The sequence below is a fragment of the Calonectris borealis genome, chromosome 7 (genome assembly GCF_964195595.1).
Source record: "Calonectris borealis chromosome 7, bCalBor7.hap1.2, whole genome shotgun sequence".
In the NCBI taxonomy this organism is placed as follows: domain Eukaryota; kingdom Metazoa; phylum Chordata; class Aves; order Procellariiformes; family Procellariidae; genus Calonectris; species Calonectris borealis.
The window spans coordinates 9,553,965-9,675,860 of record NC_134318.1 but is presented as its reverse complement, the minus strand read 5'-3'; the positions used below and the strand labels follow the sequence as shown (position 1 = coordinate 9,675,860).

The window sequence follows — 121,896 nt, the reverse complement described above, 5'->3', positions numbered from 1 at the left end:
AGAGATGGATTGCAATGGATTAGCTAAGGTATTAGGGAGTATTCAGCTTCTCCTGCATGTCTCGACCTGCCAGACCATGAGCTTGTCAAGAATATCTGGACTGGGTCATGCTGTGGACCAACTTGCCCAGTGTCCTGCCTTGGGCAGCAGCTGATAACAAGGTGTCTAGGGACAGAACAAAGGTAACAGGGCACACAGGCACTAATCCTTCCCACACGTATCCTCCCGCCCTCCCGGTCGCTGAAGTTTCGGATCAACTGCACGTAGCAGTCTGTGCGGCCCACGTAAGGACGTGTCCTTAGACAGCCTTTGGGACTGAGCGCTTGTAAACAAGCACTGAGGAGAAAGCTGTAGGAGCTGGCACCTTCCCGCGGCGGTTCAGACGGGTGCTGGAGCCCTGTGGAGCCAGCTGGCTTCACGGCTCTGCTCTGAAGGGAGGGCTTCAGCCCGTGTGAGCCGGGTGAAGTACTGCGCCCGCATCTAACCCCTCCAGCGTGCACAAGTGGCTTGGCACACTCTGTCCCACAGCAAGCGAGCAACCTCCGGGTCAGCAAGGCCAACGTTAGGTGACTTGAATGTGTGAAACAGATGTTTTGATGGGTCCTACAGCAAATAGGATGTAAGCAAACGGGGAACACAAGGCAAAATCGCGGGCAAGGGGCAAGCATCCCAACCCGCCTTTCTCGCCAGTCAGTCACCGCGCTTCGAGGGGAAGAGATGAGGAGGGGAGAAAGGGTGCCCGACTGCGTTCTTCATTAATTGCACCCGCTCCTCTCTCCTTCGTGCACCGGCCCGACGGGTGCTGTGCAAAGGCTGCCTTCACGCGTCAGTCTGAAAACGGCAGACCGCTGCGGGACGGCGGAGGAGGAACCCCGCCGCGCAGGCAGGGGCAGCCGGCTGCCGCGCTGGGCTGAGGGAAGAGAAGGCGCGGCCCCCACCTTACGGCGGGGCGCTGCCTGCAGCGCGCCCCCGGGAGAGCCCCGCCGGCACTGGCAGCCTGTGGAGGGAGGGAGGGAGCGGCGGGGCCCGCCTGGCTCCTGAGGGAGCGCGGCAAACCAACCGCCCCTGCTTTCCTCTCTGGCCGCCGGGCGGGGACCGGACCCGCCCCGCGCCACGCCCCGCCCGGGCCCGCGGGGCCGCCAGGGCGCATGCGCGCAGCTGCCGAGCCAATGGGGCGGGTGGGGGCGTGGCCGCGGCCATTCGGGCCCGGCTGGCTGAGGGGACGGGGCGCCGCTGCGGCCGCCGCGATGGTGTCCTGGATGATTTCGCGGGCCGTTGTGTAAGTGTCGGGCTGGGGGCGGCGGGCGGCACGTCGCCAGTGGCGCGGGCGGTCCCGGGGCTTCCCCCGGCGGGGCTGGGCCGGGGGCGGTGGGAGGGAGGCGGCACTCCTTTCCTCCTTCCCCCCGTCCCCCCGTTCCCCTCAGCTGGGTGCCCGTGCGCCCGTTGGGCCGCGGGCGGCTAGGCGGCCGACCTCGCCGCCCCGGCGCGGCACGGCACGGCCTCGCAGTTCCTGTCGCAGGTGGGGTGGAGGGCGGCTTCCTCCGGTGCGGCGGGGGCCGCGTCGTGCGGGGCCGGCTGGGCTGCCGGGGCGGTGAGGGGGGCGGGTGCCTGGGCCGAGGTGCCGCGGTGCTGCATCAACCGACGGGTTAGAAGTGCTGTGTTAAAACAAACCATTCCACTTTTAGGAATTTAATCACTTGAGAGCTCTTTCCCCCCCTTGAAAGGAGCGAGGTAGCGGGAGCTGCGGTCCTGCCCAAGAGTGACGCTTGCCTGGCAGCGGTTGAGCTGTCTGGCACCTCAGAGGGTCGTTGTGCTCCCAGAACCAACCGCAAAACCAGCACCAGGCTCCTGGTGAGCGCAGGTTGTCTCTCCTGCTCCCGCCGTGCGTCTCCCACTGTAAGCGTGTGTTTCCTAGGGCTGTAGAGCCAAGAAGCTCAGGCCACTGATGCCTGTCACACATAAATTGTGAGCGTTGCTTGTAAATTGATCCAAATTAACCTATTAAATCTGTTTGGTAACTGTTTTCCTTTTTAACTTGTGGCAGAGCTGAAAGGGCTAGGAGAACGCTTGGGAGTGTGAAATGGGGGTCTGTGGTGAGTATAGGTTATCAGCTGATGAAGAGATAGACTGGCAATGTTATTGTGTACTGGTCTTTGTAAAATTTAGTTTTTGTTAACCAAACGGGCAAGCTTTCTTAGGTGAAAAGTATCATCTCACATGTTGTCCAAGTTCTGTTTGAGAAAGAGTAAACTCCAGTGCAACCTCTGGTCGTCTTCTTAGGTATTGTACTGTTCCTTCATGAAACTAATGGGTTATTTTGCTCATTTGAGTAATATTCCCTAATAAATGTTGAGTAATATTTCAGCAACTGAGTCTTCCTTATGCTCCTTGCTGAGTAGCTCTGTGACTGTGGGGGCCCCAGTGCTTGTTGAGTCGCTTGAGCTGAGATTTGCTGTGTGTGAATTTTGCCAGGCAAATGAAGTGAATCTGCTCACAAAGCAGTCCAACAAACATCTGAATTAGTGCAAAGTTTGTGGCAGGAGTGTATGACCCAAAGCAGGGCGTAATAGGATTTCCCTGTTTTGTGGGTGACAAACATCTTCCTTAAGCTGTCTGGTGGAATTTCATCTGAAAACTTTATTTGTTGTCAGGAAGCCATTTCATACGGCCACATACATTTTCTGCTGCAATCTAGTCACCTAGATAAGTAGCAGTCCTTCTCCCTCTCCCTGCCCTCCCTGGGACTTGTCAGATAATTGAAACTTGCAAAGTAGAGCATCGTGTTCCAGGATTGGCAAAGGATGACATTGGTTTGGAAGAGAGAGGCTGTTGTGGCAAGAATTGCTGTTCGTGCACTTTGTCAATGTGGTCTTCCCATGGGCAATACGCACTAGAGGCAAGAGGCATACGTATTTTCTGTACATCAAATGTAGCTGCTGAACCTGTTTCTACTTTGTTACCTAAAAGCACCAACCATAAAATTTTTATTTTAACAACTTAGACTGCGTTGGTTGTAAGGGTAATACCAGCGATGTTGAGCACCTCAGTTTCTAATGACCAGATTCTTGTGAAGTTAGTTGTTTTTTCCCTGAAATGAATTGCTAAGGGTTGTATTTGCATTTTGAGGATTAAGTCCTTTATGGGCCTAACCAATAGCACAGGGAATGAAGAGAATAGCTACTGCTATCCACAGATTTATTGCAAGAGGCAATAAAGGACAATGTATTGTGCAGTTCTGTGTAGTTTGGTTTTCTGGTTGCCATCGGTCACTCATTTGTATGCCCTAATTATTTTTGCTAAAAAGGGAGTCCTTAGTATTATTTATAAATCCTCTCTACCTTCTTGTGTCCTTGTTTCCTAGCTGTGGGACTTAACTAGTTTGCCAGTGTTCAGCTTCCCAGGAAGGGGAAAGTGTTCAATGAGAACTTGGACAGCTTTGAGACTATTGTTTAACTTTAATAGAGCAAAATTCATGTGGAAAAGGAAGGTGGGAAGTAGCACAGAAGTAGATGTGGTGTGACCTAAGAGGCCTTAATTTCAATGGTCTTGAGACTGTCTCCTTGTTCTCCTTTCTCGGTGTCCATTATGCTATCTTCCTCTATTTGATCTGTTTTCCTTCCTGGTCTCTTTCCAGACATACCTGTTCCAGCGGCTTTGTTTCTCTGACTTGTGTGTCAGGAGTTCAGAAGGCATGTACTACCTTTTCCTTAAGCACCATAAGAGAGGTGGAAATATTTTTAACCACTACGTAGCTGCTAAGACCTGAGGTGCTCTCTTACTTATGTAGTGTTTTAATTTTGGTGTGGTGACTTTCTGTTGTATGTGAGAGCTATGGATATCCTACGCTGTCCATAGCAAGTCCAAGAAGCCCTGTTGTTGTGTGTGGGCAGCCATCAGGAATACTGGTTGTCTTGACTGGTGATGGGAAGGAGCAGCAGTTGTTTTGGCTGCAGCAGAGCTCTCCTCTCCTGACTGACCTACTATTTTTCAGGGCCAAAAGAGCAGCAAAATATGAATTTGTAGGTGTGTCACAGTGCCCTCTGCTGACTTTTGACGTGGAGGACTTGTTCTGACATGCACGTCCCAGGCAAATTGACTTCTAATTCAGTTTGAGAGTTTGCAATTTGGGGTTAATCAACTCCACTAAAATAGTTTGGTTAAAGCTTTAAGGAACTAGGGAATGGAGTTAGTAGAGAATTAAAATTTTTAACTGCATGTGAATTGTGTTGAAGAGTCACGCACAGGAAACAGGGAGTGGTTCAAATTCACTGCTCCACATAATAATCTTTGGCAAAACTACATTTTAATGAAATCTTTTCCCTTTGCTCTGTAAATGCCATTATACTTAGGCATCTAAACATGTGAAATATCTTGTACTAATTGCATGTCTTCTCCTTTCTGTCAAGTAGCAGAAGACTTGAAGCACATAATTAAAATGTCTTTTCATTTTAAAGTTTTGTGTCTATGGGGTGCTGCTGTAGTAAGTATAGGTCATTATTAATTCTAAAACACACTGGCTATTGCAACAGTTTTCAGAATGATTACTGCAGGGTTTTTCCTTTTTTCACTTCCAAAACCAACAAGAAGATAGTAATTTCTTTCAGAGTCTCAGAAAACTTCTCAAAGTGGTACACCTTGTCAAGTTCTTAGTCTTTAATGGTGGGAATAGCTTTTTAAATTTGTGGCTGCCCATCTTGTTAACCTCTAATAGAGCCTGTGCTTGACTTCTAGTCTGCTTTAATTGCTCATTCTTCTCATTTGTAAGGTCTGAGCAATTGTGTACACATCAGTTGCTGAGACAGTATTTAATAGTAAACATGCTGAGTACTTGTCAGTCACAGCCTGGTATGGATGAGATCAGACTATCCTCTTGTGCCAAGCAAAGATGTGAAGCATCCTAAATACAAAGTAGATGGCCATTTTTTTCTTGCAATCTGTTAAAGCAGGCTGTCTGCTGTAATCTGTTAACTTTTTTCCCCTCCTCACTTAAAAATGAAAGTTCCCCCATCTGTGTTGCTTTGCAACACTCTCTCTACCCTCATGTTTAAGTACATGTTTTGTTTTCAGTAAAGTTGGTCAGCAGTCATGACTGTTGGAAGGGAGAGTTGTAGTGGTCGACAAGGGGATGTATTTGTCCTGGGTACTAGTAGTTACTTTTCTGTCTGCTTGTACTTATAATGCCCACCCTCCCCAGCCCCATTTTAGAGCCTTGCAAGGAGCAAAAGATGTACAAGTAAAAGATTCAGCAAGTGTTTGTTGGTTCTAATATTAGATTATAACTGTAACTACATTAAGCTGGACACTCTGTTTGGGGCACACAAGGAGGTGACCTGAAGGTAGGTAGTAGTATTAGTCTCTTTTAGCTTCTGCTACTTTAAAGATTGGAGCTGTTTCTTTCATGGTAGCTTCCAAGGCATTATCTTACTTTACTTTTAGTACTTTTGTTGTTCGACATTTTCAGACATCCAGCTGCCCCTAGAATTGCTAGACATCTGAGAATGGGTGGCCGAAGCCAAAGCTTCTGTATTGATTGGACTGTTGTCAGGAATACTTGGTTTAGCGTGGTGGTGATGTTTTATGTAACTGCGTATGCTTTGTTTGTAAACCTGGATGGTGTCTTGCTCTTGGAATACAGATTTTTTTAATTAGAAGCAATAAGTACAAAAATATTTACCCTCTTGTTTGCTAATCAACATGCTGTCAAACATGTTGTCTTGAAACAACCATAATTCATCAGGTGGAATTAAGTAACGATACCACCACATGCTGTGTGGAAGGAATAGCTGTATACAGTCTAATCTTCAAGTCAGAAGGGCCATTTGTGGGACAGTTTCTTTGAATGTTTGTAGCTTGCTTTTCTCCTGGCAGGATGGTTCCAGCTGAAGTATAAAGGATGTTGAGTGCTGTTGGATGCTGAATGTCTTCCAGTATCCTTCCAGTTTAAAGGCCTATAAATTGCTGCTGCACCTGTGTGGAAAAAGGAGTTGCTCTCATAGTGTGAGTGACTGAGATGCAGAGATGTGCTGAAATGTCTGTCTCGCCACAGAACTGCAAAGGTTCAGTCACCATGTATCAGTTGTCTTTGGCACAGCATGCTATGCTTAAACAGATAGCGCTGGCCTGTTGCTGAGAGGGGCTATCCTGCCCTTCAGCCTCTCCTCATTCTCCACTTTCCATAGGGTCCAAATGTTGGGCGGCCACAGGGTAAGTCTGGTTGTTCTGTCAACCCAAATGAAAATTAGCATGCTTGAAAGAGGTTAATCTTTCGTTAGTTGCTACAAACTGCACCAGCTCATGCTGCAGTCGTGTAGTTGCTAGGTAAGTGCCGCGTTGAGAATGAAAAGTTGCAGGACAAAAACAGCACTGTTTTTGGCATCAGCATATTACCAGACTGGTTAAAGCGTGCTCTGAAACTACATTCTTCACTTGCACATTGCTGCTTATCCTTTCTTGTGGTGAAACTAGTTCCAGTAATAACGGTGCAGCTGTTCTAATCAAGCAAGGTGTCAGATTTTTTTAAAGGGTCTTAAATTTTATAGGTTGAAATCTGTAAGCATATGTAAGTCTCAGGGATTAAGTGTATTGTCTTGTCTGTGTGAAAGTTTAGAATAACTTACATAATTGAGCAGTGAAATCATCAGAGCACTTCTCTCCAATAGTTCAGCTTCTCAGTTAATCCTAATATGTACAGCAAAAAGTGTCTGCTCACTAAACTTGACTTGTAATAGCTATTCTGTAAGTTAGTGCAATGTAAAATGACTAGCTCTGACAATTTGTTATAAATAAGTGTCCCCACTGCCTGCCTGGCACACCTTTCCTTAAATCAATGTTTGCTACGCAGTCTAGCTGCTCTTTTCTCTCCCATGTTTATGGGATTGTGTAGATGCAGAGCATGTGTGGTCAGTGTTCACAGCCTATGGCAGGCGGGTGGAATAAAGCTTGCTCAAAACAGATGGAGCACAACTAGAGGCGTACTGTGGAGTCTGGCGTTCTTACTTAAAGATCTTGGCATGTACTCTCTTACAAAACGTGCTGAAATCCACGTCTGTGTCCTGTGCATTGTAGATAAAGAAATACCAAGAACTGCATGGTTTGGCACAAAAGGACCTTTCTAATTAAAACAAACCACCTCTACTCTTGCATGTTCCACAAACGAATGTCTGCTTCGACCGAGCATATTTCAGGCTCTTGAGCATTTCTGCAACCTAGATGGAACGGCTTGTCTTTTCTGGTTATTTTGCATGTAAAGCCAGCTCCTGACATGCTCATATAAGGCTGAAGAAGTTCCCAAGCCAAATTCTGGTATTAAAAAAAAAAAAAAAGTTGCTTTGGCTCAATACTTTTAATCCTTGATAAGAAATTATTAAAAAGTGTATGTAAAAACATGTGTGGCAAAACCCCCTGTTCTGGTGCTTCATGTGTAAAAAAGCTTTCTCTAAGCTTTTTTGATCCTTTTTATTCTGGTTTTGAAATTTTGGAATTTCAAAACCTGTACTACTATGTGACAGTGTTAGGTTTTTAGAGAAGAAAATATTACAGCTGAAAACAATACGATCTCTCTGTTGTGAATCTTTCAAATTTTAAAGATCTGCCAAACTAGATTGTTACAATTTACTACTGGACAAATGAGGTGTATAGAGTCCAGGTAGGAAAGATTATTGCAGGTTTTTTGCTGACCAGTCTGACTTGAAACATGACTGGCCTCAGTGGCACTGAATAACCAATCTGATCAGACGCTTTTGGACATGGGAAATAAAGCACCCCATAGTGGCTAACTCTGTATTGAGCCTTTTGTCAGCTATCGCTGTTACTTTCCAGTTCAGTTTATCACTGACAAAATAATAGGGCATTACTTCTGTTTCTGTTGTGTTTTATAGCTAGTCTGCAAGCATCGACATGGAAGTGGGCTTAACCCTGTGTTTATCGTCTTTGAAATATTGCTCACATATACTGAAGACAGTTGGAACTTGCATTTGTTATTGAAAACTAAGTGCGATTTCTTTCAAAAGCCTTTAACCCAGCGTTTAAAAGCAAGGATTCACAAAGCAGAATTTTTCCTGAAGTAAGAAGTCTGACGTAATGCTTTACTTTCTTCTGCTAATAAAGCTGTTGGAACTTGCAGTGCTCGAAGGGGAAAGTCAGAAAACAGTTTGTGCTTGTGCCTTCCTACCACTGTCTGGTTTTGTTATTTCCTCCCCCCACCCCGTTTTGTAACTCATTGATCAAAACCATGGAAAGGAGAGTGAGGAAAATGATCACCAGCTTAGAGATATGTTTATTAGTTTTGATATGTTACCTTAACTGTAACAGTAATGTTACCTTAAACTGTAATGTAAAAAAAAAAAGTTAATTCTTTGGCTTTGTTTATTATTCACTTTTGTCTGCTCATCTTTTTTCCCAGACTAGGACTTTGTCCTAGTTAAAAAAGCATGCCTAGTGTTACTCAGTTGAAGTGTATTTGCTATTGCGCTGTTGTAGAAGCCAGAGAAGAAACTGACCTACTCACATTTTTCAGCAGCGAACAGCTTAAAATTTACTTGAAAGACAATATACCCACAGAAACATAAAATACATGTTTTAAATGACTGCTTTAGCAGTCATTAGTTTGCCATAGATGCAATATAAGCAGTGTTGGTTTTACTATTCTACATATAGAACTTTGAGTGGTAGCTTTTCTTGAATAAAAGTTAACCTTGAATGCTTGAGACAAAATGGAAGTTACATTTCTATGAAGACGATAATGTGAATCAGGCAAATTACCTTTCATTTGCATTTGGCAAATGATGTTTCTGAAAAGGCACACTTACATTCCCTCTGTATCTTCTGGTTTCTTAGCTTGTTTGCGTATTACCAGTCAAGCATATTTGTGTTAACAGAATTCTTCTCTCAAAAATGAACCTTTGGTTAATTAGCATACTGTGCATTATCTGTTTTTAAGAACAAAACCTACCTCTCAAACTACTTTATTAATGCATGAGTCTCTAAAGAAAAAACAATAAATGATTGGGGTTCAGAAGGGAGGAAATGAAGGTATCTTTTAGCATGGTATTTTTGACATTAAGGTTAGGTTACTAATACAACTGCATGAATAAGTTTGGTAGAGATTCTGCATGTTGTCAGTTCTTGACTTGGTGTCTAACAGCGTATTCAGAGAGTTCTCGAAGTACCAGTTATAATTGAGGAAACACGTATAGTTTGGAACGACAAGTCCAGATGTTATTTCATCAGCATCTGCCAAATAGAAATTTCATAGAAGAAGCCTTTTCCTGTGTACAATGGGGAAGTTTATTTTTTTAATGCTCTAAGAGGCTTCAGAAATACTTTTCTGTGTCATAAGATTAACAGAATTGGTTGGAAATCGGGGACCTTAAGGCAAAAATTGAGATGTAAATAACTTCTGATGATCAAAAGCAAAAGACGCAGCTGTCTGGGGAAGAGATAAGACAGGCTAATTTTTACTTCAAGAGTTGATATTGTATGGTTGCACTTTTTTCTTTACTCAAATTCTTGTCTTTTTGTAGCATTTTCTTGGGAGAGGCAGGACCTTGAGGCTGGTCTGCAACAACACGCTTAGGTTGTAGGATGTGTAAGGATTAAGTAGAAGCTTTCTGGGCCTTTGGGTTATGAACTTCACTTTTCTCTCTAAAACCAGCCAGCCAGATTAATATTCCACATAGTGTGGCCTGTAGCAGTATTGGACACTTTTTTTTTCATAAAAAAAAATGCAACCCATGTGATGAATGTATGGTTACAGTGTGGTTTGTCTTTCACTTACAAATGGCTCAAAAATAAAATAACGTTTTTCTTGGAACAAGCAGAAGCAATTCTTGGTTGGGACCACTCCTATTTTAAATCTTAGTTTCCTATAGCCGGTTATTTTGATGTTGATGGTGCTCCAAAATGTTGAGAGAAGATACTCAGAGCAGCAAGCAATGGCATGATTGTGGATTTTGTCTTGTGAGATTTTCCAAAGTCTCTAGCAGACCAATGTGAAGTGAAAAAGCAAAGTTGACAAGGTAAAAATCCAGCTGGAAATCTGTTTTTTTGTTAACTGTATGGCATTCTGAGGTATTAGAGGGTGTCCAGACTGTAAGTGATGGCCGAGGCCAGGAAGGGGAAACTCCAGTGCAGTGGCTAGCTTTAAAGCCGCTTTGCAAAGCTGAAGAAAGCTTTAGATTCCAAAAATGGTTGAGAATGAGCATGACTTTATAGTCTTAACTTGAGAGAATATAAACTGTTTTTCCTCTAATATTGAAAATAATATTAGAAGTACTAGATTACTGAACTTCCATAGTTCGAGTGTTGGGTATGTCAGGTCACTTTTTGCTTATGCAGCTGCTGAGACAATAGAGAAAATATGCTTGAACACTTTATTAAAAAGAATTTCTCCCCATCTCATGCAGTTGAGACTTGGATGTCTGTATTGTGCAATTATGCACGGGCTTCCCATCATGACTTCCATAGCTTTTGGTTGAAGATAGTATAACTTAGGGTAAATATGCCCAATTTAGCACTAACAAAGAAAAAGCTGGCCTTGGATCCTTTCAGACAACCACAATTTTTTTTCCCATCACTGAAAGAGATTACTGCCACTTAAAATACTGAGTTACCTTGCTTTGGGACTTAAATACATTAATGAGTGAGGCTACTTTAAACATTAAGTACAGTTGCTGTAACGAGAATGTATTTTGTTGGGGTTTTCTGGGTTTTATTCTGGAGATGTGGTGTTCATGTATTTTTGACAGCATTTGTTTTAGTTTGTTTCTATCAACTGCAGAATGAGTGAGGCTACTTTAAACATTAAGTACAGTTGCTGTAACGAGAATGTATTTTGTTGGGGTTTTCTGGGTTTTATTCTGGAGATGTGGTGTTCATGTATTTTTGACAGCATTTGTTTTAGTTTGTTTCTATCAACTGCAGAACTTCTGTCACTTAATTAGTATTGCTGTTCTTCAGCTATGCTATCTTACTGCTTCTGTTCCAATTTTGTACTGGATAAAAGATCATCTTCATCTGCAAATCTGATTCTTACCTGGTCATTTCACCAAGATTGGGATCTTTGAGATCTCAAGAGCTGAAGCTTTAAGACTGTTAAACGTGTTTAAAAATGTGCAGGAGTTGGCAGTACTGAGATGATAGTATTTGCATTCTTTTATGCTAGCTTTGGCTTATCCATCTGTCTTTGCTTGCTTCAGAATTTACTGTGGCACGGAGCAGAGAAACCTTTGAAAAGAAGTGGCCACTGCCTTTACATGAATTAGCTGAAGTTATTATAATGAACAATTTTTCAGTGTGCCAGTTAGATTAAAATGGAAGGTGTTTACAAGGTCTCTCCTGGATTCTTCTAGAGTATCCTTGATATGAAGGACTTCATATTCTTATACAGAAATTAAGACCTAATTAAAAAATTGTAGGAGCTTCCAAAATTATTTTGAATACACTAGACACAAAGCTAAGAGTAGTAAGTAGGTGAATAAGAGAGCTGGTAATTTTTTACTTCAATCTCTCAAAGCCAAGAAACTAAGTATCAAATGCGTATGTTTGATATGCGTTTAATAAACCTCATGACAAAATTAAACACCTCATTCTTGAATTTGTAATGTTCATGATAATCTTGTTCAGCACTTCATCTGCATTAAATTAGTAATGTCTTTTAGGAGCTCATCAGAAGTATCCTAAATTGAGAGGATCACATTGCTCATGAAAAATGTATGTGTAGGTTGTAGTACCTCCGAAAGTAGGAAGTGTAAAGAACTTTTTCAAAAACAAGGAAGCTCATAAATGTGTTTCTCTGTGAATCGCCTTTATTATGTAAACTCTTGTAAAGCATAATCACCTAAAATAGAGTTTATGCTGTGTGACAGTTTCTTTGAACATCCATGTAGGTATCAGCTTTCATCTTTAAACTTAAAAAATATTGTGGTATTAATTGTGTTCTTGCTCACCTGCTCCATAGAGTAAGCTTATTCATGCATGTACTAAATAAAAATAGAAAATACCTGCTGAAAACTGGAGTTGGTTTGACCTTTTTTAAAAAAAAAAGAAAAATAACAAATTAGTCAATTGGTCTCTTCTGACATCTTTAATCCGCTGTCCGTCCTTGCTGATCATTAAAAGAAAAGCACAGTTCAGTTCTTTTTCTTTGAACAAAGTCATGCCAGGTTCTCTTAAGAGCTGTGTGAGAAGTAGATGCAGTCATTCCTAATTGTTGGCTAGTTCTCAGTGTTCAGTTGTGCTCCTGCCTGAAGCCACAGGTGGCTGCTGTGAGGCCACAAATACTGTGCTTCCAGTGGTAAACAGTCATAGCAACGGTGAAATCAGGGACTAGTTAAGGTAGATTTGAACGAAGATAACTTATTTGAGGTTTAAGTAAATGTGAGCAGCTTTGGAAATTAATAATTCTCCAGCAGGGGTGAAATTCTGCTATTGAGCTTGAGGCAAGAGCTTGGTGAAAGATTTAAGTTCTCAAATAAGGGTTACTCTGTATTGAAGACCTTCAGTATTTGCTCTTTATCACGTGGAAGCATTATAGATGCATCTTGTTTCAGTTCCTTGGTGTGGGTGCTTGGAAGTTATGAGCTCAGCTGCTGACTGTTCAGCACACGTGGTTGAGCTTCGTAAGACTGTAAACAGGAAATAGTACAGGGGTAGGCAGGACGCTGTTACAGTAGTGGCCAAACATGTATGTTAAAATAAAGCGATGAATAGGTAGGCATGCAGAGAAGTGACTAAGTTTTATAACAATTTCTATTCCTCCTACGTTTTCTATTTTGCTTTCCAGTACTAGCTTTTTGGAATTTTCTGTACTACTGGGTTTGTTGGGCCTTTTGACTGTATGTTTTGAATAGGATTTGAGAGCTGGTTGGTTTTGTTTGTTTGTTTTTTTTTTAATGACATGGTGATGGTATCTCCAGCCTTATACCCTTCTGTTAAAATATGCCTCAGCTATCCAGCAGCACAAGAAAAGTTGGTCAGTCTTGGACATACTGTCTCCAGACATAGGCATAGATTCTTCTAGCGAGATTGGTATGCAATAGCTTCTCCCCAAGTACTTCCTCACTGTATGCGATCTATACGTGAACAAGAGGTGAGTTGTTTCACAGGGTTCGTGTACCAGTAATGCCGTTCTCAACTCTGAGAAGAGAGTGATTGGGAGAGCTGTGTTGTCAGAGCACTCATGCAGCTTGTCCATGTCAAAGACAGTTTCCAGGCTGAACTGTGAGAGAGGATAGCCTGGATTTTGCTTCGGGAGTTGTTTTTAGCAGTACCTTGTTCCAGACTGCCACAGGCCCCTGAGAGAGGGCTGTTAAGACACATGCAGTAGGTTTGTTGCTGGGAGAGTGGGACTCAAGGGACTTGTGTTTGGAGTATGTTGCTGGCTGACTGAACTAGCCTAATAGGCTGCAAGCCGTAGGTAGGCTGAGAGTTGGAAATCCAAGGTTAATTCTCACTGAAGGAGGCAGCACATCTAATGTGTGTTCAGGTATCAAGTTAATTGTTAATTAAGACTGCTCTCTGATCTTTATTGTGTTATGTAGGGTTTTGTAGTAGCAAGCAGAATGAGTAACAGGCAACCTAGAAAATGCTATGAAAGTTTCCAGTGCTTTCAACTCTTTTTAAGCATATGGAGAAGACAAATGGGAATTCTTAGGAGGATGCATTTATAGGTAAATTTTGCTTAAGGTAATGACAGGAAAGGAAAATCCTCATTTTGGACTTAAATTTCTCTGCAGAGAAAATGGGTTCAAGGTTTGAATGTTCTCTTGGCATCTAAATCTTGTTTTCTCTGGGAGAAACCTGGTGAGCCTATGCAAATAAGCAATCAATCTTATTGATGTATCTTGCCCCTAAGTATGTCAGTACTTCACAGATTCCAGTACAGAACATCCCGTACAGAAGGTATTCTTTACAATTTTTTTGGTGTGCTCTTTTTAGACTTCTTTCAAGGTTCAGGCAGGGCTGTTTCCTGTGTTGAGAGAACTTGAAGAGTATCTGGCAACAGGTTCCCTATTTTGGGGTAAGTCAATAAAGTAGTATTCCAAAAACACAAGCGGATAGGATACACGTAATGGAGCCTGGAGCTCTGCATTGGAAGAAAGGCTTAATTGTCTCTTATCAGACTGCTTGCAATTATTCTTAGGACTTATTTAATAAATGTTCCTGACATAGGAAAGTCCCACTTTCTAGTGGGATTGGTAGGGAGGCCACTTTTCCTCTTAAAATGTTAAGATGATTTTCAACTGCTTGAGTAATTGTATTACTTCTGGTTATGTTGTGCTTTGGAGAATTCTGGCTTCCTAAGCTGGAAGGTTAATAGCCTTCTTGCACTGCTCAAGAATGTGCTTTATTCAGATCTGTTAGTGCTTCTGGGTATGTTCTTTAACTGTTAAGACTTTTTTTTCTATAGCTTTGGGGGACAGTCTCTATATAAAGAATGCTGTGCAGATTTTAACAGATCTGTTTCTGATAGCATTCCTGCCTTTTGGTAACTGTAATCTGCTAAAGGAGTTGCTGAGTTTAAGGTTTGCTACTGTTAGTAGACATGTTCTTTTAATAGGATTTATGTGATTTCCCCTGCTCCTTGCCCAAGGTGGGGAATGGAAGAAAAAGTAGAGTAAATTTGGTGTGAGGTTCGGGAGCTTACCCTCATGCTCCCCTGTCCCTGTAACAGACTAGCATTTTGGTCCAAGTGTATTCTTTGTAATTACTTGAATACTTAGTCTTTTAATGTAGATTGTTATGGTTAGTGTTTTATATCTGAATGTTGTCCAGTAGTAAAATGTAACTAAATTCTGTCAGAGAGAAAGACTTTGTTTAGTGTAGTGCCTTTCAAAAACATTCAGGACAAAAATGCCTGGGTGAGCTTTTCTTTGTCCGGACATGTAAAAACCTAGGAGATAGCTGGCTTAGTCTAGAACTTGCTACCCAGTTGTAACCCTCAGGGGGTGTTGGCAGGCATGACTGAGGGTCTTGCTTTTTCTGTTTAATTGCAGCGTTGTTTTTTTTGCCCTGAATAGGATTCTTACAGATACTCCTTATGCCTTATTTTGAGCATGAGGGTATACCACACAGAGATGTGTAGCAGTTACAACTTAGTGCATAATTGATTAGCCTTGCCACTTTATAGCCAAAAAAAGGGAAAAATCCAAGCTGCTTGTCTTTTATGGAGTGGCTTACAAGTAGCATATATGAGTAGCATACAGTCTAAGCAAAAATGTTTATGCTTTTCCAGTGTGTGCTGATTGAAACCTCAGTGGACACATTGTAAAGGAGTATGGCCATATCTGCCTTTTTAAAGCCAAGAGCAGCCATCCAAAGGCTAGAGCATTGTTCTTCAGACTAGATTTCATTCTGCTATTTAGTTTCCATTAGCAAACTTCCCTTTCAAAAGAAATCTTGCTTAAGCTAAACTCGCTAACCGTAACACGGAATAGTAATTATAGTTCATATAGAAGCAAAGTAAAGCTAACAACATCGGACCTAGTTTCTGCATAGATATTGCAGTACAGATAAGGCTTTGATACCACACAGAGCTGGGAGTCCTCTATGTTACTTCTAGTATTTCCGTGATCTCTGACCGGCTCTTAGAAAAGCCTGTGTGTGTATATGACAGGAATGGAAGGTGCTCCTATCGTAAGCTGCAGGTAAAGACTATTATTGGGAAGGGGAACTGGGCATGGTCAGCAAAGTAAGGAAGTGTATCAGGTATTGATATTCGCTTTCATGGTTTTGTGGAGATGGGGAGGATTCTTTTATTCTCCCACCTGCCAAATACTGTCAAGTGATCCTTCGGGACGTAGGTGCATATTTCCACTGTACATGCACACATTATAAATGTCTGACTCTGTATCAGTCTGTGCCAAAATTGTCAATCTGTCAGTAGGTGGACAAATCGGTGTCACCTCTGTTATCAAACTTCTTAAGGAAAGGGAGCTTAGCAAATGGCATTGTCTCCAAAGTATCTCATACTGAACGAGTTTCCTGAATGGCTTTTACTATTAGGGAACACTCGTGGCCCTTGTCTTTCTGCATTTCAGAGGAACAAAAGAATAAAGTGCCTAACGCTATTCCTTGCTTCGGGCGATTCTCTGGCAGTGTGAACCGACTGAAGTCTTAAATGCACTGTTGGTTTAATGGCTTAGTGTTTTGGGAGTCTGGATGCAAGCAGTATTTTTCAGCGACTTAGTGGCTTTCATTTGTATTTTTAAAATTTTTTTTTTAAACCGTACTTTTAGAGTTGTTTACTATCCAGGTTAAATATGCTCAGTGCCACAGCAATGTGTGTACAGGTGACTGATTTTTTAGTTATCAGTCAGATGCAAACTCAGTTGCTTTGCTTCAGAAATGAGTTTTTCAAATAGTTGTGCACTTCAAAGCTATTTAAACCGTAAGACTGTAGATTATGTGATAATACAGGCAGCAGGTTATGTTTGTTTTAATACAGCTATATGGATACACAAATATATTGTTTTATTCAGGTTTCAAGGCTTTTTGATGCTTTTTTTTCTTTTCTTTTGATTTTAATCTCCTAGTATATTTGAGAAACGTTTGTCTTTAAATGAGCAAAATGTCCGTAGAGGAAGTGGCTGTACCAAAAAAGGAATGCTACATTAGTTGCTGAGTACAGCTGAAAAACTTAAATAGCTAGGCATACAACTGGCAGTAAAATCACATTCTAAGCAGGATTATCCATATATCTACTAGTAAAATAAAGTAAATGACATCACACTCGGCTGAAATCTGTTTCCATCTGTGGAAACTGGCTTTGTTTTCGTCTGCTACGTTAGTACAGTGTGCTGATACCCAGTGTGAAATACAAATCGCACTTTTAAAAATAACACTTAAGCTTTTAAATTTGAAAAGCCTTGGAATAATTGGGCACATCCTTGAGGTTTGTTGTATATTTACTGTAGAAATACCAGAGGAGGGGTGCACTTGTAATGCATAGCAATAGGTGTTGCTAACAGCTTTGAGATTTTTGGGGGTATTGATGCAAACAAGAAAACTACTAGAAAATGCTTGGCTGTTGTAGTTCTCTGTGTCAATGATACTGATTGTGGCCAGGCTCCCTGCTGCTGCTGTTCCATGTGTTTCTGCTTCAGTCAGCTGCAGTGATCTCTCTTTTCTCAGTATACTAATCTATGACGTATAGATGGAGGGTAAAAGTGAATTTTGCTGACCTTCAACTGCACTCACTGACGAAAAGTTGGCTTTTCTACTGTTGAATTGCCTGGTAGATTTCACTAAGATTAGACGACTTTGCCTGTGTGAAGGAGGTAGCGATGCCAGAGTTGGCAGCAGCATCATGCCACACTTAAAATGTCAGCGCTGGTTGTACGGAGATAAAAACTTCACAGTGCTGGTTCCTATTATTACTGGCTAAATGTGCTGAATTTTTTCATTCTCAGTCCTACCTATCCACTTTTTGCAGACAAGTGGCAGTTTTTCTAACACTTCCATGTTACAGCAGTATTGAACACTAATAAGTAATGATCTATTGTGGTGTTAAGTTTCTTGTTCTTTGATTTTAAAAATAATTTCTTGAAGAATTCTGTAAAAGAAAAAAGTGAGTACTAAATAGAGATTTTTCTGACTCGATTTGACGAGTATTGAGTAACAAAGATTCGCTAGATGGGGAAAACTAGCTATCTTTATTGTGTTTGTCTCATGCTAGTGTTCTTGTTTAACTTGAGGAGGTCTTTAGCTTAGCTTTATGATCTTCTTACTGTTACTGTAATAAGCTTTCTGCTTGAAGATCAATTGTTTCCGAAGCAGTGCTCTCAAAAATTCCATTCTGTCCCAATTCTTGTTTCTACCAGATTTTAGAGGATGACACATTCAGAGGATAAATTGCTGTTTAAATTTAAAAATACGAGGTTTTTTTTTTAAATAGAAGTGGTGCTACTGGACACTAAAGTGAGTGGAAAAGTATGGCCCAAAAATCTGTTAAGTGAAAGATTCAAACTGTTTCTCTTTCGTATGCTTCATAGCAAGAAACTTCCATGTGCAGGCTACTAGTAGCTATTTAAATAACTCTGGACTATTTTTTGATAATTTGGGAGAGGTGCATAAATGACCAGTAAATGCTGGCATGTAATTATGCAGCCGTCTGACAGTTGGTAGTGGTTATGATGTTCAGGAACCTCTTTTGTGTCTTTTCTTTGAACAAAGACATTTCTGCCCTTATAAAGTCTGAGTTGTTATTAGGATTAACGAGGCTTTCCTTATCTCTGACACTTCATGATTATAATTTCAGCCAGAAAACAAGGAAATGTGAGAGCCATTAGAGCTGATGTGTTACTGAACAGGGTATTCCACAGGGACAGAAATGAGAGGAAGAGCTGTTGTCTGCAGAATTTCATCAAAATGAAGGGTATTTGGTCTCATATTCCTTCTGTTTCCAGATCTCCTGTTATTTGGGTGAAGTGAGGTTTTTAAGTTGTGTTGTCAGGCTTTTCTCCTAGTTGGGAATAAAACCATTCAGGGTTTTTTGACTGTTGCTTTTCTTGGCCTTAGGATGAAAGGTCTTTGTATAGTAGTAGAGCTGTGTTTGGATAGGCTTCTACAGATTAGTATGCTGAACTGGAATTCAAGTAGTCTGGACTCTTTCAAAAGGCATTTCAACATCTGAAACATCATGTAGGTAAGCTCTGCTGCAGTGGAGTAGCAGCTTGCCTGTTATATTAAAGAGCTTCAGCATCCATCTTCTGTTAACTCCAGTTTAGCATGAATTGTGAAATTCTGAGCATCCAGATTCAGGTTTAAACTGCTGCTATGATACACCAGTTATGCTTTTTCATATCAATATTGTTTTAAGTAATCTGCAGTGCACCATCCCTTCCCACTACAGAGAAATCTGATCTTATGGAGGCCTGCTTGAAGTGCCCTTTAGCTCCTCTGCTGCTATCGGCCATTAACAACTCTGTTGTATGGGTAAAGGCCCAATGTATGCAAAGATCGCAAACGTGCCCCAGAAGATTTGTTCAGATCTAGTCATGTGTTGTGGAAGTGAATGCATCCTAGAAAAGAGCTATACATGATTAACTATCTTTGACTCTTACTTATAATCAGGTAGTAATTCTTTTTATTGTCCTAAATTCAATTAAAGCCAATTATTTTTCATAGAGCCTTCCTTGTTCTTTAAAGGTAAGAAAATATATGGTTCAGTGTTTGAGAATTTTTCTTAAGTTGAGTTTTATAATTTTTAAATTCAGTGATGAGGAAAATATGAGGAAAATATATACATATTACACATTCAGGAGAGGATAGGGGTGTAGATGTGAGATACATTTGACTGTGCCTGGCTTTGGGCTGCTTAGTGCAAGAAAGATGTTAATTTATTCGAGAAAGTTCAGTGGAGGCCACCAAGATGGTCACAGCACATGACTTGTGAGGAGAGTCTGAATGAACTGGGCTTGTTCAGCCAGAAAAGAGAAGGTTTTGGGGGGACTTATTAGCAATCTTATGTAACTTTTTGGAGGTTACGAGAGCTGGGCCCATTCTCTTGCTGTGCTACTCAGTCAAGAGAGACAGTGGTCATAAACTTCTGGTTCTGTCTGGATATAACTAAAACTTTGCACTAGGAGGCTCATTAAGCATTGGAACAGGTTGCCCAGAGAGGATGTGAAATCTCTCTTTGGAAGCCTCCGAGACCTGACTGGCTGAAGCCTTAAGTAGCCTGGTCCAAATCTGATGTCGACCTTGGTTTGAGCAGGAAATTGGACTAGATGACTTCGCAAGGCCCTTTCAAACATGAAGGATTCTGCAATTATGCTTCCATAATTTTATCCTTACCTCTCACTTGTGGCATTTATAGCTTAACCTTAGTACCTCTGCTAGTACTCCCCCTGCCCCTGCAACAGGGTTCCTTCAATGGGTAACCATGTGTTTGTCTTGCATTAAAGATGGAGAAACCCTCTCTCTATGATATCTGTGATGTTGAAGAAAGTATCTCACCTTTGCTGTTAACAATTCTGTATTTTTATTCGCTTATGTACTATATATTAACTGCTGGAGATTACTTTAGTACTCTAAATTGGCTTCCTACCAATTTTTGCGTACATATCAGAGTGGTGCTTGGAAGATGTATGTGTCAAACTGATTGAATTCAAACTTACATTGATGTCTTGTATACTAGGAAAGTTCTGTGGTAGTCTTTGCAAATAACATCTTGTAGAAGATGAAGGCTCTTGGAGTAGTTGCTTAAAAAAAGAAAAGTAAATTGGGCTACAAGTTCTTAGAATTCTTTCCTGGGTCTAACAGTAAAGTAAAGCTTGGTAGTGTCATGCAGTCTTCTGCAGCGGCTCTGTAGGTAGAACCACTTATTTAAAGCTACCTGACACAACTATAAAACCTTAAATTTTAGTTGATTATTTACTTTAGTAAACTTCAGCCATTTGAGTTGAAATCTTATATGCCAGATCTGCCCCAGGTGGACTCTTCTTAAAAAAAACAAAAAAAAGTGATGCATCTTCCTTCACCTAACTGTGAGAAGTTAAATCAATTAAGAGTTCTGAACTTTCTTAGAAGTTCTCTGGATATCCCTACAAGTGTAAATTTCTCCCCCATAACCATCCTAAGCAAGTTGTAAGAGATGCTGCAGAAATGTGGCCAGACTATTCTGTAATTGCTGCTTTAGGCTATCTGGAACTAAGGGCAGGCAGTTGCTTGACTTCACAAAGTGTAACAAGCTGGTGAAATAGAAGTATGGAGCTCTTGTGTTTCTCAAGGAGATGGCAACTACTGCTGTTCAATTTCTCATAAAGAACTGTTCCACCAGTCTGTGGCCAAGACTCTTACTAAAAAATGCTGTATTGTAACAGCCTTGTGTTAGAGCAGATCTTTTTTCTGGTCCTGCTCTCAGCATGGATTGCCTGGCTCTTGCCCTGCTCTGCACCTTACTTTTGATGAATTTTAGCAGAAATTGGCTGTCTGAGCAAAACTGGATTAATTCCCACTTGCCTCCATTTCCATGTGTTGCTGTTGCAGAGTTCTAGCAAAAGGAGATGAAATTATGTAACTCATCTTGTCTTAAAATTACTTTTGAAGAATCTTCTGGTAATCTGGTAAAAGTAGGTGATTTTGATTACCTACTGATAGTTGGTAGAGGCTCTTTAAGCGTGATAGCACTGGCAGTGCGGAAGCAGTCTTTTGTTGGTATGGACAGACTGCAGGACTGGTTTTACTTACAGCTGAACCAGAAGAGTTGCTAGTTTTACGTTATCTATTAGAGGCAGTCTTACGAAACTGTTTGTTGTCTTCGGGGCGTACAGCCTTTTCTGTTCATGTTGCTCTATTTTTGTGTATTGCTAAGCTTCCTCCAAGCAACCCATAACATTGTGGGTTGTTTTTTTTTTTTTTCCAAGCTAGAGAATGGGATTTTTTTAAGTTGGCTGCATTGCTCTAATGATGTATTGTCACTGTTTCGTCACATACAGTATAACAGATTCTGAAAGCTCTTTTTATTTTCCAATAGGCTGGTATTTGGAATGCTGTATCCTGCATATTACTCATACAAAGCTGTGAAGACAAAAAATGTGAAGGAATATGTAAGTCACATTCCTTTTAATTACTTAATTAAATGCCTTTGCTGACATACAACTGTGAAATTTTCATTATGCAGTGCAATAAATCATATGAAAGCTTGATTCGACTATCTTAGTGTTGGATCCAACACCTGTGTGAATGTAGTGGTAATCTTGTGATTTTGTTTGGAGAGCTAAAGTTAAGATTTCTCAGACTTTTTATAGACTTTAATGAAATGTGTCCACATGCTATGCTGTATATGGATATTTTTAGGAGGATTTTCAAACATTAAAGTGTTTTAAACCTTAAAGTGTTGGCTGCATTTCGGTGAAGTGCCCAAAATAATGCACTTTTGGGCAGGGGGTAGAAAAAAGGTTTCCTAATTCTACCAGCACCTGTAGTATAAGCAATGACAAATTGATTTTCAGTGACCACTTGAACAGTAGCAGCACTTTAATTGTCGTTGTATGGACCTCAACAGGGGATTCAAAATCTACCTGAGAAAAGGGTGGCTCTGGTTAATCTATCATTCCTCAAAGAGGAGGAAAAATGTAACCAGGGAAGGAAAAGATTTGGTTAAGGTGATGTGGAAGAAAGAAGCAGAACAGACAGAAGAGTAAGATGGAGAAAAACATAATTACTGTAGTTACTGCAGTTCAGAATTAATCTGTTAAGTTATTTACTTTTCAGTGTGAGCAATGATGATTACCACAAGAATGTTACCCAGCTGCAGTCACAAGGAGCTTTGATCACTGAGTTACTTCCCTGTTTTAAAAGGCAGCCTGACTTGATTTCGGCAACTAACTTATATTGGATGGAGTCAGTGCCATCAGTTACTTCAACTCAGCAGCCGTAGCTGCGACCTAATGCTGCTGTCTGGATGTGTGACGTCTCCGCTTCGTACTTGGTTGTAGTAGTAGAATGCAGTAGCTGTTGTTCCTCCCCTTGTATGTCTTATATTTAGTCTGATCACTCCATCACGACGCCAAAGTGGACATCATACTCGTACTACTTCTGGTTTCTGCGTACAAGCTGATTAGAGCTTATTTGTGCACATAGAGCCTGCTGGAGTTAAGCTTGTGGGAGGAAAAATCATCAAAAAAAGAGAAGAATTTCCTCTGTCTCATGCTTACTTTACCCTGTCAGGAAAGTATATAATGCAAAGAATTTATAATCCGCTTTTCTCCCCTGCTCCCTCAAAAGGGATCTACAGGCTAAGTAGAGGATAGCAGTTTTGAACTCAAGAAATCACTTTAAGAGGTTACCACTGCCTCTTGCAATGTGTTTTCTAGAAAAAGAAAAGTAATGTTTGTAGAACGCTGAGATTTTGACTTACCGCAATTGTCCAGTTAGCTATGACTTACCTGTCTTTCTTGGGCAACCTTTTTTAGAGATGCCTATCACTTACACAAGACCTTTAGTAGGGCCTCGAACCATATTTTTCCAACTGTGTTTTTTCATTTAGTTTGAAAGCAACTGCTTTTCAGTCACGTGTGGTCTTTGACCAGTCCCTGGATTTGCAGTTGCACACAATGTTCATGGGGCTGAGACGAATGAGACCCATCACAGTGACTTATACATGGGCAGGGAATGACATTGATTCATCAGTGAATTACCACTCCATTGCTGGTTGGGTTGAGTGTCCAGATAGACAAACCATGGCTTTCATCTTCCCAGCTGGGCCATTTTCTTTCATGGAGAGGGTGTAGGTTTAACTGCAGCCTTCCAAATGGCACAGCTCTGCTGCCAGTTATGTTATGGCCCAAGCATAACTTCCTTTCCAGGGTTATCTGTGGCTCAGGAGCCATCTGTTTTTGTTTGCTGGATTGCAGGAGCTTTATAACAGTGAAATTTTTGACTTAGCCACTGCTTCCACCACTAAAAACCAAAGCAACAAAAAGTACAGACATCTTGACTTGCTGTGTAGGTCATGATGCAGCAAATTGTTCAAAGATTATTCCTGGAGGTGAAAAAAAAAAGTGTTGCTGCTGGTTTTGGTGATTTAAAAGACTTATGGATTTCAGTTCTAGAAATTAGGGTCTGTGCCTTTGAGGAGATTTATTTGTTCTTGTAATTACCCTAGTTTAATGGAGTTGACTAAGATCTTTGAGGAGTTTTTTCACTGTGTTACACCAAAGTGCTTGTAATAAGCATCTGAAACGTAGTTTAGAAGTCTGAAAGACCAGTCTTCTCAAATCTTGGCTTCAAAATCCTGACTTGAAAGGATGTGCTTCAGCCAAAGCCAACAAAGATGAGCTTAACACTTGGATGGTAGAAAAAAAGCTCAACAAAAGAAATCTGTAATCACCCTTTTAACATAAAAAGCAAAACTCAATCGAAGCTTCTGTAACTTCATCTTTAAGAGTTAAGTAGGTGATGGCAGTGTTTAGGCAGCGTTAAATATGACCTTCTGTGTTTTTTTTTCTGATATGAAAACCACTGTAAGTCACTCAGTTTCATTTGTCAAGAATACTTTTGGTACCTAACGCATTTGTTGTACTAGAATATAATTTGACTTGTGTTTTTTGAGAATCTTTGCCCAGACCTCAGCAGGACTCCTGGCAGATCTCATGTGCCCTTCTGCAGAGCATTTCTTAGTGTTCCTAGCAGCTCAAGAGAAACTCCACTTCTACTGTTGTTCCTAATTGGATAAATAGATGTTGATTAACAAATGAATAGCCTGGGTAAAATATATTGGAAAAAAATTCAGTCTTGCATGGCATTTTAAAAATTGGATAGTATCATGCTTAGGTTGATGGGGCAAGGGTGGATGTTAATTTTATTTTTATTCAGGTGTTGAGACTGGTTCATGGAAGGGTCACCAGTCTAAATGTCACATGGCCTGTCAGAGATGACTTCAGCTGTTGTGTAGGTTTGTCTTGGCTTATTCAAGCTTGAAATATCTAAATCCTCTGAGAGATTGAAGTGAAGAATGTCATCACATGACTGAGTTTCTTTTCAAATTGAAATGCAGAGAAGCATTTAAGATAAATGGGTCTCGAGTTGTGACAAAGGAAGTGGTTTTAAAGCATAATGTACAGCTATGAAACAGGCAGCAGTGAAGCATTAGGTTTTGAGTACTTATTTATGTACACTTCAAAAAAAGATTGCTCTAAAAGTGAAGATTAAATCTAAGCCATGTCCTCTGTAGGAAGGTATATATATTTCTCCTTTTGAAAGAGGGTCCCATGAATTCACGACTTGAACTAGTGTATAGCAAATGTGGTGTTTAATGCTTTGTGGCTATACCAGAGAGTTAGTAGTCTGTATATCGCAAATGAAATGCGGTTACTGCATCTGGTTGCAGGTGATGCTTTTCTTCTCTTTTCTTTCTTTTTTTTTAAACTGTTTTGTTTTTTTCTAGCATACATAGTGTTGGAATTTAAGGAACACGTGGGCGTTCAGTTAGTATGAATAACAAGTGGTGGTTTGCACTGACCTTTTTTGGAAATATCAGTGGCCAAATGCAATGTATTTTAGAGAAGAGAAGTGCATGGAACTAATTCTATAATATTTATTCTGAAAGATGTAATCAGTTTAGACAAGCAAATCTGAACAAATGCTCAAGATAAATGAGAGATGTAGTTAACTATTAGAAAACAGAACTAAAACTTGTATTTTAAGACCATTGTCTGATTTCAAAACAATTATGTATAATGTAAACGTTAAAAGTATATAGATATAAACGCCTGAAGCATTAAGATGCCTACATGTGAGCTCTTTTATTAACAAGAATTTTGTAGTTCTTGGCATATGAATAGAATTAAATTTCCATGAAAATCCTTTTTTCCCCTCCCCTTCCCCAGTATTAATACCATAATGCTAGGCACACATGTAGAACTTAACGGCAAAGTGTAGCTGAATAACGTATATTGTGAAATGAAAGCAAGGGCTACCTGACTTACTAATGCTGACTTTTGTGTTTGTGGTATAAACGTGTGGATGAGTGTGGAAGAGTGTGAAATATCCTTTAGTGCTATAGTGGGAATTGCATTTCATACTTAGGATAATCTACTGACTCTTTGCAGTATTTTTTCTTATCACTAAAGCTTTCTAGAGGCAGAATCAAATCTGTGAAGCCAGCCTAGGTGAGGTTGTGACCTTGGTGACCCAGCCATTTCACTTAGCTTGTTGCAGCTGCCACCAGTTCTACTTACAAGAGAAAACCCTTAGGACCTTCATATAATTTCACTTGAAACCCAATTAATGCAGACTGAGATACTGTTGAACATCTTGCTTTGACAGCTCTGAACTAACTGTACAGTGTATAGTGTATTCTGTGAAAGGTGAAATCAAAATTCTTACTGAATATGGTGTTTTAATTTTCAGGTTCGCTGGATGATGTATTGGATTGTGTTTGCTCTTTATACAGTTACTGAAACAATAACTGACCTAACAGTCTCTTGGTAAGAGCCTGCTTTTTATGAAATCTGTATGAAACTGTATTTGTTCCTGATATTCTTTGATCTGTAATGATTTAATTTTTATAAAGAAGTGGTTCTTGTTGATAGCCCTTTTTTTTCAGGAAAAGATCTCAGAGTGAATGTGAAGAGTAACATTTGTTTTCAAGCTTGCTGTACACTGTCACTCAAAGTAGGGACTATAAACTTCCACCTTTGCTGTAGAAAGTGAATAGGGGAATGGAACTCTTAAAAGGATGGACTATAATTCCTCTGTGCGGGAATGTATAATGCAAAGCAAGTATACTAACTGTTTCCATTTCTTAAATGATAGTATGGTTAATTAAAAAATTAAATCCATAGATCTATAACTCATTTAGTTTTTGTCTAATGTAACTTCATGTATGTGAAGAATCCTATATGCTAATATGTAATTCTGTTTTTTGAAGAGATCTCTTAATTGCTGTGTATTTTCTTACTGCAATTGTTGATTTCATGCAACCTTTAACTTGTCTGTAGGTTTCCACTGTACTATGAACTGAAGATAGCTTTTGTTATTTGGCTCCTTTCCCCATATACTAGAGGAGCAAGTTTAATCTACAGAAAATTTCTTCACCCACTTCTTTCTTCTAAAGAAAGGGTAAGAAGTAACTTCTCGTATTTTTAATGCCCGATATGGAAATACCATGTGCTGAAATACTAACTATTGCTAAATACGTGATAAAAGCAGATCAGTGCATTACTGGTTTGCCAGGCAGCATGAACTTGGACTAGAAGAGGCAAGTGCCTATGACTGTCCATATATATGCTTCTGTTTAACTTGGATGAGCAGACAATGTGCTACTTTCTATTGACATGAGATAGCCTGGTGTTCTCTGGTCTACTTGGTGCACTTTGGGGAGCCCAGTTGAGTTGAAGTGATGCAGTTTAACTTTCGACTGGACAAACGTGCAGTACTCTCTGTGCAGAAGCATGAATGCAGTTCTAGCAACAGCTCTTCATGTTACCATTTTTTCTAGCATAACCTAGTAATAAAACTTCTCAGGACAAATGATATTGAGTTTTCTAGTGTGCAAACTGAAAGGATAAGAGGAGAGACTTTCTACTGAGGTTTAAGGGAAGACCAGTCTGCAACAGAAAATATCCAAACAGAACATAGCTACAGGATAGTTAGCTTTAGCCAAAGTATGACACAGCCACAGGTCTGCTTAGCTCTTTTTCAGTATTCTGTTTGGATGTGTGGAAAGAGCGATTAGCAAAGGTGTGAAGACTACCACTGAAAAAATCTCACAGTACAGAAAATAGCATTCATAAAGGTCAGTGCTGGGCTTGGCCTTTATTAAGCAAAACAGGTAGCTGGCATGATTGCAACTGGTATGAACAGTAAGGTCATTTTGAACTTCTGAAGGTTGAACTAGAAACATTTTTCAACTTCATAAGCTACAGGGATTTTTCCTGGTAGTCTGCTAGCTGTTGTGAACTACCTTGAAGCCTTTATCTCCAACTCCAGGCATTTACCATAGCTGGGGATAAATGTCATCATTGTATGGTCCTTGATACTTAACTATGTCAAAGCTCTGGCTTCAGAAGTTCTTTGTGAGCCAACTCTACCTTTCTAAGGAGCTCTCTGATTTCATCTTAAGCATGTTATTTCTTGAACAGCTTTTGTCTGACAAGCTAAGCCTACTCTCTGTAAGGAACTTGCTATGTAGCTGCAATGTTTCTGAGCTGGACAAAAGTGATCTATTTTATCTTCTTGTTTGACCAGACATCCTTTTTTACATGAGAGTGTGTAGGTGAATGAAATATCAGTATATAAAGGCAAGAGTAATTGTCCCATTAAATATTTTCTTTAAGATTTCTTCTGTCTTCCTTTATTGATGGAAAAAATAACACTGTGGGGTAATGTGACTCTCTTATGCCCAACCCTCTAAAATTTAAGTATGTTTTGCTTTTAGGAGATTGACGAGTACATCGTACAGGCCAAAGAAAGAGGCTACGAGACCATGGTGAATTTTGGAAGGCAAGGGTTGAATTTGGCAGCAACTGCTGCAGTGACAGCAGCTGTAAAGGTAACTTTCTGCTTGCATTAATTGCTTTTGTCCTTGATATACTTACAGAACAGTGTAAGTGTACTGAGGATTTGCCATTCCTAAATAAAAAGATTAATTCTGCAAATGTATTGAAAACCTGGAACACAATTTAAGGGTTGCAGCACTCTAGTCCTCCTCATACTATGTTTGTTTGTTTAAGATGGCTTGTAGTTATTTCTTGGATGATGGGAATCAGTTTAATGTAATTCAAAAGATACCATGCAATTTTCTATGCAGGCTTTTGGTAAAGGTGACCATTGTTTCTTTTCTGTCTCTGTTGTGCTTTCTTTTTGGTAAACAAACTATTTAAAGGATTTCTGGCTTTTCTGCTGTTTTTCTCCAATCAACTTGAGGTAACTCCACATATGAAGTAAGGCATGAAAGATTACTACACAGATAAAAGTTATCTTGACACAATTAACTTGTTTGCAACTTGTTGATTTGAAGTATTAAATTAATACACTAAGCATAAGCTTGCATATCGCTGTTTAGCATACTCTTGCTTTGGCATGTAACTACCATTAAATCATGAAGTAACCTGTGGTTGTTCCCAATTTATCTTCCTACAAAACTCATGACCTTCAGTTGAATTTCAGAGGGTTCTAGGTCTGGGAAAACAAAATACAAGCTTATAAGTAAGATTCTAAGCAACTTGTGGCCCACCAAAACGAGTATAACTTTAGGCAATGTGTATCCTACCTAATTGTCATTTAAACCAAAACACAAAAAAAAGTATGAAAAGATGCGTGTCTCCTAGTTCAATGATAGTTTCAAGGCAATCAGGATTAATTTCTTCCTGGGAATAAATGAAACTGCTGTGTTCATAGTAACAGGACTCAAAACCTGAATGCTATTAGTAGATAACAGAAAACAATGTAGAGATCCCTGGCTGTCAAAGTTAAGTAGGTACAGCTAGCATTTAACTTAAATTTCTGTGCTTGTAGGTCAACTTAGCATTGCCTTGAGGCATGAAGGAGAGTACACCTCTGAAGAAATGAAAGTATCCACAGTGAAAGTAGGTTATTTAAAAAAAAAACAAACCCACAAAACAACAAACAAACCCAACAAACAAAACCTCACAGTACTCTACTAGAAAAAAGGTTCAGAACTATGCTAAATGCTAAAATGCAAATTCTTTGTCAAACAACAAATCATAATTTATTACAATGTGCACCTGTAATGATACTTACACCCTGTGTGTTTTTTCCTTAAGTCTGGCTGTCTGGCTAAGGTTGGATCTTTTCTTGGTAATCCTTATGGTGTTACAGAAATATTGTAAAATAAATAACACAAATATCTCCTCCCACTTTCTTCTGAAATAATGAATAACTTTTTCCTAAATGTCTGTGTTTAGATTTCATTGCTATTCAGCTGTGACTGGCAAGATGCCTGCTCTATTTGTTAAAACTTGTTAAACATGCTCATGAATATTTGTACAGAATTAGTTCAGCGCAGATGAGATGCTTGGGCATAACAACCACCACAATACCAAAGACCTAAAATAGGCATGATTTTTAAACAGCATGAAAGAAGAGACTCTGAAAATCTTTATTTTGGCATGTTAAACCTCTCTTCAGTTTGTCATTCCAAAAAGCTGAGCGTGACTGCTCCATGCAAGCAAATGGAGACAATGCGTGCGTTCTTGATTTTGTTCCCTGTTTTTCAAGAGTTGACTGCTGCCTCCAGCAGGTGAAAAGATTATCCCTTCAGCATGAGCTGGTGGAGCATGCTATAGGATTTCAGGAATGGAATCCTATTAGTGGGATCAGTTTTGATGGGAAGGAGACACATTTTCATCACTTTTTTTTTTATTTTTTTTTTTATTTTTGAAGGAGCAGGCATGTTTACTCTGACATATTGGATCTCAAATTAGGAGTAGAGAATGTGGGAGGTTAAATACAAGAGGAGGCCCAAAGAAAGCTTCTGTTCATTAAAGTGTCCAAGCAAAAGACGCTGCGATGTCTGCTTATGTTGACTTTAGGAGGGTGGTAAAATTTCTTGGAAACTCTCTGGAATATTTTCATGATCAAGTGTGGAAAAGAGCGGTTTTCTCCAAGGGCTATCAAAGGAATATGGGATTAATATTAAAGGCCTAGTTGGCTGTGTAGGGGAGGCTGCAGCAGCCAGCCAGCCAGGTCAGTCTACTGAAATTTGACATGGATTTAAACCTGCTCCACTGTAGTTAAGTTAAAATGTAATTGGCAGGAGTCATGGCTAATAGCTTACATTCCTGTATTGATATCTTTAGCTGGTACTAGTTAGCCCCTTTCATATAAAATTTAGTGTTTCAGAACTTGCTAAATAGCTATACATTACAAAAAAAATTGTGTTACTGTCATGTTAATTTAAGGAAACAAATCTTTGTAAAATCCTGATTTCAGGAGACTTAGAGATGAAATATGGTCTAGACTGACTTTTACAGATGACTAGTAAAATTTTCTTCAGGGTGTAAAAGAATCAGCAACAAAATGCCTTTAATAATAGGAAAGTTGTTGGAGCTCTTTCGGCACAATGGTATACGGATTTGTGGAAATTATGTCCACAACACTAAGTTCCACCAATTATATCTTGTATTTTGATGCATCTGCTTTCCAGATCTTCTGAGACACCAGTCACCTGTACGTTCCAATTTTTGCCAACATAGATTTTGACTTCTCAAGGTACTAGCAAAAACTGGTTTCTTTATCACCACGTGTGGGACGGCTGCTAATTAAGCTGTGAAATGCACTGTCCTTCTTTATGATGTCACACAAGTATTGTTAATTTGTAAAGTATTATTTGGTAAAAAAAACACCACCAACAACAAAAACAAACAAAAAAAACCCCCAAAATAAACCCAAACGTGTTGAGTGCTCTGTTTCTGCATGTCTTCGAGTCATCCTGAATCTGCTGCCTCTTTGCTGATTGAATATTATTCGAATGGCCTTGCTCAGACTTCCCCTTCTTCCCACTCAGGGCATGGCAGAGGAAGGAGGTATCTTGCAGCCAGCTGTGGCGTACAGCCAATATCACTATGAGCAGCTCAGCTCACCAGCAATATTGCTTTCATCGCTCCTCCCTGGGACTGCTGGGACTGCCTGGCATGCTGCAGAGGTCGTTCACGGGACAGCAGTCCCTCTCCAGGTTGAGAGGGAACAGAAGTCGTTCCCTGTCAGCCCAGATCGGATCAGGGAGAGAACAGCTGGGAATGCGGGTGCTGCACACTGCAGCTCTGCGGCCACAAAGCTCCACGCAGCTCTGTGGACACACAGTCCATTGAGAACTTGTCCAATGAAGGAAAGCAGCTTTGTTCAGTGACCACTGAGGGGGGTGCAAGTCCAATTTAACCAACAACAACAAAAAAAGTCCCTGAGGCAGACATACTGTGTGGTATCTGTTTACAGCAACTTCCCTGGGTTAAGTATATAAACTATAAAAATACATGCTCAGTAACAAAATAGAGAAGGGCATTTCATACATGAGGGTCAGCTGATGAGACTGCATACTAATAGCTTATTAGAGTCTGAGTAGTCTCAAAAGGAGTCCCGTAAGTAGGCTATATTTATCAAAAACTAGATTTAGAAACCCATTACAACTTAAATTACTGCTTCACATTGGTCACTGGTAATGAATGTGGTCTCTGAAAAGTGTTTAATAAGTTTTAGGAAATGCTGTTGAATAAATAAGCAGACTCATTCTTCAAGACTTGCATTTTGTTTAAGACAACACAAACTTTACAGTTCATCTCTCTTCAACGTTCATTTACATAGAAATTTGAGCACTGAAGTTATCTGCTTTTTTGCCTGCATTGTAATTGTAAATGTGTGTGTCTCAGTTTTTTGTGGTGTAGTTTAGTTGGCAGCCTCTGGGCTGGATGAAGCCCACTGTATTTCTCCTTTACTGATAGGAACTGTTGAAATAATGGCACACCAGCGCAGGCGTGGCAACTGCTCTGCCATCTTCTCCTGAGCAGCATCTTGGGGCTGTGTGTGTGGCTGGGGAGAGGTGATGGCTGCTGCCGTACCCATGACATGAGCCTGAAAACAGGAGATCCCCCTTCAGCTCCATCTGCAATTGGATTGCTCAGCCTTTTGTTTTGTGGGCAAACATCTTGCTTTCAAGCTGTGGCTAGTAACTCTCTGAACTTTCAAACAAGCTATCGAAGCTCTTAATGCATTAATATTCTAAATGTGAATGTTACTCTTGCATTTCCTGCAGTAGAGGGTATTTAATCTCACATTTCCTGCAGTAGAGGTTATTTAATATTTTTCAGCCAGACTTTCATTCTGAGCTGATAGTAATCCAGATCTTCATGGAATGCTTTGTTTCAGCAGAAAGCAATTATCAACTTCTTTTAGGTATGGGGGGGTGGAAGAATCTTCCTAAATAAGTGCTGTATGAGCACAGTGATGTGGTGGTTTTGTTTTTTGTTTGTTGTTTTTTTTTTTTTAATAATCAAAAAAACCCCATACCCACACAAAACACCTTGAAATTTGTCCTCCAATTAGTCTATGTAGTGCTGTGAAGTAGAAATCAATCTTGATTTGGCTAGACTGGATCTTCCTAGGGGTGGGATGGAGACTGCATTCAGGCAGGAGGAGGCTGGGAGGACTGTGGGGAGTACCTGCGTAGGATTAGTATGATGTGTGACCATGACTGTGCAGTACAACAGTGGTTGTGCAGCCCCCATTCCTGCTGTGACTCTCAGGCAAGTGTGCTGCATCTCTTATTTGTATATGTATCCTTTCAAACTTGTTAATATTTGGTGTGTGTAACTTGAGTGAAACTTGCTATCTTGGCAAGTACTTTGGAATGAAGGGCCCATTGTATGAATCCATTATGTCCTCGCTGAGTGAGGCAGTACTCCATAGGAGCTCTAGCTGCATCGAGCGTGCAGTTTGGTTAAGGGCACAATGTTATTTTATGGCGCATAGTTTGACTTTTTTCTTCTTTGAAAAACAAAATTCTGTATCCAAAAGCTGCACTGAAAAATAAGGCTGAACGTTTCCAGCTTGGATCTAGTCCTCTATATCTACAGTGGAATAGGAAATACAATCTTGTAACGTGAATTCTTCTTAGCATGTTAATTATTATAATCTTAATTATGTTATCTTGTACAGTTTCCAAATGTCTTTCTGTAGTACATCATATGATGAATGAACTTGCTGTGCAACTGTTATGCAAGTGTGTCTTTCTATACTTTTGTTTCTGGCCAAATCCAGCTTCTGTCACTATTTCATAGTAGATTCTGTCCCCATTTAGTGAGTGGAGTTGTGCTGAGTTTACATGGATTCTGCTGAGGACCAACTGGGTCCACTTTATGCATTCATTAGTGTTTAGTGATTGAGACCTGAGTCCAGTTGCATCTCTTCGAGCAGTGGATGCAGACTTACCAACAGTCTTATGTGTTATAGCAGATACTGTAAGCTGTTACTTGTTGTCAAAAGCAGCAGTCCTGTTTCTCCATTTCTTTTCTCTAGCGTCCTAGCAGCTGACTGTTAGTTCTCAGGCATGGCTGGTTCCTGATTTGGTTTACTATGCAAATGCTTTTCAAAGCAAGAACTGGAGTAGCGAAAGGGCAGGATTCCTGCCTTAAGGCAGGACAGACCTGCCTTAAATAAGCCATTTTAGGGAATAAAATTAACTTCAGAATTTCTACAGTAGTTTATACACAGACTGTTCAGTGTCAGTAGTGCATTTTAACTCAAAGGCACAACTGTAGTTGGGTTCTTGAGAACTGTCAGTCATCCTACACGTATGTAGGAAGAACTAGAAAAGTAAAGGCTTCTACTTCTCTGATAGGAAACCCTTTCTTCGTTATTGTTTAGTGGCAATGTGTTAATGGTGGTGTAAGAATTAAAATAGGTTGTTCTTACCTGTGTGGCACACTGCCTTAGCTTTATATGCTGTAGTAGTGACAATGACTAGTCATTAGAAAATGAATATTAGGTTTCAGCCACTTCCCCCCCTTTGCTGGCCATGCAAGCTTAAGGAGTATCACTCTACTGTCTCTTCACTTTACATGACTATTTTTAACATGAAATAATTTAGTGTGCTGGTCTACCATCTGCAAACAGTTGTTGCCATGAGAGTGGGAACAAATGGCTGTGGCCAGTGGTGCCAGAACTGCCTTATGCTGGTGCTGTTGCAGAGAAAGGTGTGTGGAATTGTACCCAGATTTCTGCTACTGCTAGCTAACATAAAGCTCAATGAGGACACGTTACAAATGCTTCATTTGTAAGAATGAAACAAAATCTTGTACCCTTGCTTGAAGTGGGATTCATGCACAGGCTTGTCAACCTTCCTCTGAAATGGTTATTTTTTGCCTCGTATGCCAGAGAGGGAAGAATTAAATGTTATTTTAACATGACATTGAGTGATGTGCTTGTCCTTTTAGTTGCTTATACAATAAATTAAGCTTCAGTGCTTTAATAATATCATCTGGTGTAAGATGAAAGAGCTGCTTGACGACCCTTCTTTCCAAAGGGGAACTTTATATGTCCTATGTAGAAAAAATGTAAAGACAATCGGAGAAGGATTACTAATGTTCAAATGTGATCAACTATCCTTAGATGTAGCATTAGATTTTGGGTTGATATTATGTCAGTAAAGCTACATTAGTAAGAGAACCTGCTAGCCTGTAGTCCAGGCAGGACCTCTTTGGTTTGTGGTTTCAGGTTTCTGTCAACTAGAGCTTTTGTAGTGCTGCCAGTTTCTCAGTTCATGTGTTTCTGAGTTCATGTTACAGAGTGTATTTTTAACACTTTCTTCCTATGCATATTCAAATTTGTAGAGGGTAAAATACAAAATAGCGGAAATCTTTACTTATTTTCAACCACACTTTTTAAAACGGAAGTGTTAAACCCACTGTCATGCTACCTAGCACTGCTAGAGAAATATCATATTTGAAGTGAATTAAGCATTTCTTGTGTTTTGTTTTGTTTTTAAACTCTTCTCCTGACCCAAAAAGCCTTTATTTGCTCAGATTAAGGGAGTGAATGAGACATTTGTAATGAAACTGCTAGCTTATCTGTAACTTTTTTGTCTAGGAGCAATATACAGTTAAGCTTGGGTAAAAGCAGTACTTAAATCTACCGCATGCTTATGTTCAATGAATTTGGTAGTGCAACGAGGAAGCATGGGCTTAAATGTCTTAACCCAACTTGAACAGCAAAGGTAAATCTCTGCTTTGTTTTCAAAGATACTGTTGTTGTTTTTCAGAGTCAAGGTGCGATAACTGAGAAACTGAGAAGTTTCAGTATGCATGACTTGACTACTATACAAGGAGATGAGCCAGTTGGACAGAGACCCTATCAGACATTACCAGAAGCAAAAAAAAAACCCAGAGCCTCTGCAAGTGAATCTTCAGGTAAGTATCTATTTCTTCTAGCTAAAAGAACAATTCACCGAAGACAAAAGCGGGAAAGCAGAAATACTTTTACCCCATTTAGAAATGGAAAAGGCCTCAAAGAATTCCGGTGCAGTTGAACAGTTGACTTGAGCAAGATATATTATGACAATTGAGAAATGCTCCCTGAATTATTTTCTTCTCGCAGCCACTAACAGTGTAGTCATACTGTACTCATTACTCCTATCTTTGCCAATTAGCAATGAGAATTCCTTGCCAAAGTAAAGCTTAATTGGAAGTAAAAAAATACGTGATTAAGTGGTGTTTCTGTGACAAATGTACAAAAAGTTAAACATGAAAATTTATGGAAGCTCAATAAATAGGAAGAAAAAATGAATGAAATGAATTCAGTAGATCTGTAATGATAGTTCAAAATGTAAAATTGCTTGTGGTGATAGGAGTAATGAAGGCATTAAGTTGTCATAACGGACTGATGCACATCAACACTCAAAAGATGCTGTGCAGTGACCAACATATGTTTTTACAGAGCTATTTTATTATTAGCCTTACTATTTTATTATTATATATAGTATTATTAATTTTATTGTCACTTTGGTCTGGAGCCTGTGATGCTTGAAGGAAGGTTTCAGTGGAAGGCTGTCAATTGCACCTTTTTAAATGGTTAAGCTACAAGTAAAGTGGTTGATATTTCACACAAAAGCAATAGCTCTGGTCTCTTTCTTTTCACTAAAGCCTGTCATTTCTTCTCATCCCTCCATTTCGGGGAGGGGTGGTGCTTGTGGAGCACAAGGAATTCCAGGAATTGCATGGTAGCCCATGGTGTTTCTGAGGAATAAATGGCCACCTGAATGGCCCTAAGCTGAATTGCTAATTGAGCCCAGAAGGTATCCTGTGCAGGTCAGCATAAAGACAGGGGGTACTGGCCAGGGAGAAAGCCCATGAATTCATCAAGGGTTGCATTAGGAATGAAGTCACTGCAGCTGTTGTGCAGGGGCTAGTCCTCAGTAAGAGAGTGTTAGTTACCTCTCTGAAATAGCTTGAAAATGCTCAAAATTCCATTTAAAAAAAAATTACTCAGATACAGTTTATATTGTGTAAGTAACCACTCATAGTGAGATTTAATCTCGCATGTCAGAATGCTTTCTTAGAGCTACTTTAACTTAATTGTTTCTACTCCAGGACCCAAATCTAGTGCACACCTGTTTTCTTCGAAGTTTCTTCAGCATTAGAGATTTAAAAAAAGAACAAACCACGGATGGAGTTAGGAACACTATGTAGCAAAATTTCATTGCATTTAGCAGAACGTTATTTTTTGTGATCTGAGCTGGGAACTTCTGTGCAAATCAGTTGAAAAGACCTAGTTGTAAAAGGACATTGATCATAGGATGACTGAGCTGCCAGTATGCTTGCTGTGAAAAAGGCAAATGTGATCTTGATGCATCAGAAGAGGTGTTACAAATAGAGATAAGGAAGTATTGGTGTCACTGTAAACATCCCTAGTCAGAAACCATATGAGTAACAGATGCGATTCAAATCTTCCATATGAAAAAGATGAATTGAAATTTTATTGGAGGCAGAGACGTGTTACCTCTAGAATGGCAGAAGAGGCAAGTCTGCCTTAGGTAGCTGTGGAGTAGGTAAGCGTGATTCTAATTTCAGGAAAAAAATGAAATGACTGAAGGAAAAGAGTCTAATTGAGCCTAAATAAAATATTGGCTTCAGATGAAATGTACATTGATCGTGAATAAAGTTGGGTTTGGAGTCTAAAAGGTGTCTGAGTGTTACAGCTTGTGGGTTCTGGAGTGGCCTTATAAAAGGAGGGCTTGGCGAGGGGGAAGAACCAAGACTATGTTCGGGGGCTTTATGTAAGTCTGTGATGGGGATTCAGAGCTTTTGGACCCCGAGGATCGCTCCGGCACGTCTTTTAAAGCAGTTTGCGCCCTCTAGTGAGAATCTTTGGTAATAATTTTGGTCCTGTTTTTGTAGGATTTAAACAACCCTTAATAGTACTTTGACATTGTATCGATCTGAAAGGAACTTTGGTATTAAATATGAAGAGAGGTATGCAAGAATGAAGAAGGATCCTATGAACACATAGAATGGTTTGGGTTGGAAGGGACATTTAAAGATCATGTAGTCTAACCCCCCTCCCATGGGGATTGTGGCCAAAAACCTCAAGTACTTCTCAAGATGACCACGGAGGCTTTTGCTGTTCAGTGTAAAGCAGAAATTGGTAGCAGACTGATGGTTTAATTTTTGATAATTGAGGAACCACTGCATTATATACCTATGGAATGAAGTGGCTTGTTATTTACAAATGGCAGAATTATAAGTAACAAGCTCCTGGCAGACTAGATGTTTTGCTGTTTTGAAACAGCTGGCAGACTGACCATATTGTTTAAAAGAGTAAAGGATGTATGTTAAAGATGAAACTCATGGCTTTCTTAGAAATCTAAAAGTTAGAGCTACTTCTTAATAAGCATTTTTATAAAACTGTTTTTTAAAGGTTACAAAACTCCACTGGAAAAAAATCCTGGAGATGATAAAACAGATGAAGAGATGGAGGGGACACATTCAGAGGATGAAATGTTTGCTCAGAGAGGCCTTCGACGAACTCAGAGCATGAAATCTGTGAAAACTATTAAAGGCCGTAAAGAGGCAAGTATAATCTTAGTTAAGTATTGAGTTTGTTTTTAACAATGTACCTTGGCATTTATAATAATGCAGAAATTAATTTTTTCGTGATCTTAGAGGGGTTATCAGTGATAACTGGGTTGTAGAATGCTGAATGGAGAAGGAAGTATGTGATAACAATATCTAAGGTTGGAGCTTTTGTACTTTGGGGTGTTTAAGGGAAATAGATGAATGAAATGAACTAAGCGAGGAAAAAGGGAGGAGGAGGTGAAATAGACTCTGTGCTTGTAAGGCTAATTCTGGTACCACCAAGCCCAAATTCCAGGAACTGCTCACCTTGAAAGGGGTGTAGATAGCTGTGTTGTCATCTGCATTTGCATGTCTCGGTTGTGCGCATTTAAACATCTGCTGTTTAATAGATTAAAGAAGATTCAGAATTTTTTAGTTCCCATAGATATATGGCCTACTTTGACTTGTAACCCACAAAGAGAAGATTCTATGTAGGATTCAAAGTGCTTTATATTTGCATGTGTCACAAAAATTAAAGACATTTCAGAATAAATGTTGATCGAATCTCATAGAAGTTTTGGGGCAATTCTGTTGAGACTTAACCTTCTTACCCAATTCTGTTGAAATTGTATCTCATTCAGTCATAGGCAGATTTTCTTACTGAATCTGTGGAGTGTCCAAAGCACATTTAAAGATGCTTACTAGATCGGATTAGTGGAAAGGTAAATAATATTTCTGCCTGAAGTGATCTCAACTCTTGGTTAAGTTATGTATTTTTTTTTCCCCCCCTCAGATACGGTATGGATCACTAAAATACAGAGTAAAGAAGAGACCCGCTGTATACTTCTAACTGTATTGCACAATGCCTGCAAGACAAACTGCTGTATTATAATAACTTGAATTCAGTGTGTCAAGTGTTAAAGATCTGTGTATGATTCATATAATGAGTATGTATGAATGAATAGCTATGGTAGGACTTGGTTTTATGAACCTAAATGGTTGGATAAAGTATTGCTCTGCTTTTCTGTAATTGCTTATTGTTTAGACATAAATCTGGACAAGTTATAGGATGAATTTCAGCACTCCTTAAATAGGAGTTAAATGAGGAACAGGAAACAGCCTTTTTCCAGAGGTACTGAACAGACTGAAATAATTGCAACTCCAATTGAATTAGCAAAAGTTGTAAGTATTTGGAACTTGTGAAAATGGAACCCAGTGTCCCCAAGTTTACATGAAAAGATAGGTATACTTGAAATATTTTTCTGAACTACAGTTCCTGAAAAGGCCTTTGTGTAATTTAAAAATGTACAGTTTAAAGGACAGTGGATGATGGTGGGGAGGGAAAAGGAAAGACGAGACAGATATGGTACATCCTTAAGATCATAATCTTGCATCATATTGCCAAGCTTAACAAACTTACATAATACTAATAGGTGCGAACTGGGGGTACATTTAGCACTTTATGCAAAACTGTGTAGTTTTGCACACTTACTGATTTACAGCTGCACATGTCATTTTAGTGATTTCTTACATAGGTTAGACGTATCTTTTGAATGCCAGCAATTCTTGTATTTCATGATCTTTTTTTAATTTATCTTGATTGCTTAAGTACACTTAGGATGCTGTAGATAATTGCTACTAACCCTGAATAATATTATTAGGTGCCTTTCTATGTATTATAAGGCTGTGTGGTTTTTTTGTTTGTGTGGGTTTTTTTCGGTATTTTTTGTTGTTGTTGTTTTGTTTATGTCTGTCTTCCTCCTTCACCTAGAGAGATATGTAACATGATTTAAGTCAGTTTTTGGTTAAAGTTGTGGTAAGTAAAAGTTGTAGTGATTCCGGTGATAGACCTCAGGGATCTGATCAGCCCATCAGCTGTGTTTTAGAAGTCATGCTGACATGAAGGCATGTATGATAGATTATTCAGACCCTGGTTTGGTTTTGCTCTGCATTGCTTTAAGAATGAAAAAATATATATATTAGAACATGTATGTGTGTATATTTCATATCATATGTGGATTCTAAAATTGGCTGTGTAGTACTTTCTTTTATTGCTAAAGTTATTACTAAAATATTTACATACAAATAGCTTTTTCTAAAAGTAGCTGATTTAGTCAGCCATTTTATAACCTAGAGTCCCATGGCATAACTGTTTGCACAGAGATTAATTTTGGAATGGCATTCAAAGCAGGGACTTGTCAAAATGACTTTTTGAGGGCCCCTTTGGTTCTATTTTCTGCGATTCTGAGAATTAGGCTGATTTTACTTTTCTGTGTGACTATATTTCTACTGTGGATTCAGGGAGAAAACACCCACTTTTTGTAAATAGTATTTTATTACTTGGCATGGGGAGAGATGATATTACCTTTCTTGAAGACAAAATGGCGTGTGATCCCTCTTATCCTTGGATCTTGGACTACAATCCTTAGACCTCTTCCCCCGGGTATGACAGTCATCTGCAACTCTACTGCAGTGCTTTTAAACATATTCTTAAGGCTTGGGCCTGATGCAGTTTTCTTTTTTGTATTACAGCTACAGCAGGTTCACTGCTGGTAGGCACTTAATGGCCTGTTAATATATATTGGCATTTGAAGTCGTCTTCTGTAGTCTCTGGGCCAGGGTTTGAATTGTATGGATAAAAATGCAGCCGGTCTGTATTAGCATTGCGTTACTTGCTGTTGTAGGCATTTGTAAGCCAAGTGCAAAGCCTTGGTCAAATATAACAATATTGTCGGCGCAGTGCTTTTAGCATCTCCAAGGAAGTTAAATGGCTTTGGTAAGAAGTTGCACAGTCCATATGTGATTAAAAGGCCAAAGCTTGTATTACTTCACTCGAAGATGCAATTTCGTACTAGAAGACAGGAAGGCTGCTCTCTCCCAAATGAGTGTAATGCAAAAATCCCATCCTCTAACCAAAACTGCAACTTGTGATCTAGCTTTTATAAGGAGCTGCTGTCTGTGGGAGAGGCAGTGATCAGAAAGGCAGCTTCCCCGGGGCGTAGTTCATCACTTGTGCCCCAGGAAGGTTTGTGCTTCTCATCTGTTTCCCTGAATGTAGGAAAAGGCTGTCTGTGTGTTAAGGTATGTAATATGTTAGAGGAAACTGAGGCTTTTGTATTTGCATCTTGCCCCTCTTTGAAAATTAGATTAACCTGGGTGTTGAGTGGAATGTTTTCACTCTTACTCTCCAGCTGACCATCCTCCTTGAGCACTTGCTGCCACATCTTGCTTTAACTCATCATGTTTGTTTTATCGGCAAGCATGGCAATAAAATTGTCATCTTTCTACAAATCAGAATCCTGCATGAAGGAGCAGAGTAAGCCCTTCTTTCAGAAGTACAGTTCCTGTTACAGGTTCATGTAGATCCTGTTTCGGGGCTTGTGTTCTTTTCACATTTCCAGGGCTAGCGATCATTTGAGTAGTTTAGGCTCTACCACACTCGTGGTCAGTAAGTTGCTCTCCGTGTGGTTATGTACTTGAGGCTGTAACTTCTGGCAGATTTAACTTGCTAATTAAGTAGTGACAAAGGCTAAATAAACTCTGCTTTTTTTCAACTATGCATGGAACTAGGAAAGCTGGCAGTATTATTCATATTCATTACTGTTTGCATCTAAATGTACTTGTGTTCTCTCAGATACTGTCTTAAGTGATAAAACTTCCAGTGTTTTCCTAGCTGTTTTTTTCAGTCTAATATCCTACTGTAAAATTCTTTTCTTGACAGCTCGATTTTGCTCCTTGAATTCATCCTCAAACTGGTTCACTGTATTATCTTAATATTTTTTTTTTCCTTGCTGTTCATTGTCAGCTGATACTTGGCAGGGCACAATGCCATAATTAGCTTTCATCCCAATGATATGTATTTCTCTCTGCTTGTTGAATTTAGTTTAGTTTGGTTTGGAAATATTACACAATCTTTTAAACTTTGTGTAAAGGGAATCTTCAAACTTTTTTGCCTTAGCAACTGCAAAAGTGATCTGTCTAGCTCTTGCCAGTAAACTTCTTGGAAAAACGTTCAACAAAAATCAAAATTTAACTTAACATTCTTTTTGGTTTTGGAATGTAAAATATAGTTCATGTCACATTATATAATCTTATGAACAAAGCGTTTCCTGAGAATTGACTGACTGCCACCAACAGGACTGCTAATATAGTTAAAGAAAAACTTACATAGAGGTTAAAGATACTTTAAAAGAGAATATTTATTTCTTGTTAAATCATACAAAGGTTTCAAGCCTTTCCAAAATATATCTGAACTGACTCAGGTTACTTAGCAAGAGCCTACTGTACATGTTAAAATACACAGTTTGAGATGAGGATTAAATTGATGGCCTCAGTTGCAAATAAACTTAGGCCAGATTCTGATTACAAGGTAATTGCCAATATTAGCTACTTAATGCTAATTGCTTTGCTATGTGAAAGTAACTGAATTATCCAAGATACTTTTTGCAAACTATAAGGAATTTTACAATGAACAGAAGATAATTTGGTTAAACAGAATGGTGGAGTAAATGCTAGATGCATTTAACATGCTTTGATGACAAAAGATGCGTTTTATTTTTGGTGTTGCTTTTATTAATGGGAAGTTGGTATTTTTAAGTATTTTTCTACAAAAATGTGTATGTGCAAAGGCAATACTTTAACATTTTTCAAGAACTCGTATTTTTAAATGCTACAGACCAGAGACTGTCTACGTTTGAGACTGAAGTTAGTAGCTTTAAAAAAAATGCAATGTAAGCTTTAATTTTTATATTGTAATAATAACTTGCTGTCAACTTGTTTACATATTTGTAGGAGGGAAAGCTTCACTATGCATTGACTTATCTTGATACTATCTTTAATAAATGCTGCTTTGAGCAGGATGCAGTGGATATTTTATTACCTGAATTATGATTAACAAACCAGTCACTATGTAATCTGTATTCCATTGTTTATTATCATGATTCAAGTACTGAAACAATCTGAATTTTGAAGAGACTTTTAAAACTGTTAGAAGCATGACTAAACTGTCATTGAGGTTTTGCCACAGAGCCTGATGCTGATTTAGGCTTAAATGAAACTTACCCTGCTAAAGGCAACTTGAAAATGCTATGGTGTTACCTATTTTGATTAGATGTTCAGCTCGGAGTAAACTCAAAATAAGATGCTTAGTCTCCCAAAAGAGTATGGCTTTCTGGGGAACTGTTGGATTTTTTTTTTTTTTATTAAACCACTTCTAACGCTAGCCTCTTTTTTTTTTTTTTTATTGATGCAGCTTCACTGTTGTTTGTGCCAACAGACGGATTTTGTTTTGTATTTCCTAGTCAAACAGAGTTCTTCTGGTAACCCAGAGAAGGTGATGCATAGGTAAACTTGGGCCTTGCCTTTTTCAAACCTCACTTCAAGTAAGTTATTAACACCCCGAGCAAAACCCAAGCAAAAAAACCTCAGTAACCGCATTTTCTGGACCTTTTTTGCAAGGCTTCCTGACTTATTGCCTTAAAGGAAAGGATTTCTTGATATGGTTAACTGAGGAGAAAGACTAAAATCTACTATTTATTGCTACTGTCTCCTAAGCATTATGAAAATACATCCCAGCACAGACTGACTGTAAGGGACCTTGTAGTGATTCAATTCCTAATGTCAGAACAGTTCATACAGTACAAAACCCCTACCTACTGACGAAATTGTGGATGTTAGAAAACAATGCTGATTTTTTTTTTCCTTTATTTGTTCAACTAATGTTTAGCAGGTAGCAGGAACATTTGTGAATGTGGGCTAAAAGCTGTCTTCCTGCTGTTTAACATGATGCTGGTGAGACCTGCTCAGAGAATGATTATCTGGTGATTCTAAAATAGTGCTGGTATGTATGTCCTTGGCTAAAATTTTCAACATGAAGCAGATGCAGCAATGGTGACAGTTTTTTGGGACTTTTTTTAAGAGACCTTATGTGTTGTGTATTTTCCACACTAACGTGGGAAAACAGATGATTGAACATAAGGGGGAACCTCATAGGTCTTGTAAAATCAGTAGACTTCCAAAATTATTTTCATCCTTTCTGTAGATCTATTCAGGAACAACACGGAAGCCTATCTTGTTTATGTTTGCCAGGCTCAGCAACAGATTGCTCTGTTTGAATTAGGGTAGGAATCATGAAAGCAGCTGGAGCAGAGACTATAAGGACTTAGATAAAACCTAGGATTTCACTACTGTTTGCTAATGTACGGTGACTACATGCATGAAGAAGCTCAGAAATTATTTAGAAAGTCCCTTTTATCCACGCTGTCACACTTCCAAGGTAAGCAGCACTTTGACCCTCACTTAGCTCTTCCTGGGCAACATTCCTGCTATGTTGCATGGCACTCACTGCTTTTTCAGTGAGCTGCACCGTCCCATCCAATCTTTCCACTAATTTTAGTTCTCCTGGACTAAGAATACTAAGGGGAGGTCATCCTAACTTACTGCCTCAAAGGAAGGAATTTCTTGATATGGCAAACTGGGGAGAAAGACTTTAAAAAAAAAAAAAAAAAAAAAAACAACCAAAACCAAACAACCTCAAAGCAAAACAAAAACCTTGTATAAAGCCAGTGTAATAGTAAAGCTGCATCTTCAAATGTAATGCAAGCATAACCACGTGTATCATAGTCTTGAAGGAATTGCACCAGAGAAGGCCACTCACCGTGCTTTTTTCAAACCCCTTTTCCTCAGGTCTAATTAATAATAATGTCTCTATTCTTAATACTAGAATTGCCAACTTAACTGGAGTTTCTCCTGTTGTCCATAGGATGTGGAGCTTTTGGGTGGCACTCTGCAAACCGGATGAAAGCCACAGGGTGAACAGAGCATTTATGGTAGTTTAATTTGTTTTATTGAATCAGCAATATTGAAGCAGCCTGGGGAGAAGGCTACAGAGCAAAATTAACCTCTGGTAGCAGCCTACAATGATCTAGGTTAGATTAAATCCTGATGAAAAATCCTGCTTCTCTTAAAATCGAGGTCATGGAAGAGGGGAGAGCTGCTCCCATTTTAAAACAGCTCCGGAGCAACTGCTGAGCTGTTCTGCTCTTCTCTGGGGTGTCTCCTGCAGCTCCGCTTTGAATGCCTTTTTACTGGAGAGCAGATGTGGCCATATCCCCTTGTTTCCTACCTTGAGCAACCTCGTATCTCGGTACCCTTTTCTTCCTGGAGTGGCAGCGAGGCTGCTTCCCACCACCACCTGCTGATGCTCTCCACTGTGCTCAGCTCATAGAGTGATTCTTCTGGATGGCTTTTTTTTAAACTAAATTGATGAATAATTCTCCCCGTGAAGCAGCCGCCTTGCTACTTCTGCCTAGCGCACGGCTGCTCTAGAAATGGCTCTCCCTTTGAGCCGGGTCTCGGCTGAGGGGCGGGGGTCGCTGCTCAGCTGGCAGTTCGGCGAGCAGTTCGCCCCAGCCGCCCTGAGCCCCGCGGCCGCTGCTGCCGCCCCCCGCGGCGGGGCCGCAGGTGAAAGCGGGGGGGAGCGGCGGGGCCGGCGGGCGGGGCCGCCAGCTCAGCGCGGCGGCGGCGGCGGGCGGGCCATGGCGGTGGGGCTGGAGGAGGCCTTCGGGGCGACGGGGGAGTTCGGCGGCGGGCAGCGGCGCCTCACCGCCCTCCTGGTGCTGCTGCAGGTGAGGCGGGGCGCAGCGGGAGGCGCTGCGGGGCGGGGTGGGGGCAGCGGAGCCGGCCGGGGCAGGGCGCGCCCGCCGGTCCCCCTACGAGCCGCTCCGGGCGGCGGCCGCGCTCTTCCGTGTTCTCTGGTAGCGTGTTTGGGGTTGTTTCGGTTTGGCTGCTTTTTCCCTCCGCCGGCCCGCCACAGCCCGGGCAGCATCCCGGGGAGGGCGGGCGGCGGGACGGGCTGGGCGCGGAGGGAGAGCCGGGGGCCAGCCTCTCTCCCGGCGCGGCGCTGGTCCAGGGCACGCAGTCCTCTCCCGTCTCTGCCGGGATGCCCGCGCCCGTTCGGGACCCGCTTCCCGACCCGCCCGGCAGCGGGACGGGGTGCGAGGCAGTGCCCTCCCTCCGCGCCCCGCCGGAGGGCTGCAGGTGGCTCGGGCATCCTGCGGGGACACGGTGTCACGGCGAGAAACGGCCTGCCCCGGGCTCCAGGCCGGGGGGGCGGCGGGCAGGGGTCCTAAACCAGCTCCTCCACCCTCGAGCACTTTCCCCCTCGCTGGTCCCGGCCCCTCTGCTTTGTCCATGTGCTCCTCTGTTGGCGCTCCGGGGAGTCACTCTTGCGGAGGATGGCAAAGTAACCCTCCCCTAGCATTTCTGTGGCAAACGTCCTCTCAGACCCCTGCTCAGACTCGTGGGCGTTTCAACAAGGATTTGCTGGGTTTTGTTGCTTTTGCACGTTGCTTTTCAAACCTCTTTCTCGCCTCAGTGCTGTCTTTCATGCTTAACTTTTCAAAGTTTGTGATCGCTTTTCCTTATTTCTATGCACATCTTCCACTTCTTGAAGAGTGGCTTTTAAGCTTCTGCTGAGCGGAAGGAAATGGAGTCTAACCACAGCAATTGTTTTTTTTGGTGGTTTTTTTTTTCTTTTTAAATCTCTTGTGAAAAGTGGGATGCAGGGTGCTGCCTTTAAATAGCATGCACACCCCCACATGCAAACATTTAGCTGTTTCACTCGCTGAGTTTCTTCATAACAGGCTTCCTCCTCTTAGTGCTGTTCTGTATTTTGAATTAAAACACTGTTGTGAGGGAGGGAAATTGTGCTGATTGCAGGTTTTTGTTTATAACTTGTTTCTGCAAGAAGTTCAAGGTAAGCATGGGATAAAATGGCACATTAAAACAAGGTCCAACCAAATCTACCACCTAAAGACTTGTGGCCCAATAAAGGGAGCCGTTCTAGATTCAAAACTTCTCCATCAATGGTAACGTGCTGAAAATCACTAATACTTGGATATGCTTAAGGATAATGTTACTTTAAGTTAGAAAAAATAAAATAAACCACATGCAAAACCCAGAAGACATTCAAAATATCTTGAAGCCCATATTGATGAATAAATATTCTCCTAAGGGTTTATTTATGAAAGTCTTTTTTATTCTCGTACATTCTTGTTTTCCTGCCGATCAGGTTGGGGTTTCAGTCTCTGCAATGGAAAGAACTAGCAGAGACTTTTAAAAATATAATCTTAGATTTCTTTTTTTTTTTTTTTGACTTGTCACTACAGGTTGTATACTTTGAGTATAGTATAATAATAATCATCTTGGTCTAAGGGTTAGATCTCGGCTATGACACTATGATGAAGTTCTTGGTATCTTCCTTTCCTGTGCCTGGCTACAAAACAGCAAGAACAAACCGAACAACTTTGCAACAGGAAGGAGGGTGGCGAGGTGAAGCTTTCACTGAAAGTGCACCAGTATCTCTGGAGTGGCACCCACTGCTGCCAGCTGCCTCGATGATCACATCTGGGGATTGAAACACAGTAGACTGATTGCATTTTGTTTGTGATGCTGGGTAAAGGGAAATTGTTAATTGTTAGTTTGATGAAAAGCTTACAGTACTCCATCAGGTCTCCTTGGGATTGCTTAGGGTAAATGATTGTGTCTTATTTTAAGGTATACGTGGCTTGTCAGTCGATGCTTATTGTGCTTGTGGGAGCTGTGCCTGAGTACCATATAGACCAAGGACTTCCAGCGAGCAGAGCTGAGCTTGCCAAGCATATCCGTTTTGCAGACAACTTCACATCTATAGTGACTGAGGCAAGTACTTCCGTTGCGCCTAACTATTTCTTCTCTTCTTGGGATTTATGCCACTAGTGCAGGATGTGGCACTTGTAGAAGCTGTTTTGTTTATGCTATTAAAAATTACTGGAACCCACCATCTGGCTTTTTATTTTATTATTATTTTTAAATCCGAAAGTATATGATTAAATTATTAGTTTAGCTTTCTAATATTTATTAGTTTAGGTTAAACTTTATTTATTTATTTGATTTTCAGTTTTCTTTGCCTTCAGATGTTTTAGAAAGTCATTACTAATGAAGAGTGATCACTTAAATTCCAGAGTTATAAACTGTAGTTAGGACGTGCTCCTCCTAATGTCTGTTTTCTACCAAGAAAAAGTTCAATTTGTCATGTCTGCACAATCTGCTGTGCATGTAAGCTTTACCATGAATTGCATTAGTTTCTCACAGAAGATACACCTTAAAGATTAAAACTAGTATGAAAATGAAACTCATGCACCACATGTCTGGGTATTTTAATGTGTGGTGAGTGTGGGAGATGTAGCAGATTGAAGTTTGCTGAGTGGGACAGAAGCTTGACCCTTCATCCTCATGCCTTGTGAATTCCATGCAAAAGGCTGCGTTTGCTTTTTGCTAGTCCCTGGGCTATAATCACTCAGGCAAGTGCGAGTGACCTAAGCATCGCTGCCAGTGCCAGAAAAAAGACTGCGTGGGTGGCTTGGCTCGTAGGGTGAACTGTCAGAGTTCTGCTGATTGAATTCTTGGAGCGGTTGTCAGTAAACTCGTATGAGACAGGTTAACACTTGGTGTAGCTGTGCCAAATTTTTGCTTCCTTCCCATTATCCCAAATGTGACTGTGTAATGTTTCTCTTGGAAAAATGTAGTGACTAGACATAAGAAGGAATGATGCAATATTGGATCATATCCTCTGTCAGAAACAGATTTTTTTGATTAGCCTGTTTTCCAAGATCACCTTTCAGTTTCAGACTCTCAGCAGGATGCGCGATACGGGGTAGTGCTTAATTTATAATCAGAAATCAGCAAATTTTAACTAATGCTGTGTTTTTAAATGTAGAAGTCAGTGCTCCTATTTCCAAAATATGTAGTAATTCTCAAGACTCGTCAAAACAAATTTATGTTCCCATTCATTTCAGTAACTTTATTGTAAGATTTTAAAAATTATATTGTTAATAGTCTTTTAATGGAATCTTTAGGTGCTGGCCAATGTTTTGCTATATGCTAGTGGGCTAGTAAATAAATCAAACTGCCATGTGGATTTAAAGAGCTGAGATGATGTCTGTTTTGGCGATAACAAAATTGGCAACGTTTTTGTTGGCAAGCTACAATTAATTTTGGCAAATATTTAACAAGTTCCTTTTGTGCAAATAAAGCAGATAGATGCATTCTTTTAAAAGTTATATGCTTCACAGATTATTGTATTAGACTTGTTAAAATATGAGTATTTTCCAGTGACACGCTAAGCAGCACAAGTAACAGTTTGCAAAAGCAATCTTTTCTCTTGGTCTACCCTGAGAGAGGAAGCTGCTTTTGTAAAGTTTATTTCCTTTATTTTGGTGATGGAGCTTAAACTGTAAATATTTTCAGTTCTGTTCTGGTTTGGCAGGGGCACCATTCTGCTCTGGAGCTCAACAAAACTTCAGAGCAGCTCTTCAGTTCTGCTTCAAGAACTAATAATTGTAATTAATTTTGGCATAACTAAGGCTTTGTAAATAATAGCTCAGGCTTGGTTCATGGAAAATACAGCTGTTGGAATTGCTTCTTGGTCCGGCATCAACTCATCCCCTGCTTTATTTAACAAGTGGTGATGCTTAGGAAGGTGAATTCAGAAATTGTCTTACATCTAGTGTGGAAATGGTCCTTTACCTTTGAGAAGTTGATTTTTACAACCATATCCAGGAGCATCAAGTTGTTTTGTATCAGCCTGAAATACTCTGCAGATGAGAAATGGGATTTTGAAATTTGTATGCTGTGGAGTTCTAGCACGGAGAAGAAGGACTTACGCCAGCAGTGCTCTGTGCCTTGGAGAGCACATGCTGTGATATTTTTATACTTGAAGTTTCCTGAGGATTCGTGCCCAGGAATACTTCATTGTTGAAGTCTCCTCAGAAAGTTAAGAAACCATAAGTTTCGGGGCTACGTCTTTATCCAATGTAGTAGGGTAGAATCTACTACCCAGCGGGGTATAGTAGAAACCAGCTGCAAGTGCTGCTGCACAGGAGTTTTACCTTCCCAGAGTATCCAAAAGTCCCGCAAAACTCTGAAGTGCTGGAACACTGGGTACATTGGACCAAAGAAGCCGTCCTCTGAACACGTTAAACCTTGTCCTGCTCCCGCAACCTGCGTCTTGCAGGCTGCTGGATGGGGAGGGCACAAGTAACTGGCGGGTTACTGGGTGGATGGAGGCATCCTTTTTCTTTACTTTGCCACTATGTGAGTTCAGATTGAGTAAAAGCGTATGTTTCTTGAGGTTGCTATAAATAAAAGTTTCAGTAAATTCCTAATATTCTTTGGGGATCTGTATTAATTCAAGGCAGACACTTCAGGGCTGAGGTCCTAGTATGCTGTATTGGATTTTGGTCATGGGCCTCTTCCCTTAGCCTTTTTTTTTTTAAAAAAAAAACCTTCTACTTCTTAAAAAACCCTAATGGGATTAGGATCCTTCTTCCTTTACCCAAAGGACATACTGCACGTCATTTAAAAAGTCAGCATGACACTCATCCACTTTTTTCTAAGTAAATTTCCCACTAAATACACTGGGAATTACTTGAAATACTCAAATAATGATTAAATACTTCTTGGCTAAAGCTTTGCATTAAGTTAGTTAAATGATTTTCCTGGAAAATCACTTAGGATTTTCTGATTGCTATTCTTTCCCAAGTTCATGATGTCAGCAGTGTTTGTAATCTCAACAGTGCGTTTCTACGAGCGTTGATTCTCCTTGTTTGTAGCAGGGGGGTGCACAAGCTGTCCGTGTGCCCTGCCCCGTCAGGAAGTAGTGTAAGTTTCATTCCGATTTCAACCCACTGTCAGTTCATTTTCTTCTCTTCTGACAATTTTTGATTATGCTGCCTCAGTTTAGCTTAGGTGAAGTAGAAAGTACATTTTATTAAGAAACCCATAATTTGTTTCTAACTTCTGTTTGATTATAAATGCATGTGCACAATAAGATACTAAACTATCAGTGAGTAGTCAGTAAGTAGGTCTTAGAGTTTTTATAAAACAAGGACATCTTTCCATAATCCCTTCCTGCTTCTCTTCAACAATTGAACGCGTGTACGAGGAGGAAGGGCACCAGGGATTACTTGCGGTTCAGAACCGTAGCTGTGCAGTGTTAACTCTCTATGTACTGCAATAGTGAACATGTTTTATTCTTGTTAATGAATAATTTTTATTAGCTGTTCATTGAAATAGCTAAGCTTGTTCAATGTTGAAATGGCTAAGCTGTTAACAATTCAGACTTTCTTTGTTACAATAACTTAAGATAAGTTGCCTTGTCAAAGCTTGGGAATTGGAGTGCAACTAATTATAATTATCAAGTTGAAAGCTTATAATACATTATAATGAAATTTCTTGGGGGAGAGGAAGTAGAGATGTGAAAGTCTGCTAGGGAAAAAACATGACTACTGTTGGCTTACCTATCAAACGTCAGAAAAAAAATTTAATTGGATATAAAGCAAGAAGTGGGAAACGGCAAGAGAAGAATTTTGATAGGTTTTTATTATTTTTGAGGAAGCTAGCAACTTGGTGTTAATACTTTTAACAATGAAGAGATTCTTTTTTTGACAGTGGTACCTAATCGAACAAGAAGCCTACAAAGTGAGCCTTGCATCATCCCTATTTTTTGCTGGATTGCTTATTGGAAATATCACATTTGGCCCTTTGTCAGATAAACTGGGCAGGAAACCAGTGTATATCTCAGGTAAGATTGTTAAAAAGTTTTTGTTAAGCATTCTGCGTGGTTAACAACATCTCTTTCTTTTCTGCCTGTGGGCCACCCTGCCTGGAGGCTGCCCTTGGGCCACCCTGCTGTTACGGAGTCAATGATCTGTATAAGCATTTTTCTCAAAGTAGAGCAGCACTAAAATTTGTTAGTATGAGTGTGCTGAGCAGCATAGTGGTCACTGGAATGTCAATGGGAGATGAAAAATAACCTGGTTTTACTATGACTATCAGTATTTGAGCGCAATGTTCCACACATTGCCTGACCATATTGTCTCCAATAAAAATAATTTCCTTTTTGGGGTGGGAGGGGGCGGGGGAGAAGGATTTACCTAAACATCTTTAGAGTGGGTAACTCATGTCCTGGTGTTTTGTTTTCCAGCTGCGTTTGCAGCCAAAGGGTCTTTTTGTTTAATGATAACATTGTCTTAAGGAAACATAATCTTTGGCATTGCAGACCTCAAGTGTGTGACTTAAAGATGATTGTAATTTTCATATGGTGCAACTTCAGAAAGACAAATGTGAGCGATTAGAGACAAGAGTACTATAGATTACTCATTACTGTCAGTAACGAACTGGGTTCTCTGCCTTTCTTCTGAGTTCAAGCTGCATGGCATAAATACTAATCACATTTTATTCTCTCTCTACAGGTCTATTTTTTGATGTCGTTTTTGGGTATGTCACAGCATTAGCTCCAAATTATGACATATTTGCAGTTTCACGGTTTTTTGTTGGAATTGTGAATGGTGGAATGGCTCTTGTGTCTTTTGTCCTAACCCAAGAATATGTAGGAAAATCATTTTGGTCATTTACAGGTGGGATTTGGGAATATTTAATCATTATTACTGTGCCACGTATTGTTCTGACTATCAACACCTTACGTTTTAAATTCTTACGTTTGTACCAAGTAAAGTCAGTTTGTAGCATAGGTCAAATAAGTGTGATGTGATTCATCCAAGTTCTAATTTTGGGGGGAAGGGTGCCTGAATAAGGAAGATGGGATTGAATTTGTCTGATAAATAGCAAAGCTGAGGTTTTAAAATTGGTGCATTGATTCCTAAAATTTCCCAATTTGTACACTGCACTACATTAAAAAAACAAATACATTTTGGCAGATCCTGCCAACTTCAGAATGATGCTGTATGGTATCTTGGGAAGGTATTCTTGAAAGTGTTCTTTGAAGATTCCCTGCGCCACAAAATAACTTAGTGCTTGGATAGCGTTTTCTCCACTGCTGAATGAGCTGACCATTCAGTATTTTTAAATGTCCTTTTTCGTATGTCACTGCCAAGATTTAAAATAAATTTAACACTTGCACGTCAATCTGCTGTAAAGCTGGAGTAGCTCAGACTAACGCCTTTTTGGCTAGCGCGAGATGGGGAAAAACTTGGTCCAAATGCTGACTTGCTGCGCCTGTGAGCATATTTCTCTCTCCCTCTCCTTTCTTCAGTTACCTCATTCTACTATTTTTCTTACTTCTTCTCTGGACTCCTGGGGATGTGTGAGACAGTTGTGCTTTAGTTATAGCTTTCCACGTAAGTAATGAATTTCCTTCTTCTCCCGGGTTAACTTTTTTGACTCACGCCCTCTCTCTTCCCCACCCCTCCTTCCCCCTTGCCCTGTTGTCTCTCTCTGCTCTTCCCAGCCTTCCTCCCTGCAGGGCCGGCCTCCGGACGGACCGAAGAGACAGGCTGTTCCCTGCCGCTTGTTGCTCTAGGTGCTTTATTCTAGTTCTGCTCCGCTGTTGAGAAAGAGGTGCTGAACAACTGATCAGGGGCTGAAGGAGAGGGAGCTGCTGGATGCAGCTCAGCAGCGTTAAAGAAGCTCTCCTCGGTGTTGGCTGTGAGCTAGGCTTTGTGGGCGATAGCTGGGAGCGTCTGGGTTAGTACAAGATCTCCTGTGTTAGTCTGGAGGGGGTTTGTTGTTAGGCTTTTGGAGTTCAAGTTGACCCCATACTTTTAACATTTTTATTTATGCTTGTTCATCAGAAGTCTGCTGTAATAAACCTCTGGCTTGCAGCTGTTTTTGTACCGAACTCAGTCCTTGTACTTTTATAACTTACTTCCCATTTCTGTTCCAGCCTGCCACCTCTATTCAAGATTACCTTGAATAAATCACTCGCTCTCAATGCTTCCCCTTCCTATCCTCAGGTTTTCTCTTTAGTCTGTAGGTTCCTGTTCATTTCTTGCTCTCTCCTATGTACCACCCTTTATTTTTGAAAGGGGGAAAAAACCCCAACCCCCCCATACATTATATAAAGCTGTTCTTCATTGGGATTGCATAATATGCTTAAGCCAGCTGGTTCACAAGTGCCGTAAAGATACCTCATAAAATTGCTATTTTATTTAGGTATATCATGGGCTAGGAATTTCAGGCTTCTGCTTAAGAATTTTTTTTTTTCTTTTGCCAGTGTTTCTGTAGTCACCGTTTTGGTCTTGTATTTTCAGGTTCGTTAACTAATTTGACATTTGCAGTTGGCATTGCTGTTTATGCTTTACTGGGTTACTGTGTAAGAGAATGGCGCTACCTTGCCTTGGTATCGAATACTCCAGGAGTCATCTTCCTTCTTCTTTCTTTGTAAGTGCTTCACGTGCATTATAATGATAAGAAAAAAATATGCAGCAGTTTAACTTTTTCTTGTCATCATTCAAGAGCGCGGTATAAACAAGGACGTATGGTGTTGTGAACCAAGCAAGAGAAAAATCATATTGTGAAGGAAGAAACGGTTTTAAATGAAGCAGAAGGTCAGGGTTACCCGGAAGACAGGCTTGTGTTTCTGCGTGCTGTTACAGTTGTGGTGGCCAGCGTTGCAAAGAGCAGCTGTGTGCCAGCTGTCCAATAAAACTCGATTACAAATCTGCTTGGGGAAGGGAAGGCCTGCCAGAGGCTGCGAGCTGGAGCGTCAGCCAGGAGCACTGCCTTCTGCCAAGGAAGGGCTTCAGCGCTTGAGAAGTTTTGGAAGTGATCCTAGAGGGATTTTAGACTTTCTTTTCGTGAGACACATGCATGCAAAGGGAAATAAGTGGGAGCACTTGGAATTGCCTTTTTAGCGTGATATGCTATGTATCTGCTTGGTTTTGAGGTCCATTGTGTCTGTTCCTAGCACAATTGTGCTTGGGTGCTCCTATTTAGAAATCCTACGTGGACATTGTCATAAAAATGATGATGAAATGCATCAGGTTTTAAGGAATTAAAAGTGCTAGCTTTGGCCTGTGTTGTTGTAAAATATTCTTTTAACATGTCAAGTAATACACCTTGGATACTTCTGATCACTAGTTAAAGCTGTAGAAGAAATTAAAGAACTAGTGTAGTAAGTTGTCTACACATTAATACAGGGAATGTCTAGCATACAGCATAGATAGAAAAAAAACTCTTCTGATTTTTATTTCAACTATTTTTTTTAATTTCAATTATTTTTTAGATGGATCTGCTCTTGAAATAAGTTCCGTTAAAGAATCACCAAAAAAAAACCCCCTCTTCCTGTAGTCAAGGAAAACAAAGCCTCTGGGCTGAGGAAGGAAGTTCTGCATAATATATTTTCCTCTATGGTGTTCTGTTTCTGATGGAAATAGAATTACTTCCCCCAAATAGTAAAAATGCTGAGATCCTCTGAAGTAATGAAAGTTTAGTTTGGTTGTAGGATGTATATCTCTGTTAGGAGTACCAGAGAAAATAAAGGTTCAGTTAAAAATACTCCATTCTTTATTTTATGGCTCATATAAAAGCAGCAGCACACTCTACAACCTAGGAAAAAACAGGAATGAACTGCAGTTGTGGTAAGCAAGGATATTCTGATTATACTTGGGAATAAGAGATTTAAAACTTCTGCGGGCAGCGATGAGCTGGTACTGGAGCCTGGCAAGTAATTCCCCTGTAAGGTTTCTTTCCTCTTCTCTCCACTCCAACTCAGAGCCCTTCCCATAACAGAGAAGCTTGAAATAAACTTTGTGAAAACAAAGTTTTGTCTGGGCTGTTCAGATAATTGGGATTTGAGATGCTTCCCGGATAACGCTAGTGTAGCGTTTCCTAAGAAGTCAGTTCAGCAGAAGTCAAGATTTAGAGTTAAACTTCTCTACGATGACTGAGTGCTTTGTCAAGCATCGCCAACAATCCTTCTGTAAGGTTAACTCCAATTATTATTGGAGTACATGGAATTTAATATGCAGAACAGTGCGAATAGAATGTTTTTCTCTGAATTTTGTATTGGTACTTTTTTTAAGTATTGATTTGCAAAATGGAAAGACTGACTTTAGTGCTGTGTTCATAGGAATGAACTTGTCATCGTTGATTTTCTGTTCTTTCTTGTTAGTATGCTCCCAGAATCACCACGATGGCTGTATTCCCAAGGGAAAACGGCAGAAGCTGAAGATGTGTTGCAATATATTGCCCTTGGTAATGGAAAAGAGAGATTAAATCTAAAATTAAAACCAAGTGCAGGAACTCCGAGAAAGGATGAATCGGCACCTGGTATCCTAAACTTAGTAAAACACCCAGTCCTTCGGTGGCGAACCATCATACTGATGTACATCTGGTATGTAATAATAAGATGCTGAGATGCTGCGAATGAGTCAGACATGAGGAAATGATTAAGATTTTCATCCTTTTCTTTTAAAAATTCTGTCCTCAAAAACTAAACTGCAATTTTTTCGGTTGATGGCAGACAATCTAAGATGGTGTGTTGTAAAGTTGATGTTTCGTTATTATTGCTGTTGCGTTTTATTTTCAATGCGTTACTTGGAAACTGCTTCAAAACCTACTAAGAAATAATCTGATGAGAACATAGTATTTACATTGAGTGAAATGAGAAGCTGAAGCAGAAATTATTGAGAGGATGTGTATTTGAACCAATCTTAGGAAGAAAAGGACTACATGGATTAGACAGTAATAGAGATCTGCAGTGAGAATAAGCGTTAAGAGCCCAAAAGCACATTACACAGTTTTAGTGGAGGAAAACTGTGGGCAAGATAAAATACAGATTGCATGGATTTATTTTAGGCGCTGTCTTGAAAAGTGGTACAACTTGGAAAAAACCAGCACCCTGAAGCAGAGGAGGGTGTAAGGTAATATATTAGCAATAAATGGCAGTGCAGAGGGAACCCCCGGGGTGGGGAGGGTGTTGGGTTGGTGGTTACAGCAGCAGCTGTTGCAAATTGGCTTTAGCTAAAATCTGTTGGAGGAACAGCTCTTTTCCAAAACGCCGAGAACAAGTTTTCCCTTTAAAGTTCAACGTCATTTGAGACAATTGTCAGGATGTAGATGAGAAAAATTGGTAGTTTGATGTGTGGGGTAAGCAGAGATGTGCAGGACGTGGGAGAAGCGTCAGGAACATCTTTGTTAAGTAGGACCTTTCCAGAAACATCTTAGACTCTTAAGTTGCTGGTAGGTAAACATAAGTAATTATGGTGATGAGAAATTACACAAAGGCATTCTCACCTTCTGGAAGAAGAGGTCGCAGCACTATTTTTCTGTTTCAAACCCTGTTAAAATGCAGTGCACGGAGCTGTTGGAGTGGTGTCACAGTGGTGGTCACCCAGCTCCTTGTGCTGTTGCTCCGGAGCCTTTAGCATCGCCCTCCGCTGTGACGGACAGAGGACACACTGCTCCCTGTTTCAGGCAAAACTTCCCTTTCCTTTTCTACATCGCTTGGCCTGGATTCTGTTTGGACAGTAATGGCGTGACTAGGGAATAGGCAAAATGCCTTTCTAATGTCTGGTGGCCTTTCCAACCCGGTGTTGTTTTCTGTGGGGCGGGGATGCGGGGGCTTAATTCTTTCCAAGGAAAGCGATAATAGGTTTGTTGGGGAAGCCTTCCCTAGGTTTGGGGAAGACACTCTGGGTTTAACAATGGATGTGCACATCATTTTCTTTCATAGGATTGCTTTGCAACAGTTGAGCTTCAGCTGCTTACAGCTTGTTAAGCTTATTACTAGGAAAAAAACCAGGCTAATAGAAAATTCTGGAAGTTATGCTGTGCATATATATAAGCACTTGTTTTCTTTCAAGAAGTTACTTTGTTTAATTAAATAGGAACTATTCCCTTTGCCTTGTCTCCCTTTTGGAGGGAAATGAGGGTTCTCTTCCCACCATGTAACTCAATATAGCTAATCCATAACTCAGCATAATTTACCTTTTAAATACTTTCTTATCCCTAACGACTAGTTATGTTAGTAATACAACTTTTATGGTTATTTTTAGGTATGTCTGCAGCTTTGTGTACTATGGACTAACTTTAAATGCTGGTGAATTAAGAGGAAATCTGTATTTAAATGTGGCTCTTTCTGGTCTTGTAGAAGTTCCAGCATTTCCTCTCTGCATGTTTTTTATTGAGAAATCCTGGTAAGAAAAACTTATTTCCTAGTCTTCTGCCTATATTTGTAGATAGCCTAGAAAAATATTAACTTTTCTCAGTAAGATACTTCACTGTTTCTCTGAACAGTGTTGGTTGATTGATTGGGGATTTACTCCGCTGCAGGGGTTTCTGCAGTTGATACAGAAATGGGACTCCGATTTTCTACCTCTTCTCCTTTTTAGTTTTGTTCATTTTTTGAATTACTCAAGAGATAAGCTTTTCAATGATGAATGTTATTAAAAAAAAGTTTGGTCTTTATGGAAACAATGTGAGTAGCCTAGTATCTATATTTTATATCTCTCACATATTTTATTCAGAATGACTTGTTTTTGTACTGCCTACCAACTGCAGTTGAAAGCAGTTTTCAGCATTGTTCATTTTTACTTAAACTTTTCAAAGAGAACTTTGAAATGAGAGCCATTCAGTTTTTGTTAAGGCATGAATGATCGATGTCCATGTATTTTCATACTTTTCAGTGTATTTGGAGGCCGTCCTTTATGTGGGTACTTATTTCCAAAGGCTGAACCCAGAGCTACTCAGGGTTTTGTGTAACCTTCATTTTGAGTATCTTTGTAGTGATACTTTGGTCTCACTGAGGTCAGTGGCAAAAATCCCGTTTTCTTCAGTCAGGTGAAGATGTCACCTTTTGCGTTTTTTGGGCAGTAAAAAGCTGTCAGCTTGGTCAAGCTAAAAAGCAAAACCTTCAGCTCAAACCCAAGAAGCCTGAGTCAAGGACATGCATTTAAACCATGAACTGCACAAATCCTTTTCTACGTTTTTTTTTTTTTCCCCATTGTGATTTGTCAAACTAACTGTAAATTTCGAGCTTTTGGTTTCCTGAAGAAAGCACGTGTAAGTTTTAGGTGCTTGATGCAAAACAGAATGTGACAAGCCAGCTCCTCTGTTTTCATTCAGTTTTAGTGAGCAGTATCCTTAAAGTATAGCTTTTTTGTTGCAAAAATATTTAGAAGATTTTAAAAGCAAGTATCGTATGTTTGTTATAGATAAACTGTAGTTCTACTAGTATGGGGTAGTAGCTAGAAATAGCTGTGAGAGTTCATGAAGTAACAAGCATGTATAGTATTTCTACATGCCTGCAAACTGTTACTGAAAATATCTTTATTTGTGGTTCTTTGCAAGTAATGATGAAGTATTTAAGTACGGCAGATGTGGAGGTGGGCTGGTAATTTTCTATTCTGTCGTCTTCTCTTTTATTTTAAAACACTAGGCAGTAGAAATAGCCTTTGGTTATTTCTGTGGGTGTACTATTAGAAAGAAAAGCATACAAAGTGGTTTTACTGTGTGTCATAACTGCATATATCTATGCAAAGTTGTAAAAGAGAAATACAGATTAGGGAGCATTAGGATTACATTTTCTTGACCAATATTCATTTGATCTTTGTGTGTATGCACTGTAATACCCTTTTGGTGACAGGGCCCATTGCCTTGCTCAGTACAGAGAAGAAAAAAGTCTGTGAGTTCTTGTTGCTGAAGTAGATGGGTTCTTCCCAAGGCTACAAATTCAATAGCTTAAAAATCAAAACTTGGCTAGAAATAGGAAAGCTTTTGTGGGAGGACTTCAGTACACAGAGCTAGGAAAATAATGCAAGATTTGAAGCACTTGCTGAGGTACAGTAGATTTATAACTGTTATTAATGCTGCTTTGTACTTTATTTGGTATTTTGCAGACAAATTCAAAAAATACTAAAGGACTTTGTTTCCATCTTTATCTGGGTGCTCTTTTCCTTCTAGGTCTGGAAGACGTAAAACTATGACGTGTTTTCTGATATTTGCAGGATTTGCCTGTATATTTACCATGTTTTTACCAACAAATTCTGGTAAGTATGTAGTGCTGCTAAAGTAGATGTTTGTTAATTCAGATAAAGGCTGACAAAACAACTTAATGAGTATTTTGTGACCGAGTATATCAGGGCCTAAAGCCCTGTCCATTTATACCTCTCTCTTTCTCTGTCTCTTCCTTCTGGGGCTGGTCAGGGAGCCATGCTCTTGTCTGTTATATTGCTTTTAACTTCTTGCTGGCATAATTTGACCCTGTTAATTGACTTAAGTTTGTCTGACTGCAAGCCCTTGGCTCTTTGAAGGTCAGACCAAGCTATCATGTTGTCTCAAATACTGACACTGCATTAATTTATCACTTAAGCAGTTTACCTTAAAATACTGGATGTAATAGCCAGACTGCAGTGCAGTGTAATGTTAGTTTGACTGTTGACGGTGTGAGATGCCAAGCTTAATTTTACATCTGTTTTGTATGTAATATTTGTAGAAACAGGAACTGAGATTTTCCTGAATTAGAAGCTTAATTCATCATTAAAAAACCCAAACCACCAAAGCTTTAAAAAAAATGTTTTGTACTTGCAAATTAGAAATGGCAGTCAGAATTGCAGTATGGAAGCCCTAAGAAGCTTGCTGCCTTTCTCAGTCTCATGCTGTATATTGCTTCAGCGTGCGGTTGGGAGGACAGCTCACGGTAACAGTGGAGTATCATCAAGTATATTTCTCATCTCAAAAGATGTGTTTTTTCTAACATTGTCAGTGACATTCACAGATGTTTGGGTTTGTATTTTCACCTTTTTTCCATTTCAAGTACAGTTTTTCTGTACTAATATTTATTTTAGCTACTGAACACTTAAGTCTATATGACACTAACAAATAGAAGTGGCAGCTCTCTGCTTGTATTTTTCTTAATACTGCTTCAGGAGAAATGCTTTAGCTTTAACAGTGTCTTGACCCAGGAGCACCAGCGATGTCATTACAAGGTAGCCTTCTATAGGTTATGTTTATTCTTAACAGTTACAAATGCTGTCTGGCATCCATTTCAAATCGATCTCAGAAAAGTCTCAGGAAGAAAAACAGAGAGAGAGAAGATATCCCATAATCCTATTTGCCATGCTTGTGTTAATTCAACTCCTCAGACGTTTTGTTGCTCCTTTTATTGAGACTGTTTCTTCCTTTGTTCCAACAAGTTTGCCCTTTCTGCTGCTTCTCATATATTTTAAAACAAAATGAAAGAAAAACAGTAGTAACTAATCAGGATAGGGTAATAATTCCTGAAGAATTGCTAAATGTCAGGAAATCTTCTGCCTTTTGCAGTTGAATTGACTTTAATCCCATTAAAACGTCTTACTTTCCACTGTGGTAAGAGTAAAGCTGGTTCTTGGCCCAGAGTGATCTGTGTCAGTGAAGTAGAAAGAAATCCAGCTTCAAGCATGATGAAGATGAATCACTTGGCTGGATGAAATGAGGGTTGTTGCATCTCTAATCTGACCCTCCTGTTACTGAGGAGAACACTTCTTATGTTTGTCTAGGTCTGCATTCTTCGGAGTGATTGACAGGAGCCTTGATTTTATTACAAGGGATTTAAGATTTTAATGAGAGATTGGGCACTTGCCCCTCACGTCTGTAACCCTCACTCGATTTCTAAATAACTCTGCTAACTGGTGAATCGGAATCTGATCCAAGTCATCTCCCCTGTGGAATAAGCCAAGAACGTTTCAGTTATTAAAGATGTGTACTGAATTTGAGACTAATCTCCCAATGGTTAAGTAAAAACTGATATATCCCTCGGCTCCCTCTTTCCATATCACTTAGAACTCATCACTTAATTTGTGTGAGTATCAGATTGGAAGATGGTGAGGGAGAGTGGCAGTGGAGGGGGAATGGAGCTATAATATTCTTTCCTTTCAAAAGCTTCTATAAAGCACAAAGATGTCTTCGGCATCTTGTATCTGCTTTACACTATAGCAGCAAAGGAGACTTCTAGTCTAGGGGTAACTAGATTTTAACTATCTGCTTGTGCTGAACACGTAATGACTTTTTGTGACTTTCATTGATATGCTTTCCACTGAAGAAGGAAAGAAAATTTGCAGTTCTTTAAATCGTCTCAGCTTTTGTTCATGTTGGGTATTTCCTTTTGTTGAGAACTGACCTTTCTTGGTGGATATTTTTTCTGAAGTAAATTTTAAGACACCTTTAGTTTCAAAAAAACTGTTTAAGTGAACTTTTACTTAAAATGACAGCCAGAAGGTGAATCTACATAACGGCACTGCAAATGAGACTCTTAATGGCAGTGATGCATCAAAACTTGTAACTCCTGTTCTAGAAGCTCTTAAACTTCAGCACTTTTTGTTACCATTTTCCCCCGTTTTACTTTCCTAAATTCAAAAGATCAATTAATGGAAGATTATTCCTTATCAATAAAACTCAAATGCACGAATTTAGTAAGAACTTACAACTTTGCCTTTTACCAAAGTTTGAAACAGTTGCCCTGACTGCACTGTTCCAGGCAGAGTTGTGTGCAGACCGCTGCTACTGGACGTTCAGGTGGAAGGGTGTTAGACTAAATATAATAGGAGGGTTAAAGATGCTGCATGGACGTGCTTGGCTGGACCTAGTGAATGACCTACAAATGGTCACAGAATCCTCATAGGAGAAAGTGCATTCCTGCTTAATGGCGTTATATTTTACATATGTAAAGAAAATAATGGACTGTTCTGCAAGAATTGCTAAAAATACGTTCCAAGACTTGGAGGAAGATATAATGACTCTGTCTGGACTTGCTTACACAAGGAAGCTGATGTGCAGTGAATTTCCAGTGTGCTTCTAATCCCACAGTAATGCCTCACGTGGCCAGCCTTCAACCTCCCCTGAGGAGGGAACCTGGAGAAGACAGAGCTTTTTAAATTCACTCCCGAGCTTCTGAGTGCTGCTTTCTCTGTCTAGACAGAGTCTTTCTTCTGTTTTGATAGTAAGACCAAAACTTCCCAAGTGCACTAATGCTAAATTTCTAGTATATGGATATGCAGTGTTCAATTTAAGTCTCCCTGGGAGAAAAACAGCAAGTTTTAAGACACATTGGAGAATTACAAATCTCTTCTTCATCGCTTCATGTTTGGTTGATGGAAGAAAAGGGATGTCCCAGCTTGACCTCCCAGCAGGGCTCTGAGGACCAGGGTCACACCTTTGCATCTGGCAACTGTATGTAATATTCCAGTTCTTACTGAGCAAAAGGAGAAGTTGGATGAAAATGTTGCATCTGTTTTGCATGAATTACAGACATAACTGCAAAAATGCATCACGCTTAAAGAAATTTAATCAAGTTTCTGGATTTCAGTTTACGTACAAATGAATTTTTGCTTCAGCTGAAATAGAATCTGACTTGATCAGATGAATAGAACTGAAAATATTCGAGGGCAAAATTAGAAGAAAAGCAATTGAGAAGCAATCAGACTTTCCCATTACTTAATCAACATCATTTGATCCAAACGGAAACATACTGAACTCGGTGCTGAGGAAGAGAACCTGAAATACAGCTAATCAGAGCATTCGTTCTTTTTTTGTGCTTAAAACAATATATTAAATTCTCTTTTTATTGAAATGGATGGTGCAAACATAACCATATCCAAAATTAGGATAATGAAAGCCAGGTTTCTTTTGGACTTTAAAAGAACCACACCAGTTTAGCCAACTAAAGACTGTCTATTAGTAAACGGGGCTGCACTAGCATTTGTTCTTTCCGATTACAGAGCTACTGCGTTTTAAGTCCCAACAGGATGTCCTCGGGGGGCAAATCAGCTGTTGAGGCGAATCAAGTTTTATGGTTTTAATCTAATACATTAGTCAAGGAAGCTGTATTGTCTGTTTGTGCTCGTCAAAAGATGCAATTACCTGGTAAGGTATTCTGACCGCAGAGCTGGAAGCATTATCCCTTCCTTCTAGAGCTGTGATAGTTTTACACTTTCCCCAAGAAATGGGGCAGATTTTCTTGGTCCTTAATACAATTTTGTGTGTCTATTCTTATGCTATCTCATAGAACGGTTGGGAAGAACTGAGATAATTGCTTTTGTGCTTGTAGTTGAAAAACATATAGATGAAACGTTTTTTTGTGTGACAGTCTCTTAAAGAGGACTGGATGTTTTCAACATTGTGTAAAAAGAGTAAGAAAACAGGCTGTTTATGCTTACAGCTTATTTTCTCTTTCCTTGAAAGGTCTGCTCCTCAGTCCCACTTTGTTAGCTTTGTGTGGAAAAATGATGGTCAGCGCTGCTTTCAACATCGTGTATATTTATACATCTGAACTATACCCAACAGTACTGAGGTAATTTAACAGAGCTTCTGGGTAAATGAAAATACTTCTCATGCACAGCGATACTGATTTCTGGTGTGCTTTAATATTTATCTGTAATTATTTTTACCTGAAATATCAGTATGAGTTCTTTCTGTAATTAGGGCAGCTTGCCAGGGCTTGAAAGGGCTTCTCCCATTAGTCACATGTTTTGCACCAATGCACTTTCCTGGGCTGTTTGGGGCAACTTCCGCTGCGTCTGAATCCAGAATAAAAATATGAAAACCAGCTTCTTGTACTGCAATGCTAGATGCCATATTTCTCATTTCTACTATTGATTTTGGGAGTAAAATTACAGGCTGCAAAACCAAACGTAATGATGTGATGGAAGTGTATGCTAACTTTATTATAGAGTATGCAGTAAGGACTATTTACAGTCCTTCTGTATACTTATATTTCCCATATGATTATGTTTGTGTGCCTCCTGAAAAACAAGTGCTTTTCTATAATCTTTGTTATTTAATTAAATATTCATAATGCAACTAATGTTAATAGTTTCTGAATGACAGTAATTTGCTTTACACCATTTAATTCATGCACAAGTGGGCTAAAACCTTAGTTTATTTTTCGTAGTTCTCACCAACACTTTGTGAGGTTGCTCTCTCTTGTGTTGTCCCAAGATAAACCTGAGATAGGAAACTGTAATACCACATAGTCCTCTTCTTCTCACCCCCCATCTTGGTTCCACATGGTTTTCTGAATGGTACTCAAAGTACGTATTCAGAACTTGAGCCATATTGCACTCGTTGCTCTTACTGCAAAAATTGAGCCCTCTTTAGGGAGCGCAGGAAAGTTGAAAGACGTGGAGTAGGAAGGGGTCCTGGCTGGTAGACGTGTCCTGTAGAGGTAATCAGGATGGTGACATAAATCACCCGATTCCAGGATTCGAAGGGCTTTGGGGAAGAAAAATAAAAACGTGGGTGACTCTTTAGATTGGCTTTTTTTTTTCTCTCGAGGTTCGCAATTTCCCATATGTTACAGAGGCATAAAAGCTAGACTGTGAACACAGTTTTTGCAGTAAAACTTGTGAGGATGGAGGTGGATTGACTGTTTCTGGGTACTGAGATTGTGACTCTTGGCAAAGGTTTAGGTTCAATATGTAAGTCCCAAGCATGCTGACTGAAATTGTACGTGGGGGTTTGTTTACATTTTCCCTGGCCAAACTTTTGTGTTCTTTAAGGTCTCTTTTTCTAGTGGGTGATTTTTGTTTTCCTGTCCCCTCTGCTTTTCTGGAGTTGAAAATCAAGAGAATTAAATCTGGAAATGTTTTAATTTCTCAGCTTTTCCTTGTTTCACTGTGTTCTCATGTTTCACGTTACCCTGTCTTTGAAGTCCCATTGATGTTTGGTGCCAAGTATGTGACAGCTTATATGTAGCAGGAATTACAGTAGTGTCTCAGTGTGTTTGAAACTATTTGTGATTAGAAAGATTTAAAAAAAAATTAAGAAAAATTAATCAAGTGCTACGTCATTTGAGAATCTGCACTAATATTCTGGCACAAAAGTAACTATGTGTCAAAGATACAGACCGCCAGTGGAAAAAATGTAAGCGTGAAGACAGTTTAGAAAATTAGCAACTTTATTAGACAACTCGTGATTAATAATATGGCAAACTATTATGTTAAACCATATGAAAATTCCTCATGTGACAATTTATGCATTTAACTTGTTTGATATCTCTCTGGCACTTTAATTGCAAATATTACAGTTTATGCAAGAAAAGCAATGATGGGCATGTGTTTGATTTAAAGCAAAGCATCAGCACCATCTGCTGGTCTCTGCAGAGCTTTGTAGGGATCCTGGCATTGCTCTGACAGCGGAGATTTGGTGTGCCATGTGAAGAGACACGTACCATTCAAAGGCAGTGGAGACGTGGAATAAACCCTTTTTTCTTCTATGTTTTTTTTCCAATGGGATGTTTTGCAGAAAAATTAAATATCTTCAGTGTTATTGCTCTGTACTTAAATCTACTTACTACTTTAAGCACGAAGAGTGTTAGGCATATTTTTTTAAAGTTAATTGGTACATGGAGGAATGACATCTCATGCTAGAAATGGGGAGGTGCTGCAAGCTGGAGAGTGTGTACGTGCTTTGGGCTTTTTTCCTTTTTGATGTGTCTTTAAAATACCTGCTGGGGAACAAAAAAGTTAAAAATGGAAAACATCACTACTGTTGCATGTTGGACAAAGAGGAAGGTTGTCTTTGGAAACAAAATGTAATCATAGCTCTGGTAATATAGATGTGAAAACAAACTCATGGTTTTTTCATGAGAAAATGGTTGGAAAAATGATGGCATCCTTGTATGGGATGAGTGGAATCAGTGGGGCCATTGGGCTGTCTGGGATAGCATTGGAAAGCTTATTTGCTTATTTTCACACGGGGGAAACGACTGTATTTTCACTTTCAGTGGTGGTAGGTAAGTTTGTACTTCTTTAAAATACTTGCCCTTTTGCTCTCTGGCTTTCTTTGCAAGGAACTCTCCATAATTCTTTCTGTTGAACAACAGTCCTTGGTGAGCGTTAGTGAAATCTGAGCGCTGCCCGTGCCAGCAGCAGAGAAGCTTTCGCGTTTGTGGCGGGCCGTACCCCGCTCAGCGGGCAGCGCTGGGCGAGCAGCGCAGCCAGAGCAGTGCCACGTGGCGTGTGTGATGTGCCAGGCAGCTGCAGCGGGACTAATTGGCTTGAGCAAAGCCCCGAGCTGATGGGATTGCCCTGGTTGCAGAGCTATTTTGGCTGGCATTAGCTCAGCGCTGTGCTCCGTGGGATGGTGGGAGCATGTGCAGTCAGTCAGGTTTAGTGGGGCGTCTTGGTGAGCGCGGTAAAACCGGGGCAGTAAGGTGAGACAGGCGGTGGGGGGTCAGCTGTCGGCAGCGCAGCACCTCGAGAATACTTACTAATAGTTCTTGGGCGATAATGTGTTTTTCCTCTTGGATACCGTGACGTTGTTCTGCATAACCCAATTGAATTCTAAATTAAAGATATCCTAAAGTCTTTTTTCATTTTGCATTGGAATTGAAATGACACAATTTGCATTTAGGATCACCTTTGGCCCTACTCCCTCTCAGCAGAAAAAAAGAAGCCAGCAAACCTCTGGATGCGGACAGGCTTAGGGTCTGTGGGAAGGACGCTTCCAAATGAATGGTTCACACACAGACTGGTCTCTCTCATCTGCTCAGGGATTTTGTTGACAGGGGAGGTGCTTGGCCTTGTCTTGTGGGCTTGGGTCGATGTTGCCTTCATGTGAGGAAGCGTGGGCTATTCTCCTTTTCCCAAGAGGACCCGATGAGAGAAAAGGTTGCTTTGTCTGTTTATTTTTACACCAAAGTCACTGGCTTCTCATCAGCTCCTTCCATCATCTGTTTCCCTTAACCTGTGCAAAGGGCCATTAGGGAGGGACGTGCAGGTGGGTGGTTTTGGTATACTAGTGACCCATGTCACCTCTCTGCTTGTCATCGTTAGTCCTGTCGCTGTCTTCGGAGGAGGAAAAGGAAACAGAGTGAGTAGGAGCAGCTCAGTTCAGTGCTGTGACTGAGGATGATGATGAACGAGAGGAAGCAACTGAGAGATGTAGGGAGAAGAACGGCCAGCATGAGCTGGTTCTTGCTGTCTCACTGATGACTGGTGCCAGTGTCAGCCTCTGAAGGGGCTGTTAAATACCACATTTAGGAGTGACACAGAGGTGGAAGATGTTTGCATTTGATCAGGAAATGAAAAACTTTGTGGATTTTTGTAACTTTCTTTGACGAGGATCTTTGAAGAGGACCCTGCTGCTCTAACCCATGTTTTGATTATCGCAGTCTAGATGAGATTGTTTTAAACTTGTCTGAAAATTGAAGGGAGCGCAGAATTCGGCAGCCCCTCTACTGACACATCTGGCCAGATGTTTTCAAGCGTCACACTGGCAAATAGTTACTTTCTGTTTGACTTTTCATCTGTGCAACCTGAGGTGGCAGAAGAGAGGCTGCTGCCGATGGCCTGAGCTGGAGATAGCATTCAGGATCTTCTTCAGAAGACCCTGCCAAATTTTGAAATCATTCCCCCTCCAGCACAGGGATGTCCAGTTAAATTGCCCTATATGGCAGGTTGGAAAAACTCTCTCTCTTTGTTCAAACTTTTGTGAAGGATTGCACAGCAGGGCAGTTTTGCTAGGGTTTGAAAGGGTGGGATTTGCCTTGCTAGCAGCGAGTTATAGAAAATCTTTGGAGTAACTGCTGGAGGTCTTTAAGAGCTAGAGGTTCATTCTTTTTTCTTTTCTTTTTTTTTTTTTTTTTAAATGAAGACTATTGATGACTTAAAAAAAAAAAAAAAGGTATGATTTGGTTCTGACAGTGCCACCACATGTTCATGCATGATTCAGTTGTGTATTCTGAAACTACAAATCTTTCATCCTTTGTTTGAAACAGAAATGCTGGCTTGGGTGTCTGTTCCATGTCTTGCAGATTTGGGGGCATTTTGGCTCCGTTTGTGCCATCTATGGTAAGATTATTTTCTACTTTTTATGTAACTCAGATTTATTAAATTCTCTCAAAAGCACTTTGCTGATTTTGGTACCACATATGCCTATATTCCTTGAAAAAAATTTATTGTTATGAAAAATTAAATAACGTTCACTCAATTTCAAGAATTAATGAACACGATAAAAATACCTAGTATTTTATCCTTTTTGGAAATAATCTGATGTTCTGTGTTGTGTTAATATTTCATCTGTTAGTGAAATGCTTGTCATATGATGCATTTGGTATTGCTAAGGCTCACTCAGTATCTGAGTTCTTTTAGGCACGTAAACGAAGTTTTCATATGAAGCTTTTCTGTGAAATGACATTTATTGGGTTTCTTTGTTCTACCAGTATATGGATAATTGCACCAATTGCTTGACTGAAAAGTTGTAGTCTTTTGGTTTTGACTGCAGTTCATATGGATCATATATTTTAAGAGCAGGAAACAATTCTGGGTTTTTACTGTGGATTTTTAATTTTAGAAATCTCTTAGTCCTTCTGTACCGTTCGTGGTGTTTGGAATCAGTGGACTGTCAGCGGGATTCCTGACTCTCCTTCTGCCAGAAACACTAAATAAGCCAATTGCTGAGAGCATTGAAGATCTCCAGAGTCCCAAATACCAAGTGCTTAAAAACGAAGAGACAGAGTAATTTCTTTTTTTTTACTGTAGCTTTGCATTATTTTCCCCTCTATCTTATACAAGCCATGATGATGATGTAGTGCATATTGCTTAGATTGTGCATGAATGAACGTGTGCATGAAGTTTTTAAAACCATCTTTCTCTCGCATTCAGTGGAGATAAAATTTATTCTTTCTTTGGCTAACAGCTTTCACCTGTATGTATTAAATTATATGTAAATGAATACTATTTTGCTTCCTTAAAGGAAAACAAATTTTAGAAAGGCAGCCTAAAATAATCAGAGACAATACATTCAGCAACATTCCTGTGCTTTTAGAGTAAAACAACTAGGCATATTTTTCATATGTTGGATTGTGTCTTTTTGTCATGTTTTGTAGTGGAACATAATCTAAAATTAATATATATCTGAGGAAGTGTTTTATCCTTCTTTAGTCTTCTGGATTAGAGCCATTTAAAGTGTTCTCCTGTTGTTGATATGCACTAAATAAAACTTTTAAAGTGTGAAATGAAAGTTTTGTTTGTTTCACAGGTAATAGAATAGAAAATGTGAAGTATATCCCCTAAGTTTGGGAATGGCTTCCCGGAAGAATTAGTTTTAAAAGGGGGAAGCGGGGGAAAATCCTATAAGAAAGGAACTGTAAGCTTAGAACTATTCAGGCTTGTGTAGATATAAAGGAATATATGTCTTTCTTATGTTTTTCTTGATATGCTAGCTTGTTAATTATCTGGTAATTAGGTACTTACCCAGTTTAATCATGCTACACTCACTATTATGCTTTCTTTTTAGGCCTAATACATAGTAATACTGCATTCAGTTGAAATGGAAAAAAAAAGAATGATTTTTGAGCTTTTTGAATAGAATTTCACTTCTAATTTTTAAAAAATCAATGAATTCTGGTTTTCACATTTCATATTAGCCTATAAAATAGGACAAGAAAAATAAGATATGTAAACTCTTTTTTCAATAATTATTTTTCTGTTGTCTGACAGGCAAACCAGTTAGAAGAAAACACTTAAGTTTCAGAAGGCCTGTTTGTGGTGGAAAATGAAGCCTCCATTCAGAAGGTGCTGTAACACTTGAAGGGCAGAGTCTTGCTCTATATGTCTGACAGGAAATGTTGGAGGACTCCTGTATAATGCTCTTTGTAGCACGTTGAACAGTTTTATGTGGAGGCAGATTGAGAAGATGGCAGAAGCTGATCAAAGCTTGTGAGACAAGAGGTGACAAATCTGTGCATTAATTTAATGACTTAACAAAAGCATACTTTGGATGTTTGGACTGCTCTACGTCTTCTTAAAATGAAGTATTAATTTATTTTACAAAACGTAATTGCTAGCTTCAGATAAAGCTATAATGTTGTAATTGAAGCGATGTGTATAATTTAAAATTTAGATGGCCTTATATATTCAGGCAAGCTGTAATAGTGAAAAGTAACAGCATCCGGTATATGCTAATTTTCTCTACAGGGTTTTTTGCCTCTAAATTATGATATACCTCACAGTGTGAAGAGACCAAAGATTTTTATGGATTGTTGACCTTAGTATATCTAGCATAAGAAACCTGAACAGGAGAATAAATGGATTTTATTGTGGAAGTAAGTAATTTTTTAATAGTTGTACATGAAAAGATATGTAAAGTTAAAAATAATACTGTATTGGAAAAATGACGTCAGGCCTTTAAGAGGTGCATTTAAAGGAAAGGATGAGTAACCTTTTAGACAAAGGTTATTAAGTTCTAGCTGTACATGTGGAACTAGAGATTATTGAACAGGAGTCATATATGTATGAACACGAGTCATGTATAATATATGTAATAATATGTAATCCAATACATTTCACATATGAACTGGAAATTCTTCCTGCGAGGAAGGGGTGTGTGTTTTTGGTTTACAGTTAATATATTTACGTTGGAACAGATGCATCACAAATGTTACAGTTTTTTGATGGCCAACACAATTTTGTTATTAAAAAGAAAATTATTTAACACCTGTATTGAGTGCTGCTTTTCCCAGGATGTTTACCCAGGCTTTTTGAAGAATACTTGTATTATTTTGATTTTGGCCCTTTATCTAATGCATTTGATAGGAGAAGGTTACTGAAAGGCCTCTGTATTTTGAGCAAGTTCCATAGTTAAATAATAGTTCTGCAAATGAACACGCACCCGTGCAAGTGTTCAACTTACAGAGACACACGTAAGCACACGCAGGTTGCTCTGCCTGGGCGCCTCACTGAAATCTGTGCTGTGTCCACGCGTGCTTTACGGAGAGCCTGACCAGGTCCCCAAGAGGTGAAAATCAGCTGGCAATCAGAACAACGTTTAGATAATGTTGACATACGGGTGGATTGCATGTGCATTTACTTAACTTCTGGGGCTGAAGCTTGATGACAAACAGCCTATAGAATATGCTGCAAACTTTTATCTTCTGATCATTTATTTATTCACCATTTTTGTAATGTTTCACTTTTGTGAGGATTAGAATTGAGTTTGTGAATTTTTTTCTGAATAATATTAATGCCTTCCGTTGCAGTAACATTTACGACCCTAGTGACTGATTATACCTCTTCAAAGGATAATTGGGTCAGCCAGGATATGGTAAAGACCAAGTTTTGTCACTGTTGACTTCAATTTTTTTTATTACAAGAAATAAAATTTAATAAGAAATAGAATGATGTAAAGTTGTATTCCCAAAGCAGAGACAAGACTCTGGAACAGGAGGATCGTAAAGGTACATTATGTGGTGGGAGTCTATTTCTGCCTCCTGCGACATGTATCAGGCTGTATCCATGCATTTTTCCTCTGCCTTTTATTCTATGTTATGTGAAAAACAGGAAACAAAGATCGCTTACATTTTGAACATGCTTATTTCTGCTTTATTTGACCTGGAATTAATGAATTCTTTGCCTGGGGTGACTTCTGTGAATTTGGTGGATGGATGATCAGAAAGCTGTGTGTCCCGAGAACAAGTCAATGATCTTTTCAGCAGCCCTGGCATGACTCGTGGTGCCTGCAGCTCTTTTCATGAGCGTAGGCCAGTGTGGAAGCTGGTTTCGTAGTTCGTCTTCAAGATCCAAAAAAGAGTATGGATGGAAACATCAACTTCCATTTTTGCTTCTTATCTTTTCAATTCAATTTAACACCTTGTTTGCCTTTTTAAGTTTACTTTATATATCCTTGCTGCATTTTGCTATTGCTGGATAAAAAGACGCTATTTGGAAAAAAGAAGTGTTTTTCCAGTTACACGTTTAGAAATAGGAAGATTATTTGCAGCTTTATTAGAAATATGTTCAGCTGGACTTATGTGATGAGCACATTATATCTTATAAGATTCTGAAGTTAAGAAATCAACTGTGTCATTCATTATTGTGTATGTCACAGCAAAACAGACAAGGCAGCATTTCTGGCGAAGTAACTGCCTTTTTTAAAGTAGATATCTTCCCTTAAAGCTTTTGGATTTGTAGAGTTAGAAATTGTTCACTTAAAGCAATTCTTTTTCCCATTATTTTTAATGAAGATAAAGCAGTTTTGGGGAGGAATGCCCTAATAAATTATTTTCTCAGTGTGAGACTATTATCTATTGCTTTCCATTTCTCTGTAAAAAGAACAAAGGGAGCTGAGTTAAATTAAGTGGTTTAATTATAGACATTAGGTCACAATCCCCATCCTTAAGTATCACTATTAGCTCTTCCCCTGTGCTTTATTTGTGTGCAGAAATTTGATTATAGTGTTGCATCTGCACTGTTCATCTGTTTCTGTGTTAGAACAATGTCTTCAGTGCTTTAGCACTTAGTTGTGAAATTGCCTTTACTTCTTTACCTATTTTTAAACTGATTTGAAGTCTTTTTACTTCAGTATTTGAGAAAATTCTGCTGCTTTCTGGATTTTATCATGTTTCAGCTGCAAATCTCAAGGTTTTTAAAAATTTAAAAAAAAAAAAAAGCAAAGAAATAAGAGTTGGCTTTTTTGCACTGTCCTTAAATACATCTGTGGTACTGACAGGTTGTCCAGAAAGGAAGTCTGAACTGATTTCAGTTTTTTCACTCCTTTCTGTGTTTCACCTTTAATCTTATTGTATTTTTCTCTAAGGAGTGCTGTGGGGTTTTTTTTCTGTCTTAGGTGCTAAGAGTGCTGAGCAGAGACGAAGCTTCTACATTCATTTATGCTGCCTGTTTTTTAATGCCATTTCCCTGTCATTAGGCAATATTTATCCTTTAATTCTTGGTTAGGTTTGCTTAAGCCCCAGTTTTCCCCTTGTCAGAGGAAGAATATCAGTTGTAAATATTCAAAAATATTTTTCCATTGCTCTTCCAGTTCATGCCATCTTTTGTATTTTGTTTCACGTTTTGCCATTTCACGGCCCTCCTGGTGACCAACTTGGCATGGAGAAGCAACGAGGATTTGTCCGAATCTACATTTCCCTGGCTGGCAAATACCCTCTGTGTTACTTTGTCATCAGCCGGTGATGACACACTCACATACCATGTTAAAAATCAGGTCGGGTATAAAGGCAGGGCTTGAGTTCCTTGTTCTGGAAAGTAAACTTTGCCCAATATTCATGTCAAGCTTATCTCAGTGATCTTTTTCATGATCCCATCTGATGTTTCATCAAACTGTTTCCTCCTTTGTTGGAGCACTGTATGTTACTGCTTGAAGTGAAGGCTATAGATTAACTTTTAGAATTTATCCTTTTTAATCTGAGCAGAGTGAAGTACAAATAATCCTTTGCTTTGTTGACTAATATTCTTGCAGCTAAACAGCAGAGAAAGGAGGAGGTGAACTTTTCACACTACCATCTGTAACCAGCTGGTTCTGCCATTCAATTTTTAATTTGCTTGAGGCAAATAACTGTATTGTGTATTATAGCATGCAAGAGATCTAATTTTTTCCATGCAATGAGTTACCAGTAGTTCATTGGAAAGGTCATCTTTCTTTCTATCACTTGCTACAAGAGATGTAAAATTTCCTAGAGATGATTTTTGATAGATGCAGTCCTTCCATTAGAGTTAAATTTGTGAAAATAGTGAACAGATGTACAGCTACAGGCAAACTGTGTGTAAATCTGGGATGATCTTTTCGTGTAGGAGCAGAATTTCTTTATACAAGTCTTCCAAATCTTTAAAGAAATGTGTGGGCTGTAACGTGCGGTGGGAGTACTGTTTGTGCCCACCTGAGGAGGGTGGTAGACCACAGTAGCTGGAGATGTTTATGAGGGAAAGGCAACGTGGCTGAAAAGTAGATGAGGTTTGGGAATCAAACTGTTTCCAACTCCTGCACACTTGTGGCGTCATCCTGTATTACGCCAGGATCCTTTTAACTTGATGTTAAATTGTTGCAATACTTTCTATACTAGAGGGACTCTTCTTCCTCTGGGTAGTCTCCTGGTTTAGGAAACAAGCTGGTGTTGGGATGAATAAACCACAAAACAAATGTTGCAGCAATTTTGATAGCTTAGGAAAGCACAGTACGGCTCTGCCTGGACTGGTTTGACAGTGTGGGTTCCTACAGTGGTCCAAAGAGATTTGAAGCTGTGCAGGCTGATGGCTTTTCTTGGCTTTTCGCCTAAGAAAGGTGTGAAACACCTTTAAGTGACGTCTTCCCATGTAATAGCAAACTAGTCATGCTAATGACAGGTAAGGCTGAATAGACTGGCTGACTCTAAGTAATTTTTTCAACAGCTTCAGTCACTTGGGCTGAAAATTTCTATAGTGGGCTGTTGTCTGCCATGGAGCAGTACTGCCAACATTCAGTTGGCTGTATTTAAGTTTCCTTGTCCTGAAAGACTTCAGGAAAAACTGGTGATTACATGGGGTTTTTTTAAATTCTTTTTCAAAGAGATGCTGCATCTGCAACACCTTATTTCTTGTTTGTCACAGCCTCGCATCATTTTCTACCGTCCTCTGCACTTTTTTCCCTAGTATCCCATCCACAGTAATGCAGGCCTGATTGAATTCTCATCTCTCTGTACCAACGTGCGAAGAAAAAGAGACTGCGGTATATTGCTGGCACACCTAAGGAAACTAGAATCTGTGTACACGAAATGGAGGTACTCCAGATGTGTCCAGGTTGAAAGAAATTGCCATTTCTTTCCACCACCCCCTATCTCACGGTCAGTCAGGTTTGTAACTGCTGGTGTCAATACTCAGTGACAGCTGCAAGAAACCCGGCAGCAGCGATGTTACGCCCAGCTCCCTCCACCAGGTTTCTGCTGCAGCTCCCGAGGTATTTCATCTGCTTCAAACCATTATTTAATCCTTATCATAGTGTATTCTATTGTTCATACAAATGTCCAGTCCTTTTTTAAGGCCTCCTGATTTCAAGGCTATGATATGACGGTTCAGCAGTCTGTCATTACGTTTGTTTCCCTTTATCATTTTATATTTGCTTTTTCTTGGTTCCACTGGAGAGACCAATGATCGGGAATAATGGCAGTGAATAGGAATGCTTGACCTAAAGATACACCCTGCAGTTTAATGCTATATATTTTGTATTGTCTGTTTTCTCTTTTGAAAATGTGCCAGTTATTTCTGTGAATGGACGCTTTTCCAGGGCCTCTCATTTTTATATCTGTCTGTGTGCCCTGAAATAGGTAAGCAAACGGCTCGAAGTGCTGAGGTAAAGAACCTCCCTCAGCATGTGCCCAGTTTTACTTGTGCTAAAACCTGCTGATAAACCAGCAGCCGTAGCCTCTGTGAGGGGTCAGAGTGACCACTCTGACTTGCCGGAGCGTGTCCCTGGCTATGTCTGAGGCAATTATCACCAAACCTTCCCTATAACTAGAGGGGGGCTCTTCAGTGTTGAATTCCTAAGCTGCTTTGATGGGATTTGAGGGGTGTTTTCAATGCTGAGATTTTCCTGACTGATTCCCCCCGTGGGTGTAGTGACCCGGATGGTCGGGGTTAGAGCTGGAAACCAGCTCCACCTCCTGCTGCCCCTGCGATGGTCCCGCTCCCCGGCACGGGAGCTGCAGTGGGCTGGGCCTGACCAGGCGTCTTTTATCATTGCTGGTTTGCTCTGCTCTGCCAAATTCCTGAGCTTTCCTGGGGATTGCGCTTTTACTGAGCAATTTCGTGGTATTTAGCTCCGCAGAAAGTTACTTCTGCTGCGGTTTGTAGAGTTTATCCCAGCTGTTGTAGCGTCCTTAGGGTGTAGAAATGGAAATACTCTTGCTGGAGTGATGTGTGTGTGCCCTGTACTGCGCTACCTCGGGGCCTTCGGGGTACACGTATGTGCAGGGCCAGCTCAGAAAAATTGGGTAATGAGCAACTTCTCTGTCTCGGAAATAGTTGGCTGCTTGAGGGAGTGATCAGTTCTCCCTGCTCCTCACCTGGAGGTAACTTTTTACATTTGACCTCATAGTTCTTACAAAAAAAAAAAAAATTAAATGCACTGATTTAAAAAGAAAACAAAACAAACAAAAAAACCCCACCAAAACGAAAAAAAAACCCACCACAAAAACAAAACCAGAAAAAACCCCAAACAACACCGAACACCCAACACAGGTAAAAATTAGTTTTGGAAATGAAAAAGCAAGGAAAAACAATGATTTATGCAGCAGTTAGTCATCTCTGCCGAAGAATGTATCTTGGCAGCAGGAGGGCTTCTGCACTCATGGTCTTAACAGATTGCCATGGATCTGAATTGGCTATTTATTATCTTTAATCCTAATGGTCTACCAGGAAGGAAGGAAAATAATTACTAATGACAGATTTTAGTTAAAGTTAATTTATTGGTGGTGGAACTAATTGCGTGTTCCAGGTGTTCATCAGTTTAGCAAGACAACATTTAACTGTCAAATGTTCCAATTACAATGTGGTTAATTAAACATGATTAAACTGTTGGGTTTACAAACATGCAACTAATTATAATTACACTTGTAGTGGGTTTATGGTATGCATCATGCAAGATATATGCAATTTTTAAAAATTGCTTCTTGTAAGAGACTACCTTATGCTTGTATGTTAATATATAGGTATTGACAGCTTGCTGTGTTTTTAGGCCAGAAATCTACTGGGGGAAAGTTGTAGTGAGATATTGAATTAACGGATCAGTTAAGAAACATAAAAAAGGCAGGGGGAGAGTGGAACCTGCTCAGAATTTGCAACTGATGGGTGTAAGTCTCGTGTGAATTGGTAAAAGCTGGTAGTTCTCTGCTATTTAAACTCCTCTGCTATTAAAGCGGAAGCAGCATTTTTTGGTCCTAGAAGATCCGTGTTCATCAGGTGCTCCAGGTTGCTGGGTGGCCCTTGGCACCTGCTTCAGAGGAGACTGGTGGGAGAAGGGGGTGCGTGCTGGCGATCGGGAGCCCCTGAGAAGGGTGTCCGGGGCTCTCTGGGCGTCCTGGCTGCTGCGGGGGCTTGCTGGGGGTGGGGGACGGAGGTGTCTCCTGGAGGGAAGTGGGTGTGAAGCCTGCGGCGCTGAGTGACGGGGTCCAGCCAGACGCAGACTTGCGCGTCATAACTGGCGCGTCATTTACGACAGGTCTCGGAATTCCCCTGGTGCCCGCCCGGGCCCCCCCGCCTCAGCCCCGGCCTCCCGCGCGCCCCGACGGGCCGGGTCCTCCCCGGCGCCCCCTTCCCGCCCTCGCCGCCGCGCGCGCTTCCGCCTCCCTCCGCCGCCACGTGGCTCACGGCGATTGGCCCCTGCGGCGCGGGAGGAGGGGTACGTGACCCGCTGCCCGCGGCCCATGGCCGCCTGCCCGCAAGATGGCGCTCGGGGGCAGCCGCGCAGGCGGCGCCGCGCGCGAGGGTAAGGGCGCGTTACTTAAATCCTGTGAGTCTGTCACCCGCCGGCGGCCCCGCCGCCTTCCCTTGCTGAAGTGTCGTGTTGTTGGCTGTCCCGGGGTAGTATAAACACTTGTCGTCTTCAAGACGTGAAAAAATCTGGCATGGATTAAGTCTTTGGTGCTTGCGTTCTGCTTTTGCTGCTGGTTAGTGTCCTTTTGACCGGCGCCTGGTAGCTTTGTCAGGTCTGAAGTCTCCGCGACAGTCCTTTACGGTTTAATCCCTGTCCTGATGGACACGTGTCATTTAATTACAGAGAATTCTTCTGTACTTGCAATAAGGGCCATTTTAATCTCTGATTTGTGTTTAAAACTCAATTTAACTTGAACCATCGAGAAGGGCTCCAAGGAAAACGGGTGTTAGCGCGGGAGGGGGTTGCGATGGCGTAATGTGGGAAGGGGTGTGAAGCGGCCGCCTCTCCCGGTGCCCAGGGGCTTTGGGCAGGCCTGGCCAGAGCCGCCGTGCCCCTGTGGCTGGGAGGGCCCGGCGGAGGCCAGCATGAGACGCCCGGGCTGCGAATGGGCACTCATCCCCAAGCACCAGTGCTCTCCTTTGCCTAGGACCTAGTGTCACGACAGGTGACTTAAATTTTGCAGGACTTCCCATAACATCACATATTTAATAAATAAAATGGTCTTATTTTCTGTGCTCTAGAATAGAAAACATTCAAGCAAATGCTGACTGTCGATGAATATTACAGAGATAGCTACATCCAGGCTGCGTTCTAATTTGGTGTGACCAGGTGGTTTGCATATTGGAGAAAGGCGATCTTTCCTGCTTAAACATCTGTATTTGCAGTGATAATGTACACGCTACGATCATCAGTTCTCTCCTAATGAACTTGCTTGTCACTGTCTGAGATTTGCAGAGCACAGATTTTTTGGTAAACTTCTTTGGGTTCATTCTTGCGTGTTTGAGTGTTCACGGGAATATAACGCTTTCTTACCAGAGGATGTATTTTGCATGTGTCATTGGTACCCATATGAATATACTGGAGTGTGTTCAGTCCTTCTTCCCTTTGCGTACAATTTCACAGCCATGCAATTGGAAATCTCCAGTAGTATCAGGCAACAATTGTAAATCTGCAGTAATATCAGGCAACTCGGGTAAGAAATCATGCTCTTTCCTCCCTAGTCATCAGTGAGCATTAGCCTAATCATTAGTAATGAAATCAAATGAATGTCAATAAATACTTCTAAATAACTTTAAATGATGCTTCTTTCATTTCAAGTCTATTTTATCCTGACACAGGTGTCTGCTCTCTCTTCTTCTCTTTTTTTGTGTGCACAAGTATATACCAGAAAGGGAGAACAGTTCCTCCTCTAATCGAAATTTATCTTTGTGCAGACATCTCGTGCCAGTAGGATATACTGGAAATACAAAAACTGCAATGGATTTATAACTGTCCTGGGTTTTTCTAAACAAGGAGAGCACTGTGTGAAGTGAGCTTGCCTTAATTTTCCTGTCCTGCATTGAAATTGAATTTTTACACTGAATTTTGCATTGAATTTTCCTGTCCTGCTCAAGAAAATCGCCTGGGCTGTCAAACACAGCATTGAGGAGCAGTGTGGCTGTGCTGGGTGAGTGTCCAGCCTGGCAAGGCCTCTCTTTTGGGGAGAAAGGACCTTCCCATGTGTCGGATAATCCAGAGCTGGCCCTTGGGTGGAGCAAGCTTTGCTCTTGCCCCCTGGCCTTGCTGGGCTCATGTTCATTTCCCTACTGGTTGCTAGAGGAATAGTTTCTGTTTAAGTAACTTATTCCAGGAACAGTTAGTTGCTCAAAGAAACTAATGATATATGTGGCAATGGCTGAAAGATCAAAATGTCACGATGGGGACTGTGCCAGCCCTGAATCGGTGCTGTTATGGGAGGAAATGGGAAAATGGGAAGAGGATGGTTAGTGCTCCCCTGGCACCTTTATATTATAGTTAGCAAAAAACCCTAAACAAAGAAAAATAACAGCCCTGGGGACAGCCACATACTCAGATTTCCCTGTAGCCTGTTCCCGAATGTCAGTCTTCAGCCTGGCGAGCGACTCTGACGTGAGCTCCGGTTACTGCCTGCAGGCTTTGTCAGCCTGGGCGCAGGACAAATGTTTGTTTTTGTTTGTGGGTGGCTGCCTGTGACACCCGCAGTATCTGCGGTGGTGCCCACGGGACTGCGCTGTGCAGAAAGCACAGGGACTTCTCTGGCACCTGCTGATGTGCTCCTGAACCAATACATTGCCCATCAGGGCTCCTGGTAGCCCCATGTTTGTTGCTGTACTAGCCATGGAGGTCTGGAAATGGCATTAAAAAGTTTAATCTTTTTTTCTTTGTCTTTTCATGAGCAACAAATTAAAATGAAATAAAAGAGGATGAAAATAAAATTTTATACTGTGCCTTTTAGGCAGTTTTATACTTCTCTCTGACAAGAAGGCTAAAAGAGCAAAATAATATTGACTAAGTGTCTGGTCTTTACTTAAGTGCTCCTGAAAGTTAATCAATTCACTTGTGCCCTAAACAATGTTAGCTTTTCAGTTCAGAGTGGCTGGAGAAAAATTCACCTGGCTTTTCTGGCTTTAAAAGGATGGCAGGGCTGGAAGCAAACTATGATGAGCTTGTTTGCCTATGCCTTGATGGGATTAAGACGGGATGCTGTACTGTCACTCAGATGATGTTTTCTCTATATTTAATTGACCATTGCAGCTTGCGAACAGCCCATTAGCGGATTTATTTATGCTTCAGAAAGCTAGTGCTGAGTGGTGATAGTCTCTTCATCTCGCATTTGTTACAGAAAAACTTAAGGTAATTTGAATGAGTTTGGGGAAAGAACAGCAAAAAGGCAGGTGGGTTTTCTCTTTGTGCTTAGTAATATGGATCTATAATTTGGAGGCTTTGTGGAAAGGCATTAAAATGCATTTAATGGAACTGCAAGGGAAAACAAAATGAATCCCTATGACTGAAGTAATCTATCACTGAAACTTTGTTCTTGAAAAATGAAGAGAGATATTAAAGTCCTTCTGACCTTCAGACCATGCCCGGTGCTGTAGCCCAGCTCTGATGACATCAAAGCAGGACTAGGCAGGGAGAAGGGTGGCCTCTGGCTTTGGAACAGCCGTGGGGAAATGTAGCTGGCTTTGAAAAAAGAGCCTGGTGATTTTTGCTTCTCTGGCAGTAATATGGATGAGGGCTCCACACTCTGAGTGTGAGCCGTGACCCTTGATATTACCACACTGAGATGTAAGGATGGGTGGTTTCATTTAGGAAGTTTATTAGCTGTAGATGTTACCAATATTAAGGTTCTCTATTTACGTTAATACACATATATTGGTATGTGTATGGTAGCAGGTTTAGATGGTTTTCATTTGGAGGGTTTTTCTGTGCTAAAAACCCCACAGACAAACACACTTCCCCAGACAGACACATTTTTCTGCATGAGTTTTTAAAGTCCATCCAGGGAGACTGATTATCCAGTCTGGAATAAATCGCCTGCTCCGGTAGAGGGGACCTTCCTGTCTGGCCTCTGCGATCCCCCTGAGCTGCCGGTCCTGTCCCGTCGGGGCGGCAGCCAGGCTATGCTGGCAGTGGTGCCTCACCTCTGCTCCGGAGGGGACACAGCTGCCGCCTTCACAAGTGGGCTGCAGTTATTTTGATTTATAATTAATGAAACTCCCTGGTGGTTTTGGGCTCTGCTTTCCCCTATACCATAATTGCATTATACGCAATGAAACTGTGAAACGACTGTGTGATGGGATGGGGAAAAAAAAAAAGGAAGGTCTCAAAATGTGGCTTTTGGAAAGACTTCTGTTGACGCAGGCTTGATCTTTGAGCTTCGTTTTACTGCTTTCAAAACGAAATCCCTCCTCTTGCCTCACTCTGGTTTCCTCTGTTCCTGGCTTGTGGCTTTGCCTGATGGGTGATGTACAGTGACAATAACTTGCATATGCCTTTGTGCGTGACAGCTGATTAGTGGTTTTAATCTTGCTCATTTATAGTGTGCAATCCCCTTTCCTTCTCCCCTCCTGGGGAAGCTGCCTCCTTGTTTCAGCAAGCTTTGGTGGTGAGGTGCGGATGCTGGTGCTCGCTGCTGTCTTCTGGGTGAGATCTTTGCCTTCAGGTTTCTGGGACCAGCTTAGTGGTGGAGTGAGCACAAGGTTACGCTTGCTCAAAGCCTGCTAAAACAGTGGGGGGAAAGGAAAAAAAAAAGTACAATAAAATGCATGAAAACCTTGAAGAAACTGCAGTGAAGCCCCTTAATGACTGAGGAAAGTGCTAAGTAAAAGATGAAAGAAAATGACTTGAGAACACAAAGTAAATTGCCATAAAACGGGTGTTTATGCACGAGCAGGTTTGTGAAGCCTTGTGCTCTGCTTCGAGTACACGGTTAATGAACAAAACCTTGAGCTGGTTTTTGTTCAGTTGTGATTATTGCCAGATTTCTCTGTGCAGAGAGAGGTGATAAAAGAAAATAAAGGCAGCTGACTGTAGCAGGCGGTGAAGGTGAGCAGGAGTGGGTGTGCGGCAGTTTGGCCTCATCCTCTTCTGCACCAAGCCAGAGGGTGGTTTTGCCCTCCATGTCTCAAAGGGGATCGTGCTGCCTATGCATGCAAGCAATGCTGCTTCATAATTACTCCTAAAATAATGAGACGTGTGATCACGCGCCCAAGAATGCATCTGAAGACTGCACGCGTGTGCTTTACTCCCTATTTTTGCCTTTGGGACTGCGTGGGGTGCTTGCCCCCGGGGGTGGCAGCAGGGCTGAGGAGTCTCTGTGAGGAGAGGCCGGGGCTGTCCCAGGCCAGGCGCGGTGGTTCCGGCGGCCTGGTGGCTGGGCCCCGCTGACCCCTCAGCCCCACGGGTGGCACCTCGGGGGGACGGAGGTGAGAGGGGGCGGAAAACACTGCCAGGAGTGGGGAGAGACAGAGGAGTTGGGAGCGAAGGAGGGAGGGTGAGGTGGGGAGAAAAGGGCAAGGAAGAGTAATTTATCTTTGTTTCTCACCATCCAAACAAAGTTTAATTGGTAAGAAATTAAATTAATTTTCCCAAGTTGAATCTGTTTCACCTGTGATGGTAATTGGTAAGGGATCTCCCTGTCTGAATCTATCTTTGTCTGACCCATGCCTTTCTCCCCTGCCTTGCTGAGGAGGGGAAGTGAGAGAGCGGCCGGGTGGGCATCTGGCAGCCAGCCACGGTCAACCTGCCACAGAGAAATACTTAATTGACCTCTAAAACATAACTGTGGTGAGGTTAGAAGAGGTTCTGGTACTGGCCGCTGCTGGGACCTCTTGTGCTTTCCAGCTTGTGTGTAGTCACGGGGAGCTGACTGCTGAGGAACTGTTCTCCAGGTGTGTCAGGAATCAAAATGCAATTTGTACTATACAGGAGCCCATGAACACACACTTAGATATTAAATTGTCTCCCCTGAAGCAATGACTGGATCACTTGCATATATATTAGTGATTTTTAAAAAGTATTTTTGGTTCTTTTAAATATAATTTATTTATTTGCAACAGGTGGTTTTGGGCCAGCATTGCATTGGCTCTGGCAGATAGCTGCAAGGAACATGGTGCAGCTCCCAGGGGTGCAGCAGAAGAGACGATGGCCCTGCCAAAATTCATGCCAGACTGGTAAGGCCAGAGAAAGAAATGGAGAAGTGCACAGATGCTGTTTGCCATCAGGGTTTGCATATTTGAATATGCACACTTCAGTGACGCAAGGGACAGCAAACACTGCAAGGCCAGAGCTTTAACCTGGCAGGTCTCTAGGCTGCATCCCCGCTGAGTTCAGTGGCATTTTCGTAGGTTTTGGGGGGGTGTGTGTGTGAGAGCAGGAAGTGGCCCGCTGTCATACAACAAGCACAAAGCAGTTAAATATTAATTGTGGACAGGACGATCCTTACTGTTGCTTGGTTTGAGATGGCACCCCAATTTTGTACCCAGGGGTGTGCAGCAGCTTCTGCTTGGAAATGGAAATGCTTAATCAGAGAGTGCATTTCATGGGAACTGCAGGTGGCAGTAGGGGCTAAGTTTTACAGAAAAAAATGTATTAAATTCCCTTTCTCCACAGTAGCTTGACATATGGCAAAAATTGGAATCTCTGCAAGAAGCCTTCTCTTAACAGCCAACACTCCATATTTTTAAGGACTTCTCAGTTCCATTTAGGTGTAATGTTTTCAATAACTGTAATGACATTTCCCGCTTCCTTTGGGATGTCCTGCACTGCTTTCCCCCGGGGTGGGTTTCTGGGGGTTGTTTTGCAGCATTGGTACTGTTCTATAAATGCTCATTCAATTCTGCTTTTATTTACTGTGTTCCAACTGGGTAAGTAACTTAAGAGGTATATTACTTGTATTTACCACAATCAAAATTACGTCCATTTGAATTTAAAAACAGATGAATTGCTATACATTAACTGTGGGACTTTGAAATCCTGTGTGTTACACAGAAAAATCTTGAACAGATCTGAATGAACTTAAATACAAGAGACTTTATCAATCGGGTTGGTTTCTATTCACTGAGAAAAATCTTAATTCAAGGTTTAGCAAAGAAATAATGAACAGACCGTTGTCCCTCATGTCCGTTTTTGGCTTAGGAGTTATCTGTCATCTAGTGCTTTCTCATTTAAGATACAGATTTATTTGGTTCAGTCCAGAATAAAGAACGTACTTATGTTTATTGCATGTTATGGGGAACTTGAGAGAGACAACATGCTGAAATAAAGGTGGACTTGTGTGGTTCAGACAGCTCATTGTATAAACAGACGCACGCCCATGTGCTGTGTATGTGCTGGGATCAGCCAGTGGTGCGTGTATTTTTGTGTTTTTTAAGTTACGCTGCACTGGATGACGATTAAGCCGGTAAAACTTTCCAAAACACCTAAGGCTGCTATTTCTGAGCTCTTAGGTGAGGCTGAGTACAGAAGAATTGGTTTCTAAAAAGTACTAATTGTTGTTACTGATAAAGTTGTAGCACGGTAAGTGAAAATCCCAGAGGTACTCATTCTGATACTGGCAGGGTCAGTTCAAAATCTGCAATAAACGTTCTTGGTAGCATGTTTTCTAATTAAAAAGCAATAGCGAAGTACTGAAATGTATTGCTGGGAATTAAATACTTCTCTAGAGCTAATTGCTTTTGTTGGTAGTTTTTCAGACGTACGCTAGAAAGACGACAGATAGTTTGGACTGTGAAGGACTCATCCGTGTTTTAAAAGCCTTCCCTGGCACGAAACACTCTGACGTTTTCCCCCTTGTGCTTCTTCCTTGGCGCTAAGTGCTGATTACAAGCCATATATCTGCGCACTTGCTGCTGGTCAGAGCAGGAGCGTCAGTGAATCTCTGTACAGGAGCCAGCGCTGTTAAAGAGCACGTCCCAGCCTCCCGATGGGAAATACTAACGTACAGTATGATGTAGAACTGTATTACCTATTAAAAAGCAATTATTTAGGGCATGTAGAAAAGAGAACATATTATAAATTAAAGAACAAGATGCATTTTAATAACTGTTCCTGAGTAATGGGAAATCTTGGACTGCACATATAGGGTTTTACTGTCGGTATGCTGCTGTTGGGGAGGATCCTGGGGAGGGGGTTCAGGAGGGAGAGAGGTGTTCTCTGCATGTTTTCAATCACAGTTTAAAGAGAATTAGCTCAAGCTGCACTCATGGACCCTTCCTATTCCCTTATCACAAACATTTGTCTGAAGAACATTTGGCTGAACGTCTGAAGAAAGCAAATGTCAAGGTTGTGTTGCCTGCCAAATTTGTCTTGCATGCAGGAGCGCGCCTGTACTTGTCCAATCCAGAGAGAGCTGGAGCGCCCTCCGGTTTACCTTAACAATTATAATCAAAGCCACACAGCTCAAATTATGAATGTTTGATCTTCAGAGGTTATAATCAACCCAGAGAAGAAACACCTCAGAAGCTATTTCATTGAATAAATTTAAATAATGCATTAATTTTAAAAAATAATTGCGTATGAGCAAATGGCTAAGTTAATCAAAGTATTAATTTGTTCAGCTCTTAGGGATATGTAAAAACTTAAATAATGTGTAAATATCACATTTGGCACGTGCGTACTTACCACAAAATACAAGTTAGATGTAGTGCACACATAGCTGAATAGAGACTGTGTAAACGTGTTTTAATGATGCTTAATGGGGGACTGATATACATCAGGTTTGAAAATGGTATAGGAAATTGCACAATTCCAGTTTTGGTGCACAGGTTAATGCCTGTTTCCCTCGTGACCAAGCTCTTGGTGGAGAATCCCAGTCAACGTCATGCATGGAGACATGCTGGTAACACACAGCCTTTTGGCAAAACTTCTTGCATATAGTAAATTAAATGCAAAGTGTGTCTGTATTTATGAAGTATCCCAAACTGTGCGACTCGGCCGGAAAAAGAGAGAAATGGGAGAGGTGCCATTGCCATGTGAAATGCCACCGCAGCTGGTGCCGCAGGGGATGAGAGGTGGGTCACGGTTTGCTCCTCCGCTGCCTCTGGGCTCAGCAGCGGCGAGCAGGAGCCGTGCAGCCCAAGCAGGTTGGGGTGGAGCTTTCCAGAGGCTCCCTCGGGAGCTGCAACCTTCTTTTTGAAAGTGATCTAGGAAGTTATGAACCTGACTTATGGCGGCTCCATAGCATGTATAGGTCTGTTGGCAGGCTTTGAGGGCTGGCAGCAAACTCTGGTAGCCTTCACTGTAGTTTGGCCACCCCTTACAGCCCATCAGGGTATGCACTGTTTCTGCATCTGTACTGAGCAAACAGCGGCTGCGGCAGGGAGAATGGTGATATCATGGCAACGCAAATGATAGCACAGAAAGCAGATATTTAAAGTTGAAGTTAATGCGCCTCTGGTCCTAGTGTGCCTGCTTTGTGTATGTGATATGTTCACGGGGAAAAGTACTGTGTTCTTTCCTAGATTGACAGGAGATTTTCATTTCTTACAATGTACCAGTCTTGATCTGATTTAGCGATTTCTATCCTGGCATGTGGCAGTGGTGCGGCGTATTAACAGTCTCGCAGCAGTCTTCAGTGGGCTTAATAAAATTAATGTGAGTATTAGTCAAATACTGGTTGGCAATTTTCTTAGGCTGGGCTCTGACAAGAGTTGTGGTTGGGAAATTATGATTTTCTTTTGTTATTTCATTTCACTTAATATTGATGTGTGGGGCGATATATATGGTGGTTTTTTTTTTTAAATAGGCTCTTTATCCTGACTCAGTCAGGGACTGGAGTCTGGTATTTGTATTAAATATTGTATCAAGTGATTTGCAGTAGCTGTGGGGTTTAGTGGGATGAGAGCTATTTGTTTTTACACAGAAACCTGTGGTTCCTTTTGTTAGGGCTTTGGATTGCTTTTATGCTCCATTCTCACAGGAGAAATGCAAACGCTACTGAAAAATTATATTTTGATTACAGACACAGATAGCGAAGAAGCATTACAGAAGTTAGGTTTGTCTGCTTTTTGCCTGATTTTTTTTTTAAAGTATGGAAATTATATTCCACTGCCCTCCTGTTGAGAAAATAGCATGCAGAAGCTGGGATGAGAAATGCAACATTGCAGCCGCTGTTGGCCCGGGCTGAAGATACAGGGGAAGGCACCCCAGGGACAGCAGGCCCTTATGGGGATTTTGGGGGTGATGTAGGAGAACCAGACTGCGAGTGGGCTGAACGTGGAGAAGCCAATGCGTGATTTTTGAACCCAGACTAGCAGAGGTGCTGCGGCAGCTCACTCAACAGGAGGGCCGTGTCTGAGCAGGATGAGGAGGGAAGCGGCCAAGATACTTGGTAAGGGCTGCTTTTCCCATAAGCAGAAGCCAGCAGGGGCTTTTTGTGCCGGCAGCCTCCAAACTGAAGCTCCCTGCGGCTTTCCCTTCGTTTTGGTGATGGCTCTCGCTTCCTGCCCAGCCCCACGCTGGTGCTGGGGAAAACTCCCTGCGGCCTCATCGTGCTCCCTGCACACATGCTCTTCTGTTCCTCCTTGGATTATTTATCTTAACTCATTAAAGTAAATTTATGGATTTATTGCAGTTCCCCCCTAGTAGGGGGTGACCCTGTCCTTGGGCGAGGCTGTGCTCTCTGGCGGCACGTGACACTGTCTGGATGTGATGCTGGTTACTTCACCGGCTTGCCTGGCTTTCTTCATCCATGGAAGAAGCTTCTGAAATATGCATCCTTTGGATTTTACTATCGCCAGGTAATCTGATCAATATAACGGATGGCTGCCAAAATTCAAGTGGGCCCTTGAAGCTGATACGCGAGGTATATTACATTATGAGCTGACCTGTTGCACCTTAGGTTATTTCCTTGCTCGTGCAGAACAGCTATTTTATTCTGTCCTTCTGCAGCTCCTGAAGAAGAGCAGGGAGGAGTAATCAGAGTGTTTTGTGGAGGGAAAAAGGGCCTTCCTAGCCAGTTGAAAGACACAGAAACTCAATTTCATCTTGGCTTATAAATCAGCACTAGAAAAGCGCTATAGTTCTGCTTTTCTTGTTATCTAATACATTAGGAACAGAAAGCAGTGCATTTAATGTTATATACTTAAATTTGTTGGCATTTACCTATTCAGCCATGTTTACTAGAGCAATTACAAGTCAGATGAGGTGTGATGCTTACTGACCTTTAAGGAAGGGACAAAACAGAAGGCAAACCAAGTTTTACAATTGTTAGGCAGAAGAAAACCCTCAACTACTTGCCACGATCTCAGTATATATTTGTATAAGGAAAGTAAAAGACTTGATGCAGACAAAAGATATTCTGATAGATCCCTGTAAAAATTTCAGGTAAAGTGACTTTAAAAGAAAAAAAACCCCAAGGCAATTTTCTCCTGTTACAGCTAAGAGGTAAAAGGTTGCAATTCTCCAATTCTGTATTTCCAAGAATTGTAACAATCAGTGCTAGCAGCAAAAATAGGATTCTCCTGATATTTTTCAATTGTGTCTCAACTGTTAAACCCTGATTATCTTAAATACAAGTTTGTTATTTAAATATGAAAATAATTTGTGGTAGCACAAGATAGAAATTGGAACTCAAAATATTAATGTTGACTATTTATCTACCAGTTGCCTCCCATGCAAGCAATTCATTTGAGCGCTCAGGTATTTTCATGCATTCTGTGGGATGCTTTTATGCAATTTACATAGAGAAATTGCTTATTTCCAAATTACATCTCATACACTGAAGAAATTTCCCCAAAGTGGCCTTGTTGGTGTTGCCTGTTGAAGTTGCCCATGGAGAGCCTGCGTTCCCGTTCTGCCTGGCGGCTGCCCCGGCCCCTTCCTGGCATGAGCAGAAATCCTCTTCCCATCACATGGTTTTCCAAAGTGTAAAGAAAGCGGCTGAGGCCCTTTTGGTCCCAGTTTGGGGCAGCTTATGCTCCAAAGGTGATACACTTTGTCCATGGGTGAATGTGAAACCTGGGCAATTTGGGCAGCTGGAGAAACCGCTGCTGCTTTTCAGTAGGGCTGAGGCCAGGTGCTGCCGCAGTGGGGTGGCAGTGCCCCTCTGAGGATGGATATTTGCAAACTTTGGCGGCTTCAGGATGACTCTCTTTTGGAATGGAAAAATTTCCCCAGATGCCAGCATTGCCACGAGTGGTCCCCTGAGTTTTTCCTTGTCAGCTGATTTGGTTATGGAGATTTGCTTGGTTTCGTCTCCCCTGACCATCCATATGTATGAGAGAGAGATATTTTATTAATTTCCCCCCATCAAGTGCAGAGTCCTCTCAGCACAGGTCCTGTGCATGTGTGTCCCCATTTGAATTGCTTTAATAACACAGTGACAAAAGCAAAAATTTTGCCTGGGCAACAGAACTATCATATAGATTTTAACCTTAATGTTACTTCTAGAATATTTTCCCCACACCACCTGTGGTGGCCTGTAATTGCTTCTTCCCTTTTACCAGGAGCACCTGGAACTACTCTGTCACTAATTTCACTGGTGTCATTTCTCTCCCAAAGGAAAAACTAAGGGTGATTCTCCTTTAGATGAGAGTTGACTTCTGTCACATCCCTGGCTATGCAAAGCTATATAGGCTCACCCCAGGATGTTGCAGACTCTCGTCTGTGACCAGTTGCATTTCCATGCTATCGGTTATCTTCCCAGACCACTGCCTGTTTTGCTTTTCCAGGGGACAAAACAACTGCTCACCCCTTGATGTTCCCATTGAGGCTTAGTCGAGGAAGGACAGTGAGCTGCAGGACAGCATACTGACTGGCAGTAGCCCAATATCTGTGTTACAGGTCTTAGGGTCTCTTTCCTTTTTGTCAAGAAGGTTCCTCTAGTTTCTCAAAAATACTTAATAATACAAAATTACGTTGGATTGCTTGAGCATTATACTTTCTGAAATACCGTTTGACAAAAAAGTGGATTCAGTGAATGCTCACTGTTAGTAGTTTACAATACATTTTGAAAACCAGCTCTGTAAAATACCTCTTGCTTGGTATTTTTATTTTGTTGCTTATTCTGGATATGCTGATTTGTCTGAACACCCACAGCTGAAGATTATGGGCACTTGCAGTAGCAAAGCCTAGCAGTTATATCCCCTTTCCTGTGCCAGCCCGGAGGCTAATCCTGGTGTCCCTTTGTTTCCTCTTCCTTTGTCCCCTGGTAGAAAGGAAAATGCCCCTGGCCTGTCACCTTGGCTTTACTTTTAAAGTTTTGCGTGTTTTTCTAAAGATGGACAGAATTTTCCATAGGGGACAGGCACCACATCATGTCTGCAGGACCTCTGTCATATTAATGTATTTCACATGAATGAGAGGCACATGCAGAGAGGGAGAGCAGATTAATGTTTAATTATGCAAATAGTCTTCTAGGCTTTAATATTAAACTGGAATAAACCTGTCATAACAGCTATGCTGGGGACAGGCAGTGAGTGAGCTGCTGTGCCCGGGTGCTGCGTTAGCGGAGGGGACACGGTGGGTGCGGGTGCAGGGGGTCAGGTCTGGCTGGCGGCTCCCGGCATCGCTGGAGAGCTGCACCCAGGGTCTGAGCTGCACCTGGCTCCCACTCACAAAGGGAGAGATGAAGTTTCTGGGTGAAAACTCAGTGTAGCTGAGTCTGGCTATAGTATAGCTTTGTACAGTGTCGCTATTTAAAGCTCTCTCAGTATTAACTCAGGCTCTGCTTGGCTCACCTGATATGGACGTGTGAAGACACTTGTCTCTAGTGCTCCCCTGCTGGCTATGGCTGCAGTGACTTGCATGATGAGGACTGTGAAGTGAGAGGCACTCCACTCTGACAAGCCTGTGTTCAGTAGGGCTTTAGTAATGAGGAGGCCATTTAATTGTGCTGGACTTGATGAGCTTGTGCAGGAATCCAAGTATGAAATTTCCTCTTGGCGAGTGCATCTCCAGGAGGGTGGGAGTTAGCTCCCTTCCTTGTGGGGCTTCCTGGCGATTTGTGAGCAGTGTCCATGGAGCCACGAAGCCTTCTGGAGGATTCAGATACAGGTGGACAAGTGTTATGATGATGGAAAAAACCTGCACCCATTTGCAAAACTTGACATGCTTTAAAACGTTGTTTCTCGTAACTCTTTAATATGATACCTTTTCAGTTTTAATTCAAACCTTCATAGCAACATTTGCACTTCTGCTCATTTTATCCATCCATCTCAGCATCCCTGTGTCTCACCAAGTTGCTGGTGAGCCCCAGGAGGAAGGAGACGCAGCACGCAGGCAGTGTGTGCCTCCTGGCAGGGATGAGGCTATTTGACCATTTGTGTGTGTTCAAATCCAGAGGAAAGGTAAAAGCTGCTCACTGCAAAGAAGTTGCTCACTGCAAAGAAGTTTTAAGGGAACAGATTTTTTTTTTTTTTCCCCTCTTTAATCTCTCTTTTCCCTTTTTCCCAGCAGGGAGTCCCCCTACCCCTTGGTGCTTGCATCCAGTGCAGTGGCAAGGCATACAGTTAATATGGCTGGTGCATTTCTCTTAATGAGGGTGGTAGTGAAGCCGTGTGGGTCCCTCTTTTCTGTGCTGATTTTGGGGATATTTTCTGCTTTTGCCGTTTTCCCTGTTTTTTATACCCTGCTGGATCCTCACGTGGGTGAGCAGAAGTACTCATCTGTGAGATGCTCTGCAGGACATGGTAAGGAGGGCATATTTCTTCTGATACCCTGCTTGCCTGGTAGTTGTGTTCAGCATGACTCTTACCTTGTGTAGTTAAGATAATGGAGGAGGAAGAGGAATATTGCCTGCTGTTGTGTTAGATTAGGTAATGATTTTCTAGCTCTCACAAGCTATATCAGGTTTGTTTCGGTGCCCACACCGTGCCTTGATTCGCTATCAAAAGAAAGTCTTGAATTATGCAAAGAGTAAGGTATAAGCAGCAGAGATACTGCTGAGCATGGTTTTATATTGCCTCTGTTGAATATTCATGGTAATCAAAGATCACACAACTTTGTTTTCTAGAGTTAAAATATTTTTTTGGTAGCTTGGACAATTCCAACCTGCACAATAGGTATTGATACAAATATCAAATAGCTCTGTGACCTCCTCTAAGGCAACGGTTTTTTAGGCAGTGGACACAGGGACTGAAAACATGAGTCATGATAATATTGTGGATATATCTGAGGAAAACAAGGATTTCAGAAATGTTAATTTTTATTCTTTGCCAATTCTTAATTCAAAAGTCTTTGCTCTAATACAGTTCAAAGCCAGAAGATGAGCAAAGGCATTCCCATCCACAAACTGAGATAACACAGTTTAATTGCCACCTACCATGTTTCTGAGTTATTTATTATGAGAAGAGCTGTCATGAGGTGCATGGTATGGTGGGGAGACAGAAAATGAGAATATTTGTCACTGCAGGTTGGTAGAACTGTCTCGCGCTTTAACACTTGCTCGGGGAGGGGGAGGCTCGTTGCGTAACGAACACAGAGAAAATGTGTCCGGTTGTGAAGAAGGATGGATAGAAGTAAAATAGGGCCAGTATTTGCCTGTTTGCTTTTATGATATGCTAAAGGACCTGCTTTTCCCTTTGGGGTCTGCATGTTTCATTAGTAGGGTTTTGCGGTAGGGAGAGAAGGTAATTGAATACATTTTGGGCTGTGACGAGCTCTTCCCTCTAACAGAATCATGTTTTGCAGTTTTCACTCTGAGCTTGCTGACAAGATGATAAAAGGTAGCGTGGTGTGTGTGCACCTTGTTAAATAGGCGCTTTACTTCCAAAGGTAGGTAGATAATTTAAAAAACGCTCTGCTTGAGAAAGGCAATGAGAGGACAGAGCTATGCAAATGTAACATGCTGATACAGGGAGAGGGATTGATGTTTAATCAGGGATTGGTTTAGGGGGCAGGCAGGATGAGAGACCTGGATTTCTGGGCCTCCCCTCCTGTTTGGCCTCAGGTGTGGGACAGTCTTGGAGGAGGCTTTTGAGACTGCCAGTGAAATGCCCCTTGAAATCACTGCTCCTGACTCTGATGGGGGTACCAACACTAGGGAGCAGCTGCAAATGATGGGGCTTGAAGGGGGCTTTAAACACTGAGGACAGGAGGGAATTGCCTGTTAATTTAGGGGATTTTGGTCTTTCCTGGTGGTTTTGCGCGAAGTAGTAGTGTCCCAATGAAGTATAAAGAGGGCAGCATTGGTGGTTAGTTTCCTTGAATGCCATTGAGGGTGGGTGGGAGCTAAAGGAAGGACGAGGGATTACATTTCTTTCTGATGCTTGGTGGTAGCTGAAAGCTTAAACTGCAACTCCATCACATCAGCAGAGAGACATATATGAAGGTGAGGAAGAATATAGATGTTAGTGGTGCAAGAATATGGAGAAAGCAGAGATGCCAGGAAAGGGGAAGAGATGAACAGATGGGAGGTAGAAAAAAAGTGAGCAAGGTGGAAGGGGAGGAAAAACCTTTCTGCCAGACGCATCCCCATTTCCATGCCCAGGAGAGGCTGTTCCCTAGCGAGGAGCTCAGGTACCTGCAGATGGCAGCTGCGACACAGGAGATGGAGTTTGCCAGGTCTCTGGCAGCAAAATAAAGACCAGTATGAATCAAAGGGGAGAAAACAGCCACATTTCTGTCTGCAGTCTGTGTATGCCTGTGCTGCTGGCTCCCTGTTGCAAAAGGGCTTCCAGACAGCAGATCTGACGGGCAGACCAGGGGCTGTGTGGCTGTGGGGACTTTGTGGTGCCCCTCTGTCAGGGTTTAATAGGGGCCAGGAAGGAACCACCACTGCATCCTCATAATCCACTTAGTTAAAACAACTGAGAAAGCAGAGGGGGAGTATCAGGGACTGCTTTCCAGCTGGCTGATGGCTGTGGCATGGAAAATGAGACCTTGAGAACTACAGATGCTTAAAGGAAAGGCCCTGCAGGGTTTTGCTGTTCAAACCTAAATCCTTCCAGCCTGCCACTGGGTGCGACGTAGCCCTGTTGTTGATGGCGCAATGCTGGGCCCAGGCAATGAAACATCCGTGGTTGCTTGAAAAAGCTGAAGGAAAAAAAAAGGTTAAAAACTTGAATAGGATAATGGCAAGAACTGTTAACTGAAAAATCAGCAAATGGTACAACGAGTGAAGGATGACCGGGCAAACCCGTTCTCATCCCGCCAGCATCTCTCTGTCTCTGTTCCTCTTTACTGTTCTGCTTTTATGTTCCCTTTGGGATCATGCAGACAACAGGCAATCAGGCAAGGATTTGCAGGGAAGATTAGGAATAAGTGTTGTATTTTGTTTTTTTTTATTTCTTGTAGCATAATGGAACAATGCTAATGCATTTTTTTCAAAAGTGCCTCAATCCTTGTTGCTCTTTCTGTGGATCACTGAGGATAAAAGTAAAGTGGTCTGATTGCTGCACTTTATATATGTATGATGCATTCAAATACATTTAAATACATTCTGATGTTGCAAACTCATGATAAAAAGCTTAGGAAATGCTAAAAGAAGGCTGTTTGGGGAAACATTTCGGATTTTGCAGGCTGTTTGCAGGTAAAGCAAGGTGCCTGGGTAGCCATCCAAAATTGTCAGCAAGTCAGTATCTGGCTTGCTAAAACTGTGCACTAATGTAGGCGTGATAGCATGGAGAGAGGATCACCTGCTCTGCTCTCCTCACATACATGTCTATCCAGATTAAGTTAATTTGAATTCAAGTGCATGTTTTAGGCCATTTTAAGGCCACTTCATGGCCTAAATTGAATATCAGTGAATTGAATCTGTAACAGATGAAGAGATTCCCTGTGCCATCTCTATGCCATTGGGCTGTGTGGCCATAAACTCAGCTGCTGTATTTTGTTTCTCACATAACAACTTTGTTTAAAGCACAGGTAAGGGCAAACGCTGCTCTCCAGTCATCTCTTTCCTTTCAAAGAGCAGTAAGTCAGGCAACTGTTGCCTTTGCAACTTCTGATGGTTAGAAACCCCACATGCATTTTTGTATTGTGAGGAAGTTAACAGTGAAAGTTGCTCTGGAGCTTCCTGGTTTCGTTATGGTACCTGAGCAGAGAGAGTTTAGGAAGACCTGCAGTAAGCTGCCTTACATGTTCCTGTATGGTTTTAGGGCGAATGTCAGAGAGGAGCAGAGCCCAGCTTTGCTAGTTGAAAGCTTTAAGTGTCTTACAATAACCTGAATTTATAGCTATTTGGAAAGGATGCAGCAGAGCAGAGCAAGTTGGGGAACCCCTGCTGGAGACAGAAATTTGACTTCAAGTAGTAGGCACAGCTCTTGCTGCGGTTGCTAGCAAGGCGCTCACAGCCTCTATTATTTGATGGCTAAAAGCATCTTACAGCTGTTTAAATTTACAGCAGTTTGAGAAGAATGCAACAGAGTGGAACGAATTGTTTGCATGGATGGTATGAGTCCATGTGAACCTGGGCTGTGTGTCTTGGATGAGCAGGTGTGCTCCTGTGGGGTTTGTCATCTCCAGGGCCACCCACCAGCAGCTGGGCTTGTCCCAGCAATCCTGAGCTGCAGGGTTGGGATTTGGGCAGTGAATAACACAATCGTAAAAACAACAGCCTTAAGCAGAGGACACCTTTAAGCATTTGGAAAATGAGGAAGCAGAAACCCAACCAAAAATGCTTTTCTCCGGAGGAAAGACATGCCAAGGAACTGTTCTTGCCTGAAATATCAGCCCTGAGGAGCTCTTACCTAGGGCTGAAGATGTAGCTGTCAAGTTAAATGAGTGTGGCTGGGTCTGAGACAGTCTCCTTGCTGCAGGTGTGCACACAAGTCCCTTACAAGTCAGGACATGTCCATTGGGCACGACAGGTAACAGCCAACGGCTTACGTAAGTACGGAGTGGTGCCTAGGATGAGCTTAGCTAGGATATCTTGGAAGCAAAAGCATGCTGTAAGAACAGATCTTAACTAAGATTTTAATTCCCTGGACTGACCATAGTGGAAGTGGCTTTAAAGGTAGGATGTAGAGATTGATTTTCTGCTGGGAACACAGTTCTCTGCCAGCACACCCACCAAAATGCAGGGTCTTGGCTTTCCCTCCTGTTCTTTATACCGGTCTACTGCTTCAGAATGAAACTGAGGTGCGCTGTACAGTACTTTGGCCTTAAACCTTTGGAAATATACAGCAATGCTTTGAAAAACAAAACAAAACAAAAAACAAACCAGAAAAAACCACACAGTAATACCTAGTTTTTCCAATGTACTTTGAGAACTGGCAAGCACATATTTCCAGTGTTTTCAAGCTCTTTACGGATCAGAGGTTCCAGAGATGTATCTAGTTTTAAATGAGGCTGAGATTGTCTTTTACGCATGTGGCCTAAGAAACCTGAATTTAAAGCAAGTACAGCACTGCAGCACCACAGTGAATTTGTGAGACCTGGAAACACCTCCAGGGAGCATCGTTCTCCCACCACTCTCCTGTACAACACGGCTCCTGTTATTAGGAGAGAAATGTGAAAGCTTCTGCAGTAACCCTGGTTCATTCTCTGTGTGGAAGGGGAGTTCAGGGTGCTGGGAAAAGGTAGTTTAAGGGATCTTCACTGCTTATCAGTTCTGCCGACTCTCATGACTTTACTGGCATCGTGGCATTTGGTGCTAATGCCACAGCTTCTGGGGAAATCTGAGTGTGTCAGAGTATCGGCATCTCTTAGGTTTGTGATCCTGTGGTAAAGGGGAAAGCTAAAAATGAGACACTTTAACTGCAAGTTAAAGAAGCAACATTCAGAGGCGGGAAAAAAATACAGTTCCCCAAAACATTTTTGACGTTTAGGGACTTGGTTTGAGAACTCTGTTTTGATGACACACTTGCTAGTAAGTCCAAAAAGAGATTTATCTTTGTTTTCATTGAGATTTTGACTTGGGTGCAGTTAGTGATCTGCTGTAACCCTAAATCAATCCTGTCATCTGGCCAATTATTCTCTGCTTTGTCTCTACTACTGAGCTCATTTTCTTTTTTCAAATGTGGTATAAAATTTGTGTGTACTTCCTGGAAATTGAAAGATTTAACAGTTCTTTGTGGAGTGCTGTTCAGTTGATATGCACATGGCACACAGGTATTTAGGGGGTAAAACCTCTTTTAGATGTGCTGAGACTTATGGTCCTGCTGAAAGATTAGTGAGAAATTCAGCTACACGTTTGTTGGAACCCATAAAACTTGCCAAGACTGCAAATAGGTGATGTCTGGTGATGACATAAAACTTGCCATGACTGAAATAGGTGATGTTGACTAAGCACAGTGCAAATACAGGTGGGTACAAAAGCTGGAAACGAGGTTAGGTACAAAAAACCAAAACAAAACCCAAGATGATGGAAGAGAGAAAAATGTCCTGCCAAAAATACCCCTTTAATTGTTCGCTTACAGAGAAGACAACTTCCTGTTGTCTTCCCAGGTGCAACTGTGAGAAGAAACCTAATTACTGAACCAAAATCGTACACATCTGGTAGGCTGATAATAATGTATAAAAAGTATAAAATATACAAAAAGTCAGAAGAAGCCATGCTGTATTTCCTTCAGATTGTGGATTGCCTCTCTTCCAAAGATACTGGATGTTTACCTGCCCAGTACTAACAGCACTTAAATATATTTGTTGTTTGTAAATGAAATATTTGAATTGGAGGAAAAGGCTCAGGATTATGAAGCTTTTCATTGCCAACAAAATGCCTAGGTGCTGAAGGAGCCGACTGCTTGCTGGTCCTAAGGTGCATGTAAAGCTACTTTCTGATTATTCGAGATGATTCAGACTCTCAGGCATTGCCTGACTCTTCATCGTCTCGGCACCGTGCAGAATATCAGTAGCAGGCAGGGAAGGGGGTTCTTGTGTCCCTGTCTGAGATGCAAAACTGTGATTTCTGCTCTCTGTCCCAGGTCTGCGCCTGGGCAGGCGGCTAGATGGGAGCTTTCCCTCCACCCAGAGTGGCTCTCTGGGGTTTCCAGAGAATAATGTTTCCACAGCGTTGTTTTCAGCTTTAGGCAGGTCTGCCTTCATTTTTCGGGGGAGGCAAGAAGGCTTTCCTGCCGGGAGGGTGTGTCACTGCTGTCCTGTTTTGCTGGTGTCCTGACGTCAGTGAGCGTCCCCAATTATGAGTAAAGGACCCTCGGTGGGACCGTGGGCTGGAGATGTGCTGCTTTTTGCCCCTTCGGCCCCTCCTCTGAAGATTTGATAGGAGAGATGCCTTTGAGAAAGGGTTTTCGACCTGCTTCAATGCAGTAATGGATTACTGAGAAGCAGCAGTACCAGGGAGTATGAATGCAATTTTCTCTTGCATGATTTGGCTGAAGATCAGAAATGTGCTTCAGTGAATAGGAACATCGTTGATTAAAATGGGATGACTGTTGATGCCATATTACAGCAGTATCTTGCAGTGTTGGTAGCTCAAATCTATCTTCTCTTGTTAACTTAAAGTTTAAACTCTGAGAAGACTGTAGGAATTTAAAAATCACCCCCTGCAATCTGTGCAGACCTTGAGGTATGAGCCAGACTGAGAGAGAAGCTAAGAAAATGCATATTTGCTTTTCATTCACGCTTTTTTATTCAACTGGAAGAGCTCTATACAGCTTTAAATGCTGTTTCATCTCATTTTTAGTTGAATATAAGCTGATGGTAATAGATTAGGTGTCGGATATCTTGTGAGGGTAACTACCTGGCAATGACATATTATTAACAGTGGTTTAAATGATTGCACTTGTTTCAGAACAAAAAGTGGAGTTCTATCTATTTTTAACTTGAGTTTCTGGACTATCTGATTGGAACTTAGTACTGGGGAGGCCTTAAAATAAATAGAATTTTTCTTCATGATGATCACTAGGGTATGATGGTTGTGTGTTATTTTTAGGTGGTATTGTCAAATCAGAGGAGTTGAAAGCTCACCCGTCAGCTAATTGTTTGGGGTTTTTTTTGTTTGGTTTTGGTTTTGTTGGTTTTTTTGTTTGTTTGTTTTTGAAAAGCTGAAGGTGAAAATCTCTCTCTCTATACCTATGCACCCCTTGTTTGTGGTTGATGGTATTTACATAAATGTTTAGGCCCCTTTCTAGGCTGTTTCCTTCATGCAGGACTAGCTGGAATCACTTTAAGACACCCTTTTCTGACCCTCATTGTTGACTGAGCAACTTCATTTGTGTTCTCCTTTCGAGACAGGATTGGTTGTGAAGTAGTTAATTTGGTTTGGGCAGGAATTTTGAAGTTTTAGCACGTGCTGTAAAATTTGCTTATTTTATTTGGTAGGTTATGTCTAATGCCTTCTCCTCTGCCAAAGGATGCCAGCATGTCAAAGGAGGTGCTGCGCAGGTGAGTTTGGGAGCAGGAGAACACGCCTGCACCCTTTGCTTTCGTTGTGGCTTACTGAGGAGGACCCTGCTGTTATTTTGGTTTATTTGCCTGGTGTCAGGTTTTACTGGTACTGCTGTTAACTGCTTAGGAAATTAAAGCTGAGTGAAATCCCAGAAAAAGAATGGATTTTGAGGTCGCAAGTGCTATTGTTTTATATCTGACCTTAATTCTGAGAACAAGGTGACACATGGAGCTGCGGGGACGCTACGTCGCTGCAGCAAGTCCTGCATAGCAAAGCAAAATGTAGGAAATTGTATTGGGTTTGTGTGGCAAGGTTTTGGTAGCAGGGGGTCAACAGGGGGTGGCTTCTGTGAGAAGCTGCTAGGAGCTTCCCCTATGTCTGGTAGAGCCAATGCCAGCCGGCTCCAAGATGGACCCGCCGCTGGCCAAGGCTGAGCCCATCAGTGACAGTGGTAGTGCCTCTGCGATAACATATTTAAGAAGGGGGAAGAAAACTGTGCAACAGCAACTGCAGCCAGAGAGAGGAGTGAGACTATGAGAGAAGCAACTCTGCAGACAGCAAGGTCAGGGAAGAAGGAGGGGGAGGAGGTGCTCCAGGCGCCGGAGCAGAGATTCCCCTGCAGCCCGTGGTGAAGACCATGGTGAGGCAGGCTGTGCCCCTGCAGCCCATGGAGCATAACGGTGGAGCAGATATCCACCTGCAGCCTGTGGAGGACCCCACGCTGGAGCAGGTGGATGTGCCCAAAGGAGGCTGTGACCCCGTGGGAAGCCCGCGCTGGAGTGGGCTCCTGGCAGGACCTGTGGCCCCGTGGAGAGAGGAGCCCATGCTGGGGCAGGTTTGCTGGCAGGACTTGTGACCCCGTGGGGACCCACGCTGTAGCAGTCTGTTCCTGAAGGACTGCACCTCGTGAAAGGAACCCGTGCTGGAGCAGTTCATGAAGAACTGTAGCCTGTGGGAAGGACTCATGTTGGAGAAGTTCATGGAGAACTGTCTCCCATGGGAGGGACCCCATGCTGGAGCAGAGGACGAGTGTGCGGAGTCCTCCCCCTGAGGAGGAAGGAGCGGCAGACCAACGTGTGATGAACTGACCACAACCCCTATTCCTCGTCCCCCTGGCTGCTTTGGCAGAAAGTGGTAGAGAAAATCAGGAGTAAATTTAAGCCCGGGAAGAAGGGAGGGGTGGAGGGAAGGTGTTTTTAAGATTTGGTTTTATTTCTCATGATCCGACTCTGATTTGGTTGGTAATAAATTAAACTAATTTCCCCAAATCTAGTATGTTTTGCCCATGATGGTAATTGGTGAGTGATCTCTCCCTGTCCTTATATCAACCCATGAGCCTTTCATTATATTTCTCTCCCCTGTCCAGCTGAGGAGGGGGAGTGATAGAGGGGCTTTGGTGGGCACCTGGCATCCAGCCAGGGGCAACCCACCACAGGAATAAAAACTTGCGGGAGAAAAACCTAACCTGCAGCTAAGGGGGTGGGCAAGCAAAGTCAGAGCTACGAGACTACCTTGGAGAAAAGTCTGTCTCTGCCTATTACGCAGCGCCCGAGAGGGAGCCCCACAGCATTTGGGGACCTTGGCGGCCCCAGTGCCCGAGGATGGCATGTGCAGAGACATACACGTATTTATTTGGGATGTTCCCACAAGTCCGGGACAGAGCCACAGCCAGCATGTCCTGGGGAGGGCAGGGCCCAGGGTTTGTGAGCCCTGTTGCCTGATGGTTTCCTGGGACCACAGCACCCACGAAAGCAGGAGCAGGGGGACGGGAAGGAGAAGCATTTAGCAATATTTAGCAGTGGCTCTCACCAAACTAGACTGATCCACTCCCTGGCTTCTCTGTTAACCTGGGGGGGGATCTGCAACCACAGAAGTCTTTGCTGCATCAGGAGGACTGTCAGTGGGCTGCACTGGGAGCAGATTATGTGAAATAAGAGCCCGTAATGGTCAGACTACAATGCTATGAGATTTTTACAGTAATGCTCGTACTGCAAGAATCCAAAGGTCAGAGGAAAATTGCAATACCAACTTCAATTTGTAACTGAGAAAGGGAATTACTGTCATTACGTGTCAGACTGTCCCTCCAAGCCCTACAAGAGGCTGCTGCCCTTCTCCGATGACAGGTAGTGGCGCAGCAGCGGCTACTGCCAGGCCAGGAGCAGCAGGAGGATACTGCGCAATAAAATGAGAGCAGAGAGCAGGCGGCCTTTGTCTGCAAAGGATCTGCCATCCCATAATTCATTCCCTGCCCTTATTCACCAGAGGCTGAATGTGAGGATCTTTGTTCACTGGGGTTTTGTTGTTTTTTTGTGGTGTTTTTTTTTTTTTCCTTTTGTTTTTCCTTGGTTTGTTTGGTTTTTTTTTAGGATAGTTTAGGAGAACTGACTAAGGGAGGCAGAGAAGATTTGGTGATTCAAAGTATCTTTTTTCAGTTGTTCATGCTGGAAAGTTTTTGTTGGTTTTTTTGTTTGTTTTTGTTTGCTTCCTCCTGTGCCCACTCCACACCTCTGGGATCCATTACATTTTATGGGGATTATTGCTTTGGAAAATGGCAGGAGGTCCTGTGGCACTTTCTGCCAGCCAGCCCTGCAAGAGCTGGGGAGCTTGGCTGGGAGGAGGCCAAGGAAGGGTGTAAACAGCTGTTGTAGAAATCCAGATGAGCAGTTCGGGCACATAGGAGGGGTCAGGAGGACAGTCTAAAGGATCCACAGAGGGATGTGCTTGACTGATGACTGTTCCCTCCCACCCCAGTGCTATGAAGGACATTTGTGCCCAGGGCTCGTACCAAGGGACTGTCATCCCCTCGTGTATGGGGACCCCTTGTACATGCACCCTTGCACAGTTAACTTTGCACAGTCTTGACCCCTTTCCCTGCCTTCAGAGGGACCCGAAATAGTAAAATACTTTTGGCTTGTTTTTCTTCCTTGCATGGTGGCGATGGACTATGGCAGCATGATGTCCTTACAGTGTTGCTTGGCGGGGAGACTTGGACTTGTCCTCTACAGGTTGAACATTAACTGTGCTGCCAAATGACTTCCTAGAGCTGGCTGCAACAAAGAAATGCGGTGTCATGCTAAGGAGGAAATGACAGAGCTACAGCTGGATGTACCCTCTCAGAAGCTATAGCAAAAGAAGAGAATGAGAAAAATGATGGATAATTACAGACTGGTTCGCAATTATGACAGGGAGTTTAAATTGCCTGGTATAAAAGGAGTGATTAGACAATGTTAATTGCTCCCGACAATGGTGTCTTTTAATATCAAAAAAGATTTTTTTTTCCTTCAGAATTCCTCAGGAAGTTTTTGGTGATGTTGGACTCTCCAGTGCAGAATGATCTGAACACTGCTGCAGTGTCCTTGTGACAGGACTTTTCCAAGCACTCGGGTTTAGAAATAGTCTATTCCGGAAAGATGTCCGTGTCCTGGGCACCAGATTAAAAAAACAAACAAACAAACAAAACAAAACAAGCAAAGACATTTGAGGGGAAAGTCCTTCTTCCTCCCCGGAGCAATAATTCTTCATGGCACTTGGAATCATGCTTAAAAATGTTGAATCTCTTTCCCTTAAGTTTGAAAGATGGAAGAAAGATTTGAAAATAAACATGGAAGAACACCTGGTTTGCAGGAAACTTTTTATGGGAAAAAAATTATCAAAAGCAGCTTGGTGATGCAATTTTTTTTTTTTCCCTATTGCCATTTAGGTCAGAGGAACCAATTTGTGTGATTTTCTTAAAAATACTTTCACATGTAAAATTTAGATCTTGTAAATCAAGACTCAAACAGGACAATATTAAGGATGGAAATGTTTCATTTACTGGCATACTGGGGACAGACTTCTTAACAGAGCCTGTTGTGACAGGACAAGGGGGAATGGTTTTAAACTAAAAGAGGGTAGATTCAGACTAGATATAAGGAAGAAATTTTTTATGATGAGGGTGGTGAAACACTGGCACAGGTTGCCCAGGGAGGTGGTCGATGCCCTATCCCTGGGAACATTCATGGTCAGGCTGGACGGGGCTCTGAGCAACCTCATCTAGTTGAAGATGTCCCTGCTTGTTGCAGGGGGGCTGGACTAGATGACCTTTAAAGGTCCCTTCCAACCCAAACTATTCTATGATTCTATGATTACAAGTTTGGAACAATGTCATCCAGTTCTGGGCTCAGCAGAGAGGAGTGAAACATCACTGGAGTCAGGCTGCTACTTGTTTCCAATAAACATTTTGTTAGAACAATGTTCATTTGATTCTTTCTTTTCTTACTTAGTTTTGTATGGGCATTCATATGCCTCTTCCAGTGTTTAATATTCACATGCTGGAAGAATAATTTAAATAGGTAATAGATACAGAGTGTAACCATTAAATCTTGTTCATAACAATGCAAACTATTGGATGGCAACAATAGCAAATATATGCCTGGCTTTGCAGGATGCCAACTCGTTGGCTTGGGACACAGAGCTCACCTTAAGTGACAATAAACATTTTATATTTAGATGTTCATTGCTGAGCCAGATGAACACACAGAGCTGCAGCATTTCATTTTTTTTTTCTTTTTGTTTTATGTAGAGGCCTTATGCGGACTGACGGCAGTCCTGGAGAGAGATCCAGCCTCGCTCAAGTGGGATACACATGCAGCTTTTTATCAGAAACGACAGCTATAAAGCAGCGCTATGTGCAATACCTCTGAGACCTGTACCCTTGCTGGTGCTTACACTTGCATGGAGGAGGAGGTGAGCAGGATGCCTAGCAATAAAAGAATAATAACATTTGAAATTTCTGGAAGAAATGCAGACATTTGTTTTTAAAAAGTTATTTCTGTCTATGTTTTTATTCATTCCTGTCTTTTCTCTCCTTCTGATAAGCAGTGTGGTTATGTTGTCAGAAGGATAAGCTGTGAAGTGGGCTAAATGAGAAGGTTTTCCTCTGAGGGGAAAAAACTGGAAATGGCTTGGATCCATCTTTTGTAGTTAAATGGATTATAGCTGTAAAAACGTGCTGTAGCTAGACGATGAGTAAGGCTGGGTCACAAGCTGGAGAAGCTGTGGGTGACTGAGGAAATCTGGAGGGTTTTTTGTGTTTGTGGTGTGTCTGTTTTTTGAGAGCTTCTGGAGAGTTGGATAGCTTCAAGAGTAACATCAAGTTGTTCTGGGGTCCAAAAAGAAATGCTGAATTGCTGCAGGAGGAGTGTATGGGGTTTGCTGTGTCTGCAACAGCTTGTGAGCACCCCTGGAGGCACAGCATTGAGGGGACACCCCCAGAGGTGCAGTGCTCTGGGCAAATGGGTGAGGGTATACTTGTGGCTGTCACCCCAGCCTGTTTGTGTGTGTAATTCTGTGCTTGTGTGGGAGCTGCCTGTGTCTAGGTGAACAGGTCCTCAGTCCCACCTTCATTCTCATATTGTTTTAATGTTACCATGTTTTAGTTTGTCTGCCATTATTAATTAATGGGACTGACTCCTCTTCAAAGCAGGTCACTGCTTTTTCCAAGTACTGAACTGAAAATCATGACCACGTCCTGTATACAATGGTACTTCGTGCTGGAAAGTCATTGGAATGATTCAGGCACCCACTTTGGTGCTCATCCATTAAGGGAGGGCTTCACGCATGCTGTACTTTAGGAAATGAGTGTGCATTTATTTCTCTGTTTAATTGGATTTTTGTGTGAGTGAGATTCGTTAATATCGTTGGATCACAAACTTTGCTGGCTTGCCATAGAAATCTTCCAAAAGAGTTAACAGCTATTTCTAAACAAGGTCCTCCAGACCAGACACATCCTGAGTAGTTGAGATGACCTGGGAAGTGATCGTAGCCTGAGATGGAGTTGCTGTTACAATCACAGTAACTCAGCTGTCATATTATCAAATTCTCTAGCTCTCTGAATTGCTGATCCCACTTCTAAGCTTCCTGTAAGTTCTGAGTCCCTGATGTAAGAAAAGCCTCAGCAGCTTTTAGTTATCTTTTTTGCAATTTCCATCAAAATTTCTGACTAAACTTCACAGCTTCCAGCTGCCTACTTGGCACTAACTTTAGGGAGCTGAGCCAGCACTAATGCCAGCCCCATTGGGGTCTGCGCCTGCCCTCGGGCTCTGATGGCTGCTGTGATGCTGGTGGTGCTTTTGGGGCAGAAAAGGAGCCTTTCCACAAACACAAAAATAAGGCACGAGTCAGCTGGCATGCTCGCTCATGCTGCTGTAAATAAGCTCAAGTTTTCTGAAGGCTGGCCCCAAAGTGACAGCCTTTCCATTGCCACAGGAACGTGGAAGTCAATAGTAAAGATTGTAAAGTAACAAAAATCCATAGGAAAGATTTCATCCTTGTGAAGCCCCTGAACAGCGACCCGTGTGAGGAGTACCTGCTCTAGCCTGAAGTTATTGAAGAGAAGAGAGAAAATGTATTAGCATTTAGAGGGTGACAATTTTCTGATTTATATTGATTGCACGAGCTAAAACCAGGAAGTACTGAATGCTTCTCTGGGAAGTACAGCAGCAAATAGAACTTAAAGGGGATTTGGAGAATGTTGGCAGAAAAAAGTTCTGGTTTATCTATGCAATTTTCTGAAAATAAACGCATCAACACTCCATATTCCTTAATCTTTTATTCCCTTTTTCATTTCTACTAGTTATGAAAACTGTAAAACAGAAACTCATTTGTTATCCTTGTTTAGCCAAAAGTACTTCCTAGAGGAAAGAAATATTAAAAAATGTCTAATGTGCAAACCCAGCAGGATTTCTTGCAAACTAGGACAGGGTTTATCAGGCATAGCATAGGCCTGGCCATTTCACCCTCCCAGGCTTTGACAGAGGGCTGGGATTTACCTGAGCTCAAAGTTGAATCAGGAGAACTGGATTTGCCCCAAACCAGGAAACAAGATTTGTGGTTGTCTCAATAGATACGGTGTGATATAGCACAGGGGAGATGGAGAACACAGCAATGGTTTGTGCTAATGCTATATGGAAGGAAGAAGAAAAGCAAGCTGAGAGAACCTATCAGGTAATGGAAATGTCCAGTCATGATCTTACTGTTTGCAGTAGGGTAAACTGCAGCTACTCGGAACAAACATAAATGTCAGAAACCTATGGGAAAGATGAGATCACCCAAAGGTTAGGTACAAAAACAAAGCAGCTTCAGTGTATTGAAATAAGCGGTCCTCATATGAAACGTTAAAACATTTCTCTTCTACCAGTTCAGTGCTAAATGGAAACTGTAACACCAAATGATAAAGTCAATTAGATAGAGCAATGTATGTTTGGCTGCTTATTGCTGACAACTGGCCCTGGTGAAGGCTGAAATGGTTTCATGGGTATCAGCAGGCTGCTGCACTCCGCCAGTATTTGCAGTTAATGAGATTACTGGGTGGTTGTGTGGTGTAAAAAATAGCTAATATTGTATCTACAATACCAAGATGTCTGTGCAAGTCAGAGATGTGGAAAGATAAGATCAGAGTGAAGGTATGTGACTCGTATATGGGGAATGTGTATTTCGGAGATTTTGTCCATTTACTGCTTGCAGAGAATAGAGATGATTTATTACAGAGTCCAAAAATGCCATTAGTATGCTACATTTGAAATGCATACCCTGATCTTATTTACCATTGTCCTGTGCGAGGAATTTTAATTAATCTCTAAGGTTCAAAGGAAAAATACCTCCTGGGGAAAAAAAGGAATAATGCTGCAGTAAACTGGCTTTCTCAAACGTAAGCTTTCAGCAGTAATAAAAGAAAAAATGTGGAAATGTGTGAGCAACATTCATTTTTTACTACATTACCTTGTGAAAGCAGTATACAAGAGCTATTAATATTTTATTACAGAGATCTGTAACTGTGTTTGCAGTTGACTGATCTGACTGTATGATAAGAATTAAGTTGACAAACAGGCATTTCTCAAGTACAGTCCTGGCTTTTTTGTTTGTTTGTTTTCATGGCCAATTGTTAAGCTGTATCAACCAAACCACTATGTTGTTATGCAGGGTTTTCCTTTTCACGCTGTGCATTTTTATGCACGCGTTGCATGTGGTGAGGTGCTCAGAACAGAGAGAGACCGGCAGCCAAACACAGACGATGACCTCCTCTGCCAGGACCCCGCTCAGAAGCGATGGCATATAGATGCAGTACTCCTATTGAATACATAGTGGGTTGGTTGGTGTGGTGCTTTGGTTTTGTTTGTTTGGTTTTTTCCCCCTTGGTTGCTTGGCTTTTTTGCAGTAATACTTTATAGGCCTGATCCAGCTGAAAATTTCCTGCAACAAAAAGCCTGCTTTTTATTATCATTTTATAGAAGATAAGCTGAAACCAAAAGATACTGAATGCTCGGGTCCTGTTCAACACTTGCTCAAGGCTGGCATGCTGCCACAGAGCACAGTGAGGCTGGGAAGCGGAGCGGGCTCTGAGGCAGCCCGGGGGAGCATGGGGGGAGAGATGCCCTGCTGTGTGGGGCACCCTTTGGCTCTGTGATCTGACCTTGCAAATGGAGGGCGGGTTTCTGTGTGTGGGGTTTTTTTTTTTTCTTTCTCCCAAATTATATGATCTTGGGGTAGATAAATAGATAAATTCATCTGAGCAGCTGTGTTCAAGTCAGTGGGAGAAGGAAGAGCTCTTTTGGTGAGACTAGAACTGATATTTGCTAAAAGTAACTATGGTGGCGTAATTACGAAATTTTATTGTTAACTGAGTGCACCATATACGCATTTTCATTTTTATTATGTTGTTAATTTTCACTGTTTTGAGCTATCTTCTATGCAATTGTCTGGTTCCAAAAATTTCCCCAGACAAGCCTTTAATAATTTTCACTGCTACCTTCTTGAATCTTTACATAGGAAGAACCACGGTAACTTTTTTTTTATCATTCAATCCCAAGCCCGTGGGATACAGTTAATTTCTCTGGCTCTGTATCGCTGCTTTTCCAAGGACGAGAGTACTACATGGCTCGTTTGAAAAACAGCAGCTGACAACTGCACTTAGTTTCAGATGGTGTTAAACTTTTGTTCCTCGTTTATTTGAGTCTGTCGAAGATGCATTTGATATGGAAGATCTAATTCGGGTACGATTCTTTTCTTGTAAGGTTTAGACTATGCTGACGCAGAGGCTTTGTCACATACATAACAAGTTATTCTGATAATAATAGAAGAAAATTACTTCGAAAGAAATGCCACATGTATGTGCTTAGAAATACTTGTATTAAATTGAGTCTGATTGTTATAGGTTTCAAATATCAAAGAAAATATCACAAGCTCAGCAAAACAAGAGATATGCATATTTTCCACAGGGCCGAATAAGACCATCATGGAAACTTTGGAAGAGAGTTTTGTGTTTGGACACCTTTCTGTTGCACTGCCTCCTCTCTGTCAATGTCGGGCCACTCTTCTCTCATAGCTGCAGTTCACTGAGATGAGAAGGTTGACAGCACTCTGCTCCTGTATAGCCCCTTTTTTTCTCAGTATGTGCAATGGTCCCCAGGACGAATCCTAGTAGTGGACAATATTGCTCTGAGCTCAGACTTGAATTTTGGTCTTAAGTTGGAGTCGTCTAGCTGTCTTTGAATACTCAGGATGTGGAGACAAATGCCTATCATAAGGTAAGGTATAACATGTTAAGGGGTCTTGATCCTGCACTTAGTAGCCAGATAAATTCCTTCCACCCGGTCCAGCTGAGGGGAGAAGGGGGGCCCCTCGCATGAATGAGGGTGTCAGAAGGTCTCTGATTTGCCTTAAGACCTGCTTCCTTGCCTATAGGCTCATAGTTAGGGTCTGAGAAAAGACAGCAGCAACCCATCATGCCCAGTGTGACCTTGTAAAGCAATTTAGGCCCAAATAGGCAAAGAGTTTCGATGGCGATTAGACACAAATAGATGCATTGGGGTTACAGTAGCCCTGTGTCTCACTTTTCCATCTCTAAAATGGGGGAAGCGGTACTTCCTTACCTGTATTTCCACTCTTCCTGGGTGTAGAGAGGTTAAAAACATTAGAGGTTGTGAGGTGCTTGAATGCTAGAAAATGTGGCTTCTCTGTGTGCCACTGATGTATTTCTAACGCTATAGTTGCTGCTAGTAGGAATTTCTTCTTGTCATATACCTCTTGCTTCTCAGGCTCTTTGCAGAAGCCAGTACTTGTTGGGTGAAGTTACCGTGATTTGATGTAAAACAGCCAAGCACCACTACTATACTGAGGCAGAACGAAGGCAACTGCTGGTGACACACACTTCGAGGACACCAAGTGCATCTTGTCGTTGAAATATAATCTAATGCTGTGACACTGCTTTCCTTCAGGCTGTATTAAATGATGGGGAACAACAGCCTTTGGCTGTCCACTTTTTCACCATTAGAGAAATGCTATTTTCTTTTATTGCATCTTCACATTTTGCAGTGTATGTTCCACTGTTCACTGCAGAAAATTATCAAAGGTGTGTACAAGAGAGTCTGTATTAATATCTGGGCAGGAGATTTTTTTTTGTGGACTTTTGGACCTCTCTAGGAGTAACTTGGAGCATCCAGGGCAGGCAGGGAGATAGGTTTGTATTTTCAGTGAGTGCTTCTGTTTGCGTAGGGACGAAGTTTGCTGGGTGCAATTTTGGGCAGAGGCTGGGGGAGCCAAGGGACTTCTCCTAGGACCAGCCCTGGGCCACTGCCAGCCATGGTTTGGGCACTGGGGAGATCAGGAGTGGGCTGTTGGTGTTCACAGCCTCAGCGGTGTCTCCCTTGGTTTCGTGCTGGGCGGGAGGGGTGGCACCTCCCTGCACTGCTGCCATCGGGGTTGCACGTGGAGGAGCCTGGGTGCGTGCTGCCTGCCATCCTGGGGGCTGGCGGCCTGCTGCTGACAGCCGGGTGGGGCACCCTGGCTCACTCGCTGCATCCTCCATCAGGATGAACCCCATGGCCAAGATGAGTGACTCAGTTTACATGAGATTAAAACCATTGTGTGTGCTGTAGTCTGGCATGGTTTCTGTTTTGCACATTGCAGCAGTATATTATGCAAGTGCGTTACCAAAATACCCTGGAGTCCACCCACAACTTCAGCCGAGAATGGATTGTTTTCATCAATTTTTTTTTTTTTTCCCCATCCCACTGAGTCTACTCCCAATTTAGTGAAACAGGGATGTACCTTCCTCCCCTGGCATAATGCAGCATGGCTTAGGAATATAGAACCAATTTGTCTGTGTGACAATATGAAAACTCAATAGAATTATAAAAATAGTGGGTTTTTTTTTTTTCCCCTTTCTTCCCCCATGCAAGTATGTATTATACTCTTCTCATCTGGATAAATGCACACAACTCACGTAAATGACCCTCAACATAAAGTGAAAGTGAGCGTTGATTCCTTTAGGCATGGAATTATTCATTTTTAACTTGATACTGGTGCATCAAATTGCATGCAATTTGAGGGTTGATAAGTTATTTATGTTTTTCCTTTAGACTGTAAATGTAACAGAGTTTTCAGACACTATTAACTCCTTTAAAAAACAATTCTCTGTGAATTTTGCTCTTTTGAAGCATGGCAGAAAATTTCTTCTCAAAACAGACACCGTGTAATACTTGCTTAGAGAAATCAAATGAAATATTAGGAAGTTAAAATAACAATTGCAACACACAAAGGCAGGACTTAATACTTTTCTAGTCTCTCCTCACCTACCGGTGATGATGACAACCCTTCTTTTTCCCCTTGGGGTTACAATTCATGGTGACCTTGTGACACCATTTTTTTTCTGGGCTGCCACAGAGAAAGACATTGCATCACCTGATAGAGGTGCTTCAGAACTTCTCCAAATCCAAATACTGTCCAGGCACAGTTTTTGTTCTCCTTGGCTACCCTCAATCCATATTGTACTTGTGCATGAATTACATCCAGTACTACCGTTTGCAAAAATATTGACTGCTGCAGAATAGCCCTAGTTAGTAAGCAGAAACCACCAGGCCAGAGAGAACTGGAATTTTTCCCATTCTTTGCTGTAGTGTTGATAAGTTATCGATTCCAATTCCAGCTGTATAAGGTGATTTTCTGAGGGTGTTTTTCATGCATCAGTCTGAGCAAAGGTCCTTAGGCCAGTAATTTCCTGCTTTTCCATCTGTCAGTGTCAGTAGCCATAAAGATACAGTTTTCGGGGCAGCTGTTCACAGGGACCATGGCGGCAAATGTGGGGGGCTGTGCTGCATCCCCTGGGGTGGTTCCTTCCCTCTGCTTCAATGGTTACAGCTGCAGAGGCCATTCTTCCCTGCTGCCTGCAAATGCCATCTGACCTTGCCTGCAGGATGTCTGCAAATAGTTTGGGCTTGAGTCTTTTTAAATAGTCCTTTGGTTTGCCCAGTGTATGTCATTTCCTTTATTGGCAGGCTACTGCATTCCCCTGTACCGCTCCTCCTATGGTGACTTCTCAGGATTTGACACAGAGCATGCGTATTTATTCTTTTCTCAGCATCTCCTGTTCAAATTTGACGAAGCAGGACGTGCTGCCCATCGTCAGGGCAGCGCAGGGAAAGACTTCCCACAGAAAGCCCTTGTGGCGCAAAGCTAGTGGAGTTGAGTGTCCTTTCCTGCCATCTCTCAGCTTGCCACTGCTTCTGGCATTGCAAAAGGGCAAATCCCCTTTGTGCTCCCACACGTATTTAAGAGCTACGACCTGTGCCATGGAGAATCCTCAAAGAAGTAACCTGGGCACTGAGCCGCTTCCTAAGAGTCATCTCCTCTCCAGAGAGAGGTTTCCATAGCCTTCCACTTGCCTTGCTGCTGCGAGCGGTACATTTGTTGCCAGGTAAAAGCCCTTTTGCCGTTTTGCAGTTGTGGAGTCCATCTGGAAGACCTAGATTCAGGAGGACCCCACACATGGCAGTATTGGCATGCAAAGGCAGGACAGACCTTCCTCCTATATCCTCCTAAAGATGCAGCAACAAAATACCCCAAGGAGCCGAGATGCACTTTTGCATCCCCTGTCGGGAAGGCTGTTGCCTGCAAAGGTTTTAACTGTAATGCACATTAGGGCTGTGAGTTCTTCTATGGTGTATAGATAATGCCTGGGAGGTATCACTGCGATGAATGTGAAAGTGCAGCATAGTCCTTGGCCTCTTCACTGAGCTGCTGAATTTTTAGTCCCACAACTGTCAGTGATAGTAAAAAATGGTGGGTTTGTGCCATTGAGAGTGGCAGTGATTTCTCGTACCTTGGATTCAATAAAAACCTGACGCTTCCTTCACTGATTTAGTTAATATTTTCTCAATTGCACGTCAATGTGCATGTGATCAGAATCTGGCTCCTCTGAATTAGAAATTGGACTGTTTCAGCAGCAAATTTTGCTAGGCAGCCATCCAGTTGACCTAGACCATTTTTAACATGGTAATTTAGAGGCAAAAGGCACTTCTATATACTTTGCTATATCCTGACTCATTTGTGCTTGTTCTCCTCATAGTTGCACTGTGTCATTTTAGCAGAAGCACTATAGCTGAAGCATTTACACTCAGCTCCAAAAGCTCTTTGAATATTCTTATAAAAAAAGCTTGCTTTATAGGAAAATAGAGCACAAATTATTACCAGTCTGAGGCTGACATGGAGATTTGGCACTCCAGCTGGAGTGCTTCCTTTCAAGAGGTATTTCTATAAATTCTGCCCTGTTCCTGATGAACAGAGCCTCTGTTGTCAGCCTCAAACTGTACGCTTGTCAGACGTGATAAAGGCAAAGGAATATATACAGTGTGCATTGGCTGATTGCGCATTGTCTGGAGCTGTAGAATTTTCCTACACTGTTATTGCTTTCAGGTGATTTATTTGTGCAATTTCTTGGGGAAAGTCATCTGCAGGTTTCAAAATGCATAGTGTTATGATCTAAGGGATTTATTCTCACTGTGTAAATGGGGACTATCAGTGTCATCTGTGAAACTACACTAAGATAGTATGGAAAAATAATCAAGACCACTTTTAGAACATGGACCTCAGCAGAATGACTGCAGGTTTATATGAACACGCCTGGCGTATAATAATGTGACTGGAGAGCAGTTGATAGTCTATCTAGGAAGAAGTACTACTTTTGGATAAAAATTATTGAACATTAGCGGCAACGAACAGAAGGTTTTAGAGGTGTAGTGTGTAGAATTTCCCATATCTCTTGAAAATAAATGTCTTATTTTCGTGCTAAGTACTGTCTTTTTCATCCTCTACAGGAAATACTTCAGCTTTCATGGAAATAAGTAAGGAAGATGATTATAGTTTCTTACTCATTTTTGCCCCCAGAGGGAAGGAGACCAACTTTTCTTTTAAGACTATTCTTACTGTAATTGAACCAGGGTAATTACTATGCAAACAATACCTACTTTTCTCTTAGCTTCAGGAAATTTGTGATCTCATCATTTGTTTACTTGTTTGTTTTCCACTGCCTGCAAATCACTGGCTAGATAAAGTAAAGATTAGCCTAGTGAACTCTTCAATAGTTTGGACAATACATTTGATACGCAGAGTGGTGAGGTCCTGGCTGCAGGAAAGGCTGGGCAGTTTAAGATGCCAGCTTGTTGCTCTCTGATAATTTGTTATTCCTTGGCTCTAAGAAATAAGCACCTTTCTGGCTGATGTGGTGGAACAGGCCATGTGGCAAAAGCTCTCTTCTGTTGGCTGGAAGAAACCATAGGTATTTGCTGTATTAATCTGTTTTTTTGTTTGTGTTGAAATTGCGTGCACTGGAGTTGAAATCTTTCCTTAAACAAAACTGATAGTGACTTGTTGTCCAGCTTTTGTATATTGGTGAAACTCTCTAAAATCAGTAGACTTTCCTCTGGGCTGTGGGATGGAAAGCATTTCTAGACATAAAACAACAGTGCTTAGTTTGGGGAAAAGAATTTCCTTCCATTTGCAGGGCATGTGTAGCGGTAAAGGCCGTGAAATGACCAGGGTAATATGGACACATTAGAAAAAGTTAATTCTTTTCTCTTTCAGTCCATAGCCTAGAAATATGTTATGAGGAAGCAACTTCTTGGAGTTTTCCAAAATAGGGGTTTGAATTTTGTTTCTCTCTCACAAGTCCAGCTGCAAGCTCTGCCCTTGAGCTGCCGACAAGGCTGTTGTGGGGAGCAGCTCCTGTGGCTAGCTGGACGTTGGCCATCTCGGTACCGGCTCCTTCAGAGGAACAAGCTCCACATTAACCATGCTGCAGCAGATGACCTTCCCTCACCGCTACCTTTCTTTTAAGATGGACAGCATTGCTGGAGTGCTTTTTTTCCAGCTGACACAGCATGTTTTATTTACTGCAGGAAGCAGAAATATCTGTGTCACTTTTGCTCTGACTACCTCAAATCACATTCCCCCCCTTTTTCGTTTTATTGGCTTGTTGGTCATGGAAGCGCAACCTCCTACTGTTTTGTCTTTGTTGCTCTATAAATTACTGAATTGCCACGTTTCATCAGCTCAGAGCCAGGCAATTGTTGCGGTTGTAGCAAGCAGGTGTTCTGCACTTTACTTTCAATGTAGAGATTGTATTTTCTGCTGATCATAAAAAATGACAGGGGCACATGGGATTCTTTGGCTGCTGAATATGTGACTGTTTTGACCCACGTAGTGAATTCAAATAGAAATATTCTATTTATAAAGGAATTAACTGCCAAACTACCAGCACTGGAGCCCAGTTTGGGATCATGGTAAAACTGCAGAAACAGTGCCCCCAGGAGAACTCTGTCAATTACTGTCAAGTACCTGAAACTAAACAAAGTCCAAATAACTAGCATTTAGGGTTACTTAATATTTCTCTTCATCAGATCTGGCAGTATCTTTTTCAGTTCTACAGGTTTCTGAAATGCTATAAAGAAATTAAGTGAGAAAAAATAGCTTTATTTTATAGAAACTGAAGGTGTGAATATCCTTTAGTTTTGCACTACTATATGCACAAGATCTTTTTGCTCCTTAGTGTCTCCACAGATACTTTCTCAGCTGAGCCCTCTCATTAACCCCTTAGGAAAGGATGAGGCCTTCAACTCCTACTTCACTGACCAGAGCAACCAGAAGTCTTTCAAATAATGGGGAAAATGCATTGTGTCCTCCACAAGTATCTGCTAGCGTTGAGCGTGTGCTTGTGAGTTCAACTTGGATATGAGGTGTCCTTCAGCTCTATACCTCTGTGTGTTCTCTGTCACTGTATGTTTTCTGCACCTAATATCCCCCTCTTCTTCCCCAAGGTGAGAAATTGTTTTTCCTTACACATTCCCAAGTGTGCTGATCGCCAGCTCAGCTTATCTGTAGTGAATCAATATTTGTGAGAGACAAAGCAAATGCCATCCTATATTACGTGTGCGCTAAAGAGAGAGAGAAAGAAGCAATATCTCTACATCTGTATTACTCTATATTAACTCAAACCACAGCCTTCTCGACCAGCTCAAGTCGCATCTCAAACAAGGAATGGACAGCTTATAAACTGTCTGCATCAAACTTATTTGCTAGTGACTTGGTCTTTCCACAGGGACCTAGTTTGGTCCTTCCCGACAACAGAGAAAGTTGCAGAGAACTTAGCATTTCCCTTGCCTGAGTTGCTAAGTTTCAGTCTACCTATACCATCAGAAATGTCCATCCTCTTTACTTTAGCAACTCTAAGCTTACTTTTTGAGTGACTAAAAAACCCACTTTAGCACATTTTATATGCTCCCCAGTCCCTCAGGCTTCTCAGTTAGCAATTCCTTCCATACCCTTTTTCTCAACCAGTATAATTCTGCAGGCTCCTCCACAGAAAATACGACCTCATTGTAATCTCCTATACCTTAAAATAAATCAGCCACCCTTCAGTCCATTTTCCTCTCTCCATCCTGTCTTCCTTCACCCTAAAGCTTAATGAACTGCTTTTTGGTGTGTTATTGTAGATACTTTCCAGTTTATCCTTATTTCTGAACTGAAACACCTTCAGCAGTGACAGACCTTTGCTGGAGATCTAATTTTTTTTCTGTGATGTGCCATCTCTGGAAATCTCATATATGGACTCAGATTCAGGGATCTATGCACACTTAGCAAACGCAAGCTAAGGTTGTAGCATTTTGGACAAGTCTTTGTGGAAATTCAGTTAACAAAATTCAGTCTTTTGCCCTTTCCTTGCTAAAAGTCACTTTCTCTCTCTTTTTTTTTTTTTTTTTTTCCTTCCTTCTCCAGGCACTGAAGACAAGACCACCCAGTGTCTTTGTCATGGCCCAGCCTGCAATCTGAGTGTTATTTCAGTGCGTCCGTTGTCCTCACATCCTACTTCCAGGGCGTCTGTACTTTGCTGTTCTGTTCTGTGCAGCAGCGTGTCTCTGTGTCTGCACAACTGAAATTCTGACTCAGGTTTCATCACCTCATGTTTGCAGTTACCTAGGAGAACACTCACACTCCATTTATATTTGTTCAAAATGCTGCTACTGAGATTCATTTCTCGCCTTGTTAATTTAAGCACTTCATCGCTCTTCTTGCCTCTCTCCATTGGCTTGCTTTCCTCCCCTCTATACGCTGTCATTCTTCACTTTTTAAGACCCTTACAGGCCTGCCCCATGAGGCTATGAAGCTGTTAACTCTTGCTTCTGCCCTGAAGATGGTGCTAGTCTTTCCCACCCTCCTGCTTCACCTTTTCTTATGTTTTTTGCCAAGGGTGGGCAGAGTTCCTTGCAACCCCAGCAGGGCAGCTCCGTCGGGTGCCTCCTAGGCTAGCCTTGAAATTCCCCTTAGCAGTAATGCCTGTGTGACAGCAGATACCCCAGTGCGCTGCCTTGTTCTGGCTTGTGTCTATGCCCTGGTGCTGCTGTCTTCTAGGAAGTAGTATTTGAGAGGACAGAGCCCATCTTGCTTTTATCACCCAAAAATGAAGCCTTGGTAGCAGTGCACTGCTATAATATGAACAATGAAGCTTACTCCTTATGAAGATTCTGGGTTATCTATATGCATAAGCTCCTATACGAATTGTTTAGACTGAAAGTATCTACATTTTATAAATGTAATTCTATAAATCAAATTGTTTTCACAGATCACACTTTCCTTTTATTGCTCTTTGTTATTTGAGGCCATATGGTAGCTTTCTGTAAAATGTCGCCTTAATTGCCTTCTGGATATACCCTATAAATCCTGACAAATGCTTTTAAAAGCGAAAACAAAGGCATATTTTTCTTCCAGCGGAGCTTGCTCAACAAACCGCCTGTACCTTTTCCGTGGGGCCTTGCAAAATGGTGTTATGTCAAGAAGAATAATGCTATTTAATTTATGAACCATTAATATTTATTGCACATGCAATCACTGGCATTTTGTGTGTGAGAGCTGGGCAGCAGCTATTAAAATTGGGAAGAGGTTATGTATTTACCAGAGCTACACAGATAATTCATATGCGATAATTTTTGATGAATTTATTTCTTTGTGTTGACAAATTTCCTGGTAGTGGCCAATGAGGTTTTTTTTTTTTAAAAAACTTATTTGCTAGCTCATAATGAATTGCTCAATAATTACTACAAATAATTCAACTCCTTTATTATTAGGGATTTATAAGTATGTTGAGGAAGAATTGCTTATACCACTATACAATTAAATAATCAGATCTCAGTCTTATTTCTGAGTTGAGATATGCTTATTTCTCACAAAAATCAGGATTTGAGGACTTGTTATTACTGTATTTTGTATAAGCGCATCCAGAGACCCCAGTGTGTAATGCTGCTGCCCCAAGCCACACATCTGATTCCCCAGTGTGAGGAATTGGTATTGCAAAAACTTGTACCAGTGCTTAGCTTTACAATGAGTCCCTCTGCAAACTGCGTGTTGAATACTGGCCCAAGAGAGGGCTCTGGTGCCACAATATCATCTTTTGAAAACAATAGGATTAATTTTGAAGCATAAATTAGATATATCTGCAAGTGTTTGTAGAACAGGTTGCCTGAAAATAACCTGAAACGAGGTTTTAAAATTCCGGTTGTGTTGGTTTCTACTGTTATGTCTGCTCTTTTCAGTTCCTGATGGGGAATAATATTATTTTCTTGAATCAGCTTCTGTTTGCAATGTAAGTTTTATTTCCCTAAGTATTATATGTGGTTTACTTTAGAATTAGCTGCTTCTAAGAAGGTTCCAGCCAATAAATTACTCTGGGAGATGCTCACAGAAACATGTGAGTATGGGTGATAGCCATCTACACAGAATGGGTGGGAATTCTGACCGGTTCTGATTAAAGTTTGGGTTTTGGGTTGTTTTTTTGGGGTGGTGGTTGTTGTTGTTTGGTGTTTTGTTTTGTTTTGTTTTGAATATTGTGATGCTTGCTTCTGTAACAGAGCGGAGTCTGTGACTGTATCACTAAGGTGATTACTAGAGGAATATTATGCCTAACGCTCCGATACAAATACAAATTTGATTCCCATACAAATTGGAAACCTGGAAAGCAGCAATATTGCAGCCAATTAAGAGTCTCAGTTAGCTGTGAGCTAGTCAGATCTGAAGTGCTGCAGCGATACAGTTCTGGCTGATATTGATGTAAGAACACAGAGATAATGGAAGCTTTCACTACGTGTCTGTGTTATACGAAGGTATTAATTGTGATTGGATCTGGGGTATTATTTTGATGAATTATTCCCAGTAAGATATTCACAGAACAAGAGGGACTTCAAGACTGGTGAAGCACAACAGAATGTTTTTCCTATTAGCTGGTTGAGAAGATCTGATTTAGCTTTGTCTTCTAAATTCAGTCATTGGAGTCTAGGAGGGTGGAAATCGCTGCTCAGGCCGTGGCCCAGACGACAAGGTAGCAAGCAGTCCGCTTAGGAGGAGTGTAGGCTTTGCAAAGGACTACACCCATACAGTCCTCTGGTTCCTCAGTGCTGGTGTCACATTTGACTAAGTTCTTGCACATTGGAAACCAGGCGCAAATGTCTGAATGTGTGTAAGGGAAACTAGTAAGTACAAGCAAGGGAGCAGATTTTAGTCACTTTTTGGGTTCCAAATATGCGGTCTTGCAGAAAACTCTTACACGCATTGGGATTTTTGCCTGAATAAGGTCAGACAGAAAGAGCCTCTTGCAGATTTTCTTTCATCACACGGGCTGGAAAAGGTTCAGGTTAAAACTGGCATTGCTAGCAATAGTAAACTCCCAGCACGCATGGCAGATCAGGGTCTCCCACTCGCATTTTGAAGTTGCACTGAAAAGACAGCAGTTACGAACTCTTGCATAGTCCCTGTCCATGACACAAGTCAGAGCTTGAAAATGAAGAAAACTTAGAAATATGCCTTCTTTTAACTCCTGAAAGACATGTCAGTTCTTTCGTGGAGCTGGTAGAGATTTGTTGATTAAGTTTGAATAGGGAAAGCAAACAAATGTAGTTATTGGCAACTTCCACACTAACATTTTAATGAGCTGATTTTTCTGATGTGGACGAGTGGAAGCAGCAGCATCAGCATCATTTTATTTGTTTCCATTAGGGTGCATCAGAAGCACAAAGCTGTGTTTTTGAGTTATGGGAAAAGATGAACATTAATAAACAGGCAGGTCAAGAAACCCCACAATACAAAGGATTTTGTTATTCCTTCAACATTTGTCGCCAGATGCTAGCCCTCCAATAAATCTTGCTTTGAGAAATAGTTTTTAAGTCTTGCTTAGATCTGACAGCAGTAAAAGTCCCTTGTGAACTCTGAAAAGGCAATCTCAATCCAGCTGCTGGTGTTTAGGGCTACACAAGATGAAAAGTGCTGTAAATGACAGAATCTATCATCTAATAGATTTGACAAACGCGGGGGCTGGACCTGTAAACGAAGGGAGCTCTTTTTATTGACTTGCCAAGAGCAATGGCTTTTTTCACTTGCAGAACTGAAATAAACAGTAAAAACATGCAGTGATGCAAGTTGCTGAGTAATCATGTATCCTTCCAGTGAGCAGTAAATACCTTTTTGCTAACTAAACACAATGTTCAAGAAGAACAAAATGTAGAGAAGACACAATAAACTTTAGAGTAAGTCTGCCTTCTGGATATTCAGCAGCAGGCTGTAGTTACTGTGTGACTTTGGGTAGACTGCCTAGCTCAGGCTCCTCAGGTTCTTCATCTAAAACACGTGGTTCATAAGATCCTTCGGGTCACTGGATGAGGGATTATTACTCATGTTGGAGTATTTTTAGGAACTTGCTAATTACTGCAGTCTTGGTAGGATGATCTCTCCACTTGCTCATAATAAGTTTGTCTACTTTTTCCACAAAGCCTAAATAGACGACAGGTGCTCATCATCTGGCACTAGTAGTTTTGCTGTAGTATATGTGTATATATATTTTTTACTTTTCCAAAATAAACATCCCTTTTAATTAGTGTTTTAAGAAGTGTTATCCAGGTTATATAATTTACTGCTGTAGTCTCCAGCAGGTCAAATTTTTGGAGAAACCATCCTCACTGGGCTTACTGATGCGACATCTGTTGAACATGGGGAAATTCTAACACCAGCTGAATTTCATCAGGGACCCTGAGACCAGAGAGGAATATTGCAGGGCCGTAGCACACACCGCAGCTCCCAGACAGGTTGCATTGCTCAGCGGTGGCTGGGTGAGCATGACCTTGATGGAGACTGGGATCCTGTGCAACTGCTGGGAGAGTGGGGCCACCGGCTGTACTACATGCTGTGCACCGCAAGCCCTCGAGCTGACCGTGGTGAGTGACCTTCACAAGCAGTGGTGTGACAGCAAAGCCTCCAACTGAGGAACGTAAAAATTCCTTGGGCAAACATTAATCTTTCAAGGGCACACACTATTGGTAGCCAAGCAGAGAAATCCCCCTTCCTCTAGCAAAACAAATCCACTTCGAATAACTAAAATCTGCACTTAAACCTTAATAAAATAATCCATGGTATTTTTTGAAAAAGCCAGTTGCCTTTCTAGCTAGAATTGGGGCCCTGAAAAGATTAAATCTCATCATTCTGCAAATCTCTAATATATTAACTATCTGCTATACATTGATGTTAGGTCAATGTACCAAAAACAACACAGCAAACACAAACTGCAGTGTCTCTCTTCGACAGATACCCATGGCTGCTTATTGGACAAAATTATCTGAATCACTGATGGGCAAGTTTAAGTCCAGCCAAAGCCCAAACTGCCTATCGCATTCCCCCTGCAAAGGTCCCAGCAATATGCAATCTCAGTAATTGAGTCTTTGCCCTCAATGCAGTGCAATTTTTTTTTTTTTTTCACTAAAACTTGGATGTGTAAAATGCTAGCTGCACAAGTTTAACTCTTGTTCATTTTCCCCCCAGTTTTTCTCTTAATTCTCC

At 41.3% G+C, this 121,896-nt stretch overlaps 2 protein-coding genes across 5 annotated transcripts; both read left to right on the top strand.

The window, feature by feature from the left end:
- Positions 1–1,182: 1,182 nt before the first annotated feature.
- Positions 1,183–42,868, top strand: REEP3 (receptor accessory protein 3). Of its 3 annotated transcripts, XM_075154252.1 has the most exons (9): positions 1,208–1,279; positions 1,686–1,851; positions 21,476–21,548; positions 25,855–25,931; positions 26,445–26,565; positions 27,884–27,997; positions 35,219–35,366; positions 37,873–38,024; positions 38,803–42,868. In XM_075154252.1, exons 3-9 carry the CDS (start codon positions 21,489–21,491, stop codon positions 38,857–38,859), a joined length of 729 nt encoding a protein of 242 aa, XP_075010353.1. In that variant the 5' UTR covers positions 1,208–1,279; positions 1,686–1,851; positions 21,476–21,488; the 3' UTR covers positions 38,860–42,868. The 3 variants fall into 3 exon arrangements, with proteins under 3 accessions (XP_075010352.1, XP_075010353.1, XP_075010354.1); XM_075154251.1 differs by lacking the exon at positions 1,686–1,851 and having other exon boundaries at positions 1,183–1,279; XM_075154253.1 differs by lacking the exons at positions 1,208–1,279; positions 1,686–1,851 and adding an exon at positions 6,086–6,204.
- A 105-nt stretch (positions 42,869–42,973) lies between these two features.
- Positions 42,974–74,153, top strand: LOC142084111 (solute carrier family 22 member 15-like). Of its 2 annotated transcripts, XM_075154249.1 has the most exons (13): positions 42,974–43,390; positions 43,735–45,634; positions 47,565–47,708; positions 51,498–51,630; positions 52,301–52,465; positions 54,098–54,227; positions 55,960–56,181; positions 57,845–57,985; positions 59,751–59,836; positions 64,005–64,113; positions 68,542–68,614; positions 69,117–69,280; positions 70,265–74,153. In XM_075154249.1, exons 2-13 carry the CDS (start codon positions 45,338–45,340, stop codon positions 70,275–70,277), a joined length of 1,677 nt encoding a protein of 558 aa, XP_075010350.1. In that variant the 5' UTR covers positions 42,974–43,390; positions 43,735–45,337; the 3' UTR covers positions 70,278–74,153. The 2 variants fall into 2 exon arrangements, with proteins under 2 accessions (XP_075010350.1, XP_075010351.1); XM_075154250.1 differs by lacking the exons at positions 42,974–43,390; positions 43,735–45,634 and adding an exon at positions 45,679–47,463.
- Positions 74,154–121,896: the final 47,743 nt, after the last annotated feature.

Excerpts from the sequence above, each read along its gene's own strand:
- LOC142084111 (XM_075154249.1), top strand. The coding sequence starts at position 45,338 with ATGGCTCTCCCTTTGAGCCGGGTCTCGGCTGAGGGGCGGGGGTCGCTG. Across the intron at positions 45,635-47,564 it reads CCCTCCTGGTGCTGCTGCAG|GTATACGTGGCTTGTCAGTC; the intron begins GTGAGGCGGGGC and ends TCTTATTTTAAG. Across the intron at positions 52,466-54,097 it reads ATCATTTTGGTCATTTACAG|GTTCGTTAACTAATTTGACA; the intron begins GTGGGATTTGGG and ends TTGTATTTTCAG.
- REEP3 (XM_075154251.1), top strand. The coding sequence starts at position 1,248 with ATGGTGTCCTGGATGATTTCGCGGGCCGTTGT. Across the intron at positions 1,280-21,475 it reads ATGATTTCGCGGGCCGTTGT|GCTGGTATTTGGAATGCTGT; the intron begins GTAAGTGTCGGG and ends ATTTTCCAATAG. Across the intron at positions 27,998-35,218 it reads CAGTGACAGCAGCTGTAAAG|AGTCAAGGTGCGATAACTGA; the intron begins GTAACTTTCTGC and ends GTTGTTTTTCAG.